Consider the following 144,179-nt stretch of genomic DNA (forward strand, 5'->3'; position numbering starts at 1 on the left):
ACATTAGGCTTATCTTTACCATGTTTTTGTTGATTTTATTTGATGATTGCTGCAACCTTCTTTTTGGACTGTAAAAGAGTTTTGGCAACTTTATAATGCTGAAGAAAGAGATTCTCGAGCCCCTAATCAGTTGGGGTTCAAAACTGGGCATGAGAAAGAATCTGTATTTGTGATGCTGGTTGATGGTGTTATTGGGATCTAGATATGGGGAGTAGGTTCCTATTAGACCTCTTGACTGCCTTTGATACTATCAACCATGAAATCCTTCTAAACTCTCTGTAAGGATTGGAGGCACTATGTTTGAGTAGTTTCACTCCTTCCTTTGTAGCCAGTTCTAGTTGATGGGTGCAGAGGAGAAGTTGGCCCCAGTGGCTTACATGTGGAATACATATAAGGCTTGATACTGTTGCCACCACTTTTTAATGTTTACACAAAGTACTTGGGATTAATTATCCATTAGTTCAGGTGAGGTATCATCACTCTGGGCCACTCTGACAATGCAGCTGAAATCTCATTCCAACATCAGAAAGTTCCAAGAGTGTGGATAGGTAGGAACCAGCTGAAGTGAAATTTAAGCAAGTGCAATTACTATTTGTTCCTTGAGGTTCTCTGCTAGCTCTGATAATGTTGCATGAAGGGATGGAATTACTCCTGGAGCATGTGCATGATTTGAGGGTCCTTCTCACAACTACTGCTAAATAGGTAGGTGGAGGCCATAACCAGAAGGCATTTTATTAACCTACCTGAAATAGCAGTGTCTCACAATTTTAACCTATCGCTACCTGGTTGGACTATTGAAATGTGCTTAGACAGGTTTGCCTTTGAAAACGACACAGAAACTATTACAAAATATAGTGATCTACATGCTACCTTACAGCTAGACTCTATAAGCATATTACAACTGAGCTCTGGGTCAGTAGCTTGCTTTGGTTTAAAGTAATGTTGCTATGGCTTAAAGTGCTGTTCTTAGATTATCAAGGCCTATATGGTTTCAGGGCCATCTCCTTCAACCAAAACAAACCCATTCAATACAAAACTGAGGAATTTTCTTTAGTATTTCTCCAGTATTGTGAAATTAGGTGGGCAGAAGCTAGAAGGAGATACATCTCTGTTATGGTTTCCATTTTGTAGTACAATCTTCCAATAGATATTACACCTGCTGATTTTCTGGTAGCAGGTTGAAAGAGAGTGCTTCTAGATACTGTTATGTTAATTAATTAATTAATTATTATCTATTTATTTATTATTGATTGATTGATTTTATATACCGCCCTATTCCCGAAGGACTCAGGGCGGTTTACAGGGCAAAGTTAAAAAACAATATAAGTTAAAATAGAGTTAAAATAAAATTAAATAACAATTAATAGCCCAAAAAGTTAAAAATTTAAAAATTTAAAGCCCCTCAGTCCAGGCCATATATCATGGGTATTTAATAATTTATTAATTAGTTGACTTTGGCAGTCTAAAACTAACTAACAAAATATTTACTACAAAGAAACCTGCAGACCCAGATCTAGCAACTCTTTAAAGCTTCCAAATGTAGCCCCATCAGGGGGATACATTTTCCTCTCCATAATACTCCAAATAGGTACCTCATATGGTTGTGCTTCCAAGTCTACAAGGTACTCATCTACATCCACCATAGTCTTGTAATAATTGAGGTACTTTTGGGTCATCTCATGCTTGGGATTCTTCTGTAAGAATGTGTGAGCAGCTGATACAGCTTTCTCAACCTTATTTGCCTGGAAAAAATATACATACATATATATATATATATATAAATAGAAAGCAGGACTAGACAGACTTTAGGCTTCTGGAACCCACTTTATTCTTTTGTTTTCACCAGAACTCAGTGGAGTCTATTGCAAAGGCATATGTTTAGAGTTAAAGAACTTTAATTGCAAGCGTTTTCTTCCGAGTTCCAAAAAGCTAATTGTTCAGCACAAATATCCACTACTGGTTGTCACAAGTATTTTAGCAGCAAGCCATTTCACAAATCAATCAAATGATCTAGGCCTAGGGTTAGTCCAGTACACACTTTGTCTGAATATCCCAATGAGAGTAGAGGAGCTGGCTTAAATAAAATGTATTTAAAACAGAGATATTAAGTTGCTTTTAATAATTGCAACAGCTATGAAGATACGCTTGCCAGATAGTTAGTGTTGGACTGGTATCAAAGGTACTCACCTTTAATATATTATTATTATTATTATTATTATTATTATTATTATTATTATTATTATTATTATTATTATTATTATTATTATTATTATTATTATGCTGGAAGGGACCTTGGTGGTCTAGTCTAATCCCCTCAAGGTCCCTTCCAGAATAATAAAATAATAAATATAATAATAAATATAATAATAATAATAATAATAATAATAATAATAATAATAATAATAATAATAATAATAATAATAATAATAATAATAATAATAATAATAATAATAAAATAATAATAAAGGTGAGTACCTTTGATACCAGTCCAACACTAACTATCTGGCAAGTGTATCTTCATAGCTGTAGCAATTATTAAAAGCAACTTAATATCTCTGTTTTAAATACATTTTATTTAAGCCAGCTCCTCTACTCTCATTGGGATATTCAGACAAAGTGTGTATTGGACTAACCCTAGGCCTAGCTTATACCATTTCAGACAATGATTGTCCAGTCTCTTAAAAACTTCCACGGTTGGAGTATTCACAACTTCTGGAGGCAAGTTGTTCCACTGATTAATTGTTCTAACTGTCAGGAAATTTATTCTTAGTTCTAGATTGCTTCTCTCCTTGATTAGTTTCCATCCATTGTCCTGCCTTCGGGTGCTTTGGAGAATAGCTTGACTCCCTCTGCTTTGTGGCAACCCCTGAGATATTGGAATACTGCTATCATGTCACCCCTAGTCGTTCCTTTCAATAAACTAGACATACCCAGTTCCCGCAACCGTTCTTTATATGTTTTAGCCTCCAGTCCCCTAACCCCCTAATTTCAGACATGAAACTTTACCTTCGGCCAGTTAACAGGATTATTGTGAGAGAAAATGGGAGAAGAGAGGACTAGTATGCTGCCTTGGAGCTGCTGGATAAAAAAAATGCATGGATAATATTTTATTTCACACCTCACAGTTTAATCACCGCCAATTGCACATTCAAAGAGTGAAAAGTTGACCAGACTTGCATAAGGTATGACCCATTAAACTGAGCTCAGCCTATTAGCCATAGGCTTATATAAATAGGTCATTTTTGAGTGCTGTCTGCAACTGTCAAACGTTCATTTAATCAATGAATCTCTCACACTTTGTGCAATTATAGAGAAGGCCTTTTATATTCATCAAACTGACTTTCATCCCTCTTCCATCCTTATTCACCTCTTCTCTGAAATTGAAAACAGAAAATAAAATTGGAGATATGTATGTATAGGTAAAGGTAAAGGTTCCCCCGCACATGCGTGCTAGTCGTTTCCGACTCTAGGGGCTCATCTCCGTTTCAAAGCCGAAGAGCCAGCGCTTGTCCGAGGACATCTCCGTGGTCATGTGGCCGGCATGACTAGACGCCAAAGGTGCACGGAGCGCTGTTACCTTCCCACCGTAGTGGTCCCTATTTTTCTACTTGCATTTTTACGTGCTTTCGAACTGCTAGGTTGGCAGAAGCTGGGACGAGTAACAGGCACTCAACTCTGTTACGCGGCACTCGGGATTTGACCCGCCAAACTGCCGACCTTCTGATCGACAAGCTCAGCGTCCTAACCCACTGAGCCACCGCGTCCCTTATGTATGTATACTTATGTCAATTGCCTTGACCTTTTTGATTGTGGTGAGATAGACATGTAACACTTATAACTTATAAAGCTATAGTGGGATCAACAGCTGGTAGATGCTATGTTGCTCTGAATAAAATACTCAAAACAAGAGGTTATAAAAATATAAAAGGGCAATTCAGAATGATCAGGAGACTGAAATATTAATATTGAACTTAATTTTTAATCCTGTCTGGATTCAAACAAGAAGGAGCTATTTAATTTCTCAGAACCATCTAGTCAGCAAGTGTTTAATCAGCCTATTTAACCTACAGTAATCTGGTTTTGCTCTGATCATATCAACACTCACTAAAATTTCAGCAGCAAGACAAGTAGATTTTAAAAGAGAAAAAGTCTTTGTTCTAATTTGGGGGATTTTCCTAGATAGTTCTCAAATATTATTTCTTTTTTTCAGGTGAGCATTGGTGTTACAGTAGTGGCCAAAATTGTGGAAACCTTTTGGGAAAAGTGTACTTTTGAGGTTTGATGGTTAACAACACCACTTTTTTGGGGGGAGTAGTACTATAAAATTATATATCAATGGAAAGATAATTTAACCAAGAATGTAATGCAACAAAGTTTGTTCAATTGTCTGTACTGTATTCTATGAAAAGTTATAGCCAAATAACCAAAAAAAGGAAGAACAACTTGCTTAGGTTGATATCAGGTAGCTTTCCTTCATCTGATTGTAGCCAATGAGCATGAGTGTTTAGAGAGCCAATCAGGTTTCATCTTGTTTTGGCAATAAGCCAATCAGATCACAGTAGGATTCAGTTATTGATGTCATGTATTGAAGCTGAGAGGAGGATATTTGTCAGTGTGTTATTGCTATCAAGTTGGTGGGGTTTTTTTCTCCTTTCATTTAGTGAGCTTGTAAAACGTAATAAAATTAAAGTAATGGTGCAAAGAGTTGACTGGTTGCCCAGAAAGCGATGTAAAATAGTATTATTAAGTGAACAAGGGTACAGTTATAAAGAAATTAGAAGAAAAATTGGTGGAAACTTAACCAAAGGTGGCATTTCTACTGTACACTTTTCCCAAAAGGTTTCCACAATTTTGGCCACTACTGTATGCTCTTTCTTTAAAGAGAAAGACTGCCAATCTTTGCAGGCACAAGAAACCTTTAAAGGATATTATAGGGGATTTCTCAAAAAAGATTGTTGTTGGAAAAAGGCAAGTAGGAAGATTCCAAAAAGATGACTTGGCTGCAGCCATCCACTATTCCTATTTTTAAATAATATTTAGAGATTTGTTTCTTTATTTATATGTGATATTTTCCCCAAAATAAAAAACAGATAGTGCAGGAATTTTGAGGTAAATGGCCATGGAAATCTAACTATAACTTATAATTATAAATAATTATATATTATAGTCCATAATCAAAGCTGAGCACACTTTTAACATAATTAGAATAAAATAAATTAAAACATTTAAAAAATAAGATACAATATTGAAATGAACTTCAAGAAACATTAATTTACAATAAATAAATGGATAAGAGTACTGTACTGCAAATTATTGAAAACAAACTTTGTAAAATATTTACATTTAATTTCATCCAATAACCAATGCTGAAGCACAATTCTAAAATAATTAGAATTAAATTACAGACACCTGAAAAGATTGAAGAGCATGAAATTAACAGACTAACACAACAAATCTAAATGTACAATGGAAGATAAAACTGAACAATACAAAAACTGAAACTGAACAAAGCTTTAGAACAGACATGTCAAACACAAGGCCCGGGGGCCAGATCCGGCCCGTGAAGTGGTTTCATGCGGCCCGCAAAGCCATCCTGGAAACAGTGAGGGAACGGCCCCCACTGCCTTGGCCCTGGCCCAGAGATCCACCTCCTGCCAGAGACCCTCAGATATGTCCCATTCCTGCCCAGGCCCCCATAGGCACCCTTGATGCGAACGATGTAGAGCTGGCTATGCCCACCCAGTAGGCCACACCCACCCAGGCCACACCCACCCGGCCCCCTGAGGGCAACCGCAATGCTGATGCGGCCCTCAATAAAATTGAATTTGACATCCCTGCTTTAGAACCTGATGGCATCTCTACAATATACCACAAGAATTGTCAATACATTTTGATTAAACCAGTAACCCAGGCAATAAGTTAGATACAGCAACATGATGAAGGAAAGAACATTCCATCCCTCTGAGATGGATGGAAAGAGGGGAACAACTCAATCCATCATATAGACTTATTTTCTTACTAAATGTAGTTTTTTTTACAGTAATGCTTGCAGAGAAATAATGGTATTTAATTGAATTGGTACATCCTGATCAGACTGGAATTGTTCCAAAGAGATGCATGACATACTCCAGTAGAAATATCTTGAATGTTATTGACAAACAAGAAGGCAACAATAATGTTACTTAGTGTGGAGAAAATTTTTGATAATTTGGAATTGGTCTTTCATTCTTAGGATTCTGAAGAAAATGAATTGTAGTTAAAATTTCTTTCATATGGATACAGAGTATTTATGAAGGAAAAAAACCCAAGATGATTGTAAATGTGCAGGAGGTGTACTACAAAAATATATCATAATGAAGAGGAGAAGTTTGTCCTCTGTCTCTTTCTATATTTTTATCAGTAATCATTGGCAAAGAAAATGTGTAAAGAAAACAAATTTCAGGAACTAAATTAGCAAATTAAGTATATAAACTAAAACTATTTGCAATTGATATTGCACTTACTGCGATTTAGCAAAAAATCTGAATAATAATAAAGATTTATTCAAAGATTTTCTCTTCCAAATGATTCCAATTAAAATATAAAATATGTGACTGGCAGAAACAATTAACAGACTTTACGTGGTGCAGGTAGTAAAAGAACAAGGTGGCCTGGTAGTTCTGATTTTCAAATTATATTAATTAGTTAATCAAAATTACAAATTGGATTATATCATTTTATTATTAATTTATTTCTACTGAGAAAGCAGATCTCCCAAATGATTTGCACAAATAAATGAGGATTGATGCAGACAAAAACAAACAACTCATATGAGATTATACAATCAGTAGCCCGTTGATCATTTGGACTAAATATAGGAAAAAATTAGCAGAGACTTAAAACATCTAACTTCAGGACTAAGTATTTATTTTCATAAAGAGGAGAGCACAAAGAAATTCACTCACTGGAAAGATGGCAAAGATTGCAATATTTAATTGCTTACAAAATGAAGATGAAATTATTTTCTCTTCAGACTAGTCATAACTAACTGACTGATTTCAACACTTTCCAAAGAATTAATAAAAAAGGGGACCACTCACAGATTTGACTGAATCTGAAAAATCTTATAACACAAAATTTGGAGCATTTACTGAACCTAATAAATAGTAAAGAACTATTTAATATTAATATTTCCATCAAAATCTTTCTGCTTTTCTAGACCACATTTGGTAATTATTTTTGCCTTGTTTTGCCTTGTTTTACTTTTATTTAAAATGTAGAATTTAAGCACAATAATTGATATACAATAGTGAGATTTTCAAAGGAAGAAAACATTAAATTTATACTAAATATACTTATATATTTAGTATTGCTGATACATATTGCTGACATATGCTGATATATTTAGTATTGATCACTAAAATGAAAACTCCTGAAAACTAAACTATCAGGTTACATTGCTTTTTCATATGTTGTGGCAAATTTGAAAAGCTCAACAATTTTGGAAAATGACTTATAAACAAATAAAATCTAACAGCTGAATTTCCTTTCCAACTTAATTAAATATTGCTAAGCAAAATATAACATGTGTGCCAAATGCATTTTATATGTGGTTACTGCCACGAGTACATTTTATGCTTCTTATTTGAAAGTATGCATAATTCCTTTGCAGATGAATGGCTAATTAAGGTTATGAAAGTATGCCTTAATCCAGCAGTCCCCAACCTTTCTGGCTTTGCGGACTGGTGGGGGGGGGGAGAGGGGATAGTTCCACGCAAGCAGTGGACGAGCGTACATAGTTCCATTTGTGCAAGCAGTGTGTACATGTGCCCACCCCTTGCACAAATGGAGCTGTGCAAGTGCTCGCTTGCTTGCTACTTACAGAAGTGGAGCTGCTCATGCATGTTCATCCACCACTTTCGCAGCTCAGTTCCAAACATACCACAGCCCAAGGGTTGGGAACCCCTGCCTTGATCCAAAATAACTTTGTATTCAATCTGGCAGACTTTAATTCAATTTGAAAACCATTTTTGCATTATACCTCTATATATAGCCTTGTACCACACCCAAAATCTATGTTTCTCTTAACATAAAGTCTTAACATGCTAATGTTTCGATGATCTGTTAAATAACAATGGATCTTCAAGGGTTTGAACAGAAGGTAATTATAATTCCTTATTGTACTTGTATGATTTATACTAATGAAAAGTGTTGTATTTGCAGTTTTTCAAAATTTATATTCAGTCGCAAGGAATATTGGCTGGCAGGGACTAGAAGTGGCTTCTCTCTCGTAGCCCCTGTCCTGCGGACATTCTCCCTTCAGGACTGAAGATGACCTTGATCCCAGTTGGCCTTTTGCAAGGTCTTAAAAGATCTGGTTTTGTGCTGGGTCCTGGGATCCCAAGTGTGTGAAGAGCCTGTTTCCTTAACTAGACAACTTTTGTTGGCTGCCATAAATATTTATTTTTGTACCATGTCACAATTGTTTCTACGATAATTGTTTTATGACTGTTCACTGCCTAGAGTCACTTGTTTGAGACAGGCAGCTATAGAGTTGAAAAATAAAATAAAAATAACTATTGAAGTATTGAAAATTCTTATGTAACAAATCTAATTCTGTATAATTTCATGTTTGCACATATTCACTTTGTATAAATTAAATTAAATAGTGACTAGGTTTCTAAGAATTCTAAGTGATGGCTGCTGGAAGATAAACAGCAATAATTAGCACAATATTTCTGTATAATCATCATTTTACAATTTTGTCTGCAGGGGCCAAAGGAGTTCTGTTGAAATGCAACAGCACATACACCACAGTAAATAGAAGGATAAATAAACTAAAACGGGGAAAACTAGGCTACAGGTAGTCCTCAACGTATGACAATTGAACCCAAAATTTCTGTTGCTAAGTGAGATAGTTGTTAAATTTTGCCAAATTTTACAACCTTTCTTGCCACACTTGTTAAGTGAATCACTGCAGTTGTTAAGTTAGTCACATGGTTGTTAAGTGAATCATGTTTCCCCTTTCGCTTTGCTTGTCAGAAAGTCACAAAAGGGGATCATTGTGACTCCAGGACACTGCAACAGTCCTAAATATGAGTCAGTTGCCAAGTGTCTGAATTTTGATCATGTGACCATGGGGATGCTGCAAAATCCTAAGTGTGAAAAACGGTCGTAAGTCACTTTTTTCAGTGCCACTGTAATTTCAAACACTCGCTAAGTGAACTGCTGTAAGACGAGAACTGTAGACTGCTTTGTGGCATACAACGTTGATCAAACAGAGTTTGGCAATTTTCCTGGAGATCATTCCTAAGAGGTCTGCTTAAGACCAGAAGAATAAGATTAGCATCTATTATGCACTGCCTAGTAATTAAATGGTGTGTAATTAAAACTTTGCACTAGCTTGAATGAACAAGGTAGTGTAGAAGGATGTGGACTATTAATTTAATTTTTTCCCCAGGGACACTGGAGTAAAGTGACCATAAGCAATATACTGCCTCCTTCGTTTGAAAAATAAATGGGGGCAAACACAGATACTCAGAATGCAAAATTCCATACGTAATAGTAATACAGTGCAATACATTCCAGGAACCATCCTGATACTCTGGCCTTTTCACCAGCTGATTTGTTTCTCCATTAACACTGAGAACCTCTGAGGCAGTATCATGAGTCAAATTATTTATGACTGAAGTCATCTGCCTGCTACCAAAATTTGCTTTGCAGTCTCTCCCAGACATGTTGGAGAAATATTTGCCTCCAATGAATTATCTCACCAGTAAAGCTTCTCCAGCCCCCACCAATGTCTGTTTCTGTCATCATCGTTTAGAATTTCAGGATGCCATGCTCTTTGCGGAAAGGAAGGCTTGTGTCTGGAAGTCTCTCATCTGCTCCAGGCAAAGAAAGAAACCTCAGTAGAGCAGAACACAGAGGCAGCCTTCTATGTGCTGACCTGTTTTCCGTCAACCATGCAGGGAGGCTGCGAAGGGTTTTGTATATGCGGTATGTGCACATCAGTCCTTCCTTAGCTATCTCTTCAAGTCCTCATCATACCAATATTCATGGATTTCTTGACAACAATTGATGTCAAAGATGATGGGACTAGAAATATATCTCAATCATTGAGACTTCCTTTAAGACCACTCTTTTGTAACCATGGCTTTGAATTTCTCATCTGAACATGGCTTCCTAAAACACTGTAGGACTGTCATGCAGCAATCTATCACGAGGCAAAGTTTGAGTAAAGGATACTAATTTCAGGGTATGGCTGAAATTACTACTTTTCTAAGATAAATCTGGGCATCAAGATCTTTAAAGGTAAAATGAGTCAGTTTTTTAAAAAAATTAAATATTTTAATTTATTTCCTTCTCTTCCCTCCACGCATTTTAAAAATGTTCCTCTGTATTGTTTTAGGTGCTGTAAAACGCTTTCCAAACATTTTAAATACCTTCCTCTATCTTGTATTAGTCTGCTCGTTTTTCCCCAAATTCATCATTATGTGCATTTAACAGATTATGAACATGGCAAGAAAGCCAAATAAATTTACCTTTTATCACAATGACTCAGTATTAAACCACAGCTTTGAAGAAAAAAAGGAGACATTTCCCTCTTTGTATATTGCAAAATGTGCTCATATATTTATGAGTGTATGGAAATTTTATCAAAAAAATGAAACAGAGGTTCTCTGTATGGTCATAAACTAGATCAGCATTGTTTAACATAGTGCTTCCAGATGTCTGATGCTTCAATGCATACTATTTTAGTAGACATGTTGGCTGAAATTCATGAAGTCCATAGAAATCTATTTTAAATTTTGAATGTGTATCAGCATGGTGCTTGTACTCTGGCTTGTAGTACATGTATGTTGGCTTGCAAGACAATTTCTAAATTAGAGATCCTGGCTTGCACAGAATAGCATGAGCATGCATGGGGTTTTGATAGCACTTATTACATACTGGCCAAAATATGCCCAAATGTATCAGCTTTGTCCTTACAACTAGTAAAGGTAAAGGTTCCCCCGCACATGCGTGCTAGTCGTTTCCGACTCTAGGGGCCAGTGCTCATCTCCGTTTCAAAGCCGAAGAGCCAGCGCTTGTCCGAGGATGTCTCCGTGGTCATGTGGCCGGCATGACTAGACGCCAAAGGCGCACGGAACGCTGTTACCTACCCACCGTAGTGGTCCCTATTTTTCTAATTGCATTTTTACGTGCTTTTGAACTGCTAGGTTGGCAGAAGCTGGGACAAGTAACAGGCGCTCACTCTGTTACGCGGCACTTGGGATTCAACCTGCCAAACTGAAACACTATATGTGGCAGGTTACTATTAAGGCTGGTAACTTAATCTATTCATTCTATTTCCAAAAAATATTATATGAAAGCACTGACTGACCAAGGCCATGATGGGTGGCACATGACAATTAAAGATACATCTGATGATGGCACACTAATATATACTTTTGGCAAATATCCGGCTAGACAGCTGCAATATGCTCTACTTGGGGCTGCACTTAAAAATTACTCAGAAAATATAATTGGTACAAAATACAGTGGCGTATGTATATTCTGGCTCCTAGCGTTGAGAACACATGACTTATTTATTGTGGCCAATGAATTTCTGGATACAAAATAAAGTGCTGATTTTGACTGATATTATCCTTTATCATTTGCAGTTACCTGCATGACCATCTATTCCAATTAACACTAGTGTGACTTTCATGTCAACAAGAGAAAATAGCAGCACCAATGCCATAGAACAGAAAGCTCTCAAGGTTAAGGTAAACCCCTTCCTTTGCTGATGTTCTAAAAATGACTGAAGACATTTTTTGAGAGTCTTTCCCCAATTTTAAAATGTCATTTTTAGTTTTCATTTTCATATTTTTCAGAATAGAATAGAATAGAATAGAATAGAATAGAATAGAATAGAATAGAATAGAATAGAATAGAATAGAATAGAATAGAATAACAGAGTTTAAAAGCATCGTCTAGTCCAAACCCCTGCTTAGGCAGGAAACCCTACCATTTCAGAGAAATGGTTGTCCATTCTTCTCTTAAAAATCTTCTGGAGGCAAGTTGTTCCACTGATTAATTGTTCTAAACATCAGAAAATTTCTTCTTAGTTCTAGGTTACGTCTCTCCTTGATTAGTTTCCATCCGTTGCTTCTTGTCCTGCCTTCAGGCACTTTGGAGAATAGTTTGACTCCCTCTTCTTTGTGGGAGCCCCTAAGATATTGGAATACTGCTATCATGTCACCCCTAGTCCTTCTCTTCATTAAACTAGGTAAAAGGTAAAGGTTCCCTCGCACATGCGTGCTAGTCGTTTCCAACACTAGGGGCCGGTGCTCATCTCCGTTTCAAAGCCGAAGAGCCAGCGCTTGTCCGAGGACATCTCTGTGGTCATGTGGCTGGCATAACTAGATGCCAAAGGCGCCCGGAACGCTGTTACCCTTCCACCGTAGTGGTCCCTATTTTTCTACTTGCCTTTTTACATGCTTTTGAACTGCTAGGTTGGCAGAAGCTGGGACGAGTAACAGGCGCTCACTCTGTTACACAGCACTCGGGATTCAATCCGCCAAACTGCTGACCTTCTGATCGACAAGCTCAGTGTCCTAACCCACTGAGCCACCGCGTCCCTTATTAAACTAGACATACCCAATTCCAGCAACTGTTCTTTATATATTTTAGCCTCCAGTCCCCTAATCATCTTTGTTGGTTCTTCTCTGTACTCTTTCTAGAGTCTCAAGATCTTTTTTACATTGTGGGGACCAAAACTTTAGGCAGTATTCCAAGTGTGGCCTTACCAAGGCATTATAAAGTGGTATTAACACTTCACATGATCTTGACTCTATCCCTCTGTTAATGCAGCCTAGACCTGTGTTGGCTTTTTTGACAGCTGCAGCATACTGCTGGCTCATATTTAAGTGATTGTCAACTAGGACTCCGAGATCCCTCTCATAGTTACTACTATTAGGCAAGGTACCACCTATACTGTACCTTGCATTTGGTTTTTCTTGCCTAAATGTAGCTTAATTTTTTCACCATTGAATTTCATTTTTTTAGATAGTGCTCAGTGTTCAGATCTGTCAAGATCCTTCTGTATCTCAAGTCTATCTTCTGGAGTGTTGGCTATTCCTGCCAGCTTGGTGTCATCTGCAGACTTGATGACTTCTCCATCTATCCCCTCATCCAAATCATTGATGAAGATGTTGAAGAGCACTGGGCCCAGAACAGAGCCTGGGGCACCCCACTACACACTTCCCTCCATGTAGATGCAGTTCCATTGAGGACTACACCACCAGCTGATGATGATGTTGTCTAACCCATATTTTTCTATCTTAGTAGGTTTTCTATCTAGTAGTAGGTTGTGGTCTACTTTTTCAAATGCCTTACTGAAGTCTAAGTAAATTATATCCACAGCATTTCTCTGATCCACTAATTTTGTCATCTTGTCAAAGAATGCAATAAGATTTGTCTGGAATGATCTGTTTTTGACAAACCCATATTGGCTTTTGGTTATGACTTTGTTTGCCTCTAGGTGTTCACTGATTCATTACTTATCTTTTCTAGAATCTTCCCAGGTATTGAGGTCAGGCTGATAGGTCTGTAGTTTCTTGGATCTATTTTTCCCCTTTTTTGAAGATGGGAACTACATCAGCTCTTTTCCAGTCCTCTGCTAGTTTCCCAGTGCTCCAGGATCTTTGAAAGATATAGTTCAGTGGTTCTGAAATCACATCTGCCAGTTCCTTCAGAACCTTGGGGTATAATCCATCTGGTTTGATGCTGTTCTTATTTTTATTTATGAAGCTCTTACATTGTTTGTATCCTTGTACTGTTTTATGAGACTTTCAATAAGATGACATGTGAGCACTATCTGATAATTTTAAACTTTATACCATAAACACTGAGTAGGAGCTTTTTAAAAAAATGATGTACTCAGCATTAATATCGGCTGTGACAAACTTAGTTATTGCAGAGGTGTGGTATATTGATAACAAAGAATGAAAATTAAGCATGGAACTCTCAGCACATTATTTTAGCTTTCCCAATCATAATATAGACAACCAGTTAGTAAAACTGAGAGTATTTACTGCAAAAAGATGGAAGAATTATTAAGAATATAATGTGAAAGAATGCTTGTATTAGTATTTACATTCTCAAAATAGTCTTATATGAAGTGGTTACTGTTGACTGGACTAGGAGTAGCAGAAGAGAGGGGAACCCAACCCAAAATCACAAATTTGTTTTCCCTCTTACAAGATCCTTACCTGAGAGTCTCACCTCACTGAGATCTTCACCCAACTGAGAGCCAGTTTGGCCTAGAGATCAAGGCACTAGGCTAGATTGCAGGAAATTGTGGGTTCAAGTCCCACCTTAGCCATGAAACCCAGGTGGATGATTTTGGACTTTACATCCCAGGGTTGTTGTAAAGAAAGGAGGAGGAGGGTGTGTTAGATATGTTGTCTGCCTTGATTATTTGTAAAAATAATGCAGGCAGGATACAAATGAATAAAATAAATGAACTCTCTTTTAGACAATGCTAAGTTGTCCCAAGTGAAGATTCTATATAGTGCTGTCACCCACAGCTGATCATTAGTACTCCACTGTATGTTTACAACAGAGCCAATTGAAACTGGATTAACCTAGCCAAAGAGCTTGCCTGCATGTATATACTGACAACAAATAATAATAATCCCATAGAGAGGAACTGTATTTTGCTGAGACGTGATGAGGCTACGTATATAAATGGCCCTGCAACTCAAGGCTTAATCACTGAACATTTTAATGAATCATTTAATGTTTTATTGCTTTCTATGTAAGCCAAGATAAATAAATATAGATGATTGACATGTTGAATGGAGTAAATGATAAAAAGCCTGAATGAAAGAAGGAACTAAGTTTAAAGAGCAAAATTTGAAGTGTGGACAGGCATAATAGAAGCAAGGATGGCTTGGGAAGATAAGAAAGCTTGGAAAGATATAATAGATGTTTTAGTGTAAGCTAAATTTAGCTGTATTTCCTTATTTATTTCATTCCTTTAATTTATTTTGCCTACTAATTCTTACTGTCTTGCTGTGATTTGAATGTTTACCCCAAAAGGAAACAATAGTGTCTGTCTCTTTCTTTCTCTGTGTGTGTGTTTTACACAGAGGAAGAAAGCAGACTGTATCACAGATTCCAGAACTCTTTAAATATATAGTTTATATTACTATCCTGTAAACATATAAACTCTTTGTATATTCAACTTATGACTAGGAGGCATAGCAATTCAAGTAAAAACTATGGAGGGGGGGGAAATGCTTCATTTTCTTTTAAAGTGAGAATTTTCCCTGGTTTAGAGATGAGTCTTCCTCACCTGAAAATCTGACATTTCAAATTCATTTAAACCTCAATAACTTTTTTCTATGGATATTAATCAATGCCCACTGACACGTAAAATATTAAGAATGCCTCCCAAAAAATTGTGTAAGTTTAAAACTTTTAGAGCTAGGGGATATTTGTATTGTTGTGGCTAGGCCCTACCAAAAGTGGCCCTCTAGGTCTCACACGGCCAGCAAGCTGGGCTTTTTACCCATTTAAAGTCTAAGAATAGATTGACATAATTTCCGCTCCAAAAACTCTAACCTTGTTCGACTGGATAAAACTGCAGAGGCCTTATGCCCACAAGTGCCAGATATCCTGAGAGAAACTTTGGAGTTATTGGTACTAGATGGTTTGACTAGTCTGTCATCCTATACCCACATCGGATGGCTGATTTGCATATAAGGCCTGCTGTAGACTTTCACCAGAGTTTCCTCTAGCGTTGTCTGCCCTCACATAGTTCACCATCTTTCGGGTCCCTTCACACATACTCATGCTCCATCTCCCAGACAGGACAGATGAGATGGGACGGTGATGTGCCCTCTTCACTAGACCAAACTAGAGTCAGTTTGATCTAGTGGTTACGGCCTGAGGATAGAAAGCAAAGACTGTGAATTCAAGTATTATGTTAGCCATGAAAACCAGCTGGATGACTTTGGGCCTGTCATTCTTTCAGCCCAACTGACCTCACAGGGTTGATATTGTGGAGGAAATAGGAGGAAGATATGTTGGATATGTTCGCTGCCTTGAGTTATTTGTAAAAATAATGAAGGTGGTGTACAAACAAATAATAATGGCACAAACTTGTAAACCATACACAAGTGATGATGAAATAGCCACAGCTCACCGTGTGCATCTAGGTGCAAAACAAAATTTACAGATCAGAGAATCTGATTCATATGTATACAGAAATTACTATCCATAATAGAACAAAAACAATAAACATTTAAAAGTAAGATGGGTTTCCCTATAACTGTAACCCCATAATAATTCTCCCAAGAGCCATGGTGGCACAGTGGTTAGATTGCAGGCTAATTCTGCTGACTGACTCTTCTGAGGATCCAAATTGTTGGGGGCAATATGCTGACTCTGTAAACCGCTTAGAGAGGGCTGCAAAGCACTGTGAAGCGGTATATAAGTCTAAGTGTTATTGCTATAACACCACATATCAATATGAATAAGAATAAAGAACTTGGGTGGGAAAGACTAAGAAACAAGCAGTCCAACATGCACAAAATGACTGATGTTCATTGCGCTGCGCACAAAAGCAATTTTCATTTGACAGTTTCTTCCTTGGGGAAACCTCCTGCCTCATGTGCATTTAACACCAGTTCCCGTAACTGTCATATGACTTTCTGCTAAGAAAAAGAGTAAATGGCTTCTGAATTCAACAAAAATCAATTAACTTTACAGAGAGGGAGGGAGGGGTCATATGAGTACGGAAACTCATTTGTTCATGCTCTCTCACTATGGTATGTCCATTTGAGAAAGTCAGGGATCTGTATACCAGAGAGACGTGGCATTAAATGCTTTTGGTATATAGAAGAACTCCTGCATCGGGGAAAGGAGGGAGGGAGGGAAGGAAGGAGGAGGGAGGGGGAGAGGGAGAGAGGGAAGAAGGGAGAAGGAATCTGAAAAGACTAGTAGCTTCTGGTTCCTCCACATTTAAAGAGCCAGAGCTCTTCAAAATCACTTGAACTCAGAAGGTACCATGATGAAAAAGAGAAAGGGGGAAAAAGAAGAAAGCATCTATTTTGACTGGCAAATGAAGCTACACAAGAAGCTAGAAAGAGATAAGAAGAAAATGACTGCTTCACAGAGCCAAAGGAAAGGGCTTCAAACCCAACAAGGAAAATAGCCTGGGCTGACATAAGCATGATACCTCTGCTCCCCACCCCCATGTAGATCCTCAATTCCAGAGAAGTTTTTAGTTTCATTTGGAAAGCATGCTATCAAAGGAAAGGCTGTTCAGTATGGAAGAGGTACATAATTCATGATCATGCCTCCATAAAACATGTATTTTGGAAGGGTCACGGAGTTTGAAGAGATTTAAGTGACGAAAAATGTATTATGTATGCTAAGAGCAAGCTCAGACTCTGGCTTCTCTAATGGCTGCCGAACAGGATGATTAATACGGAATAATGTACTATATTCTTATGCACTTTTGTGCACTGACAACAGAGCACTGTTAAGTCAGAATAACCCTGAGCCCCCTGGAGTTCACATTTTTTTCTTTCTTTTTTAAAATATTTATTATTTTATCATAAAAAATAAAATATGAGACAGTAAAACAAACAAACAAGATAAAACAAAACGAAAGCATGCATTCAATCCTAACAACAACAACAACAACAACAACAAAATAGGAAGAAAAATTGATCACTTTTTCTTTTCTTTCAGCACCCAGCCAGGGTGGATCCTACATGTTAAATGGAGTTCATGTTTTTTCAAATCACTTTGCCCAAATCAGAATTATTGCATCATTTTGAATTACTGCATTATTTTTTAAAAGAGATAAGAACTGGTTTAACACATCAGCTTTATTTTTCAGTTACAACATTTGCAGCATCTCCATAATCATGTGATCAAAATTCAGATGCTTGGAAATTGGTTCAAAGGTCATGTGATCCCCTTTTACAACCTTCTGACTGTTAATGGGGAAGCCAGGTTCATTTAACAACCATTTTACTAACTTACCAACTGCAGTGATTCACTTAACACTGTGGCAAAATGGAGTAAAACTCATTTAACAACCATCCCACTTAACAACAGAAATTTTGGGTGCAACTGTGGCCGTAAGTTGATTATCTGTGGTCACCCAATAAGATAGAAAATGGAGAACTTCAGGAGTACTTCTGTCTATTCTTAAATGACCCTAGTACAGCAATCCTCACTTAACAAGTGCCTCTCTTACCAATTATTTGAATTAAGATGATGTTGAAAAAGTAACATTATGACTGGCCTTCACATTTATGACTCCCTTAGTATTCCCAGTCACATGGTGGACATTTGGGAGCTTTGCAACCAGAAAACATTTTCAGTCATGGCAGCTTTCTGCAGTCCCATCACTGCCACTTGCACACCTTACAGCCAACTGGAGTCAATGGAGAAGCCGGCAGTAAAATTGCAAGTCGGCATCATCAGATGTCATGCTTAAGGACGACAAGGTAAACCCATGACGGCCACGTGGTGTCTTAAAGATTACGTTGCTTAGTTATGAAGTTGCCTGTTCCAATTACGGTCGTTAACCTAGAGCTGCTTGCACTGAAACTAAATGCCAAAGCATGTATTAAGCTTCCGGTATCATCAAGAACTAAGCAAATGCCTCATTGGAACCGTCCATACTTACTACAATGCTTCTGCATGCGCGTGCCGGAGCGCGCGAACCTACCTAATCCCACGCTCACCTTGAAAAGCGCGTAGTGAAGGTACTGGTAAGGAGTGCGCCGCTGAAAGTCTCGCAAAGTCTCGGTCGGCGGGTAGGTGAGCTGAAAGACAGGAAGATAGCCCTTACATCTCCGCAGGCAGGAGGCGCGCTGGAGGACGAGCCCGAAGAATTCCATCTCCTGGTCCTGGAGCCACTCGCCGGGCTTTCCCCCTGAAGTATTTAAGCCGCATCCCGCGCTGTCTTCAAGCTCTGCAAGTGAACCGCCTTTCAGAAGCTCCGAAGGTGACGGGCTGTTCCACGCGCCCTTTGCAAGCTCTGCAAAAAGTGGGCCGGCGTCTAAGTTTTCGCTCCCCGCGCATTCCTTATGGCAGTGCGCCTCGCTGTCTTGGAGCAAGCGGTGAAGGCGCAAACTCGCCTCCAAGTAGCGGATGCTCTCCCTCCAGTTCTCCCCCTCGTACTGCTCTAAAGCATAGGCGTATGCGCTCTGCAGAGGCATCAGCTCAGCTTCTGGAAACCCGCGGAAGCTATATTTTTCGTATTGCGCGCCGACTGTAGGCGCCGACGCTATTAAGAGTAGGAGAGGCAGTAGGAAACCCCCTCGTCTCCGCTCCATGCCGTCCCTGCGGCCGGCGACTCTGTTCCTCTAACCAGACCAGCTATTTGGAGGCCCATCAGGAGTCTCTGGGAAGCAGGGGGAAGGCAGACGGGACAAACCCATTTGGATTCCGCAGGGTCTTAAGCGCGCTCTCATATAGCTCCTACTACACTAAACGAGAGGGCCACTTCCAGTATTTTTTTTCCTTTTAAAGGTGAAAAACGTCTGGTGTGTTTTGTTTTTAATTCCATGAGTAAAACGAAGCAGGGAAAATGTGGTGATTGTTTGGCTTCATTATGAGCCAAATTAAAGTGCACTTTAGTCCCAAATGCACTAAACAAAACAACTTTCTTCAGGCTTCAGGGAAGACACACAAAATGTGTGAAATATCTATCACTTTTTCTTTAAAAAAATCAAAATAAGATTGAACAGTTAAAATAAATATAAAACTGAAGCAAGCCACTTGTAAGAGAAACAATGACAGAAAACAAGATGAAAGTCAATATTCTCAGAAGTCTGAAGATGTAGAACCATCTTTAAGTGTGTTAGATTATAATGTCATTTGGCAATGCAGATTGGGAATGATAGGAGATTCTAGGTTGATACATGATTAATCAGACAAGTCACTCTTTTTCACCTTCTCTTTTTTTCTGAATGGGCATCCAACCATGTTACGTTTTTGAGAATTCAAGATGGACTTGCCAGAAGCAAAATATATTTTTAATACAACACAAATTGAAGAGCCACAGGAGAACATAAGAAACAAGACAATTTTAAATCATTCTTGGATGCTTCATAAACTTTACAATGTAACTTTTGAAATAAATTGTCATATATATTTTTGCAAATATATTAAATTACAAATTGTAAATCATCATACATAATATTTTCAAGTAGTATTCTCTCATTGTGGAGCTAATTTAGCATAACTATCCTGCCATAAAACAAAAAAATTCCAGATGTAAAGACCAAAGTTTCAGTAGTTATATGCATAGCCAACTTCTCTTATTTAAAGCAATGCAAATTCTATTGTTTCACTTTGACTTAAAAGTAATAAACATTTTCTGGTATTACTAAAACAACACAAGTAAAATCAAAACATGTGGGTGAGAGTGGATATATTGGATAACTGCAACATATGCCTTCTATAAGCTATTAAAATTGGCCTAAAAATCTATCTTAACCATATAATGGCATACCCAAAGTAAAACAGGTTCATACCGTTCAGACTTTAGTTTTGTTGCAAGTGGTAGCAATCGGAATACTGGTTTGAATTATGCTTTTCTTGGCTGCCCCTTATTTTAAATCTGCTCCATTGTTTGCAACATTCCTTTAAAATCGCCCGGCTGCCTTGTTCAGGGTGACTCGCTCCCTATTAAACCAAGAGGTGAGGGAGGAACCCTTGCAGGGTCGAGCCGAGGAATTTGGTCAATATCTGCTGGATAAAATTGCTCGGATTCGAACTGGCCTGGACTCCAACTGGGCTGAGATGGAAGAACAAGACATGGACAGTCTTGTCGACGTCATCTGGGAAGAATTTGATCCTGTAACTCCTAAGGAAGTGGACAGGATTATGAGAAGGTTGAGCTCCTCCACATGCTTACTGGACCCGTGCCCTTCCTGGCTGGCCTATGCAGCTCGAGAGGGGACACGAGGCTGGTTCCTAGCGGTCATCTCTGCTTCTCTGAGTGAGGGTCACTTCCCCACCGCCTTGAAGGAGGCGGTGGTGAGACCTCTCCTCAAGAAGCCCACCTTGGACCCATCCTCTTTGAATAACTTTCGTCCAGTCTCCAATCTTCGCTTCCTTGCGAAGGTTGTTGAGAGCGTGGTGGCGCACCAACTTCCTCAGATCCTGGATGAAGCGGTTTATCTAGACCCGTACCAATCGGGTTTCAGGCCGGGCTACAGCACGGAGACGGCATTGGTCGCTCTGATGAATGATCTCTGGAGAGCCCGGGACAGGGGCCATTCCTCTGTCCTAGTCTTATTAGACCTCTCGGCGGCTTTCGATACCATCGACCATGGTATCTTGCTGCGACGCCTCAGGGGACTGGGAGTGGGAGGCACGGTTCTGCGTTGGTTCTCCTCCTTTCTCCAGGGTCGCTCGCAGTCGGTGCTGACAGGGGGACAGAGGTCGACCCCGAGGCCTCTCGCTTGCGGAGTCCCTCAGGGGTCGGTCCTCTCGCCTCTCCTGTTCAACATCTACATGAAACCGCTGGGTGAGATCATTCGCAGTTTTGGAGTAGGGTACCATCAATATGCTGATGACACCCAGCTTTTTATCTCAACTCCAAACAATATCAGTGATGCCCTAGACGTGATGTCCCGCTGCCTGAAAGCGGTCCGGGAATGGATGGGGAGAAACAGGCTTCAACTGAACCCGGACAAGACTGAATGGCTGTACGTACCGGCAAGCCAGGATATTCAGAACGTCCCATTGCTTAACATTGGGGACAAGTTACTACCCCCTGTTGATAGGGCCCGCAACCTGGGTGTCCTCCTAGACTCGCAGCTCTCCCTGGAAGACCACATAGGAGCTGTGACCAAGGGGGCCTTCTCCCGGGTTCGACTAGTTCGCCAACTACGGCCTTATCTGGACCTGGATTCCTTACGTACAGTCACCCATGCCCTTGTGACCTCTCGCCTAGACTATTGTAACGCTCTCTACATGGGGCTGCCCTTGAGATCCACTCGGAAGCTTCAACTGGTGCAAAGTGCGGCGGCACGGACACTCTTGGGAGCCTCCCGATACTCCCATATCACACCTCTCCTCCGTGCGCTGCACTGGCTTCCGGTTGCCTTCCGTGTGAAGTTCAAGGTGCTAACAATGACATACAAAGCCCTACATGGCATGGGTCCGGACTACCTACGGGAGCACCTTCTGCCAATGTCAGCACCCCACCGTCCTGTGCGCTCCCACAGAGAGGGCCTCCTCAGGGTGCCACCGCTCAAGGAATGTCGGCTGGTGGCCCCCAGGGGGAGGGCATTCTCAGTGGGTGCGCCAGCCCTCTGGAACAGCTTACCAACCGAAATCCGGATGGCCCCCGACCTCCGTACCTTCCGACGCGACTTAAAAACTTTCCTGTTCCAGCAGTCCGGCCTGGCATGATAGCGTTAATTGGGGTCCCAGTTTGTTTTCACTATTGTTTCTTATTATTTTTATTGTTCAATCTGTATACATTCCTTCCTCTGTACACCGCCCCGAGTCCCTCGGGAGAAGGGCGGTTTATAAAAACTAATAAATAAATAAATAAATAAAATAAAAATGTCATAAATTTGTGGATATTTCAGCAATCCCTTATTCAAGTGTATGATCCAACAATCATAAGGTTTCTTGCAACTGCAGTTTTTATGAAAGGCAAAGCAGAAATCCTTTAGAAGACTTTTGTGATAGAATTTTGCAATCAGGAAATTCTGTCTTAGTTCAAGTTTGGATTTCTTACTATAAAGCTTCTACCCATTGGTTTTTATCTAACTGTTGAGTGCTTGGGAGCAATGGTCCCCAGCCTTTCTGGCTTTGAGGACTGACAATGGCAGCAGTGGAGGTGGGGAAGGAGAGGGGATGGTTCTGCAAAAGTGGGGCTGTGTGCTTGCGCACACCTGCTTCTTGCAGAAATGAGCATCACACACTTGCTCACTTGCCTGTTTCAAACCTATACCATTTTTGTTTCTCTTCTCTGCATGCTTTCCAGGTCCTCAACATCCTTTTTGTATTGTGGTGTTTGGAATTCAACACAACTAAATACTAAACTGAATACAGTTTGGAACTGTAATCCAAGTGTGGTCTGATTAGTGCAACATAGAGCAGTACTATCACTTTCTGTGATCTTGATCCTATACCTCTACTGGTGCAGGCCAAAATGACATTGGTTCTTTGGGCAGCTGCAGCACATTGCTAGTTTATGCTAAATCCGTGACCTACTAGGTGGGATATCCAGATCCTTCTTGCAAATGCTTCTAAGGCAGGTAACCAACTACATGTACTTGCACACCTGCTTTTTCCTTGCTAAGTGCAAGATGTTACACTTTTCATCATTGAGTAGGAGTTGTTGGATGGGCCCAATGTTCAAGTCTATCAAGATCCTTCTGAATCTTGAGCCTGTCTTCTAGGATGTTAGTAGTTCCCCCCGCCAGTTTTATGTCATCTGTAAGTTGTATGAGTATCCTTTCTGTTCCCTTATCTAAGCCAGACATGTCAAACACAAGGCCCAGGGGCCGGATCCAGCCCGCGAAGTGGTTTCATGTGGCCCGCAAAGCCATCCTGGAAACAGTGAGGGAACGGCCCCCACTGCCTTGGCCCTGGCCCAGAGACCCTCCTTCTGCCAGACCCCCTCAGATCTGTCCCACTCCTGCCCGGGCCCCCATAGGCACCCTTGATGCGAACGATGTAGAGCTGGCCACGCCCACCCAGTAGGCCATATGCACTCTAGCCACGCCCACCCAGTAGGCCACGCCCACCCTGGCTATACCCACCCGGCCCCCTGAGGGCAACCGCAATGCTGATGCGGCCCTCAATGAAATTGAGTTTGACACCCCTGATCTAAGCCATATATGACTAGGGTGAGATCTAGGACAGAACCTGAAGTACTGTATTGCGTAACTCCTTGTATGCAGACATAGACCCACTAAGGACTACTTGTTGGCCTCAGTTCTCAGCAACTGAGATCCATCCAGTAGAGAGGCCATCCATCCCACATTGTTCTAGTTTATCAGCAAGATGTCTAGTCAAATGCTTAATAAAGTCTAAATACACAGCATTCCCTTGCTCCAACATCTAGTCACATGTCAAAGCTTTAAGACTTGTTCTGGCATGACCTCTTTGTAACAAATACATGTGAATCGCCTAGTTTGTATCTTGTGTGCAAACAAATCCTTTTTAAGGATTTTATCAGTTATTAATATCAAGTTGATATTTCTGTAGTTTTCTGGGTTTACTTCCTTCCCTGGTTTAAAATAATGAAACAACATTGGCTTTTCTCAAGTCTTCTGGCGATTCCTCTATGCTCCAGGCCTTCTCAAAACTTTCAATCAGTGGATCTCAAGTGACATCTGCCAGTTCCTATAGAATAATGGGATGTAATCCATTTAGACAAGAATTCAGTACACCTGAAAATTTGGCCTTTGCCACTGATATACAACATTTTTGTCTTGATTTGATTGTGCATTTGGAGTCAAATTAAGGGGAAATAGTAGAGGCTTGATTGTTTTCTTGCAGATGTTTCTTTACCCAAACTAGGTAACATCATCAATGCTAGCAAGAAAAGAAATGTCTGCAAGAAAACAACCAAGCTCAGAGAGCACCAAAGACCCTTAATTTTCCCTGCAAAAAAATCCCCAAAAACATACTGAAAAGTTTTAGCTCCAATGCACTATCATGCACAATTGAACAAAACATTTGACAGACTGTTTAAAGATCTGTATGTGCCCCTATATCTGATAGATTCACTTAAGTCCAAAACTAGTTTATAGATAAATAATTTTTAAAAGAAGTGTTAAAGGTCATTTACAATTATACTTGGACAACAGACAGTGGAGGTAACATGCATTTAAATACACGCTCAAATATATAAAATAACATATGTAAATATCAACAAATTTTATATTTCTTTTCTAATTATTCTTTTCTCTTTTTAAATAATGCATAAGAACAGGGGTTCAAAAAAGCAAGCATTGGCTTAAAAAAGAAAATCAGAAGTTATTTGGTTGTATGAATAACGTGTGTGGGTTTTGCCATGAAAGCATAAATAATATATGTAAGAAAAAGGGGTATAATAGCCTTCTCATGAGACTATTATAACGGAGAATTTATATATTACTGAAACTTGCACTTCAAGGGCAGGTAGTAAAATGAGACCAATTGCTCAATAATTATGTAAGTCAGCTAAAAGTTGGCCAACATTCATTTTGACAGGATTCACAATTTACACTAAACCAGGAATGTCAAACTGCCGGCCTGTGGGCTGAATGCATCATGACGAAACCGTGCCCTCCCCATTGCCGGCAATGGGGAAAAAGTCGTGATACGTCGCACAACATCATGTGACATCGCGAGTTTGACATGATTGCACTAAACAGTAGGGTTTTTTTAAGCTGTGACAATCATAACAAATGGGTTCATACAAATATATGTAGATTGTTAGTTAGATGTCATTGTAATGGGCTCAGTTGTTGCTGCAGGAACATGAGCCTTGGTGGAGCAGTGGGCTAATGCCTCCTTAAGTAACACCAGCTGCCTGCAATTAGTGCAGGTTCGAGTCCCACCAGGCTCAAGGTTGACTCAGCCTTCCATCCTTCCGAGGTAGGTAAAATGAGGACCCAGATTGTTGGGGGCAATAAGCTGACTTTGTAAAAATGCCGCTGGGGCGGGGGGCGAAAGCCCTAATAAGCAGGCATATACATAGAATGAAGACTATTGCTAAGCACATTGATTTGTGCTTCTTAGATTGTAAGCCGCCCTGAGTCTTTGGAGAAGGGCGGGATATAAATGGGATTAAAAAAAATGTTTCCTCTCTTGATCTATCTTCTATAATGCTTGGCAGTTTCTCCAAGATCAGTCCTGTATTATCTGTGTACCCAGTGCTTTTTTTGTAAAAGAAAAAGGTGCCGGAACTCACACATGTCATACAACCCGCCTTGCCTACCCTACAAGGTTCCATCCAAAAGAGGTGCCAGAACTCCGTTCTGAGCGTCCTATGAGAAAAAAAGCCCTGTGTGTACCTACTTTCTTCCCTTTATCTGTCCACTGTCTTCCATTTCTCCCACTTTCCACAACTATGCCAAATGTAGCAGTTGTTTTCTAGGCCGCCATCTGCTTGAACCAGATGCACAAAGCATGTGGATCTTTACCTGCTGCCCCATTGGTTCAAAATTGATTTATAAATGGGACTGGGAGTCTATAGTACTCTTAGTCCCCATGTTCAGATTCATAATTTCAATCATTGTGAATGAAAAAGCAGACTGAGATACTGGTGAAGTGGGTGCAGCAGCGCCTGCACTTTCTGCGTCACATGAGAAAAGCACATCTTCCTTCCTCTGTCCTTACCACTTTCTACAGAGGGATGCTCAAGAGCATCCTGTCATATAGCATAACAGTCTGGTTTGGAAGCATCACTGCTTCAGACAGGAAGGCAGTGCAGAGAGTGGTTAGGATGGCTGAAAAGATTATTGGCAGTTCCCTCCCTTCCATCCAGGACATAGCACTTAAGCATTGCTTGAGCAGGGTCCGCAAGATTGTCTTGGACACTACACCTCCTCTTCATCACCTGTTTTCCTTGTTACCTTCTGGGAGGAGGCTCTGTGGTATCCGAAGCAGAACATCAGTCACAGCTTTGTCCATACAGTATTAACCTTGTGAACTCTAAAGCTTCCTCCTTTCGTTATGTATTCAAGATGGACAGTGATTAATAGTTATATGATACTTATATGTAAAGAGTGTAGGTATATATATTTGTTGTATATAGCATGTTAAATGTGTGTTATCTATGTGTACACTTTTGAGAACAAGCAACAAAATTTCATTTTTAATGTGTGCCATTGTGCCCACAAGAAAAAAATGATAATAAAGGTTATCTAAAAATAAAATCTAATCTAATCTAATAATAACCTAAGGATTTTTGTGAAGAAGGTACAAATTCAGAGAAGGAAAGACCTATTGGTGGGAAAGTTAAGAAGAAAATCAAGTGAGAAAGCTGAGTTGGCACTGGAAGCCTATACCTTTTGTTAATTTTATTTCTGCAACAATCTTTAAACTGGAGGTACTTGAGACAAAAAAGAATAGAGATCCCCTGTGCAATTTTTCACTTTTAATGACTGTCTTTTATAACTGAACTATTTCAAATGTATAAATACTGGAGTGGAACTGAGAAGAAACCTCCATCTGTTAGATTTCCTCTCTTTATTCCCAATTCTGCATATTAAAAATATGTATATTAATTGCCAAGGCAGAATCCTAAACTCTTCCTTCCCACACTCATGGATGCACGCAAACTACTTTATTTGTGTATAAAGCAAACCAGAATTTTTTATCCCACAACAAGAGGTCTGGCATGATTCACATTTAATATAAAGGTAGCATGTTGGATTTAGTGTGCTCTATGATTAAGGGACGCAGTGTCTCAGTGGATTAGGATGCTGAGCTTGTTGATCAGAAGGTCGGCAGTTTGGTGGGTCAAATCCCGAGTGCCGTGTAACAAAGTGAGTGCCTGTCACTCGTCCCAGCTTCTGCCAACCTAGCAGTTCGAAAGCACGTAAAAATGCAAGTAGAAAAATAGGGACCACGACGGTGGGAAGATAACAGCTTTCCGTGTGCCTTTGGTGTCTAGTCATGCCGGCCACATGACCACGGAGACATCCTCAGACAAGTGCTGGCTCTTCAGCTTTGAAACGGAGATGAGCACCGGCCCCTAGAGTCGGAAACGACTAGCACGCATGTGCTTTATGATTAAGGCTGCTGTTCTTTTCATGTCTTCAGGTGAATGAAACTAGAGTTTAAAAATCCAAAAACTCTCCCATCTTTTCCCATCCATAAACCATACCAATGCAGTTATCAGTAGCAGTAGAATCATTTTTTATTAGCACAAGTAGGCATAAAAATCTTATACGAAAATGGACAAAATGATTATCAAATAACTGTTTAGAATTTGTGTTTCTGCCTTTGTCCATCAGGCACTTCCCTGGAGCTTAAGCTGCACCTGACCCAGGATAACCTAGGCATCTCCATCCTGATCTTCAGAGCTCCGTCGTCCAAAATCCATCCAGTTTGGAAAATGCGTATCGTCCTCATTCAGATTATTCCCCATAGCAGCAAGTTCAGCTATAGGACAGTAGACAGATGTTAATGGAAGGTAGGTGAAATGGTTCTAATTGCTCTGAATCTTTGGAATGATTAATTTGATTCTCCACATCCTCAAAGAAATAATACTATGGACTCCTTGTGCTCTCTCAATTTAGCTGCTTGCTTGGTTGTGTGGTAAAATTGTTAGGGCACTGATGGCATTACCTAGTTAGGTAATGAAACGTCTGCAAGCAAACAGCCAAGCTCAGAGGGCACCAAGGATTCTGTACTTCAGTCCTGAGCTACATATATTTTCTTCTGTTGGAGTAATACTGTCATTAAAAGCTTTAGTTTCTGAAGTAAATTTTTGGAATAGAAGGAGAATTTTCACAAAGAAAGATTAAATTACCCTTATCACATCCAGTGGTAATCAGTTGCTATTAAAACTTAGTTTCTGCAATGATTGTATTCTGAATTTTATCCTCAATCTGCTGTTCATAAGGCTACTTAACTGAAGAAACAAAAGTAATGTTGGGATTTTGAAAATTAAAACTAATAGAGATGTTGTTGCCCACCAAGGTAATAGTGGGGCAAAAATTACTTCTCTCAAAAATAACTCAGGCAAGTTCATTAATATGCTAAGAAAGTGCATTAAAAAGCAACTGATTAGTGCATTCAAAATGTACTGTTGCAGTGAGAAATACAAAAAACTGGTTATTTGTCAACTCTATATGAGATCAACCTCCTGTGCAGAATATTTACACCTTAGCAAGAATCCCCCCCTTTTAAAACAAGAGCCCAATAAATTATTAAATGCATGGAAGTACAGTACAAATAAAGACTAAGCACGATAGCAGGGAAATGGCTGAAAGCTGAGAAAGAATTTGATTTATTGCTACTCTCTGGTCATCGTTTCATCTGTAAAAACAGATTTTATTCCCTGGCTTGAAAGAATCACATTCACAATTCAGGTGTTGCTAATCCATTTTTTTTAAAAAAAACAACACCTTATCTTCATTCTTACTAAGCATCCTTGGTAGGAATGCCCCACCCCACTATTAAGAACTTCCAAGAAAGTGGAAAAGGGTAACTTATCTTACAGGCATAGAGGTGAGGCAAGAACTGGGAGATTAAATGCTTCTGGTCCTGAGACAGCTGCATTGGCCAGTCCCGCCTGACAAGTCCCACACCTCTTTGCATCCTGTCCAGTCCTGGAACAACCATTGCTTGAGATTCAGATCTTAAGAAGCTGATGCTGAGAAGAATGGTCAGTAACAGGCCAGCAAGCATCTTGGCATGCATATCTAGGAAAAAATTAAAATGCTGTTTGTTGAACAACCCATCCCCTCCAGGCTTTTTCCTCACATCCCAAAATGACTCTTCAGTCAACTCTCCAGAATGATAATTTGCCAAGATTTCTAAATTATTTTCTGTGCCCTGGAAAAATGCATTTTTTTGTTTTCATTCTATATAAATTCATATAATGAATTTTTAAAAGTTATGGCTCTCCTTAAAAGTTATGTAGCCCCTTCTATCATATCACCAAGCTTGAATTTGAAGTGTGTCTGCAAATCCTTCTTCCACTGCATAAAACGTCTGGCTGAGTATTTTCTATTTAGTCGTTCTGCTAATGCAAAAATTAAAATGAGGGAAGAAGAACATAAGGAAATGTAAATAAGAATGGACTAATGATCATCTATTCCAGAAGGAAGGTGTCTATTTTAACAGCATGGTAGCACTTACTTGAGCTTGGCTGATTTGGGGGAGATGGAATTCAAAAGATTCAAAAGAAAGTGATAGCAAACCATATTATTGCCCATAAACATGTAAAATGCATGAATTGTTTTGTGCACTAAATCAGAGGTCCCCAACCTTTTGGGCACCAGGGACCGGTTCCATGGAGAGAGGTTTTTCCCAGGACCAGAGGGTGTGTGATTGGTGTGCTGCTTGCATCTCGCAGATAGGGCTTTGCTTCTTTGTGCGGCCTGGTTGGTAGCATGCTGTGGCCCGGTACTGGTCCACGGACTGGGGGTTGGGGCCCCCTGCACTAAATAGTTACTGTTCTGTACCAGCCTGCTACCAGCCCTGCAGAAAAGGCAGGGACAACCCCTTTTACAAGAAGGCAAGAGGCTGGAATTACGCCTGCCAAATTTATTGCTACAAAAACAAATAGAACAAGACACGAACCAAGAAACAGGAGCTTTTCAAGCGGTTGCCTTCAGCAAACCAGCCCTCCCACGCATTCCCCCTTAAATACAGTTCAGGGCGTGGCTTCTCTCTGCCTCCTTCCGAGGAGCCCCATTGCCTTCCTCTGTTTACTCCTGATTGACTGCCTCCTGCGTCGGGCATCCTTGAACAGGGCCAGCTGTGGGTCATCTTCATCCACGCTGTCAGGCTCACACAGTTGGGTCTGCATCGTGACCAGGTGAGAGGGGCCTGGCTGAGGGCTCTCATCAAGCTGTCCAACCCCCTCAGCAAGCTCTTCAACACCCCCCTCCTCCTCCTCCTCTGAGTCGTCCGACCCAACTGCCGAACCCACAGGCTGACCCTGAATCACAACATTTACCTTAAGGTGGCCTTCTTTGAAAGCCTAATTTGTTTTGATTTGTATATACGTAGATCAAATAGGTTGTCTTGTTCCAACAACAGTTGGAAATGTAATTGTTCTGATTAGGTTTAGGGAGATAAAAAAGTAAAAATAGCCAAAGCTGAAGAAGGGGCTTTGGGTGATGCTAGGCATGGAAATCAGAAGTAACAGCAATTTTGAATCAAGGGACCTAGAGGGAGGAAACTGGAGAGATTGAGGGCAGATGAGTTAGTGGAATATGTTATACTGAAGCATCAGTAGTGGTGAGTGAAGAAAAGGCGGAAGAGCTAAATTGGATTTAATCTATTTCAGAAAAGTTTCAGGTTGAAAACTGCTGCCTTAAAGAAGATCATGGTTCAGTCCAGCTTTTCCTAGATAGTGGGTCCCATTGGAACCAGTGGTATTTGTTTTGATTATTTAAGTCTATTTGTTTTGAATATTAATGGTAGGGCTGCATTCAACAGTAAAGCACCAGCCTTAAAGGCCTAACAGTTCCTGCTTCATTCCTAGCATCTAGCAGTCAAATAGGAAATATGTCCAACTGAAATCTGCAGAACTACTGCCACTCAACATATGGATTATACTGGGCTAAAAAAGATGAATGGTGGCTTCCTAAATTCCTACTAAGCATTACTGCAGGCCAGACATGTCAAACAAAAGGCCCGGATGCGGTCCGTGAAGTGGTTTTATGTGGCCCGCGAAGCCATCCTGGAAACAGTGAGGGAACGGCCCCCCCTGCCTTGGCCCTGGCGCAGAGACCCTCCTTCTGCCAGAGACCCTCAGATCTGTCCCACTCCTGCCCAGGTCCCCGTAGGCACCCTTGATGCGAACGATGTAGAGCTGGCCACGCCCACCCAGTAGGCCATACGCACTCTACCACACCCACCCAGTAGGCCACGCCTACCCTGGCCATACCCACCCGGCCCCCTGAGGGCAACCGCAATGCTGATGCAGCCCTCAATGAAATTGAGTTTGACACCCCTGCTGTAGGCTATTTAATTTTTCTGTTTTTGATGGATTTTTGGGTAAGAAAGAAAATGGGCAAAGAACTGGTGAGAAGGCATAGGAGAATGAGAAACAAGACAACATCTTAAGTCCTCATCAACTTTCTGTAAGTGAGACAGTAGATTAGTAATCCTCCATTATTAAATTAGAGCTACCATATTATACTGGAATATTTCTGATTTATCTTAATATTCTGAAGGGGAAAAATGCAAAGGAAAGAGTGGAATATAATTTATGCAGATATATCAACAATATTCCTCAACATTTTTTCCTACTTGTTGCTTGTGAATATTTTCTTCTTCGAGAGCTATATTTCTTTGAATCGTGCTTGCCCAATCTGATATGCTCTGGATATGTGTGAGACAACAATTCCCATTTTATTACTCAGCATAACCAATTTTATGATGTTGGATTAGCAGGGAAGAGTAAAGTTGCATTTAAACATTACTCTAATTGTCTTGGGAATATAGAATGATAAAGATTTAAAACTGATTTGTATTTTTCATCTTATTTTGCTTTTTAAAAATCAATTTTAATTTTACAGTTTTCTATTCGGAGAACATACACATTTGTGTGCTGGTACAGTGGGTGGCTCAGTGGGTTAGGACGCTGAGCTTGTCGATCAGAAGGTCGCCAGTTTGGTGGGTTGAATCCCGAGTGCCGCGTAACAGAGTGAGTGCCTGTTACTCGTCCCAGCTTCTGCCAACCTAGCAGTTCGAAAGCACATAAAAAGGCAAGTAGAAAAATAGGGACCACTACGGTGGGAAGGTAACAGCGTTCCGTGTGCCTTTGGCGTCTATTCATGCTGACCACATGACCATGGAGACGTCCTCGGACAAGTGCTGGCTCTTCGGCTTTGAAACGGAGATGAGCACCGGCCCCTAGAGTCGGAAACGACTAGCATGCATGTGCAGGGGAACCTTTACCTTTACCTTTACAGTTTAACGAATCAGCCTAAGCTTTAAAAGGTAGAAAAGAACCTCATGAACATAGCTAATAAGCCAAAAGAATGAATCTTCTAAATTAAATTAGAATTTCTATGGGGAAATAAGACAGAAACCCTGACATTGCAAGAGAAAGTATGATATCACTTATGATTTTAGACTGGCAATTTGCCTAACCCAGATATTCCATCATCTTACCTATAGGAGAGTTCGGTCCTGGCTGTGCTTCACGTGCAAGAGGAATTCTGCTTCTTCCAACACTGCAAACTGCTCCTTTTAAAGAGCAGGGGAGTTGGGATGGCCCTACCCATTCAAGAAGAACCTCCCATGGTTCTTCAGCAACACCCTCTAATGTCAATGTTGTGTACTCAGATCCAGCCCTGAAAGCCTTCCCACCCACTCCTTCTCAATGGTTTAATGGTTATAGAATATGAATGTTGTTTTCTGGATAGCTGGATTATTTTAATTAAAATTACTTTTCTTGAAGCCAGTAGATCTGCAACTCCTTTTTTGATACAAAAAAAATATTTTACTGATAGAATAGGAGGACAGATGGAGGCCCACTTCCTGACCAGGTTTCTATTTGAAATGGAATTGAATGGAACAGAATAGCATGCCGACGTTGTACTTAAAAAGCTAGCTAATAGGACCAGGATAAATGTGATCTGATTTAAAGTTAAATTTAATCAATATAATTATTCTCCAGTCATTCAATTCCTCTGACATAAAACATTATAACCTAGTAGCAATGTTTGGATATCTTTGGGTTTTTTATGTGGACCTAGGTGTTTGGTTTTTGCATATCTTTATTAAGCCATGATTTCTTTTAACAAACTAGAAATCTTCGCATAATATACTATGCCATAAACATTGGATTAACCACCCCCCCCCACACACACACCATTGCCAATTTTATTATGTAAGTCAAAATTAATCAACTTATAGGGCGACAGTGCACTACTCTGGTGCGTGTGTTTAAACAAAAGCTAGATGGACATTTTTTGGACATTCTGTGGTTTCCTCCACTAGATTGGACTTGGCCTAAATGACTGAATGATTTTATGGCAACTTAAAGGAGCCTTGGTGGAGCAGTGGGCTAATGCCTCCTTAAGTAACACCAGCTGCCTGCAATTAGTGCAGGTTCGCATCCCACCAGGCTCAAGGTTGACTCAGCCTCCCATCCTTCCGAGGTAGATAAAATGAGGACCCAGATTGTTGGGGCAATAAGCTGACTTTGTAAAAATGCCGCTTTGGGGGGGGGGGCGAAAGCCCTAATAAGCAGGCATATACATAGAATGAAGGCTATTGCTAAGCACATTGGTTTGTGCTTAAATTGTAAGCCGCCCTGAGTCTTCGGAGAAGGGCGGGATATAAATGGGATTAAAATAAAAAATAAAATAAAAAATAAATCTGGATTCATAAATCCTGCTAAATAATGGTTTCTTGAAAACCTACAGCAGCAGATTCACAATGATGAACTAATTTAGGCTATAAGGCAAAAATAAATGAATCCCACATGGTATGAGAACCTACTCACGTGACTGGTCGGTAGGCCGAGCCAAACAATTTCCACTGCTTCTTCTCCATTCCTCAGTGCTTTCTCTGCTTTTCATGCATCTTCCACACCGCCTGCAATAACAGAATTGTCTCAAAAGTCAAAAACGTCAGACTTCAACATTTAGATGCAATGGTAACAACACATATTACTAGAGGAAATCACAATCAAACAAAAACCCCTTTGAACACAAAAATAGTATGAAAAGACTTCAGCAGCAAACATTTTCTGTTTTAAGACAATATTCAGTATTCAAATATAATCTTATGATTATCTCTGCTTCACTTTCATCACTATAATTTTCTAGTTTTCTCTGACTATTTCACTGATATCTAAATAGATCATTTAGAAATTTTTTTTTACATTGTTATGTTCTAGGTTATGATAAGCTAAGCAATCCTAATTTTTTATCAGACTGCTGGCATGGAACTATTAGAGCTGTGAGGCACTATATTTATCCCTGCCAGTTGAATGCTGAGGTCCAAAAGATTCCAGAAAGCAGAAGCAGCAAATGAAGAATGTAGCATTGTATTAACTCAAGTTCCTTTTGTATATGCACTGTGTTTATTGTACGTGTATATAAAAGAGAATTTGTGTTGTGATGGTGCAATCTTGCCTTCATCTTGTTAATGAAAATGTTGGATGCTATGGATATATCTAATGCAGACACAAGATTTGTTTTATACACCACCACCCTGAGTTAAAAGAGACATTATTATAGGAACCTTGTCCCAGGCTGAATTGCCAGTTTCATTTCAACTGATCTGAAGTGCCATACAGGGGTGCAGTTTTGGAGAGTAGGCATTCTCACAATCGCAGTGAGCTTTTTCACAAGAGACTTTTATGCAATCTTTTCTTGATCCTGATGATCTATAATGACTTCGCCCTTCTACATTTTTTCACTTCTGGTCCTTTGCATGGCATACCAAATTTCAATCCAGATTTTTCTAGTCCTTTGTTTCTGAAGTATTCAGTGTGGTTGGAGCATTAAACTAGAAGGGTTGCAACAAAAATAGTAAACAACATTCTGACTTTTTGAGCACAAAAGCTATAGTTTCTCCATTTTGTCACTTTTGGGAATTTTGTTTGTGTAATGGGTTTGATGGAAATGTCCGTTTCCACTGTCTATTGGGAACATGAAGATATTCATTTGTCGTAGTCCATGTAGTATAAGGAAGTTATACATGAATCCACCATCCTGGATCATCTGAGCTTAAGGAACTAAGCTCAGCATCAGCTGTTTCCTGACCCTCAAGCATATTCTTCCATGACTGACATACTTTTCTGGGAATGAGCCTAATTATGTTTATTTGACTGGGTGGCTTACAACATTCAGACAAAGGAATTGCAGTAAAATTAATAAAACATTCAAAGATAAAAGATGGCAAATGTGATGAAGTGAAGGATCTTATTTTCCCTTGGGATGCTGATAAATGGTGTTCCTCAACTTTGGCAACTTTAAGATGCCTGGCTTCAGTTCCTAGAATTCTTCAGCCACCAGATTTTCCCCTAAATGTTTAACTATATCATTAATTATAGTAAAAGCATCAAATTTTCTGTCAGGATCATTATTTCAATGTTTCCAAAGAGAAAATAAAATGTGAACACATTTCTACCTATTGTTTCAGTACACAAAGAGTAGGTGCATTTGCAAACCAAATACAGCACTATGATGTCAGTGACTGATTTTATCTACCTTCTCTCCTGCTAGATAAAATTACTTGGAAATACTTGGGGGAAAAAATCAGATCTGGACTGGGTTTTGTTCCCCCTTTATGGTTTTGCCCATCTGAAGTGACTGCACTGGGCTCAGAATCATATACAATTGTATATATTGTTGCATTTTGGACCAGCTATGGAAACCAAGGCCTTAGCTCAACTGCCCATCAGATCCTTAGACTTGTTTTAATTTTGTTTCTTTCATCATAATTGATCTCTCTTTTCATTGTTTTTTCTGAGAATAGCAACCACCAGGGATGTCTACAAGTTAAAAAAAAAGTCAAGAGGGTAATTGCAACTACAGTTTAAACTGCTCCTTACAACACATGCAAACATAAGTTGAACTTTGATTGCATCACAACTGCCATTTTGATGTCAACTCTACAAATGAGCATGGCTGTAGCCATTTTTCCTATTCATTTTTGGTTGCCACATAGAATGGAGGAAGGGAGGTTGCCAGATGCTTTGTTAGTCAAAATAATCTTTTGTCTCGTGGGAACTAACTGCCAATGAGAAGATAGTGAAAGGTACAGATAGTCTCACTTAATGACCATTAAAAGTTACAATAGCCGCCCCTCTCCAAGTACTTACAATCCAGTTCCAGAATTCCGATGGTGGCAACCACCTGCAGTCACACAACTGCATTTCAGGGCCATAAAAGCAAGCCAGTTGCAGTGATTCACTGTTGAGTGATGTGAATTATGATTTTTTTTTGCCAGAAATCAGTCTTCTAAGCCAATTTCTGGTAAAAATGCCCATAACAGTTGACTTGCTTAACTACCATGGTATTTATTTATTGACCACCATAAAAAGGTCATAAAATTGAGTCAGTCTCCTGGGTGCCTCAATTTACGACTGTCATGACTTATGATGAAATGACACCACTATGATTATTAAGTTGAGGACTACCTATGGCAAGTTAACTTCCTTCTCCATTCCCCATAACTACAGATATTGTTCTGTAAACATGTACAATCACACAGGTTAGTATTTTTCATTTTCCCCACCCTAAGTATGATTAGGACTTCTTCCTTCTACCATCTTGTGTAGCACACGTCAGCACACAATGCTATCCTTTCATACTTGGAAATAATTAGAATTTAATATTAAAGGAAAAGGGCAAGTAGATGGAAAAATGGCCATTTCATACTTATCAGAGATTGTTCAGTTCTCGCAGGATGAACACAAACAATTTATTCTGCCATTACCAAATGATCAGGATGTGCAGAATTTCTTACTAAAACACACATCTATTTATGTTCAATTTATCATTTTCCACCTGGATGCCCTTTTTGGTCTAAACAGTTTCTGGAGTAGAGATAAAACTGCCACCTTTTCTCTCTGACTGAAAGCACAACAAGCAGATAATCAATTCCTACACCATTTCATTAATGCATTCTATCCTAATAGAACATTAGAAATATTTTCCCCTCGGAATAAAATTAGCATCAATTTGTAGGAGATAATGGTAGGGAAAACAACCTTTAAAATGTGTCAGTTTAATTTCTGGTAATTTCTATGTGTCGTGCAAAATGCTATTAAAAACAGAAACCAACCAGGAAAAAAAACTCTCAAAAGTTCTGAAGCATAGTTCACTAGAATGAACTATTTCCTTTTCAAAGTGATGACAAAAGCATTCTCTGAATTTGAAAGATATGCACAATGAACGAACCACAATGGAACATTCTTACACCATTAGAAAAAATGTATTGAATTTTCTAGAACTGTGGGTGTTGTTAAACTTTGTGTCTTTTTAATCTGATGGAGTAGATAAAACCTTTTGTGGTCTAATTATTTTATAGCCTATTTCTTCTCATTTGGTTCTATAGTATTCATTTATTTTTTTTCTTTGTTATTTCTTTCAGTTGTACATTTCTGCAACTCACTGCAGTTTATAAAACCTTGCTGTATGTTTTTTTAAAAAAAATATTATTTGAAAAGATGTTATTGAATTATTTATGTTGTGTGACTACTGACTAGCACAATTCTTTTTTTACAATGTCCATAACATGAAGGGCAAAGTTCAGCTCAATGGGATTTGATGAAGAGCAATTCATGAAAGCTTATGCCTTTAATTAAAATATATTAGTTGCAAAGGTGCTAAGAGATTCCTTTTGAGTTTTCAGAGAAACTCTTTCCTACATTAAATTAATTTTGACTTGAGGAATTATAAGAAACACTGATTCTAAAATTGTAAAGTAGTGTTCCCCAAATTTGGCACATGTTAACTTCAAGTCCCAGAATTCCTCAGACAATTGCCAAGTTTAAGAAACATTGCTATAAAGCACGGGTGTCAAACTCGCCACATCATGTGATGTGTCGTGACGTATCACGACTCTTTTTGCATTCAACACGGCTTTGGTATGATGAAACCGGCCCGTGGGCTGGCAGTTTGACACCCCTGCTATAAAGTGTCCCAAAGGCGCCTTTCAAAAGGCAGCTGGACTATCTTGGTTTTTTTCTTTGAAAATATTTCACTTCTCATCCAATGAATTGAAGAAGCTTCTTGGATAAGAAGTGAAATGTTTTCAAGGGAAAAAAACAAGGAAATCCAGTTACTTTTTAGAAAAGCACCTTTGGGACAACAATGACCTGGATGATTGAGAATCTCCATAGACATTGCTATAAAGTGTCCCAGATTTCCTACAGTATTCAGAAAGGTGAGAAGATAAGCCCAGAGCACTAGGCACCCTCTTGTGTTCAAACAATGGCATTGCAATGATGTCATCTGCACTACATCTGTGTTGTAGGTGCTTCAATGCACTTTAAAAACAAAATGAGTTGAAGCCCATGAAAGCTTTTAAATAAAATTAATTAGTTGGAATAGGTACCAAAATCTTTTTTTTTCTTCCAAAATCTATGCTGCTCCTATGCTGTTGCTGTACTGATCCTGTTCTACCAGCAGCAAGATCTGACTGCTGGCCCAGTGATGGATTGTATTGCAAATCAGGGCTGTTTCCAGAGGAGGCAGAGGAGGAGAGGACCTGGAGCTTATGGAGCAAAGGAACTGGATGAGGCTGTTGGCAGGCCCAGAGGAAGAGAGAGAGGCTTTTGGAGGAGTTGGTAGCGGTGGCAGCGTGCTCCAGGGGCGAAAAGAAGCAAGGCCTCTTTAAGGAAAAGGTGGAAGAGTCAGGATCAGAAAAAGGAAAGAAGGCGAGGTTGTCAGAATACAAGCGAATTTGAGGGCTAATCCACATGGAGCCCCATTTTCATCTGTCCTGTGTGCCATCGTTCACTCCCTAGAGACTAAAATGGACAATGTGAAATTTGAGCGGGCCACGAACAAGAAGTATATATCGGATGTGGTGACCCTTTGAGAGCTGTATGCAACGAAATTTCATTTTGATGTATGCCGATTGGTGTACATTCAAAGTGACAATAAAGTTATCATTATCATCATCATTAAATAATGTTTTAATTATTCAGGATCAATGGCATCCCTGGGCAACTGAGATATGTGATGTTACATCCCTTAACACCTAAGAACAGGGTAGGGAGCAGAAATGCCAATATTAATCCTAAAATGTACAATCCTTTTAAGTTTAACATTTTAGGATGGAGCAGTGACAGCCAGATTTTAAATTATTTTAATATACACCACCCATAAATTGGGAAACATTATGCTATTTCTGTAAATAAAAAATAAATAAAATGATATTTTAACATGACACTTTTTGGAGTACAGATTACAGCCTAAAAGTTTAAACTCTATGAATTTTTGTTTTTGCTTTGTGAAACAGTCACATGTGCTTCCGGTCTAGGTTCTGAATGCAGGGAATTTCTCTGAATTTAAGACCATAATGGAAGGATGGAAGGAAGCAGCATTAATTTTGTAGTTGCTGTCTGGAAAAACTCACCCTGCTTTCAGGGATCTTTCACTCTTGCAAGAATATTGTTTTGTAGTGTTGAAAGAAAAATCATCATCAGGATCCAGTCCAAGCTGGGAATAAATAAAATGGAGGCTGCTTTTGAAAGAAGATTCTTGTTTATTGAAGAACAGAACCACAACAGCATGTGGCTCTGGGGTAGCTGACCACATGGATCTGGGAGTGGTGGGTTTTTATACCTTCTTGGGCTTTTGTGTTTGGAGCTGTTCCTGTGGCATGAACTTTGACCTGAGGTTCAGTGTGCCCTTTTTGTATTCTGATGATGGTGGGTTAATCCTATTATGTCCTAAAGGTCCTGTTTCCCTAATGCTGTGGCTGATGGCTATGTCCTGCGTTGGATTTTTGGGTGAGGTTTTAGGGGATCTTTGTCTTTCTAATCCCATCAGCTCCAAGCTTCCTAGCCCCAGACATTCTGAAAGGATAATCAAATCTGCATTTCTACAGAGCTAGTTTCAAGGTTGACTCAAGGTTGACTCAGCCTTCCATCCTTCCGAGGTAGGTAAAATGAGGACCCAGATTGTTGGGGGCAATTAAGCTGACTTTGTAATAATGCCGCTTGGGGTGTGTGTGTGTGAAAGCCCTAATAAGCAGGCATATACATAGAATGAAGCCTACTGCTAAGCTTGTAAGCCGCCCTGAGTCTTCGGAGAAGGGCGGGATATAAATGGAATTAAAATAAAAAAATAAAAAAATAGTTTCTGCGTGGGGCAGAGAGACTTGGTTTTTTTTTTCCTTCCTAAGATTTTCTCCATTATTCCTTTGGGGAAATATAATATTCTGCCTTTTTTAATATTCCCCAAAATATTTCTTTCTCGTGGTGTGTGTATGTTCTGTCTTCCTACAGTAGTAACTCCCAAAATTCAGGGAAAACAACAAACAAAACAATTCTGTATTGTTTCCAATTGCATATCATTCTCAACTGTTGTTAAGAATGATATGCAATTGTAAACAATACAGAATTACAAGTAGTCCTCTACTTACAACAGTTGGTTTAGTGACTGTTCAAAGTTTCAATGGCACCGGAATAAGTGATGTATTACCTTTTTCACACTATCGTTGCACTCCCAATGGTCATGTGATCCAAATTCAGATGCGTGGCCATTCATATGTATGATGGTTCCAGTGTCTAGGGGTCATGAGATCGCCTTCTGACAAGGAGTCATTGGGGAAGCCAGATTCATTTAACTATCATGTTACTAACTTAACAACTGTAGTGATTCACTTAACAACAGTGGCAACTAAGGTCACAAAATGGGGCAAAACTCACTTAACAAATGTATCACTTAGCAACAGAATTTTTGTGCTCAGTTGTGATTGTAAGTCAAGGACTACCTGTAGTAGAAACTGTTTGAGAAATAGTTTAAAGATGAAGTCAAGTTTCTTTTTTCTTTTAACAATTTAAAGAGAAAAATTCTAAACACAAAATTACCTCTGCATGCAGTTTCTCCCTTCTTGGTATGGATTATCCTTATCTCTCAAATCATAACACTCTAACAATATATATTTAATCTTGCTAACTCATATAAAATGGCCACATCACAGCTACATCATCCCAGTGATTAAGGCACACAATTGTTGGCTGGAGTTGAAAAATTGTAGTATTACAGTTAATAAAATTGGAATAAAAGTAACTTCATCCATCCATTAGACAAACAGGTTGATTTATAATGGAAAGCATAGTTGGTTGCTAAGATATAAAAATCCCATTGGTTTGCTAATAGAAACAAAAGATGACATCAATGCAAACACCAATAGATGAGAAAAGCCTTAATGAGAAAAGCTTTTCTTCTTTAGAAAAGTATTAACAAGCAATCAGTTATTGAAAGTCTGTTGAAAAGCCAGAGGTAGATGCAATAAATATACTCGGCAGCCAAATCAATTTTCAGCCTTTTTACAGCTGCATTACCAACCTTTCCAGATTACAGCCTGTCAAATATTTCCTTATGGTAGTTCACCATCACCTCTGTCCAAAATTTGTGATGTGCAAAAGCATCGCATATCTGATTAGAATAACCTGGAAAACATACATAGGAAAGTACAATTCATTGGTCCCTGTGTTAATTGTGCTGTTTGGAGGGCCATTTTATCCCATTAGCTCAAAGAATTCTAGGTTAGGCCCCCACATTAAAGAAACAAAACACTTGGTCTATGTCTATGCCCATCTTTATTGAGAAATGAAGAAAATGTTTTTAATTTCTGCTGTCAAATGCTTTGCTAGTTTCATGGCAGCCATATTATCATTTTTAAATCTTTCCTTTCTATAACAAGGATTAGGATGAAAAATGATCACAAGCGAATGCGTTATCTCTTTGGGCAATTTAACATAAATTATGTTTTCTTAAAATGTGTTTAGAAATTAATATCTAATAATTCCAACTAGGCAACTTACGATTCACTGGGTCATTTTCCCCCAATGCTTTCAACAATGGCAGAGCTTCTAATGTACTTGAAGATACTGAGATGTATCTGCATTGAAAGTAGTCCATGGTGAATTGTGTAGCACTCAAAACACATTTTAAGAAAACATAATTTATGTTAAATTGCCCAGAGATAACGCATTCGCTTGTGATCATTTTTCATCCTAATCCTTGTTATAGAAAGGAAAGATTTAAAAATGATAATATGGCTGCCATGAAACTAGCAAAGCATTTGACACAGGAAATGTTTTGCGCCTGGTTTATATCACAAAATGCTTTACAAAATCTGCCAAATTTCAATTTAAGAATCCTGAATTTTGGACGCATTCTGAAAGTTTAAGGGAGCTTGGTTCAAAAGTTTTGCCCTATGATGAACTGTTTTACATTGTTAAGAGTTGCAGGACTGTCAGAATTTTTTAACATTTTTAAACAATTTTTTAACTTACCAATTATTCTACCTGCACACAAGAATCTTTTCACTCTCTCTCACACACACACACATATATAAAATGCATGGAATTTCTCAAAAGCAATTTGCTGGATTTACTTGGGGGCGGGGTGGTTATAAAGTGCTTTTGTCTTTATTGGGAAATATAAATTTCCAGTAATAAAATTTTCAATTTAAGCAAAATGGATACTTTCAAAGTAATATTCAATTATTGAACTTGAAATGTATCGAATATTTTAATATTACCATTTTTAATGTACATACCTAACATTTGGGAATTGTTATATAAAATTGTAACCAAGACTAGTGGATTAATGATGCATGATTTTTTGAGATTGAAGAACCAGAAAGACCAAGCAGGGGATAGATAATGGAGAATCTGTATGCGATTGCTAGAAGTCAGAGACAAAGGTACATGATTGTTGGTTTTTGATACTTTCAGTATTACGATGCAGCTATAAGATTAACAAAAATCACACTAGGTAGAGCACTATTTTGTAGCATTCAGACTAGCTGAATTGCAAATGTCTTCCTGATCTTATCCACCAAATTGTTCTTTTTAGAAGCACTTTCCATTTTGAGTCTGGCTTAGGGGACATTTTTACTTTGAAACACCCACCAACCCAGTACTTTTAATAGTTCATTAAAATGCAAGGCAAGTATTTCTGAAAATCATTTTTATTTAAATACAAGTTTAAATACATTACACAGAACATCAGGATTCCAACTGAGATATCTGTTGCTTCACACAGCTGTTAGTTGCTAAAGCAGCACTTTGCAATGACATTCTTTTAAAAACTGCACCTTTAAGTGTGAGACTAAGCCAACACCACCTTGCCTGAATTCAGTCACCTTACTGTCAATTTTGAAGACTTTGATTTATAGCCCCAATACCTTTGCACAAAGATGCCTTCAGATACACAAAGGTAGATGAGACAATGTTTCACAGTTTGTAGTTATTTAGCCTCAACTTCCGTGACAAAGGTGGCTTAAAATGTTAGATGTCCCTAAAACAGCCAGAATGTTTAAATTCTAAATCAGCAATGTCTATAAAATAAAACTTCTGGCATGACACCAACACTACCGGACCTGGTTTAAATGAGGGACAGCAACACAACACGACACAGATCTTGTCAGTTTATTACATTGCCAAGTTACACTAGTCCAGACTAAAGGGAACCTGATGTGATTACATTATGCAAGCTGGCTTGGTTAAAACTAATGAGGAAGGACACAAAGAATCTTTCATCACAGGGAAGTCATCGCCCTTGAAACTTCGGTGACCCACAAAACTTAAAACCCATGGACTTTCAGCTGGTCGTCTTTAGCCAGTCCAATCTGAAGAGGAAAAAAAAGAAGAAATGTATGACTTAGATAAAGTATTGTAAAAATTGACCTATACCAGTAAAATTAATAGCTGCATTTATTTTACCCTGACAGCAAGATAAAACCAGCTACAACTGAATAAAATCTTTTGGTTTTAATTTAGTAGCAGAAATCAAATATATAAAATATTGTGTGCACATTCAACTATACTGAGCAATAGAACCCATAAATTTTAAATGGCTGTGTTCACCTCAATGAGGAATTGGCATATATTCTTCCGTTGGTCCCCTTGAAGCTGAATCACTTCTCCATACTCTGGATGCTCAATCACAGTACCATTGCAGGCAAATTTCTACAGAAACAAAAAGCAGATATTAACTAGTTACTTCTAAGCACTTACCAAGAGTAAAGCATTACTGGGGATTAAAAATTTCACAAATACCTTCTTAAAGGCCTTCACCAGTTTCTTTTTATCATAATCATCAGCAATGCCTTGGACTGTGGTGAGGGTTTTTCTGCCGTTCCTCTGCTGGATCCTTATATGGATGTAGTCCTCAGTCCCAGCAGGAAGTAAGTCATCACCCTTACTTGCATCAGCAAAGGGGTCTGGGAAAAGTTGAAATGTTATATGTATTAACATGAGAAAGGTACAATTCCTGTCAGTTTAGGGAATTATCAATGTTGTGAAACCAAATCACCCTCCTAAAGTGAGTGACTGAGAAATGTTAAGGTATGAAAATGGGCATCTTCATCTACTTATTTCAAGTTCAACTGCCTGAAGGTCCCTGGCATCCATTTTTTAAATCACTTTACACCTCGTAAATTGTTTGTTCTCACCCTTATTAAAGCAGGGTGCAGATGTTGAAACAAGGCTGCTTCCACATCAGGCACCCAAACGGAGACATCCATGTTAACACGTGATCCGAGTGAGCCCTCCCACTTGCAGGGTGACGCAACCGTCAGGAATTCGCAAGTGCGTCAACAAGAGGGGGGATAGAGAAGGAGCAACAAGATGGCGGATCCCCCTAACAATGCCGTTTTCCTACAGTCATCCCAATAGTTATCAGTATCCAACTTGCGGGCGCCTGTTCCCGTTTCCTAGCCCTTCTAGGAGGCGCATTTTAGGCCAAGCTAGGCCAGACGCGCCAGGTCTCTTCCCTCCCCCCCCGGGGGGCCAAACGTGGAATCGCTGGCTTCCTTATCTTGGGTTCGACCAATGAAATCGGTCCCCCCCGCCGAACTGCTCCTCGCCCCCCCCACCCCCGAAACAAAGACTCCTGGCAGGTCTTCCCCTTCCCCCCCCGCCGCCCCCCCATGTCCAAACTCCGCCTCCCGCCGCAGCTCCCCGCCTTCCGACTCTCCCCCCCCCAGCTCTGGGTCAGTTGTTCCCCCCCCCCCCGAGTTTTCCGACGACCTTCCCCCTCGCTGCCCAAGCAAATTCCACCTCTCGCCTGACGCGGCCTTCCCCACTGTCCATTTCCCCCCGCAGTCCGCCACTCCCCGGTCGCTTCCCGCCATTCCCGGAGCCCCCTCACCGAAGGAGTGGAGGTTCTGGATAGCGGACATACGACGCGCTTCGCTTCCCTTTTCCCCGGGTCGGAAGCAACAACAGCAGCGGCGACAGCAAAAGGCGGGGCGCGGTAACAACAACAGCGACGGCGGCTCCTTAGCCTCTCCAAAACGCCTAAAAAAGGAAAAGGCAGCAGGAAGGGCGGGTTTAAAACGTCCAACGGGTTATATAGCAGTTACGGGTTTATGACGTCAACGCGCATCGGGAGGCGGGCGCAAGGATTGGCTAGAAAAAGGAAAAATTGAGGGGGGATGGGAGAGGTTGGGTTGCGGGTGTAGGTCCGTCAAGCTCAGCTCCTCCCTTCCCCAGCTTCCGCATTTTATGATGCAGGCGAGCGCAAACTGGACATAACTGGCTTTCCTTGTGACGCCACGGATGTTGGAGGGGATTGGCTGAAAAGCGCCGAGGGAGGGGAAACGGCCGTGTACGTTGCAGCGGACATGGGGAGTCTGCACCATTTTCAAGAGATGGGAGGGGCAGTTCAAACGCTTCCACAAAGGAAAGCGAATAATCGGGGCATGCGCATTAGGTAGATTTAATGCCGCCCTTCCTGGGTGTTTTCCATATGGATTAATTACGTTAACAAATGTTTTATTTCTAAAATGAAAAGTAGTGGGATCTTGACATCCTCCCCAAAGTTAAATACGTAATAATTTATCAAAGAACATGTATTTAGTATGCACACAGATACAAAATTTCTTGTCCGTTTTTTGGGGGAATACTTGAACAAAATGTAGTATGAAGTAAAACCCATTTTGTTCAACCAACAATGTATTTTGGCGTTTTCAGTCAAGCCTGCTTTGAAACCGGAAGTGGGAATTGTAGCAACAGTTCTCAGCCTTTCAATGAAAACGTTAAATACAGCAGTAAATTATCTCTTGAATTGTTATAATTGAACTGTATTTTCAAAATATATTAAAATTTTCCTGTGGTGCCTCTTGTGGAGAAAACTGAAGAGTAGTTTAAATAGCCCCTTTCGGTTATTTATGGAAGATTTCAGTGTAGCCTTTAACTTTGGTGTATTATACTGATTACACTTGTAATATTGGCAGCTTCAGAGAACAGGAGCAGTATCAGTTGCACTTGGATAGTCTCTGTCACAACCAGGGCTTTTTTGTCATAGAATGCCTAGAACGGAGTTCTGGCACCTTTTTTGGATGGAACCTTGTAGGGTAGGCAAGGGTTGTATGACGTGTGAGTTCCTGCACCTTTTTCTTTTACAAAAAAAGCACTGGTCACAACAATGCAGTAGGGATAGAGCATCCATCCTTGCTCTCTTTGACCTCTCCCAATGGCTTTTTTTTTTTTTTTTTTATTACATTTATATCCCGCCCTTCTCCAAAGACTCAGGGCGGCTTACAAGCCGCTTTTTTCCTCATAGAACGCTCAGAACGGAGTTCCGGCACCTTTTTTGGATGGAACCTTGTAGGGTAGGCAAGGCGGGTTGTATGACATATGTGAGTTCCGGCACCTTTTTCTTTTACAAAAAAAGCACTGGATACCATTGACTGTGGTATCTTTTTGGGCTACAGAGTTTGGGGCTGGGTGGCACAGTCTTGTGCTGGTTGGCTCCTTTCTTCAAGCCTGGTCCCAATTGGTGTTGATATCAAGTCAAAGGTCCAGTCCACAGCCTCCTTCGTGGTGTGCTACAGAGCTCAGTACTTTCTCCATTCCTTTCATTTGTTACCATGGGATGAGGTAACAAATGAGGTAACATTTGATGATACTCAAATACATCTCTATATCGGGTGATCCGAGAGATGCTGTCATTTGCCCTCTTGCAGGCTGTGAGGGTCTGGTTGAGGGACAGCAGACTTTGGCTGAACCTTGGTAACCATGTCTCTGGGTGTCTTCTGGTTCTGGGATTATCATCTTTAGATCTAGATGGAGTTACACTTCCCCAGACAGCCCTGATGTGTTATCTGGAATTTCTCTTGGATGTGTGATTCTTGCTTATAGGCAGGTGGCAGTTGTGGCAAGGTGAGCCTTTGCCCAACATGTTGTATGCCAGTTCCCTTTTTTGGATTCAGAGTCGCTGGGCCCTGGTTATCTCACATTTGGACTACTGCAATGCATTCTATGTGTGGCTACCCTTTGAAGAGTATCTGAAAGCTTCAGCTAGTGCAGTTCTTGGGGCTCCTGGCTCATGTTACATCACTGTTCCGTGAACTGCACTGGCTACCAATTTGCTTCGGAGTCCAATTCAGTGTGTTGGTTATCTCTTTTAAAGCCCTCTGTGGCATAGGTAAAGGTAAAGGTTCCCCTGCACATGTGTGCTAGTCGTTTCCGACTCTAGGGGCCGGTGCTCATCTCCGTTTCAAAGCCGAAGAGCCAGCACTTGTCCGAGGACGTCTCCATGGTCATGTGGCTGGCATGACTAGACGCCAAAGGCGCACGGAACGCTGTTATCTTCCCACCGTAGTGGTCCCTATTTTTCTACTTGCATTTTTACGTGCTTTCGAACTGCTAGGTTGGCAGAAGCTAGGTTGAGTAATAGGCGCTCACTCTGCTACGCGGCACTCGGGATTCGACCCGCCAAACTGCCGACCTTCTGATCGACAAGCTCAGCGTCCTAACCCACTGAGCCACCACGTCCCCTCTCTGTGGCATAGGTTCAGCCTATCTGAGAAACTGGCTCAACTGATGGGATTAGTTTACCCCATGCACGCCAGCAGAAGAGGCATGTTGCACACTCCATCAGCCAAAGATATTTGGCTGGAGGCATCCAGAATAGCTTTTTTTTGCTGTGGCTTCTACTCTCTGAAATGTCCTCTCCCATCCTTTTTGTCTAACAAAAAGCCTTGAAGACATGACTGTGCCAACTAGCTTGCAGTGTCAGTCTGGGCTTGGCTTTTGGAGGTAGCTAATGGAGTAGATAACACCTCACTTCCTTTCTGTGTCATCTTTGCTTCCTCTCCATCCTTAATTTTATTTTAATTGAATTTTAAATTTAAATTCTTTATTTATTGTTTTAATGTTTTATAGTACATTTTATTTAATGTCTGTAAGCTACCCAGAATCACCTTTGGTGAGATGGGCAGCATACAAGTTTGATAAGTAAGTATCAATGTATGCAACCCAATGATGAGTAACCCAGAGGGCAAATACCTGAAATATGAACACATTGAATGGTTCTTTTAACCTAATCACAAGGACATTTTCTAAGCAGTTGAAAATAACAGATGCATACTTTGTTCTCAAATAAATACTATCTTGGTCAATAATAAGATTAGTGGATGGAATGATGCAATGTAAGGCCAGAAATAACAAAGAAGTATAGTACCACAAAATATTTTTATGACTAATAAAGTTACTCACTTCAAATTAAATTGCAAAGAGTATATAATGTGTTCTCATTCCTAAACAATTTGCTGCTTTTATCTCTGTGGGAACTTAGAATTCCTGAACTGACTTCCATGCAATTGTTCTGAACGGGTGTTCTGCCTCTGAATCAGACACCATCACATCTGGAGACACCATCACATGTTTACACACTGCACTTTATCCCTGGGATGAAATTTTAAGTTTCTGAAAAATGTGTAAATCATTCAAAAAATTGAATCATTTGCTCAAAATTATTAAGTAGGCTTTCCATTGTGGTCTGGGAGTGCCTCACCTGGCATGATCCATGTTAGCCATGCTGTGTTTTACGTATATTCTACTTCCATGTGTATTGTAGTTTAGAATGGCTACTGCTTAAACTTCACAACTTGTTTCCTACAGACAATTGCTGTCTTCTGTGGAATAAAGAGAAAAGGGGACATGCCTGTTATGAGATAATCATATAAATAAAATGTCCTAGGTGCTTGCATTGGGCATCATAACATAAGTATATGGTTGGGGCATTCATTTGATGAAGTCATTGGGCATGCATTATTTTAAACTAATCATGATTTGCTCCAAGTGCCACTGTAATTTTTCTTATATTGGGTTTGATTCTGGGGTTGCTTGACAGAGCAAAGAACAGAGACATCTGGGTATTATTTTGCAAAATACCATCTATCACAGCACAATGAATGCAAACTTGCTAAAACTTGATTCTTATTTTGTATAGCGTGGCGGGTGCACAACAAGTCATTAGACAGAACAATTGACTGACCTTTTATTTAGTTTTTTTCCAGAAGAATGTAGCTTAGTTAGTCTTTATAGGTTAAAGTGTAAGGATGAATTAACTCTTTCTGTTTAGAATAGATTTAGATAGGTGATAGTTTTTGCTGCTTGAAATAAAATTATGCAAAGAAGTATGGCACTTCTCACATGGTTGTTTAACAGTAGTTCAGAATTACAATGACCTCAGAAAGAGTGCTTTATGGTCTGTAAAGCATTTCTGATCATCATCAAATGTTTCTCCTATGGTCATATGACTACGTTTTGGGCCCTTAGCAGTTGGTTGCAATGTCCTGTGGTCACGTAACCACAATTTGTGAGGGTTGTGGTCATTGAGTTGTAATGCCCATTTGGATGAATGGATTCAAATTTAAGATTACATAATTTGCTTTATGACTGCAGTAAAAACAGTTGTAAAATTGATCCCGGATGGAGTTTTATGTCGAAGACTATATATGTGAACATGTGAATGAAATGTGCTTGACATTCTCTACTTGCTCATTGCACACACTGGATGAATTAAATATTTTTTTAGTAAAGTGCAGGAAAGAAAAAAAAATATCTTTTATGGCTACTAGTTCCTAGGGGTTGTTTCTAGAGTATCATATCAGCAAATTTTGGTTAAAATCAGTTTTCAACATAGCAGAGACCTTCCTAGTTAAAATTCTCAAGATTCAGCTAGGCTCTTGAGATTAAATTATATACATTATCCAAGATTTATTTATTTATTCGGTTTATATACCGCCCTATTCCCAAAGGACTCAGGGCGGTTTACAAGGCAAAATTTAAAAATAATCCAATATAAAATTAAAATAAATTAAAATAAATTAAATTAAGTCTAGCCACAAAAATTAAATCACAATTTAAAAACATTAAACCCCTCAGTCCAGACCAGATAGCTCAAAGAGCCAGGTTTTTAGGTCCCAGCGAAATGAACGAAGGTCGGGGGCAGTCCAGAGTTCTGTTGGCAGTTGATTCCATAGGGTGGGCGCGTCCACAGAGAACGCCCTCCCCCTGTGGATCGCCCGTCGGCAATCCTTGACCAGCGGTACCCTGAGGAGGCCCTCCCTGTGGGAGCGCACAGGACGATGGGTAATTGACGCTGGCAGTAGGTGCTCCCTTAGATAACCCGGGCCCATGCCATTTAGGGCATTTAGGGCGGCAGCATAAGAAGCAGCATCAGATCACAGGGAGAGAAGTAACCAAACTAGGAGAGGGGGGAAAATGGAAGGAAAAAGAAGCAGAAAGTTAAATAAGGAAGATAGAAAGGATAAAGGAAAAGAAGAAATTGAGGCAAGGAGGAAAACACCAGCAAACAGGAGCACAGCAAACGAATTGCTGCACGTGGAGTCAGGCAGCTCAAGAGCACAGCTAAACAGCTCAATGCTGGGGGGAAAAAGGCAGCGAACCTGAACCCCCACCCAACAGAACGGCCACACAGGAAAATAAAGGGGACACTGGAGGACTGCTAGACCAACGGAGGCCTACCTGAAAGGCCCTGTGGCCCTGCAGCCCAACCCAGCACAACGAAACAGAGACATAGCCACGTGATGCACTGGCAGCTCAAAAGGTGGAGAGGTGGCAGCTGACTGCAGCGTGAAGCAGAGGACCAGTGAGACAGCTGGGGGAAGCGAAAAGGAAGGGAGCCAGCAGCAACGCGAAGCAACGGACTAATGAGGCGGCTGGGGCAGCACAGAGGTGGCAGGCAGCAGCAGTGGTGGAATGGGAGGCTTGTAAGTGGCGGAGATGGAGCAGCAGTGAGCCTGCAGGTGGCAGTGAGGCAGCAGTGGCGAACTGGAGGCCTGCAGGAGATAGTGTTCTTTTCTGTGGACCGGGAGGCCTGCAGGCAGAGGCAAGGCAGCAGTGGCAAACTGGGAAGCTTGCAGATGAAGGCAAGGCAGCAGTGGAAGACTGGGAGGCCTGCAGGTGGAGGTGAGGCAGCAGTGGCTGGACTAGAAGACCTCCAAGGTCGCTTCCAGCTTCTATTCTATTCTGTTCTATTCTATTCTATTCTATTCTATTCTATTCTATTCTATTCTATTCTATTCTATTCTATTCTATTCTATTCTATTCTATTCTATTCTATTCTATTCTATTCTATTCTATTCTAAATACTATTCATAACATGTAAACAAATTAAAATGTTATACTATCTAGCCGCAGTCTATATAACAATTGTATTAAAGCTGGGTATAGTAGATAAGGAATCTTTCTTCAGCTTAATGCCTTCTAGATGCTGTACAACTTCAAGTAACTGAGTAATGTTGTAGTAATGTTGTAGCTGACTGACTTGAAATTTTCCCCCTCCATCTGCGATTGGATTCAAGACTTTCTCAGGGACCGGTTACAAACAGTGAGGGTCGGGTCTGCTTTATCCACCTCCCTGAAGCTTTGCACCAGCTTGCTACAGGGCTGCATGCTTAGCCCCTACCTGTACTCATTGTACACATATGACTGTGTATCATCCGACCCATCTACTACGATAATTAAGTTCTCAGATGATACTATCGTAGTGGGTCTTATTACAGGTGGGGATGAGACAGCATACAGGGGGGAGGTACAGCATACAGGGGGGAGGTACAAAAACTATCCATATGGTGATGCAACAACAACTTACACCTGAACATCGGCAAGATGAAAGAGATGGTGCTAGACTTCCGGAGGAAAAAGGAGGAACCTGCCCCACTTTACATCGGGGGGGGGACTGTGTGGAGAGTTTCCTCCTTTAAATTTCTGGGAGTCTACCTCTGTGAAGATCTTACCTGGAAAGTTAATACAACCCAGGTGGCCAGAAAAGCCCAACAGAGACTTCACTTTCTCAGGGTCTTGCGGAAGAACAGGGTAGAAAAACGGCTAATGACCCTCTTTAACCGGTCTACTATAGAGAGCGTCGTCTCGTATTGTGGTTTGGTATGCTGGTCTGACAGCCACGGATAGGAAAGCATTACAGAGGGTGGTGAGCACGGCACAAGACATTGTGGGCTGTCCCCTGACACCACTGGATGACATCGCCAGGGCTCGCTGCCTTGGAAGAGTGAGGAAGATTCTCAGGGATGACTCACACCCTGGACGGTACCTTTTTAGTCTCCTACCATTGGGTAGGAGATACAGGAATATAGCCAGCTGTACCAACAGGCTGAAGAACAGCTTTTATCCATGGGCTGTTAGGCGTTTGAACGGGAAATAGTTTTATAAAGCCAAGTTACCGGGCTAGATTAAAATTGTGAATTCACACAATCAGGAAGTCATATAAATACAGCCTGTATTTTGTCTTTGGCAGATCTGCTAATCCTCGCCTGTTGGATGTTTTCTTTTTCAAGACTTTTTAATGTGTACTTAACAAGTCTTGGCACATGGCAGCATCTGGCTGGCTTTTTTGGGGTTTTTTTTTAAAAAAATTGTCAAGTCAAATTTAAACATTGAACAAGAGACCACCAGGGAATATCATGGTGATACTTTAGCCCAGATTGGGATATAAAAAAAATTCCCGAAAAATGCAGTGATATATTACTTCCATGAAAACCAATTAGGTGCAGTAGTTACAATATCAGTCTGGAACCGAAGGGACCATGAGTTTTATTCCTGCCTTAAACACAAAACCAGTTGGGCAACTTTGGCCTAGCTACTTTCTCTCAGTCCTAGGAAGAAAGCAATGGCAATCCTCTTCCAAAAAGAAAACTGCAGGATCTAGTCCCGCAATTACTAGGAGTCAACACTGACTTGGCAAAGAAAAACAAAAACAGAAACCCCAAAGCAAAACAATTCCAACTTCTAGAGTGATGCCAAAAAAAACCTACACTGTCACCCAGAGTTGCTAAGAGTCAGGCAACATACATTTAAATATTAATAAAGCATTTATATATTCATAGGGTCACCAGGAATTCGGTTCATCATTTACATTTTTAAAAGGCATAAATTTATAGACATGATTTCCTGGATCATCTTGTATTATAAATCTGCACACAGAATGTTTGTCAACCAGGCAGCTATTTAAACACCATTGGCCTTTATCAGTGTACATGATACTATAAACCGAGAAGTAATGGAATAAGGCAAAATTGCAAGAGATCAAGAGAACAAGGAAGGTGTGATGCCATCAAATTATGATATTAATTTGAATTGTTCTCATTATAAAGGGATTACCAATCCTATTCAACAAATAGAAACATCCCTTCTATTATTTGAAATGGATTCTTACTGTCGGCTTCTCATATCTTTCTCCTTCCTCTCCCATTCTACTCCTATTTAGTCTGTACAGTGACCTAGCACACAAAAAATAAAATTCCAAAATTAAAGCTGGCAATACTATGAAATTGCAAATAATCAGTTCTCAAAGAGTTTTTCATCGTGCATACCTTTGCTTTTTATGTGGGCTGGGAGGAGGGAGAGAGTATATTCTCTAAGCCAGAAAAGCCTTAGTTGTCTCTGTAGCTGTCTGTTTTAAAGGGTAGCAGACCAGGAATGAATGAGGCTCCTGTACAAAAAAAATTCAAGGCCCAGATAGCTAAGTTTTTTTCTGGCTCCCATGTATGCCCACTTTCTTAGTGACAATAAGTTTATTTCTGCCCAAGATCTTTGAGAGGTCCTTTCTTCCGTGGCTCTTTCACTTTAAGCTGCTGTTGCTATTCCTTATCCAGTTTCCACTTCACATGTACAGCCTAATTTCCCCCCCCCAGAGGTTCAGCCATAATTTAACTGCCTTTCTGACACATGGCACATCACAATGTAGGGCAGCTATTTTCCTTCCCACACATCTATCTTAAAGAATGCCAGAAATAATGTGGAAAGCAGTAGTATGTATGACACAGTATAATAGCAGCTAAGTTTTGAGTCACTAAATCTCAGTGCAATTTACTACCTTGCTTTTGGTCTGTAAGCCTCAGATGTTGATTGTTGTATTGACCAATCTCTTATATTTCATTGTAAGCTTAATGTATTTTCAGAGATTTAGTTGGAATCTCTTGTCGAAACTATTAATGTATTACTAGGGATTTTCCATCTCAGTTCTTTTGCTTGTAAAATATAATTTGTAGGGGATAAAGCCATGGAAAATCCCAGGCATTTGAAGATTTCACATTCTTCTGCTGTTGTTTCTAGAAATTTCCCCTGTTGCATTAATCCACTATGATTACTTACTGGAATATCCACATACCCCTTTTTCATTCTAATTTTTAAAACAAGCATACCTAAGGACAAATTTCACAAAACACTGAATTTAAATCAAAAGGTAATAACAATGTCTTTGCAGTATTGGAGAAAATTTATATCTAATTTGATAAATAAAATTTGAAACATGTTGTAAGGTATTACTTTCATATAGATTCCAACATTTGAGTGATGAATGTATTACTAAATTCTAAGTCTTATTGAAACTCATAGACAGCTCTCTATGGATTTTGCCCCATGTGTGATTATTATATACCTTACTGCCCCTTCATGGATTACTGCCTTGTCGTGGCGAAGGGGCTTGCGTAATTCAGTGAAGCTATGAGCTATGCCATGCAGGGCCATCCAAGACGAACAGGTCATAGCAGAGAGTTCTGACAAAAAGTGATCCACTGGAGAAGGAAATGGCAACCCACTCCAGTATCTTTGCCATGAAAACCCTATGGACAGTACCAAAAGGCAAAACGATATGACGCTGGAAGACAAGCCCCTCAGGTTGGAAGGCATCCAACATGCTATTGGGGAAGAGCAGAGGGCTAGTACTAGTAGCGCCAGAAAGAATGAAGTGACTGGGCCAAAGCTGAAAGGACGCTCAGATGTGGATGTATCTGGTGGTGAAAAGAAAGTCTGATGCTGTAAAAAAAAATTTCTCCATAGGAACCTGGAATGTAAGATCCATGAATCAAGGCAAGCTGGATGTGATGAAACAAGAGATGACAAGACTGAACATTGACATCTTAGGAATCAGTGAAGTAAAATGGACAGGAATGGGTGAATTTAATTCAGATGACCATCAGGTATAGTACTGCGGCCAAGAATCCTTCAGAAGAAATGGAGTAGCCTTCATAGTCAATAAAAGAATAGGAAAAGCAATACTGGGATACAATCCCCAAAATGACAGAATGATCTCAGTTCGAATCCAAGGCAAAACATTCAATATCACAGTAGTCCATGTCTATGCCCCTACCAACAGTGCCGAAGAGGATGAAATTGACCGGTTCTATGAAGCCCTACAGCACCTGATAGAATTTTGTCAAGAGAATACGATGGTCATAGCGAACACTCTTCTCCAACTACCCAAGAGATGGCTCTACACGTGGACATCACTAGACGGTCAACACAGAAATCAGATTGACTATGTGCTCTACAGCCAAAGATGGAGAAGCTCTATACAGTCAGTAAAAACAAGACCAGGAGCTGACTGTGGCTCAGACCATGAGCTTCTTGTTGCAAAGTTTAGGTTTAAACTGAAGAAAGTAGGGAAAAGCACTAGGTCACTCAGGTATGAATTAAATCATATCCCTGTTGAATATACAGTAGAGGTGACAAATAGTTTTAAGGAATTAGATCTGATAGACAGAGTGCCTGAAGAACTATGGACAGAGGTTCGCAACATTGTACAAGAGGTAGCAACTAAAACCATCCCAAAGAAAAAGAAATGCAAGAAAGCAAAATGGCTGTCTGAGGAAGCTTTGCAAATAGCTGAGGAAAGGAGGGAAGCGAAAGGCAAGGGAAAAAAAGAAAAATAAGCCCAACTGCAATAGAAAATATAAATGTTGGATTTAAACATGATATGATTACATACAAAGAAATTTTAAGGATGGAAAGGAATGTATGGCAATTAAAGCCATATAATATTTTAAAAGAAGAAAAGATTGTACAAACTTGGTTTCAGTATGAGCAGTTATTAGCAAGATGGAAAGAAGATCAGAAAGTTGGTATTTCGATAACTGATGGAAATTTGATAAAACAAATTAGAGATCAAGGTCAAGCACATATAAGAAGGATCAGTGCTTTTTTTGTAAAAGAAAAAGGTGCTGGAACTCACACATGTCATACAACCCGCCTTGCCTACCCTAAAAGGTTCCATCCAAAAAAGGTGCTGGAACTCCGTTCTGAGCGTTCTATGAGAAAAAAAAGCCCTGAGAAGGATATATAATGCACTGATAGAAATTGACTCAGAAACGGAACTTGTTAAAGATTGTATGATAAAGTGGGCTCAGAACTTTCAGGAGGTTATAACAATGGCTACTTGGGAAAAGATTTGGGTCAGAAATGTAAAATTCACACAGGCTCAAAATTTAAGAGAGAATTTTTATAAAATGTTTTATAGGTGGCACTTAGACCCTAAAAAATTAGCAAGTATGTATCCGAATTGCCAGCCTAAATGTTGGAGGTGTGGTTGTGAGGATGCAACGTATTATCATATATGGTGGACTTGTAAAAAAGTTAAAGCTTTTTGGATTAAAATTTGGTGGAACATGCAGAAGATATTTAAGAAAAAGATAAGGTTTTCTCCACAGTTGTTTTTGTTGGGTATTATTACAGATTTTACGGTCATAGATACTAAATTGATGCTGAATTTAATTACGGCAGCAAGACTTTTAGTTGCGCAATATTGGAAGAAGGAGGAACTGCCTACTATAGAAGAGTGGACTTTGAAAGTTTCCAACTTGGCGGAAATGGCAAAAATTTCAGCATATTTGAAAGAACAATCGCAACAGAGATATATTGTGGAATGGAGAAGATGGATTGAATATATTCAGAATAAATATGGGACTAAAAAGTTTCATTTAGCATTTGAATAAGTATTGGTTTTATATGAAGTATTATTAGTTATTTGTTATTTGTTAGTATGTTTAAGGTGAGTTAAAGTGCGATAGAATTTAATGTTTTATTTTAGCTTGTTAGAATAGTTTAGTTTAAGTTTGTAAAGTTTATACCCTGTATTCAGCTCTGGGAAGTCGGGGGGGGAGGGGAGGGTAAGGGAGGGTAAGGGGGAGGGGAGGGGGAGGGAGTTTTTTCTGTTTAAAAATGTACTGTAAAACTTTTCAATAAAAAAAAGAGGTGGCAAAATTACACAGAAGAACTATACAAGAATGAGCTTAACGTCCCTGATAACCATGATGAGGTGGTCACTGACCTTGAGCCAGACATGCTAGAATGTGAAGTGAAGTGGGCCTTAGAAAAGCTGAGCAACAACAAAGCTAGTGAAGGTGACAGTATTCCAGCTGAGCTATTCAAAATCTTAAAAGACGATGCAGTAAAAGTGCTACACTCAATTTGCCAGCAAATTTGGAAAACTCAACAGTGGCCACAGGATTGGAAAAGATCAGTTTACATTCCAATTCCAAAGAAAGGCAGTGCCAAAGAATGTTCAAACTATCGCACCATTGCACTCATTTCACATGCTAGTAAAGTTATGCTTAAAATCCTACAAGCTAGACTCAAGCAGTATGTGGATCGAGAACTACCAGAAGTACAGGCAGGATTTCAAAGAGGCAGAGGAACTAGAGACTAAATTGCCAACATATGCTGATTCATGGAGAAAGCTAGGGAGTTCCAGAAAAACATCTACTTCTGCTTCATTGACTATGCTAAAGCTTTTGATTGTGTGGATCACAACAAACTGTGGCAATTTCTTAAAGAGATGGGAGTACCAGACCATCTTATTTGTCTCTTGAGAAACCAATATGCAGGTCAAGAAGCAACAGTGAGAACTGGACACGGAACCACTGATTGGTTCAAAATTGGGAAAGGAGTCCGGCAAGGCTGTATACTGTCACCCTGCCTATTTAACTTATATGCAGAGCACATCATGAGAAAGGCAGGGCTAGATGAATCAAAAGTTGGAATTAAGATTGCTGGGAAAAATATTAACAAGCTAAGATATGCAGATGATACCACTCTAATGGCAGAAAGTGAAGAAGAACTAAAGAGCCTCTTGTTGCGGGTGAAGAAGGAGAGTGCAAAAGTTGGGTTGAAACTTAACATTAAGAAAACCAAGATTATGGCATCTGGCCCTCTCAATTCCTGGCAAATAGATGGGGAAGAAATGGAGGTAGTGACAGATTTTATTTTCCTGGGCTCCAAGATCACTGCAGATGGGGACTGTAGCCAAGAAATTAAAAGACGCTTGCTCCTTGGGAGGAAAGCAATGGCAAATCTAGACAGCACACTAAAAAGCAGAGACATCACCCTGTCAACAAAAGTGTGTATAGTCAAGGCTATGGTCTTCCCAGTTGCAATGTATGGCAGTGAAAGCTGGACCATAAGAAAGGCTGAGCACCAAAGAATTGAGGCCTTTGAACTATTGTGCTGGAGAAGACTCCTGCGAGTCCCTTGGACTGCAAGGCGATCAAACTAGTCAGTCCTAGAGGAGATCAACCCCGACTGTTCTTTAGAAGGCCAAATCATGAAGTTGAAGCTCAAATACTTTGGCCACCTAATGAGAAGGAAGGACTCACTGGAGAAGAGCCTAATGCTGGGAAAGATTGAGGGCAATAGAAGAAAGGGATGATAGAGAATGAGGTGGCTGGATGGAGTCACTGAAGCAGTAGGCGTGAGCTTAAATGGACTCCAGAAGATGGTAGAGGACAGGAAGGCCTGCAGGAACATTGTCCATGGGGTTGCGATGGGTCAGATACGACTTTGCAGCTAACAACAACAACAATAACTGCCTCATACAGTACGCTGAACTGATAATAAATCTGATAGTTTTATAGACATAGCTCAGAGGTCCCCAATCTTTTGGGCACCAGGAACCAGTTCTGTGGAGAGAGGTTTCCTGCGGGCCAGAGGGTGTGTGGTTTTGTGTTCTGCCTGAATCCTGCGGATGGAACTTTGGTTGTTTGTGTGTATCACTTGTTAGTATGCTGTGGCCTGGTATTGGTCCACGGATCAGGGGTTGAGGACCTCTGGCATAGCTGAATGAGAATTGTGATCCCTAGAACTCATTTAACAGAAAATATCTCAAGGTGTAGGTTGATTGTAGGAGTCTTAAGGAGTAAAATACTTGCATCTAATGCCTTGAACAAACTTAGAAACTTAATCCTTGTCAGAAAATTGGGACTGTGGTATAGTAGACTTTGGAGTCAATGGAAACAAAAACCTATCTATATATGTACAAAATACCATTTGGATTTCATGGGCAGTTTGCTTTAATGAATTCTCCTCTGTCTTTTCACCCTATTCTGTTATTAGTCTGCTCAATGGAAGCTACACTCTCCCATCACATTGGGATTTACTGTCTTTCTGCTTGGTCAATATCTGCAAATGAGGTACTGTAGTATTTATCTCATATTATATTAATAAACAAAAATGACACATGTCTAAACCTTACTCACCCCATTACTGTCCAGAATTAAACTAGATTTTCTTTATAGTTACGGACACCCTTGACTAGAATTGATTTTCATAGTCATATTGAATTTCAATAAATTGAAATTGAATTTCCACATTATTGGAGAATAATATGCTATGCAATATGAATGAAAATGATTTCTAGCACATTCTTAAATTATGTTTTTCTTAAAAAATCATCAAAAATTATAGAGCACAGTGGCTCATGAGGTTAGAATGCTGGGTTGACAATCAGCAAGCTGTGTTTGAGACCCGGGTGCTGCTGCATAATGGGATGAGCTCCTGTCATTTGCTCCAGCTTCTGCCAACATAGCATTCCAAAAGTGAGTAATTGCAAATAAGTAGAAAGGTGCTGCTTCTGTGGGCACATTAATAGGGAGATGAGAAGAGCCCCCAACCAGGTGTCCCTTGGGCAACTGTGATGTCACTGGCTAATCCTTTCAACCTGTAAGTGCCTTTGATGCTTTCAACATGAACAGGAATGGGGGATCATCAAAAATGTTTAACCTGATGTGTGAACTGTAAATGATTTTTTTCAAAGAATTTAAAGATGATGCTTGCATAGCCGCATTTAAGGACCAATCCCATAAGTAGTATTTTGATGCATTAAAATATATTGCCTGCCTATTAATTCAATATATTTCATATACATGGGGGGGGGAGAGGGAGAGACAAAATTGGCTAATTAGGACTATACTATATAGTATTAAGACTACTATAAAGATCTGTTGGGTTTCTTTTTTTTTTAAAAAAAGGAAAGATTAAAATGCTGGCACAATAATTTAAGAACCAAAACTTGCCTATATTAGGAACATTGGAAAAGCACCATTAAGGCCATGTTTATTTGTAAAAACTATTAGTTTTGTAAAAATACAAAATTCCTCTAGTAAGGAAACTGTAGAAGCAGGAATGAGAAAATGTGGGAGTACTACCAATGAACGCCAGTATCATGTGGTTCCTCCATAAAATGTGTGTGACTGAATCATAGCAATTCCACACAAGAGCTCACATGAAACCCCAGTGGATTTCTTACCAAACCTCTTCCATTTTTATGGAAACATTCCCAACCTATTAAAAGAACAAATTTTGGACCATTTCCCCCCCGCCCCCTATTATCTTTTGAATCATTGTGCTTATTTGGCTTGGAAACTAAGGCCACGGTGAACATTTCGGTTTGGTGTTATTTCGATGAAGTGGCTGAGATTGAGATCCAATCAGAGGATTTTGCAATGGCACGGCAAACTAGCCTCAAGGAGGGGGGGGAAGGGATGAATGACCTTGGGCTTGGTTTCCAAACTCTTTTCTTCGTGTTATCTTGAGGTACAACCAGACAGTCCAGTAAGGGGAAGGCTAAAGATTAGTTTTGCCCTTTACTTGCCTATATAAGGAGACTCTCAAAGATTTACTTTGCTCTCACTCTTCCAACTTGCACTGCTTCTGCAGGTGAAACCATGCCTACGACTTTTTCCAGCCACAGCCTGTCCTCTGGAAGCATCCAGGGACCCAGAAGAAGATGCCTGCTTGCCTTAGGCAGGTCTCAGGCAGTGCCAAGTATCCATAGGGTTATCAGGGACAAGGCTGGGCTGCCATATGGTGATGGGCAGGCATTTCTGGACACAAATATTCTGGACGTGAATGAAAAGGGTACCATGAAAAATCTGAATGACCGTCTGGCTGCCTACCTAGACAAAGTAAGTAATCAGATAATGTTTAGCTAATGGCAAAGTCAGAGAAAGAATAATACTATAAAGATATGTCAATCTTTATTGACATATTTGAGGGAACACCTGCTGCCGGCATCAAACGCCCTTCGCCCAGTGCGCTCCCACAGGGAGGGTCTGCTCAGGGTTCCGCCGGTGAGAGATTGCCGGCGGGTGACACCCAGGGATAGGGCCTTCTCTGTGGGAGCGCCTGCCCTCTGGAACCAGCTGCCGGTGGAGCTGAGGACTGCTCCCGACCTCCGATCATTCCGCCGGGGCCTGAAGACCTGGCTCTTCGAGCTCTCGGGCCCAGACTGAGGAGGAATTTTTAATTTGGGGTTCTTTTTTAACTGACTACAGGGTTAATTTAATTTTTTTTTAATTTGGTTCTTAATTTTTGTATTTTGGATTTTTAATTCCCTGTAAACCGCCCTGAGTCCTCAGGGAATAGGGCGGTATACAAATACAATTAAATAAATAAATAAATAAATCTCTGTCTTTGGGGCATTTTTGTGGAATATGGGAGAATAACGATATAAGACTGATACTTGACAAGGAAGGTGCTTGTCTAAGTGAGAAACCTTTTAGCATTTTTTTCTGGTAGGAAGATTCATATGGGACTGTTTCTATCATTAGTGCTCTATCTGTTCAGGGCTTTCAAGCATGCCGGTGAATACTTTAAAACAAAATACAAAGTACCTGATTTACACTGGGAGCCTGGGAAGTGTTTTTTTAAATTTTTTTTGAAGCATCCTGATCTGCTTTATTTAATGGTTTTATTTATTGAGGAGATTTATTTTTATATGCTATTGGGGGGAATATAACCCTGGACAGCTCACAACATAAAAAGAAATCAGAAAAAAGAAAACAGGAATATTAACAGTAAAATCATATTTCATGGTGCTCTAAGACAACAATCCCCCATACATATGCTGTCAAAGCAATCCTTCTACCTTGCATTAGAAAACCTCATCCTTGTGTGAAATAGGTTTCACAGTACAATACAGGTATTCCAGAACACAGCACAGTGATAATTATTTGAGTTTATGGATTAACAATAAATAAATGCATTTCTATAACTGATTATATTCTGTATTGTATTTATTTTTGTGGAAAAAATGCTTTAGTTATGGAAGATTTATTTTCTTGCTTTATATTGCAATGTCAGAAAGTTGTAACTGAGACAATGAATTCAAATGATTTGGAAGTTAGCATAGGAAATGGTTAATTGTGGGTTATCTGCAATGATCAGTCATTGGTGTTTTAAATGGCTTGATACACCATCTTTTTTGGGATGGGAGTGGGGTAGGCAAGGTATAATTTACCCTCAACTCCATATGTTTGGTATCACAGAAACATGGTTTAATTGCACTTTGATGCAATGTATCATTAGTATGACAACACCCAGGGTGGAATTGTCCTCTCACCATGAAGATGAATATTCTGTCTACACAAATTAGAATCTCTTGTTTTACTCTTCTACAACGTCTGCCTTTATCTCTAACTTGACATTTCTTTTAATTTATGAGCCTCTTTAAGATCTATAATTCTAAACAAGGGTTTAGAAGACAATAATTAACCCAGAATGTTTAACAGAGAAAACAGAAGATTTTAAATCCTCCAGTGCAGAAACAACTGAATAGGTTGTAATCCACCTTCTCGGTATGAGAACATGGAACCATATTTGCAAAGACAAATTAAAATGACTTTTCTTTTCAGACTTTAGACATAACAAGATATAGCAGAGCAGAACAGAAATGGTTCCAATTCCTTCCATGGCAATAACCATGTGATTAGCCAAGAGCAGTACAGGTAATCCCCGAGTTGTGAACATTCACTTAGCAAATGTTTGAAGTTACGCAATAAGCAAGCCCTAGTGCTTACGAGCAAGACCAGAAATTATGAATGTTGCTGCACCATGGCTGTTGTTCACCCTTATGAGCGACCACAGTGGTACTGCAACATTAACCTTGGTTATTCCCTCCCTCCCCATCCCTGCCCAGGTCTCCCTAGGCCTTCAATACTCACCCTGCAAAGATCGAGATCCTTCGCTTTCTTGGCTGCTCCAGGCCTTTGGTGCATTCGCAGAATATGGAGGCCTAAAGTAGCACAGGATCACATAAGATCAGTGGGGTGAGATCTCACTCTACTGATCTTGCATGATTTCATGGTACTTTAGGCCTCTGCAACAGAGAATGGAACTGAAGCTGGGGGACACTTCCACATGCCTCTGGAGGCTGGATCTGGGCCCTGGAGGCCTTTTCCAGACCACTGCCGCCAGGAACTGAAGTCAGGGATGCTTCCGCGGCCCTCCAGAGGCTGGATCTGACTGCCAGAGAGCCACGGAAGCATCCCCTGGCCTCACTTCTAGGCAGCAGGGGCCTGGAAAAGGCCTTAGACGCCCAAATCCAGTCTCTGGAGGTACGTGTAAGCATCCTCCAGTTTCAGAACTGGGCGGCAGCAGCCTGGAAAAAGCCTCCAACATCTGGTTCCAGCCTCCAGAGGCATGCGGAAGCATCCCCAGCCTCACATCCGGGTGGCAGCAGGAACCACGGCAGAGAGAAGACAGATCTTTTCAAGGTGAGTCTGGCGTGACATGAAGGGAGTGGGAAGCATGAGGTATCTTAGTGGGTCTGTTCCATTACTAGACCCTCCATGGCCTTCCCCACCCTGAGATGCCTCATGTTCACTTAACGAGCGTGTGTCTTAATAAGTAAGGGAGTGATCTTGTTTGAGGTACGAAATTCACTCTCACGAGTTTTCACGTTACCAATGGAATGGGCAGGCTCCATTAAACTCGTAACTCGAGGACTACCTGTATTACATCATTTTCATTCATTTAAATATAATACATAAGCAAATAAGCTTCCAACAACTTTTCCCTCATCTAGTGCCCGCTAGAGATTTTCAGACCTTATCTTTCTAAGTTCCCAATCTTTTAGGAAATGTCCTAGTGGATTCTGCCAATATAACTTTTGAAAACGTCTAGTTTTCATGCTTCACTATTCTATTTCCTCTGTTGATTTTTAAAATGCTGAAGTATTCCCATTATCATACTTTCTACATCCACATTTCGGACTGGAACCAATCTAGGCTTCCCCAATAGGTAAGTGCAGGATTGAGGTCACTTTCTCTTACTTTCTCCCTCCTGTATTCCTTTCAATCTGACTAAAGCCATTTCCCCACTGAGGGCCTCCAATGTCCTCTAACATCACTCAGACATTGCTGGAGAAAATAAATCCTGTTCTCCCTATAGCTATAGCAGCACAACAGTATTCCAAAGACTTGAGGGACGATGGTATGTAGTGAGGAACTGGCCAAGTACCTATGTCAATTCTAAGAATGTATAGTCTATTAAAGGTGTGATCAAGAAAGGCAGGAATTGCAGGAGGAAGGAGGGGCTGATTTTTTTCTGCCCTTAATTCAGTCTTTCAAATCTAATTATTGATGTTGACCATATGAGTGAGGAATTCTGATAGTTTGAGGGCACCAGTTAGGGAAGTCAATCAATTATTCATTCAGGTCAGTCTATATATCTGTCTATGTATCTATTAATCTAGCTCCAAAGCTGACAGTAGTCCCTTCTAATGATAATACTTAAGCACATCTAGTGGTTTTACGATTCTGCGAGCTGTTTTTTATTCTGATAAAAATTCAAATTTCATTTTCTTTTCCTTAAAACAGGTGCTGTCCCTTGAGAAATCTAACATGCAATTGGAGCAGAACATCCAAGAGTTTTACACAAAACAAGTATCAACTGGTACCCATGATATGAGTGCCTATTTCAATGCCATGACCCAGATGAAGTCTGAGGTATTATGTTGAAATGGTTTTCTCTTTTTCTTTCTGTTAGGGCATCTATACTTAGACATAGGATATATTAGTGACATGAAACAGGACTGTCTCGAGATATTTTGTTTTTGAGGAAGACGTCAAAGTGATGCCTCCCATTGTATATACAGAAGTTGAACAGATTATATTTTATTTTACATGAGTCATGCTATTCTGTCCTGCACTGCAGCTGAAGGTGGAGACTTCAGGGCAAAGAACTAGCCATGTGGCATGTGAAGTTATATCAGTTTCTGGCCCTCAACATTTGCTTTTTGAGTTGGTGGCTTTATTTGTCTCACAAAATTACTTGCAGTACCATAAAGTTGTGCTCAGATGAAAGTACTAACATTCCTGATTTCAGGTGATAACGACAGACAGTTCAAGATTGGAATAAGATAAACAAGCCGTTGATTCCTAGAAATCTTCCAACACATAAAATATTAGACTCTCTACCTCTCACCAGGCTTAAGTCTAGGAAACCAATTTGGGATAACATATCACAGTCTTATGATCTAGATGAAGAATTGCGATCAAAATGGGCGACTTTAATAACTACAGTCAAATAGGTCACGTAAATACAATAAAACTACTCCCAGGAATACAGTTGTCCATAAAAATATGGGGCCACCAGAACAGAATCAGGACAGGCCATACCATAATTAAGGCAAAGGTCTTTAAGAGGGGAATTGCTGAGAGTCAGCGATGTGAATGTATTGCACCAGAACAAATGATAATTCATAAACTTTGAGAATGTCCCTCCAGGAGATTTCAAAGCACCTGGGATGATCTCATCACAGCCATACCAGAAGCAGTTAGATCAGTGATGGTGAATCTTTTAGAGACCGAGTGCCCAAACTGCAACCCAAAACCCACTTATGTAACATCGGGTGCCTGGCAGGTGTGGCCCATTGGGTGGATGTGGCCAACTGGGTGGGCGTGGCCCATTGGGTGGGTGTGGCTGTGGTGGTAACGGCAGACTGGGATTAAAAAGTTCAATCAATCAATTCCAACTTTGTGAGATCTTTTTTTTTCCCTGCGAGAAGTTGAAATTGATTGGTTGAACCTTTTTTTTTTTTTGCACATGGCGGCAGAGGCCTAAAGTGAAAAGGTTTTATAAAACCCAGCTGAAGACCTAGGACTGGGGTGATGGTGTGTGTGCCCACAGAGAGGGCTCTGCGTGCCACCTGTGGCACACGTGCCATAGGTTCGCCACCATGGAGTTAGATGGTTAGCTATAATATCTATGCTATTTCAACTCTGTGGCACCATATTATAGCAATTTTATCATGGTTTTATCCTAATTTTATATTTGATCTTATCTATTGTATTGTCCACTCACTTTACATACATATATATAGTTGTATATATATGTATGTTTATGTATCTGTCTGTCTGTCTGTCTGTCTGTCTGTCTGTTTGTCTCTCTCTCAATATATAGCCTGATAGCTCAGCAGTTAAAGAAGCTGAACTTGTCAGGCCAGGTTCAAGAATTAAAAGCTACACAACAGGCTGAGCACCTGTTACTTGTCCCAGCTCCTGGAAACCAAGCAGTTTGAAAGCATGCAAATGCGAGTAGATAAATAGGTACCACTTCAGTGGGAAAATAAAAGCATTCTATGCATCTCAGTGTATAGTCATGACCATGGAAGTTTGGCTTCCTCAGCAAGAACTGGAACACTGTCCCCTAGAGTTGGACACAACTGTACATGGGAAACCTTTACTTTTACCTCTATGCTGGTACTTTATTTAATCTTATATTTGTATTTGTATGTATAATGTGTTTTGTTAGTGTTATATATATCAGTGATTGCATGACCTTTATAGATACAATATCCAAAATAAATTAAACAAATTTTGTACACTTATTTAACAATTTCCTTGCTAAATGGTGTTCTCTATGGTGATGTTTTGAACTCTACACCCCCCCCTTTTTTTTGGTAGATTCAGAAGGAGACTTTGAAAAATGCTGGACTGCTCTTACAGATTGATAATGCCAGACTTGCTGCTGCTGATTTCAGGGTGAAGTAAGTTTAGTTAACTGATGTTGTCCTTTACTTTTTCATCACACACATAACCATATTTGTCTTACCATTGGTTTCCTTTTTTTTAAATAAATCCATGTACCTGTGTTTTTATTTATTGGCCTCCTGACATGATGCAAATATTAATTTTTTTAAATCAACAATTTAGATAACATACAAGGTAAAAACATGGTTAACTTTTCCCCCTCCTTTTGAGCACCTTAATTACAGCTGATAACAAGCAAAGCCAGGGCTGCTGGCTATACAGGCTGCAAAAAGGAATTTGCAAAATGATAATTTTCCTTTTTCCTTATTCAATTATCATTTATCATTGATGGTGACATATTTTTCTACCAACTCATAGACTAGCTAATGTGAATAATGTGACCTTAAAGAAAATTTTAATATTGAAAAGATATCACCAATAGGAAAGAATTAAAATTAAAATGACTCACTCAAATTACTGGTTAGAATTCTATGCAAGGATGCTCATATTTTAATCCAGTCTACATTTTAAAGCAAATCAGCCAGTTTCACACCTCTTTTATATATGGATCACAGTACGGTTATGCTTGGGATTCAGCACTGTATATACTTTTCAGAGAAAAAAAACCAAGCAAAGATGTACAAAAGTGTGTATTTGAGACTAAAATTATTTATTTATTTATTTATTTAATTGATTTTATATACCGCCCTATTCCCGAAGGACTCAGGGCGGTTTACAGGGTGAATTAAAACAATACAAATAAATACAATTAAAATAGAATTAAATTAAGACTAGCCCACAATTAAAACAAATTTAAATTTAAAATTTAAAGTTAAATTAAAACCCCCTCAGTCCATGCCACAAAGATCAAATAACCAAGTTTTCAGGTCCCGGCGAAACGAGTGAAGGTCCGGTGCAGTCCGAAGTTCTACCGGCAGTTCATTCCATAGGGCAGGTGCGCCCACAGAGAATGCCCTCCCCCTTGGAATCACCCGCCGGCATTCCCTAACCGACGGAACCCTAAGGAGGCCCTCCCTGTGGGAGCGCACAGGACGATAGGAGGCTGATGCTGGCAGCAGGTGCTCCCTGAGATAATCTGGACCCATGCCATTTAGGACTTTATAGGTCATCACCAGCACCTTGAATCTCACCCGGAGGGGAACTGGAAGCCAATGCATAAATCAGATAAATCAGACAGCCTACAGAGGGTGTAGGACAGGAAGGCATGGAGGAACGTTGTCCATGGGGTCGCGATGGGTCGGACACGACTTCGCAACTAACAACAACAACACAGAGGGTGTGCATAAACACGCAGGTGGTCCTAAGTGCCATGTTTTGGACTTTATATCATTTTAATTCTATTCTGTTCATAAATGGAGTACCAGAGTCTCCCATGGCTGGCTTGCAAGATATAATATTAAACTGTCTGTAATTGAGTGAAATGGTGCATCATAGTGTAAAACCTTTTCAATCAAGGTAACTCAAAGGGACTAATTTACAGAATGTATCCAGAATCTGGGATCCATGACTCACATGGAATTGAAACTTGTTAATTTTATGAAGCATTTTATGACATAATGCAGAATGTCATAAAACTTTCCCTATGGTCAACTTCTGATGCTTGGCTGTGCTATACAGTTCAACATGAGCTACTTTCAAGGTATCTGAATATCTCCTTGTATTTTTACGAACTTTTCAAGTATATTAAAATTGTTGAAGGTATTGAGGAATCTGATAAAGAAATGTCTCTGAAATGATGACTGAATGGTCAGATAGTCTAGTATTAAATATAATTCACTCAAAAATCTTTAGTTTGTAAATCTACTCATTATTTAAAGCAATTTTTCTTCCAATCCAATTCTTCAGTTTTTTGAAGACTGTTTAAGAAAAATAATAGCTAATACATTTCTGTTAATGCTTTCCTTTTCCTTTTCCTTTCTCTTTCTTTGTGTTGGCTTTTGAGAGCAGCTAATATTGATTGGATATCCAAACCAGAACTAAATATGGCATTATATTTATAATTGTTAGAAAATCTTGATTTCTGCATGTCCTATGAACATCTAACTAGACATGTTTAACATGATTGATTATTAATTGGACTTATGAAGACTTTATATATCCTATAGCTTTCTTTCTCTAAAGATGGCCTTAGGAAAAAATATTGTGTGATATGAAGAAACAGTTACAAAACCTGAAATAGGTTTTAAGCTTGGGAAACAGAGAAAGAATGAGAAAGAAGCTCAGAATGTCAATAAGATGTAATCTTCCTTTAGTTGTCCCTAGATCTAATATTTCTTAACTTAACATTAAGAAAACCAAGATCATGGCATCTGGCCCTCTCAATTCCTGGCAAATAGATGGGGAAGAAGTGGAGGTAGTGACAGATTTTATTTTCCTGGGTTCCAAGATCACTGCAGATGGGGACTGTAGCCAAGAAATTAAAAGACGCTTGCTCCTGGGGAGGAAAGCCATGGCAAATCTAGACAGCACACTAAAAAGCAGAGACATCACCCTGTCAACAAAAGTACGTATAGTCAAGGCTATGGTCTTCCCAGTTGCAATGTATGGCAGTGAAATTGGACCATAAGAAAGGCTGAGCGCCAAAGAATTGAGGCCTTTGAACTCTGGTGCTGGAGAAGACTCCTGCGAGTCCCTTGGACTGCAAGGCGATCAAACCGGTCAGACCTAGAGGAGATCAATCCTGACTGCTCTTTAGAAGGCCAGATCCTGAAGCTAAAACTCAAATACTTTGGCCACCTAATGAGAAGGAAGGACTCACTGGAGAAGAGCCTAATGCTGGGAAAGATCGAGGGCAATAGAAGAAGGGGACGACAGAGAATGAGGTGGCTGGATGGAGTAGTAGGCGTGAGCTTAAATGGACTCCAGAAGATGGTAGAGGACAGGAAGGCCTGGAGGAATGTTGTCCATAGGGTCGCGATGGGTCGGACACGACTTCGCAGCTAACAACAACAACAGATCTAATATCATCTGAAGTCAAGCCAAGAGTGATTAACTAGAGGAGATCTGGGTAGGACCATTGTTTTTAGCTCAAACACCTAGATCCTTGCCCCAGCAGTGACTGTTGACTCAAGCATTTGATGTTCTCGGTTATGTAGCCATCAAGAGCCATGGATAGAAATGTGCTGTGTGGACTCTTTTGCTTTTTGTAGACTGGAATCTGAGGTAGCCATGCGCCTGACTTTGGAGGGAGACCTTGGAGGATTGAGAAAGGCCCTAGAAGAATGGAATGCAAGCCGAGCTAGCTTGCAGGTACAAGCTGACAATCTCCAAGAGGAGTTGGCCTGTCTCAAAAGAAACCACAAGCAGGTAAGTATGGACTTAGCTGTGTGAAAAATTTGACCATGATATTAAACATGCATGTTAAATAATACACTTCCTAGATCAATCTTACCACACGGTGCTTTAATATAAGTACTTTGTAATTACATGTCTACTGGAATACAAATCATGTTGTTTCCTTTTGTTAGGCTATCTGAGTTTGGAATCTAAGTAATAAGGAACACAAGTTATCTTTTTTTCCCCTAATGGGCCTACACAAAGTTCCAGTTTGAAGGAGAAAAGATGCTAGGTGATGCCCTTTGGAGGTTACCCCCAATATAATAGCTTTGAAGTTGAAGTCATCAGACCAGTCATCTCCTCCCAACAGTTAGCAGCACCAGCCATCACTAGAGAGCAAGGGAAACTCACTTTGCAGATGCCAGATGAATTGCTTACAGCATTAAAAGTGGCATTAGAAAAAGACAAGTGGTTCAAAGCCCATAAAGCTAACTGCATTTTACATGATGGCCTGGCTTGGGTGGGGGGCCAAACTGTACATCCCAAAAAACCAACAGATTGTGGTCCTGCAGAAAAGCCACGACTCAAAAATGGTGGGACACTTTTGGCTTTGTAAAAATTCCTACACCTTGTGAGATGTCAATGCTGGTGGCTATCACTGAAAAAACACATTGAAACCTACATGACTAGCTGCCCTAACTGTGCATCAGCTAAAAGGCATCTGGGGAAGATCCCAGGTCTCTTCCAAGCAGTGGCAAAGCCCCAAGTGCCCTGGAAGGAAATTTCTATGGATTTTATAGTGGAACTGCTGGAAAGCTGAGGAAATTCAGTAATTTGGGTGATAATGGAACTTTTCTCTAAACAAATACATTTTGTGCCATGCTATAAAATTCCCCAGAACGCACTTTGGCCAAGCTGTTCGTGCAACACTTGTCTAGACTTATGGAGCCCCAGAATGCATCATTTCAGATTACAAAATTTCAATTTACTTTGCAATTTTGGCAGGAATTCCTAAAATTACTTGGCGTAGTGCAAGGGCTTAGCTCCTCCCATCATCCTCAGATGAATGTGTGTGTGTGTGTGAACATATGAATGGCACCTTGGAGCAGTACCTGAGATAGTAGCTATGCTCGAATACTCCAAACCAAACCACAAACCACATCATTGGCTGAATGGATTGCCCAACTACACAGTACTTGGCCTCATTTTCTTTTTTTAATAATATTAGTTTTCCAATATTTACAATAGTATCTTTAAAAAGCAACGTGGTATCCGAGTTACAATAGTTCCATTTCAGACAAATACCTATTATTACAAATCTCCACATTATTATAACCAATACTTTCTCTCTCTTTTTTCTTCGCTATATACCATCTCTTATCTAGATTAACATATTTCTTATTGCTATCCATCAATCATTTAATAGTTTATTTTATTTTATTTTTTGAATATATATCCATCAATCTTTTAGTATATGTCATATTTTAACATTCCATCTTTAAAACATCAAACACCTTATCTATTTTTTCTAGCTTTAATTTTACATTAATATTAAAATTAAAACATTTTAAGATTTCTCAATTTCATATTACTAAATAACCTCTTTTTCCTTTATACAATTTTCAATACTTAGTAATGTAGTCCAGTTCTCATTTATCTCATTTCCATATCTCTATCAATTATACAATATTTAAAGTAATAGTCATTGATACAAATTTCAAGAAGGAGAAAAAGAAGTATATGTCATATTTTAACATTCCATCTTTAAAACATCAAACACCTTATCTATTTTTTCTAGCTTTAATTTTACATTAATATTAAAATTAAAACATTTTAAGATTTCTCAATTTCATATTACTAAATAACCTCTTTTTCCTTTATACAATTTTCAATACTTAGTAATGTAGTCCAGTTCTCATTTATCTCATTTCCATATCTCTATCAATTATACAATATTTAAAGTAATAGTCATTGATACAAATTGCAAGAAGGAGAAAAAGAAGAGGAAACAAAGAGAAAGAAAAAGAAAGAAAAAAGAAAAAGAAAAGAGGACAATAAAATATTCTTGTTTCTCATTTATAGTTTCTACATATTTAAAAATTAACCAAAATTTGTTCCATTTTAACATTCAATACATCCTTCATGTCTCTGCATCCAAATATATTAGCTATATTCTATCATTCTTAGCATATTTATTTATTTATTTATTTGTTTTTATAAACCGCCCTTCTCCCGAGGGACTCGGGGCGGTGTACAGAGTAAGGTAGGTATACAGATTGAACAATAGTGAAAAACAATAGTAAAAACAAACTGGGACCCCAATTAGAGCTATCAGGCCAGGCCGGACTGCTGGAACAGGTAAGTTTTTAAGTCGCGCTGGAAGGTGCGGAGGTCGGGGGCCATCCGGATTTCGGTTGGCAAGCAGTTCCAGAGTGCTGGCGCACCCACTGAGAATGCCCTCCCCCTGGGGGCCACCAGCCGACATTCCTTGAGCGGTGGCACCCTGAGGAGGTGGGAGCGCACAGGACGGTGGGGTGCAGACATTGGCAGAAGGTGCTCCCGTAGGTAGTTCGGACCCATGCCATGTAGGGCTTTGTATGTCATTGTTAGCACCTTGAACTTCACACGGAAGGCAACCGGAAGCCAGTGCAGCGCACGGAGGAGAGGTGTGATATGGGAGTATCGGGAGGCTCCCAAGAGTGTCCGTGCCGCTGCACTTTGCACCAGTTGAAGCTTCCGAGTGGATCTCAAGGGCAGCCCCATGTAGAGAGCGTTACAGTAGTCTAGGCGAGAGGTCACAAGGGCATGGGTGACTGTACGTAAGGCATCCAGGTCCAGATAAGGCCGTAGTTGGCGAACTAGTCGAACCCAGGAGAAGGCCCCCTTGGTCACCGCTCCTATGTGATCTTCCAGGGAGAGCTGCGAGTCTAGGAGGACACCCAGGTTGCGGGCCCTATCAACAGGGGGTAGTAACTTGTCCCCGATGTTAAGGGATGGGATGTTCTGAGTATCCTGGCTTGCCGGTACGTACAGCCATTCAGTCTTGTCCAGGTTCAGTTGAAGCCTGTTCCTCCCCATCCATTCCCGGACCGCTTTCAGGCAGCGGGACATCACGTCGAGGGCATCACTGATGTTGTTTGGAGTTGAGATGAAAAGCTGGGTGTCATCAGCATACTGATGGTACCCTACTCCAAAGCTGCGAATGATCTCACCCAGTGGTTTCATGTAGATGTTGAACAGGAGAGGCGAGAGGACCGACCCCTGGGGGACTCCGCAAGCGAGAGGCCTCGGGGTCGACCTCTGTCCCCCTGCCAGCACCGACTGCGAGCGACCCTGGAGAAAGGAGGAGAACCACCGCAGAACCGTGCCTCCCACTCCCAGTCCCCTGAGGCGTCGCAGCAAGATACCATGGTCGATGGTATCGAAAGCCGCCGAGAGGTCTAATAAGACTAGGACAGAGGAATGGCCCCTGTCCCGGGCTCTCCAGAGATCATTCATCAGAGCGACCAATGCCGTCTCCGTGCTGTAGCCCGGCCTGAAGCCCGATTGGTACGGGTCTAGATAAACCGCTTCATCCAGGATCTGAGGAAGTTGGTGCGCCACCACGCTCTCAACAACCTTCGCAAGGAAGCGAAGATTGGAGACTGGACGAAAGTTATTCAAAGAGGATGGGTCCAAGGTGGGCTTCTTGAGGAGAGGTCTCACCACCGCCTCCTTCAAGGCGGTGGGGAAGTGACCCTCACTCAGAGAAGCAGAGATGACCGCCAGGAACCAGCCTCGTGTCCCCTCTCGAGCTGCATAAGCCAGCCAGGAAGGGCACGGGTCCAGTAAGCATGTGGAGGAGCTCAACCTCATCATAATCCTGTCCACTTCCTTAGGAGTCACAGGATCAAATTCCTCCCAGATGACGTCGACAAGACTGTCCATGTCTTGTTCTTCCAGCTCAGCCCAGTTGGAGTCCAGGCCGGTTCGAATCCGAGCAATTTTATCCAGCAGATATTGACCGAATTCCTCGGCTCGACCCTGCAAGGGTTCCTCCCTCACCTCTTGGTTCAGTAGGGAGCGAGTCACCCTGAACAAGGCAGCCGGGCGATTATCTGCGGACGCGATGAGGGTGGAAAAGTAGTTGGATTTTGCCACCCTTATCGCAGCGAGATAAGACCTGGTGAGGATTCTTAATCGCAATCGGTCGGATTCGGATCGACTGGATCTCCAACGGCTCTCTAGGCCCCGTCTCCGGTGCTTCATCTCCCGGAGCTCCGCGGTGAACCATGGGGCTCGCTGGGATCTGCGCCGGGTCAGAGGCCGCAAGGGTACAACTCGGTCCAGAGCCTCCGTGGCTGCCTTTTCCCAGGCTTCCACTAAGGCATCTGCCGAGCTGTGAGCAGGGAGTGCATGTGCGTCCCCAAGCGCTGCCTGGAACCTATCAGGGTCCATTAGGCGCCTAGGGCGGTACCATCTGGCTGGCACCGTGCACCCACGGTGGGGGGTGGCAAAGGGGAAGTCTAGCCGCAGGAGGTGGTGATCGGTTCATGACAGGGGCGTAACAGTCGTGGCACCCCCACCGATATCATCACGCCACCGTCCAGACAAGAACACCAAGTCTGGGGTGTGGCCTCTCTCATGAGTCGGTCCAGAAATATATACATCTTAACCCATATTATTTAGAAAAACTCAATATTTCAATGTTAATGTTCATACATTTGAGAAGTTCCAGGCAGCACTGGGGTCTCCACCTGCTTTCTTTGCTCACAGCTCGGTTGATGCCTTAGTGGAAGCCTGGGAAAAGGCTGCCACGGATGCACTTAACCTAGTTGTTCCCTTGCGGCCCCTGACCCGATGCAGATCCCAGTTCGCTCCATGGTTTTCCATGGAGCTCCGGGAGATGAAGCGTCGGAGACAGGGCCTAGAGAGCCGATGGAGATCCACCCGATCTGAATCCGACCGATCACGACTAAAGATCCTTTACTAGATCTTATCTCGCAGCAATGAGGATGGCGAGGTCCAATTACTTCGCTACACTCATTGCATCCGCAGATAACCGCCCGGCCGCCTTGTTTAGGATAACTCGCACCCTCCTTAATCAAGAGGTGAAGGAGGATCCCTTACAGGGTCATGCCGAGGAGTTTTGCCAACATCTGTCGGACAAAATCACTCGGATTCAGACCGGCTTAGACTCCGACTGGGCAGAGTCTAACGATCAGAACATGGGTGGTCTTGTCGATGTTATATGGGACAAGTTCGACCCTGTGACCCCAAAGGAAGTGGACAGAATTATGAGGAAGCTGAGCTCCACCACTTGTTTATTAGATCCGTGCCCTTCTTGGCTGGTTTATTCAGCTCGAGAGGGAACACGAATCTGGCTCCAGGCGGTGATATCCTCCTCCCTGAGTGAGGGTTGTTTCCCCTCCATCTTGAAAGAAGCGGTGGTGAGACCCCTCCTCAAGAAACCTACCTTGGACCCAACTATATTAAACAACTTTCGTCCGGTCTCCAACCTTCGCTTTCTTGCTAAGGTTGTTGAGAGTGTGGTGGCACATCAACTCCCTTCGGTTCTGGAGGAAACTGACTATCTGGACCCGTACCAATCGGGTTTCAGGCCCGGACACAGCACAGAGACGGCATTGGTCGCACTAATAAATGATCTCTGGAGAGCTCGGGACAGAGGCTGTTCCTCTGTCCTAGTCCTTCTAGATCTCTCAGCAGCTTTTGATACCATCGACCATGGTATCTTGCTGCAACGTCTCAGAGGATTGGGAGTGGGAGGCACGGTTCTCCAATGGTTCTCCTCCTATCTCATGGGACGTTCGCAGTCGGTATTAACAGGAGGGCAGAGATCGAGCTCGAGGCCTCTCACTTGTGGAGTCCCTCAAGGATCGGTCCTCTCGCCTCTCCTATTCAACATCTACATGAAACCGCTAGGTGAGATCATTCGTGGTTTTGGAGTCGGGTATCACCAGTATGCTGATGATACCCAGCTTTTTATTTCGACCCCAAACCACCTCAGTGATGCCCTTGATGTGATGTCCTGTTGCCTGGAAGCAGTTCGGGTCTGGATGGGGAGGAACAGGCTTCAACTCAACCCTGACAAGACTGAGTGGCTGAACGTACCGGCATCTCGGGATATTCAGAACATTCCATCTCTTTCTATAGGGGGTAAGTTATTACCCCCCACAGATACGGCTCGCAACTTGGGAGTCCTCCTAGATTCACAGCTTTCCTTGGAAGACCACATAATAGCTGTGACTAGGGGAGCCTTTGCCCAGGTTCGCCTGGTGCTCCAATTACGGCCCTATCTAGACCGGGATGCCCTACATACGGTCACTCATGCACTCGTGACCTCTCATTTAGACTACTGCAATGCTCTTTACATGGGGTTGCCCTTGAGGACCACTCGGAGGCTCCAACTGGTACAGAATGCAGCTGCGAGAGTTGTGTTGGGAGTCTCCCGATACTCCCATTTTACACCTCTGCTCCGTGAGCTGCATTGGCTCCCAGTTGTCCTCCGGGTAAGATTCAAGGTGCTGGTAATGGTTTTCAAAGCCCTACATGGCATGGGTCCGGAGTACCTTAGGAATCACCTGCTGCCAGCGTCAACGTCCCTCCGTCCAGTGCGCTCCCACAGAGAGGGCCTCCTATGGGTTCCGCCGTTCGGAGAATGCCGTCTGGTGGCTCCCAGAGGGAGGGCGTTCTCTGTGGGCGCGCCTGACCTATGGAACCGTTTACCGGTTGAGCTCCGGATGGCTCCTGACCTTCGCTCCTTCCGACGCGACCTAAAAACATATCTGTTTGAGCAATCCAGTCTGGTCTGACGGGTTCTGTTGTAATTATTTTTTTTTTTTATTGAAAAGTTTTAAAATACAGTTTTCCTTTAAAAAACCCCCCTTCCCCCTCCCTGCTCCCCCCCTACCTCCCCCCAACCTCCCTCCCTCCCCCCCTCCCTCCCCCCCCTCCCCCCCCGACTTCCCAGAGCTAAATACAAGGTATATATATATAAAAAGGCAATCATAAACAACCATATACTAACAACTATAAATTCTAAAATCCATCACTCTCTAGCTTATATAGGATAAGACACACCTTAACAATATTACATATATATAAAAAAAACTAGAATAAAAAAAGAAAAAAAAACGAAAGAAGACTTATTCGAATGCTACATAAAACTTCTTAACCCTATACTTGTTCTGGATAAACTCAATCCATTTTCTCCATTCCATAATATAACGTTCTTGCGAATGATCTTTCAAATAGGCCGAAATCTTCGCCATCTCTGCCAGGTCGGAAACCTTTAAAGTCCACTCTTCTATGGTCGGCAGTTCCTCTTTCTTCCAATATTGGCCTATCAAAAGTCTTGCCGCCGTAATTAAGTTCAACATCAGCTTGGTGTCCACAATTGTAGCGTCTGCAATTATTCCCAACAAAAAAAGTTGCGGACAAAACTTTATCCTCTGTTTAAAAATCTTCTGCATATTCCACCAGACTTTTATCCAAAAAGCCTTAACCTTCTTGCATGTCCACCATATGTGAAAATATGTTGCATCTTCATCACCACACCTCCAACATTTAGGCTGATAATTCGGATACATACTTGCAAGCTTTTTAGGATCTAGATGCCATCTATAAAACATTTTGTAAAAGTTCTCTCTTAAATTTTGAGCTTGAGTAAATTTTACGTTCCTCACCCAAATCTTTTCCCACGTGTCCATTGTAATAACTTCCTGGATATTTTGGGCCCATTTTATCATACAATCCTTAACAAGCTCTGTTTCCGAGTCAATCTCTATCAATGCAAGATATATCCGTTTAATATGTGCTGATCCCTGATTTCTAATCTGCTTTATCAAATTTTCATCAGTCATTGTAAATCCATTTTTCTGGTCTTCTTTCCACCTGGCCCGTAATTGGATATATTGAAACCAAGTTTGAACAACCTTCTCTTCTCGCAAGAGGCTATATGATTTCAAACACCAAACATTCCTTTCCAGGCTTAAAATTTCCTTGTACGTAGTCACATCATGTTTGAAACCAGCATGTATATTTTCTATTGCGTGTTTTGGAATTGCCCACAATGGTATCTTGCTGCTTAGCTTATGTCTATACTTCTTCCAAACTCTCAGCAGTGCCTGTCTTAAAATATGCATCCTAAACACAGTATCTACCTTCTTATCATACAACAAATATGCATGCCAGCCAAACAACAAATCATGGCCCTCAAGATTTAATAACCTCAATTGCGTCAAATTAATCCAATCGCTTATTCCTACTAATGCAGCAGCTTCATAATATAATTTAAAATTAGGCAATTTAAGGCCACCTCTCTCACGAGTATCCTGCATAATCTTAAGTTTAACTCGTGGCTTTTTCCCTGCCCACACAAATTTATTGATACCACGCTGCCATTCCTCCAAGTTAGAATCTTTCTTAAGAATCGGTATCATTTGAAACAAAAATAAAAATTTGGGCAGGACATTCATTTTCACTGCTGCAATCCGTCCCAACAAAGACAATTGCAATTTTTGCCAACTCTCCAATTCTTTTTGAATTTTCCCCCATAGTTTTTCATAATTATTTTTATATAGCTTTGTATTAGAGGGCGACAAAATCACCCCCAGATATTTAACCCTTTTAACAATCTCAAATCCAGTTAATCCTTCTAAGAGAGCCTTCTGTGAAACTGTCATATTTCTAGCCAAAATTTTAGTTTTCTGTGTATTTACTTTAAATCCAGAAACCTTCCCATATTGTGTTATTATCTCCATCAGGTCCACAACAGAGTTCTCTGGCTGGGTCACTGTAACAACCAGATCATCTGCAAATGCTCTCAATCTATAGTCCTGATCTCCAACTTGTATCCCCTTAATTTTTTCCGAGTTCCGAATCTTAACCAATAGTATCTCTAATGTTAACACAAATAACAAGGGCGATAACGGACACCCTTGCCTTGTGCCCTTCTCAATATTACATGCTGCTGTCAGGCTATTGTTAACTATGATTCGGGCAGTTTGTTTTTGATATAATGCCCTAATCGGCTGTAAAAATTTTTCCCCAAAATCCATTTTATCTAAAACTTTCAACAAAAATTGCCAATTCAATTGATCAAAGGCCTTTTCAGCATCTAAAAAGATTAGCGCTGCAGAGATCTGGTTGTGCCTTTCCAAAAACTCTAACACATCAACTATATGTCTCACATTATTTTTCATTTGCCTACCACTAATAAACCCCGTTTGATCCCCATGAATCACCTGTTGCAGAACCCTCATCAGTCTATTAGCCAAAACCTTCGCAAATATCTTATAATCTGTATTTAAAAGCAATATCGGTCTGTAATTTTTAACTTGAGTAGCATCCTGGTCTTCCTTCGGAATCAAAGAGATAAAAGCTGTTCTCCAAGACGGTGGCACCTTTCCCCCCCTCTGAATTGTCTGAAACAGTTCCTTTAACGGCTTTATCATCTCAAATTGTAAATTTTTATAATAGGCCGCAGTCAAGCCATCCGTGCCTGGCGCTTTATCCACCTTCAGTTCCTTAATTGCTGTAAGAATTTCTTCTTCTGTAATCAGTTGATTAATCCCCTCTTTTTGTACTTGCGTAAGAACCGGGATGCTAGCATTCTCCAAGTATATATCAATATCTTTTACATTAATTTCCTCTTTAGTATATAATTTCGAATAAAAATCCACAAAAGCATCCTTAATAAGATTCTGTTGAAACACAACCCTTCCTTTATACTCAATCTTATCTATATTAGAGGCCCTTTGTTTTTTCCTCAGTCTATAAGCTAACCATCTGCCTGGTTTATTAGCGTTGCAAAAAGTATTGTGCCTAGCAAACCGCAGATTGGTTGCCACTTGATCTGCCATTAATTTATCAAATTGTCCTCTTAGCAGTCTAATAACCTCCTTGATCTTCACATCCTCTGGATTCAAAATCAAAGCCTTTTCTTTTTCCTTTATTTCATTCTCCAGTTCTTTCCTTCTAGTTTCCACTGCACGTCTATGTCTATTATTCATATATATCAACACCCCTCTCATATAGGCCTTGCTAGCATCCCAAACCATGTCCATAGAGGTACCCTTATTCATATTAATCTCAAAAAAATCCTTCATCCGCTGTTTGCATTCTTCCACATTTCTCTGGTTTCTAAACAAATTCTCATTTACGCGCCACGAGCGCCTGTCTCTTTTCTCCTTATCAATCTCCAACCAAACTGGACTGTGGTCAGAAATAGTTCTTGCACAAATCTTCACCTTTTTAGTTCTCAAAAAAAAAATCATTAGTCAACAAAATAAAATCAATCCTCGAAAAAGATTGGTGTCTGTCAGAATAAAAAGTATAATCCTTCTCCTGCAAGTGTCTCTCACGCCAAATATCTCGCAATTCCAGGTCATCCTTCATTTCAAAAAAAGATTTAGGCAGTCTAGCATGACTTGGAATGTGCTTAAAAGCTCCAGCCTTGTCCAACTGTACATCCAAAACACCATTCCAGTCTCCCATAAAAATAAAAGATTTATAATCCAACTGGGTAAGCTTTGTGTGGAGTAAGCTAAAAAAATCAGCTTGTTGTTGGTTAGGTGCATATAATCCAACTAGAAGCGTCTTTTTACCTTCTAACAACAGCTCAATCATAACATATCTTCCATGCTTATCTGCTTCAATTAAGTCTGCTGTTAAGGCACTTTTAACATAAACAACCACTCCATTTTTCTTATTCTCTGCAGAGGCAACAAATTGCGTACCCAGTCTCGAGTTCAATAAATGCTTTTGATCCAAAACTCTAATATGCGTTTCTTGCAAACATATAACATCTATCTTAAATTGTTTTAAATATTGAAAAACTTTCTTCCTCTTCTGCGGTGAATTTAGTCCATTAACATTCCAGGTTAGAAATTTAGTTGCCATGCATATCCTCCAAAAGCTCTTGGACCACAGCTTTGATAGGACTAATTTCTTTAGGCCGTGCTCCTCCCACAGCTTGACTATATGTACGTTGTGAAGAATCTGAAGACTTTTGCTGATCTTGTTCTTTTATTTTCTTTGCTCGTTTTAAAGCAGCACGCGTTACTCTTTGCTCTCTAGGATCATCCAAAGAAGTTGTAGCTTGATCTCCTCCAGCACCACTTTCCTCTGTTTCATCCTCTTGATGTTCTCCTTCTCCAGATCCCTTTCCAGCTTCCAGAAGTGTTAATGGGGTTGCTTTTAAGACATTATTGTAGAAATCACGCGCTTGCTTCACAGTAATCAGCCGATACCTTTTACCTTCATGCATCACCATCAGCCCATCTGGAATCTCCCATCTGAACCTTATATCTCTTTGCTTAAGCTCATGCACGAGAAATGTATAGTCCTTCCTTCCCCTTAAAATCCTTGGAGGAATTTCTTTTAAAACCAAGACTTCTTGTTCAGCAATCACCACTTTAGCATCATAGGCAGCTTGTATAACTTGATCTCTAATCTCTCTTTTTGCAAAATAAACCACCACGTCTCTAGGCAACTTTCTCTGTCTGGCAATCCATGAATTCACCTGAAACACTTTATCCATAGCTGCTCGTATTTCAGATGCTGGCTGGTTTAATACCACTTCAAGAGCCTCAGAAATCAGCTGCTTTAAATCTTCTTTAATATTCTCTTTTAAACCTCTGATTCTGACAGCAAACTGCATCTGATAATATTGGGCTAGGCTTAACTCCCTTTCCACTTTGTCTCTTGCATTTTCATTCTCCCGTGCTTTAACTTCTAATATAGCATTCCTTTGAGCCAGATCATCCATTTTTTCATCTAATTCTTCCACACATTCTGCCACTTTATGCACTGAAGACAAAATGTCTACCTTCATCATGCTGAACTTCTGTTCCATCCTCTCTTCCATTCTCTCCTCCAATTTCTCCAGTTTCTCCTCCATCTGTGCAAATTTATCACCCATTGATTGATTGATTGATTCCAAAAGTTTATCCAGAGCATCTCGTAAGTCCTTCGATGTCAGCGCTTCAGGAGGGTGCAACGCCTGTAGTGATGATTGTTGCACCGGCGAGGATCCACCGCTCCGAAGAGTTTTAGGGGGAGGTTTCGCCGCCATCTTTTAGTCCTCAATTATGACGCACTTTCACTTAAAGTTTAAAAAGTCCAACAAGCTAGAGAGTATAGTAAAATAATCCTCTTCACCTTTGCCTCTTGTACCGCTCTGCCTGCTCCTTTAAATCATAGTCCTTTCTTCAGGCAGGGATGGTTCGCAGACGCCTGGCTCTGCTCCAAGAAGTTCGGAGCAGAGACGCCGGCCAGCTGGGAGCAACCCAGGCTTCGGGGGAGTTCAATCCTTCAGCCGCCCAAGCTCCAAGCTCAGGCGGCCCCGGAGAACTCTACCCCTACCTGGGGCCTCACCCCCTCCTCTTCTCCCGAGGAGGGGGCTTCAATTTCACCCGAACAGCTGATCGGCGCTGTTTCGGGCGAAAAAACAAACAGCTGAGCCGCGGGCAGCCCGGGAAGGCTGTCTTCGGCGCCGCGCCGCCACCGGAAGTCGGGTTCTGTTGTAATTATTGTTTTAAGGTAACTATCTTCTGCATTTGGGCAAAATTAGGGTTTAATTTGTTTTCAATATCTGTATTTGTGCATTCTGTTATTTATGTCACTGTTCACCACCCTGAGTCCTTAGGGAGAAGGGCGGTATACAAATCAAATAAATAAATAAATAAATAAATAAATAAATTTGTATTTTTAAATTTTTTTTTTGTTAGTTAATATTTTTATCTACTCATCAAAACATTCTCATAATCCCAGTACCATCCTGTCTATTTTAATATTATCTATTTCAGGCCTCTTAAAAATGTTCATATTTCTTCAATCTTATTCTTGCTTTCTTCCTTTGCCATGTCAATTTATGCTTCTTTGCCTCAGGGTCATCACAGCTTTCTTGTATTACTATATCATATTGAAGTGGACCCCCTTTGAAGATTTAAAGAATCTGTCAACAACGCCAAGTCTTATTATTTTCACCTCTAGATACAATGGTCCTGGTCCAAATAAACTTCCTTCCATATTTTCTCCATCACCATCTTCAAAAACCTGTATTTGTTGACTATAATTCTTTTGCCAATGTATTTAATTGTTCAATTTCTTCTGTTGAATTCTGTCCCAGTAAAATATTAGTTGTGGTCACAGTTTGAATTTGAGTTTGTTTTGTTGAGATGCTTTCTAGTTCTTTCCCAAAAGCTCTTATTTCATTGCCAGCTGTACAAAGGAGCTGATAAGTTTGGTAAGATATTTCCCACAGAGCATGAATTTGTTTTTGAAACTTCCATTGTAAGCTTTCACATCTGATGTTCAAGGTTACTCTTTATCTTGTTTTCTTAAATATTTTCTTGGTTTATTTTAAAGAAAAAGTCAGAATTGCAATTTCAAATTTAGCCACTGAGTGTCCCCCAAGTACTTTAAAAGTTCTTTTCTTTTGTTATTTCTTTCTTAAACGTTCTTTTGTTTCCAAAAAACACCCCTGAATTTGTTCGCCGCCTTCCAAAAGGAGGGTTAAAATCCCCATCCCTCTCCACAGGGTGGAAAGTACTTAGCAGCTTAATTAGGTGAAAAAAAGATGATTAAGGTACAAGAGAGGAATCTTACCCTTGTCTCTTCCACGCTGCTTTAATGTTGCCTGATGGTGATTTGACTTTGGCTGTCTGCAGCCTAGGAGCTGGCCATATTCCTATGGTCAGTCTTTTGTCCATCAGTACAAAGGGAATGCAGGCACTAATGGGGGGGTTTGCTGTCCCCCCGCATTTCTGCAAAAGCCCCTTCTGTCTGGACACCCCTCCAGGGCTACTCTTCGGTCCATTTAGGACCCCCCAGCGATGCGAATCTGGATGTGGAAGATGGGAGCCGTCTTCCAGGCATCCATTTACGGCTGTTGGCAAACCAGAAGCCAGTACTTGGCCTCATTTTCACTGTAGCCTATAGAAACTGGCAATCATTTCTCCCCTACACCCTGCAACAAAACTGCTATCTATTCCCATTTTGATTGAAAGTGAGCAACACTTTGAAGTTAAGGAGATTTTAGAGTCTCATAAACACAAAGGAAAAATCCAATACTTGGTTGCATGGAAGGACTTTCCTCTTTCAGAGACAGAATGGGTAGATGCTCAGCATGTCCAAGCCCCAAAACTCTTTCACAACAAATATCCAGATAAACCCCACTGAAAACTAACTAATCATTCTAAGTTTTCTCTCCCTTTTTCCTGCAGTATTGATGTCCCTGTTAAGGGGGGGGGGAGAAATTATCACTTTAACCAAATGAAGTCAAGGGCCTTTCTTTTATAAATGTTTAATTTGGGGCAGGTTTGACAGCCAATTTCATTTCCAGATGGTTTTGCAGCTTAAATATGCAATGTGAAGAAGCCCATAGCTGAATTACATAGTTTATATTTCAGTTGCATGTGGCAGCTGGAGTCAACTTCATGATCCAGGGAAAAGATACAGTCCCTTAAAGCATTTCAGATGGCTGTGTTTCCCCCCCCCCCATCCCCAATTCCTGAAGCATCTTGGAATCAAATTCAAAATGCTCTAGAACCTCAGTATAATCCTGATTTTTCTTTCTATTTTGTTTTGCTTGCTTTACTTTCACTTTCTTGCTTATTTTCCCATTTTAAATATAATTAAGGCTAAAACAAGGCATGTTGCTGACTGGAATGCTGCTGGGGATTGTTTTGTAGAATCACAGAATTACAGAATCCTAGGGCTGGAGGGATCTTGGAGGTTTTCTAATGCAACCCTCTGTCCAGGGCAGGAAGCCTTAGGCCATCCCAGACAAATGACTATCTGATGCAATGTGATCTGGATTCCCAGGAGGAAGAGAATGCACATTCCTTCACAGTATCCAGTCTTTGAAACCTTTCAGTGATGAAGCAGGAAGTGACTCCAGGACTCCAATGCAACTTTTTTTTTTGCAGGGCCCACCTATGACAGTTTTATTTAATTTCATGTAATTAATATTTTGTGGCACTGCTGGGTGCTGTATATTGCCATCCAGCTCGTTCCTTGATGATATTTGACTGGTTTCCTATACATGTGAACTAATCAATTCTGAACTTTTTTTCACACCATAGGAGGTGGCTTTTCTCCAGGGGCATCTAGGGCCCACTGTCAATGTGGAGGTTGACTCCATGCCTGGCATTAATTTACAAAAAGTCCTGGGTGAGGTCCGTGACCAGTATGAGGGTGTCATGGAGAAGAACCGCCAGGAAGCTGAAGCTTTGCATCAATCCCAGGTGAGGAAAAGTTTGGCAAAGCAAAACACTGAAATGTCTCTCCCTTTTCAGGAGAGGGAGGATGCAAACATTAAGTGAGCTTATATATGTCTGTAGGAGCTAGAAACAGCATGATATAAAAATAGAAAAAAATTGTTTTGGCTGAATTCTCATATCATAGTAACAAGTCTTTCATTCTCAAGTATTTCCCTTCTCTGATATAGTAAAGACTTTTTATTTATACCGTTTGTTAGGCCTTTACCCTAAATACTTCCATTTCCTCCTCTTTATGTTGTTACTTTTACACTACCACATGAAAAGTGTCCTCAGAAAGAGACCACATGGTTGATAGAAATAAGGGAAAATACAAGTTTCTGTTTTTCCTCTTAATCATATATGTATGCACAATTCCTCTGATGCAAGATGTGAAGAGGTAGGAATGAGATTTTGGGGGATACTGCTGTGTACTATGTAATGGTCCAGCTGATATCTGTCAGGTCCAAAAAAAACCAAGTATAACTTCTGAATAGTTTTTTTTATTGTTGCTCACTTACAAATAGAATCTTGTCAGACTAAAGCAATTATCTGCATAACTATATATATATATATTCTGTGAATAGCTAGGGAGAGTCCACGCTTGCCCTCTTCTTGCCTGCCAGACATTCAAGTACTGCTGTCTTTGCTTTCTGGGAAAGAGCCTGTCCCTCCCTGGACTCCAGAATACATTCCACCTCACACTCTATTCAGTTGCCTTCAGGTATAACTAAGACGTGGTCTCATTGCCCAAACACAGTCTGTGTTTAGGTATATGGAATGGAAGGCGAAGCTATGCTGCCTTGCTTCAACAGTAGTGTGCCCAGAAATCATGGAGACCACATAGATCCTTGTGTGTAATACTTTTAGGCACTCTTTCCTTCCACTCAGATTCAAATAGCTATTTCTTTTGAAATGAAGCATATAGGCTAAGGCTGAGGATGATGATAAGAAGAAGACAAGGAAGAGGAGGAGGAGGAGGAGGAGGAGGAAGAAGAAGAAGAAGAAGAAGAAGAAGACAGAGGTAGCAACCAAGGTTGACAAGGGAAACAACCTTGAGACCCAAACCAGATATTTTTTTCTCTTTTAAGAAGACAAATATTTTACATGCAGTTTCCAGGAAGAGCAGTTTCTGCAACTTCTCCAGTCCTACTTTGCAAATCTAGAATATTCAAAAACATTTCCATTCAAACAACAAAAAATCCATGTTTCTAGTTTTCATAACTGTTGAGATTAGGTATCAAATATTTTTGGATGATAATAAGACTTATGAAATCTCAAAATCCAGCTAAGGGGCAAATTGGCAATAAATTGCAGCAGGATTAAGTGTCTTGCAATCAAGGCACTTGTAAATGCCTCATAGCCAACTGAAGCCAAGCCAATGATTCTATGAACAAGCATAGTGTTCATCTGCATTAGGCTGGATTATTAAACCATAAAAATGTTGGATGGATTGCATCAAAAGTTGAGTGATCTTAGTAGAGAATTTTGATCTGATTCATTTTAATTATAGACACATGCATATGAACATCTTTTGCAGATGCTGGTCGAGTTTGAACAGAAAGGTATGGGGAATATGGGTTAGAATATCTAATGTATAACTTCTCCTCTCTTTCATAGTGTGATGCACTCAATCAGGAGGTTTCTGTCAGCACTGAGGCTCTGCAGAGTGCTCAGATGAAGATGGTGGAGTTGAAACGGCTGGCCCAGGCTTTGGAGATTGAGCTGCAATCTCTTTGGAGCATGGTCAGTTCCAGTCATTTTCAAATTTGTGGACTGGATGCTATAAGTTCAAATGTAGAAGTAGTGTTACTGACTAAAGTTTAGTATGAACTTAGTTCTCTCATGACCAAAGGAGGAATGTCTCAATACTAGGGACCAATGGACCTATTTGGAAGTTTTAGAGCATGTTATGAACATTTTCACAAAGTTAGGAGGCTGATTTGCACCCCATCTCTCCTAAGATGCTGTCTGTCATTTCTCTGAGAATGAGACTGGCAGCCTTCCTTACATTTTAAGAATGCCTTGAAAGGTTCCTTTAAATAAAAATTATGTACAAGATACTTTCCTTGTAATAGGCAAGCTTCTAAATTATTTTATTAAAAAAGTCTAAGACTGCTTACTCCGGATATCATTAGCCGGTATTCTCAACTAAACATTTATGTAGACTTTTTATAATATCTTCTTGAAAGCAAGTTCATGTTTGTAAGCTGGACCCAAGTTTCTATTCTCTCCATCTACCCTCTGCTTTTCCTGGGCCCCGCAAAGCATCTTTGGATTTAGTGTCTTCAGAAAAACAAAAATCTTTTTTTTGTTCCTAGAAAGAAGCCCTTGAGGGAACCCTGGCTGAGGTGGAATCCCATTATGGGTTGGAGTTATCACAGTTACGAAATCTTGTGGCTGCCCGGGAGGCAGAGCTGCTGCAACTGAAGTCGGATGCCCAGAACCAAGCTGAGGATTACAAGTGGCTGATGGATATTAAAAACAGACTGGAACAGGAGATATCAACCTACCAGTGCCTACTTGAAGGGTAAGGAGTGTGGAAGATGAGTGCCATCTGTCCAGCTTGTTGATCCATTCATTTCTGTTCCTACAATTTATAGGGGAGTGCTGATATTTATGTAACTTAAAACAGCAACATTTGCATTCAGTTGGGAAATATCAGGAGATTTGGAAAGGATTGAATGAATCTGAAGAATTGATTTTTAAACAAATGATCTATCTGTAAGAGAAATTTCTTCCTCCATTCACTGACAGCCATGGATTGCTGGTTGACAGTTGAAGAGTGAGAAAGGAAACTGGTGAGTGAGAGGGATGAAACAGAATTTCCTGGAGGAAAGCTAGTTGGCCAACTGTAGTATGGAACAGAAAAAATATCTTTGCTCATCTCTGACCAGGAGTCGCCACATGGTATGAAAGTCCTTACTGTATGCGTTATATAAATTTTCTATATGAACCCATATGAAATGCAACTTGGAAAGAAACTGTAAGCTGGAAATGATGGAACATATTTTTATGCAAGTTTTTAAAATAGTATATAAATTGTTGCATTATTTTTCTATTTTATAAACCATCCTTAGAATCTAGGTGGATGACTACTTATCAAATGTTTTAATAAATACATACTTAAATGACAAATATGTAAACAAGGCTTCTAAAATAGTTATAGGCTGGATCAAGCCCCTATGACAGACATGTCAAACACAAGGCCCAGGAGCCGGATGTGGCCCGCGAAGTGGTTTCATGTGGCCTGTGAAGCCATCCTGGAAACAGTGAGGGAACGGCCCCCACTGCCTTGGCCCTGGCCCAGAGACCCTCCTTCTGCCAGAGACCCTCAGTTCTGTCCCACTGCTGCCTAGGCCCCCATAGGCACCCTTGATGCGAACGATGTAGAACTGGCCATGCCCACCCAATAGGCCACACGCACTCTAGCCATGCCCAACCAGTAGGCCGCGCCCACCCTGGCCATATCCACCCGGCCCCTTGAGGGCAACCGCAATGCTGATGCGGCCCTCAATGAAATTGAGTTTGACACCCCTGCCCTATGAAGAAGAGTTATACGTTTGAGAGACTTTTTAGATTTTTTTAAAAGATCAAGCAATTGAGAAGGCAACGGAGCTTGATAATAGCTATGAATTACTTCAAAGGGGAATTACATAAATTCCTGGAAAAGAAGGCATCGATGGCTACTAGTCCTGATAATTACAGGCTATCTCAAGTATAGTCCCCAGCATATCAGTGGCTGGAGAAATTAAATTGGAAACTATGGTAGCCATGTTTTTGTGAGCTTCACCATGAAATCTGGTTGGCCACTGTAAGATTAGAATGCTAGACAATGTGGTTATTTGGCTGAACTAGGATTGGGAAAACCCAGCTTCAAGATCACCTCTCAGCCATGGAAACCCAGTGAGTAGTTTTGAACCATCCTATTGTTCAGTCCAGCTACTATTTTTGTGGGAAAAGCTGGGAGGGGAAATGTTATGTACAATGCAAGCCTCTTTGAAAAAGGCAGGATATCAATCAATCAATCAAATTAATTAAATAAACAAACAAATAAATAAATGTAAAATAAAATAAAATGCGAGACAATATGGACTTTGTACACGTAGAAACTGTTCTAAAATTACTTCTTTTACCATTTTTTTCTATGCTCCTTTTATTTGGCCTCAAACATTTTCTTCCAATCTTGTTCACAATTCACAAACCCTTCAGGTTTGTCATATGTGTAGCTCTTAAAACTCTGCCTATAAGGAGATATATTGTACCTGTATAAGAATTACTTCTTTAATATGATAATAATCCATTGCTTTCCTAGCTGGAAGACCAGGGGGAGAGCATTCTCGGTGGGTGCACCAATCCTTTGGAACCGCTTACCGGCTGAACTCCGGATGGCCCCCGACCTTCGCTCCTTCCGGCGTGATCTAAAAACTTATCTATTCGAACAAGCCGGCCTGGCCTGATGTGTTTGGGGTTTTAACATTATTTTAACTAACCTACTACATTGGGCACAATCATTTAACTTTAAATCTTGTATCCTGTATTCTTATTTTATTGCCCTGTACACCGCCCTGAGTCCTTCGGGAGAAGGGCGGTATATAAATCAAATAAATAAAATAAAATAAAATAAATTATAGGCCTTTACAGCATTTCCTGTTATTCATCTGGCCACCTGTTCACTCTCAGGTCACTCCCAAGTTTCATTCCCATTTGCAAGAGGTAGCAATCTTTCAAATATAGTAAAATACAATAAAATAGGCTTCTATATCTTCTTCCTCTGTTAAGTTAGGGATTTTTATATCTTTGGGACTACCTTCCCTCTCAACATGTTCTGAAAACCCTAGATGTGACTATGCCCCTTCTAGTGATTGGATTCCTTTATCAGATCCCTAAACTCTTTTCTTGCCTCTCACTCTTCCCATTTTTGCCTACCTTTCCTTTTTCTCCCCCCAAAGCTGCTCTTCTTTCTCTTTTTTAATTAACAGAAACTTTTCCTCATTCGTTTGCTTCAAATATCTGAGCCTAGCCCCTTTTCTGGCTGGTCTGTCTTCTTTGCTTAATTGCAGGCATGAAGTAGATACCTGTCTCTACCAAAGCAGTACGTAGCTTCTTCTGTGTCTAAGGGAGACAGTGTCTTGCTGGTCTACTTTTTCCATCCCTGTTTGGTGTAGACTCTAGTGGCAAGTATGGTTTCTGAAGTCAGGATGTTAATTATTATCTGCAAAGTCTGAAGTCTGCAAGGGCCAAACTTTCTTCCATTTGTAGCTATGGTTTGTTTTCTTTTGACAAAGAGTACTTAATGAACTCCTTGAGTTTGAGCCAATTCCACCCATGTGGATGCCATCTTATGTTGGATATCTCATCTTGTTTTGGATATCCCACTTTTATCACCCCTGTGATGAATTTTTTTAATTTATATCCAATTTGGTTGGCTCAAGACTCCAACAGAATAGGCAACAACACACGTCCCTAGACAATACATATAAGCTCTCACATACTATTACTCACTACTCACTATCTCCACTCCTTCCCACTGCTACTCTTCCTGCTGCTATTGCTATTCCTGCTATTCCTCTTTGTGCATGCTGCTAGAGAAGAACATTCCTTTCCAACTACTTTAAGTTGCTTTACTTCCACACACAAAGACATCTTCTTCTCTCCCTCACATATATCTTCAGTTGTTTCACAGCAAAGCTTTTATAGACAACTTGCTGCTGCTGGTGAGAGGGCTTAAAGAGAAGAGATGAAAGCAGCATAGGTACCACCCATTTTCTGGACAGCCTGCTCTCTCATATGTCTGCTTAAACATAGAGAATAGAACAGATAACCTTTATTGTCCTTTTTTACTGTGGGTACATTGGCATACATTAAAAATGAAATTTTGCTCCTTGATCTCAAAAGTGTACATATACAGTACATAACACACATTTAAATATGCTATATACAAAATACCATGTTTTCCCAAAAATAAGACCTGGTCTAATTTTATTTTTGCCTCCAAAAGAGGCACCAGGTCTCATTTTTGAGGTATATGTATGTCTTTTTCACTCACCTCTGGTCCAGTGAGCCCACTTCTTCTGTGGCTGAAGGAGCAGCTTCATTCTGCAGCTGAGAATGGAGCTCTGACTACATTTCGTAGTCAAAGGCCTTTCTTGAAGGCCAACGCAGCTGAGAACCGAGCTATGGATTGAATCCATAGCTCAGTTCTTGACTGCAGTGGCTTTCTAGTAAGGGCTCTGACTGCGAAATACAGGTCTGGGGATGCCGCAGAGAGGAGAGGTGAGGCCTGGCTGCAAGGTAAGTGGGTGCAGGGCATGTGGGGCAGCTCCACCCACCACCACCACTCCAGCTTGATTTTTAGGCCCAGCCCCCCAAATCAAGCTAGGGCTTATTTTTGAGGTAGGACTTACTTTCGGGGCATGTATAAACCTACACCCTTACATAAAAATAGTATATAGGGTCTGTTAAATAGTGGGTTCTTGGGTGCAGGAATGACGACACGAGGCTGAGTACAGGAAAACTCATACTTTTATTTCTTGCTGGAAACTGTACTGGGGCAAGGGCTGCAACCAGCCGCAATATATAGTCTAGCCCCTAGGCGGCGGCCAATAGGTTTGAACCACCCATTGCCGCCTGGGGCTAGCCAATTGCAGGACAGGAGACAGTTAGTCTGGGTTGCTGGAGAGCCGTTAGCTGCTCCAGCAACCCACATGGTGTAACACAAAAGCCCAGTACATAACAGGGTCCATCTTGAATACACTGTGGAAAGAGGAAGTTTAGAGTTTACAAAGTTAATACTGTATGGAACAAAACTGACTAAATCTGGATGTTCTGCCTTGGATACCCCAAATCCTCTTCCCAGAAGGTAACAAGGAAACAGATTGTGAAGAGGATGTGTAGTGTCCCAGACAATCTTGTGGACGCTGCTCAAGCAACACTCTCTGCACTGCCTTCCTGTCTGAAGCAGTGATGCTTCCAAACCAGACTGTAATGCTGTATGACAGGATGCTCTCAATCATCCCTCTGTAGAAAGTGGTAAGAACAGGGGAAGGAAGATGTGCCTTTACTGTGCAGCACATATATGGCTAACACTCTTATGAGATGCTGCATGGTATGTCTTTGGAATCTGATGTAGGACTATAGAACCGTTCCTTGATTTAGATACATACATTCCTGATCTTGTTTTACATTCAAGTGTACATTTTTGCTAATAAAGAAAATACTGTGCAAATCAGTACTATCTTATCCATGAAAATAAGTGACAATTGCTCTGTAAGCACATTGGTGCATATTGAGTTCATTAGCAAAAAAAATCTTGCAATGAAAGAAATTAGTGTTTTCTACATACACTAACGCAGAGATCTCCAACCTTTCTGGGCTCGTGGACTGGAGGGAAGGAGAGCAGCTTCAAAATTGGTGTGTGTGTGTGCACACAGGCGCACACTGGGCTATGCACACTGGTGCGGCACTAGTGGCCCCATTCACGCATGTGGCACGTGCTGGCACCATGTACATGTGGAAATGGCCATGCACCCCCCACGGTGGCTAGCAGCCTCACTTGCACATGTGCAAACTGGCACACAACCCAACCAGGCTAGCGGATACCCACCCTGTGCTAGCGTCCCCATTCGTGCCCATGTGCATACGCAAACAGGGCCGCAGGCGCTAGCATAAGTGTGTGTGCGCGCACTGTGTGTGCGTGCACTGGCCAGCTATTTCCATGGCTTGCTGGCCAAGAGCCTGCAGCCCAATCCTGGGCCATGGCCCATAGGTTGGGGACCCCTGCACTAGGGCATAAAGCAAAAAAAAAAAAAGGTTTACTAGAGGCATCGTGTGAAGAGACTAATTGATTGTAATGTGAATGTAAAGCAACCTTTTCAAACTTTTTCCAACCTTTCATTTGTATTGAAACTCCCAAAATACTAAGCCAGGATGAGCTATTTCTTTGTGCTATGGATCGGGATTCAAGTAGGAATTGAATATTACACATGAACTCTGTATTAGGCAATTTGGAAAATCATGAATCTTGCTCACAGACCTGGTGTTCTTGTTTTTTTTTTAGGTCTGAATCTGAACCACTGACTACTCCAGGTATGCTAAATAATTTGATATTCAGGCTGCTTTTTAGGGAATCTGCAAAATGAAAATCAGTTCATAATTTTGCAGCAATTTTAGACAGAGACTCTTATGGAGGCCTATAACAAGAAAACTGTTAACAAGAAAATTTCATTTATTCTCCGAATCTTTTCTAGAGTTGAATGGGTCTTGCAATGGTTTGGATATCCCTGTTTACCTTCCCTTAACCATAGGCAGGAAACCTATAGTCTTCCAAAGTTGTACTTAAGTTGCCATCAAACCCAGTTAGCATGATCAGTGGTTCAATTTATACTTTCAGTTTCCACATCTGCATTTCTCAGATTTTATTCCAGCATTCCTTAACTTGCTGTCCTCCAGATGTGTTGGACTTCAAGTTTAACACTTTTATTCAGCATTGTTTTTAAATCACACACTGTAAAAATTACAATGATTTTTACTGGACGTTGTTATGCTCAACTCATCTTTAGCAGATCCTGCAGATTAATGAGTATACTTACATTCTAAATTTAAATTAGTTTGAGTTTAACTTAATTATCATGTCTCCTAAAGAAAGAATAAAGACCTCAGCATTGACACAAAATTCCATTTCCCATGATTATTTGCTAGTGATGCTGATTATTAGCTGTGGTGGCGCAGTGGTTAGAATGCAGTATTGCAGGCTAATTCTGCTGACTGCCAGCAGTTCGATTCTCACCGGCTCAAGGTTGTCTCAGCCTTTCATCCTTGTGAGGTCGGTAAAATGAGGACTCAGATTGTTGTGGGCAATATGTTGATTCTGTAAACTGTTTAGAGAGGATTGTAAACCACACTGTGAAGCAGTATATAAATCTAAGTGCTATTGCTATTATAGCAAATTGTTTGATAAATACGGTATTTGTTTGATGAACTGCAATGTTAACATATGTTGTATGGATCAGTATTCCATCCTCAATGGTGTGCAGGGCAGGCTCCATCTCTGAAAGGAAGTTAAATTGGAATATACTAAATGAATGTATAGTATGTATGCTATATGTGGAATAATCAAACATGTTCTTCAAACCACTGGGAAAAAAATCAGTAGGGGACATAAATAAAGCATCCCAGGCTGTGTCAGTCTTCAAAGACATTATAATGTGATAATTTTAACTGTGGAATATAGTTTCTATCATTATCATATTGTCTTTGACTATCATAGAACCATTATAACACGGAAGGATCTTGGCCATTTGTTTTTACTAGATCCTCATAAAGATAACAGATTTCAATTTGTAGGATTTTTTTTTTAATTAGGAGAACTGGGTGCAAAAAACATGGATATAGAATAAATTTTGATGACAAAATTTATTGGAGCACTACAACCACTCTCTACAATTTTTTTATTTGAAGTCTGTCAATTATTAACCCTGCGCTAAAATTCCTTTTTTCCTTAATTTAGATGAGAAGAGATTATTATTCTTATTAAAGAAGATGATGTGTTTAAATAAAAAAGTCAGAAATCATTGCAAATTTCCCAAGGGATATATCAAAAGATTTGTATCTACCTTTGATACAGATTATATGTTGAGGAAGTGGGTCATTCAATAAAATAATAAGGGATTCTTTACAGTTTGAACTAGAGAAAATTTCTTCTAAAGACTGTTTGAACATGAATAAGTCACAGTGGATTGATTCTCAAAAGACCTTCAGTGGATGGCTATAACAGAGATCTGCGTAGGTAACTCTAGTCATGTCCAGCAAATGGATAGCTGGTAATGCCTATCACCTGTTACCTGTACAATATAGTTTTTGCATCCTGCTGCAGGCTATCAAAAATTTGGATTGACAGCTGTATGGAAAAAGTTGGGGCTCAGCAGCAGGTACACATATAGAGATTCTTTGGGAAAGAGGCTGGTATCTCTTTTCAACTGGGCTGAGAATACTGAGTTTATTCTGGAACGACGGTGTTGTGCTTTAATTAATCTCTTGTAAGACTTCTATGCTCTGTGTAAGCAGATATAATTAACTTTAACAGGTCTCTCCAGATAGTTTAAACTCGTAGAAACACCTTTTATATAGAAATACCTTTATTGCAATTCAGATGACGTTGTACAGCATTTCCAGTGCCTTGCTTTGCGACCCTTACTTCCGCTTTACGTACCTTCCCATCGTCGCTGAGAATGGCCTTCTCGATAAGTCCCATGGGCGCCAACCCTTAGCATGCTGTGAATGTCTATGAATGGGTTCAGGTTGGCGATTGGACTGTTTTTTGGAATGTTCTGTTTGTCCTGGATGCATTTGAATTCTGCGCTAAAGACATTCTGTTGTACACAGCATATGATGAGCAGCTCACTGCTAGCGATGTCTTTTGCTGATAGAGGGTTTTTACACAAGTGCCAGCCTTGACATTCAATGTCATCGGACTTGGTGCGATAACATCGTGCGATGTGGACTAACCTTGCGATGATGCGTACGAGCTTTTTCCACTCGGAGAACCGTTCAAAGCGTTGACAGTCCATGATGGTTCTTTGTTCAAATCTGGTAAGAAGAGTCTTGATTTCAGAACGAATCTCCGGATCATTGTCCGGATCTTGAAGATCGAAGGATTCGACTGTGCTTTCTTCTGTATGATCAAGCAGGAACTTAGGACTTGTTAGCCAAGAGGAACTTGTAAAAGCACTTGCCGATAGTGGTCTTGTAGCGTGATCTGCAGGATTAAGTTCTGATGGAATGTAATGCCATTGTTCAGGCTTAGAGGATTTTGTGATCCGTTCTACACGATTGCTGACGTAAACATAAAAGCGTTTTGTCTGGTTGTGTATGTAGCCTAAGACGACCTTGCTGTCTGTATAAAATTTAATGTCATGTGTGTGAATGTCCAGCTCACGCAATATAAAGTCTACAATTTCAACAGCCAATACGGCCCCACAAAGTTCAAGTCTAGGGATTGTGTGCTCAGGCTTAGGTGCCAACTTGGCTTTGCCAAACAAGAACCCAATGTGGGTCCGATTTATAGAGTCTTTAACCTTGAGATAGGCAACAGCTGCTATGGCCTCAGTGGATGCGTCTGAGAAAATGTGAATTTCCCTGGTCTGGCTTGCTGTAAGGGAGGCTGGAGTGTAGCAGCGTGGTATGTCGATTCCATCTAAGGCATGTAGAGATTGTTTCCAGGACTCCCATTTTGGGAGCTTGTCTCTTGGTAATGGTGTGTCCCAGTCTTTAGTGAACTCTGAGAGCTGTCGTAGTAAGGATTTACCTTGTATGGTGATGGGAGCTACGAAACCAAGTGGATCATATAGGCTATTCACTACTGATAAAACACCACGTTTGGTGAATGGTTTATCGATAGAGCTGACATGAAAGCCAAAGGTGTCGTTAGATAAGTTCCATCGTAGACCCAGACTTCTCTGTTCGGAGGGCATGTCCACTCCCAAGTTAAGGTCCTTAAATCCTTTGGCATAATCACTGGGCTGGAAGGCTTTCATAACTGCAGCACTGTTTGAGGCAAATTTGTGGAGTCTAAGGTTAGCTTCAGAAAGCATACTTTGTGTCCTTTGGAGTAGGTCTATGGCTTCTTCGTCTGTGGGTAAGGATTTGAGTCCATCGTCCACATAGAAGTCCCTTTCGACAAAATGTCGAGCATCTGCACCATAGTCTTTCTCACCTTCTAGAGCGGTCCTTCGTAGACCATATGTTGCAACAGCAGGTGAGGGACTGTTTCCAAAGACATGTACTTTCATGCGATATTCGGTGATGTCATTGTCCATGTTGTTGTCACGGTGCCACAGAAACCTTAAGAAGTTCCTATGGTCTTCTCTTACTTTAAAACAATGAAACATTTGCTCAATGTCAGCTGTTATGGCGACGGGTTCTTTTCTGAACCTCATGAGTACACCTACGAGGTTGTTGGTTAAGTTTGGACCAGTGAGAAGGGCGTCGTTCAGGGACACGCCTTGATATGGAGGTTTTAGTGCCTTTCGATTCTTGAGCTCGTTGGTCCTTAAACAGAACAAGGTCTCTAGCTTGGAGATTGGGTGAAGATGAAACGTTGGTGACTGGAGCATGACTTTGATGCTCCCCGCCATGCTGCTCCCCGCCATGCTGCTCCCTGCCATAACTTGAAGCAGGATTGGATACAGGTGGTTGCTGTGGATTGCCTGGAAGTGAATCAGGATGCGTAGCTGTATCGTGTTTGTCGCTATCGCATTCTGTGCACTTGTCAAAGGCTTTTCAACGTTTAGCAAAATGGCCATATGAAGCACAGCACCTGTAGCGTATTCGTCCCCACCACCTGAATTGCTCCATTTAGGAGGAGGTGGTACAGGATGTGAGTTGCCACCGCCTGAATCACTCCAAAGAGGAGAGGATGGTACAGGAGGTGAAATGCTACCACCTGAATCACTCCATAGAGGTGGAGATGATACAGGAAGTGAGATGTCCATCTTTCTTGTAGACACAGCTCCACGTGAGTCTCTGTGTTGAGCTGCTGTGTTATCATACCTTGGTGATGGTAATGGAGCAGGCACACTGGATTCAGCGAAGTCGAAGCTGGGTTCATTGTTCGTCCAGGCGTGATGACTTATAAACCTGCAAAAATATGAGAATAGGGGAAAGGAAAAGAGTAGGTCGACTTCCTTTCTGGCGGTAAGGTTGAGATCACCAACAACCGCTTTGAAGATTGTTTTCCAGGATCTGAAGTCTTCTGGATGGTCATTAAACTTTGAGAGGCTATTGGCAGTGAGCTCTCGACGAGTCGCGTGTTTGGCGTACTCAGGGAGGTCTGGTCTCTCACTCTTTGATGCTGAAGAAACTTGTGGGACCTCTTGGGTGTGAGAGTTCTCTGGTGAATAAGGATCAGGTACACCAGGATAGAATGATGTTGCAGGAGCATTTAGCTGTGGTGTGATCTCTAAAATTTGTGCTGGTTGTTGATTCAACCGTTGATCATTGCTGGAAGTTACGTTGTCATTGGCAAGAGGTAATGCAATTTGAGGTGTTGGCGCACCTGTGTCTGGGTGTTGAAGAGGTGCTGGCCTTGGCAGGCTTGGGGCTTCTGTGCTGTCTGTAGGAAGCACGGTTGATGCACCTGTGCTGCTTTGTTGAAGAGGTGTAGGCCCTTGCAGGTGCGGGACTTCTGTGCTCTTTGTGGGAAGCACGGTTGACGCACCTGTGTTGCTTTGAAGAAGAGGTGTAGGCTCTGTCAGGCGCGGGGCTTCTGTGCTGTTTGGCGGGAGCACAGCTGACGCACCCGTGTTGCTTTGTTGAAGAGGGGTTGTCTCTGTCAGGCGCGGAGCTTCTGTGCTGTTTGTGGGAAGCACAGCTGACGCACCTGTGTTGTTTTGAAGAAGAGGTGTAGGCTCTGTCAGGCGCGGAGCTTCTGTGCTGTTTGGAGGGAGCACAGCTGACGCACCTGTGTTGTTTGGTTGAAGAGGTGTAGGCTCTTGCAGGCGCGGAACCTCTGCGGTGTTTGTGGGAACCACAGCTGACGCACCTGTGTTGTTTTGGAGGAGAGGTGTAGGCTCTGTCAGGCGCGGAGCTTCTGTGCTGTTTGGAGGGAGCATAGCTGACACATCTGTGTTGTTTGGTTGAAGAGGTGTAGGCTCTTGCAGGCTCAGGACTTCTACGGTGGTTGTGGGAAGCACAGCTGACGCACCTGTGTTGTTTTGGAGGAGAGGTGTAGGCTCTGTCAGGCGCGGAGCTTCTGTGCTGTTTGGAGGAAGCATAGCTGACCCACCTGTGGCATTTTGAAGAAGAAGTGGTGTAGGCCCTGGCAGTTCTGTGGTCTCTATGATGTTTGTGGGAAGTGCAGAAGATGCACTTGGGCTGCGGTGTTGAAGGAGTGCAGGCCTTTGCAGTTCTGGGATGTCTATGATTTTTGTAGGAAGTGCAGAAGATGCACTTGGGCTGCGGTGTTGAAGGAGTGCAGGCCCTTGCAGTTCTGGGGTGACTGTGATGTTTGTAAGCAGTGTGGAAGATGGCTCTGCATCTTTGCAAACATTTTGCTTTAACACATATTGACTGGTGCGCTCCATTGGAGCCTTCACTTCTATTGGGATGGAGCACTCCGCATCGGTGTTTTTCTTCGCTGCTTGTTCATAGATCTTCAGCTTTGCTAGAGCCGCCACTCGTTCCTTTTCTATTTGCAGAATTTTCATTTGGGCTTCTTCCTCTGCTTGGCGGATTTTTCTCTGGGCTTCCATCTCTGCTTGACGGGCTTTTTCCTGTGCTTCCAACTCTGCTTCGTGTTTGGCAAAGGAAGCTTGTACTTTCTTTGCTTCTAGGTGTGCACGTGCCTCTAGTAGCTTGTGATATATCGTTGAAGACCTGGAACGAGAGGATCTAGCAGGGTGTACTGTGTGTCTACTTGATGTGGACCTATGAGATCTGGTCTCTTGCAGGTCAGCAATACAGTTTTTTGCCTTATTCTTGGCCTCTTGCACCATGAGATCTCTTTGCTGGTTCAGATCCTCAATTTTAATTAATTCTGTTGAGGAATCATCTTCATTAGAGTCCTTTAAGAAAATTGTGTATTTTGCAGATAGCCGCTGGTAACGTTCATAAGCTGCAGATAAGCGATCTATAGAGTCTCTTAATACAGCAGGATTACCATCAACACTGAGCAAAATTCTCATGGCGTATGCCGTTCTGTCCCATCGTTCTGACAGATCAGTGGAAAATTCATCTTTCATTGTCTCATAAATTTCTCTGAGTATCTGGGTTAGGTTTATTGTGCGCTTGGGTCTTCCAACTTCTTGATGCAATTCAGGGTTGTTTGGTTGAACTGGTTCTTCAAAATCAATGAGACATTCCGCCATGGCTAAGACAGATACAGAAATTTTCTAGATATTTTCTGATTAAATTCGGTGAACTTTGCTCTTCGACCACTAGGGGGCGCCTTCTGTGCGGTCAGAGACTTCAGGGAAGTTCACCTGTTGGCCACTAGGGGCACCTTCTGCGTGGTTAGGGACTTCAAGAAAGTTCACCCTTTGACCACTAGGGGCACTCTACACGTGCCTGAGGACAAGCCTTTTAATTGCTGAGCAGCCACTGGAATGCTGCTTGTGTAGGTGAGTACTTCAATGAACTTCACCTCTTGACCACTAGGGTCGCTGTTTGGATGCAAGCCTGGTACCTTCCCTAGCTTAAGTTGAAACATTAAGTGAAGCAACTCTTCTTCCCTATGACCACAAGTTGTGAGCCGGTTTGAAACCCTTGGAGGAACTCTCTCTCCGCGTTAAGAGCTAAACCGTAGGCTGTAACTTTGTGTCACTGATGGAGGTTAATTGCTCCCTCGTTTCTTTGTTTAAGCTAGTGGGCTGGGTAGGATTGATTTGCTTGCTGAATGATCTCCTTTTTGGAGGTTTAAAACACCTATTTTAGGATTTTAGATCATTTTCCTATCATATAAAAATGCTTGCATAGCTTGCTATAAGTGTGAATCAAAGTCTCTCTCTGTATACAAGCTTTCAGCTGCGTTTTGAATTTGCAGACAATTTAAGCGTTTTAGATTGGCCACGAGGACTCCTGCCTGTTACTAGGCAACTAATTGCTTAATTGCTGTTTTATTGTTGTTTGTCAGCAATCTTTATTTGCAAAAGAGAGAGGAAGGAGAAAAAAAAATTGCTAGCTGGCAAATTTTTGTTGGAGCTCAACTTTAAAGCCAATGGCTAATAGCACAGGATGATCTCTGTAGAAATGCTTGCGTAGGTTTCATTTGCAACTGGCAAAATTTTGTTTGAGCAAAATTCAATTCTGAAGACAATGGCTATCAATGAATGCCTCTCTCTGTATAACATCCAAGCTTACAAGCTGTCGCACAGCTCGCATTCTTGAGGTGGGGTGAACCACCAAGAGCTGGTTACCAGGACAACAAATTACTTTATTGTCTGTCCTTAAGCTTAGCCAGAGAAGCAGGGTTCTTTTTCAAAGGTAAATCTCTGAAACTTTTAGAGAAAAACTATTTGAAAAAGGCAGGCAGGAACTTTCTTAAAACTTTCCTTTCGTTTGACAAACTTGAAGGTGCAAACAGTGATTCTAAATTGCAGGCAATAACTGGCAAAGAGGCAATGAGATGTTTACTAGCCTTTTCAAACAAAGCTTACAGGATGTTATCTCCAAATCCTTTGTTATCTCTGCCTTGCTCAGAAACAACATGCACATGAGGGATGCAGAGAGAAGGAATTCAGATTGCATTTCCTGACTGTTTAAACTTGCTTGTAGAAATGTTACAAACTTTAAATTGCAGATTTTAGAAATTAAAACACATTTCTAACTGGACTTTAAACTTCATTGAGATAAACACATGCAGGCAGTAAGAGTAATTGTTATCCTTGACTTCTTACTTGTAGACGACACACACACAATGCAGCTAGTTAAATTGATCACTGATTTTTTTTCACTTAAGCTTTTGCAGATAACATGCATACACGATGGATTGCAGGCAGTAAAATTAATACTTGTCTTTTGACTGAGCAAGGATGCAGAGAGAAGGAATTCAATTACTTTAAACTTGATTGCAGAAAAATTTTCTAACTTTTGTTTGTTGAGCAACATGCAGACAAGAGGAATTTAAAATCATCTTCTAACTATTCTGGAACGACGGTGTTGTGCTTTAATTAATCTCTTGTAAGACTTCTATGGTCTGTGTAAGCAGATATAATTAACTTTAACAGGTCTCTCCAGATAGTTTAAACTCGTAGAAACACCTTTTATATAGAAATACCTTTATTGCAATTCAGATGACGTTGTACAGCATTTCCAAGATATTCCCGAGGTGTCTCCAAGGTTAGAAGATGATAATGCTCCCAGGGTCTGCATATTGGGACCCCATGTTTTCTGCTAATGAAGCATGGCTCACTAGGGAAGAGGGAGGAGGAAGTCCATCCCAGAAAGGGGAGGGGAAAGGAAATACATCATATGGTAGGAGGGTCTGACTGCCCACATTGAGATTTCTCCACCCAGCCACGTGGTGGCAGCACAGAGTTACTAATGGGGAAATTCAATAGGATGATTATGGGGGCTGTGGATGGTGAATATTTGGACTGATTTGGTTCCAGGAAAGGTTAAGGCTCTCTAGAACAGGGCTTTTCAACCTTTTCACCCATTGTACCACTTTTAGGATATGGCAATATCCGAGTACCACCAGTTGCCTAGCAACGTGTCAAAAACTTGATGACCAAAAAAAAAGGGGGAAAAAGTGATAAAGTACAGGTAGTCCTTGACTTACAACAGTTCGCTTAGTGACTGTTTGAAGTTACAACAGCACTGAAAAAAGTGTCTTATAACCATTTTTCATACTTATGACTGTTGCAGCATCCCCAGGGTCATGTGATTTACATTCGGATGCTTGGCAATTGATGGTCAGTTATGATGGTCACAGTGTCACACAGTGTCCCTTGTGTGTCCTTCTGACAAGTAAAGTCCATGGGGGAAGCCAGATTCACTAAACAACCACGTTACTAATTTAACAACTACAGTGATTCACTTAACAAATGTGGCAAGAAAAGTGATAAAATGGGACAAAACTCATTTAACAAATTTCTCACTTGGGCTCAATTGTGGTTGTAAGTTGAGGACTATCTGTACACCCAATTATCACACTTTTAATGGGAAACTTGTGCCTGTTTCTCTGGCATTAATCTTTGCACTGTTCTATCCCTTTCTCTCCTGGTTGTCTCAAAGAAGCTGATAGGTGATTGCAGGGGCTTTGGATGGGGGTGGTGTGGCTTCTGCAATTGAAGTGGGGGCATGGGGTATGTGTTGGGGTGCTAGATGGCTATCCACCAAAGGTTCCCTAACTTTAAAACAGCTCTTGGGTGGCAACAGTTACCCAGCACGCGGGGCACAGGAGAAAGAGATGCCGGCAATGCTAACTCCCAAAAATGAGGGGCTCAGAGGCAGCTACAAGCAGGGGAGGCAGGGAGGGGGGGGCAAAGAAAGGAAATCAAACCTGATTGACAGGGAGGATAGTAACCCTTCCCCCACTTTGCAGAGGGCAGATCACCATTATCCCCGGCCCGGCAGGGGTCTTCCTGCCCCACCGTTGCAGACAAAGGGAGGCTCCAATGAGAAGGAGGAGGAAGAGGGTTTAAGCAAGTTTAGCAACTGGAGTGGGGATCCCCCCAAAAAAATCGTGCTTCGTAGGTAACCACCCAGCATGACAGAAGTGACAAACCACCCAGAAGACGGGGGTGGGGAATAAAAACCAAACAGCCCACTCCCGTGAAAAATTCTCAACAAAAATGCTCATGACAACGAAAACCTCAGATGGGGAAGAGTGCAGGCAGGCGGGTGTCTTGCTCGGCTGGTGGCTTGGGGGGGGAAAGGCGACAGCTTCAACTCCCCAAACACTGCGCCAATCTGAGCGCTTCCACTGAGCCCAGAAGAAGCGCCGATCAGCTGGAGTTTGGAGCTGATCCTGGCGCTTCTGCTGAGCCCTGCAGCTCCAGTTGTCTTTCGCTCAGGCTTGTGTGGTGCTGCCACCGGTTCAGCTCATTCCCTTCCCCCACTACCACTTCTAGGATGGTCACGTACCACCTGCCAGGTGCCAATGTACCACAGGTGGTACGTGTACCACCGGTTAAAAAGCCCTTTTCTAGTAGAATAAAGATGCGATATACTATGTTTAACAAGACTGAAGCGGTATAAAGCAGACTCTGCACAAAATGTGATTCTTAATAAGTATTATTCATTTAAAAATCCCAGTGGTTCAAGTTGAAAACATAAAAGGTATAAAAAAGACTACCTCTGTGAGGGATATAGGTAGTTCAAAAATGTGAAATATAAATAAATAAATCATATGTTTAGCTGAAATATCAGTTGCATATATTAGCAATCCTGAAAGGTGTCCTTTGTGATTTATCCATTCTCTCTTAGATACTCCATGCTCTCTCTCTCTCTTTCCATCCCTGACATAGTGTCTTGTGTCACTCCTTGCAGAACCTTCTGTAAGCCGACGGGTGAAGACTGTCATTGAAGAACTGGTGGATGGCAAGGTGGTATCGTCCCGCATGGAGGAGGTGGAGCACCAGCTTCAAAAGATGCGGCCTTCCCTGTAGCAGTTCTGTCAGCACAATGATGATGGTGATGGTGATGGTGAAGAAGAGGGGAAGGGAATAGAAGCTCTGTATGAGGGTTGGTTTTTTTTGTTGGCTGGCAAATAAATGAGCCTTTCATTTTTTGCCTAGGTAACTGTTGATTATGACTTTCGGAATTAGTGGGTTTGAAATCTTTACATTTTAATTTCCACACCTACCTTGGATTCTGTTGCATAGGTTTGCTAACCATATATTGGATCACACTAAAAACCACCATGCATCGTAAAGTGGCTTCTTTGGTTTTGTATTAGTACAGGTTAGTCCTCAACATTTAACATTCAGGGACCATTTGAACTTACAATGGCGCTGAAAAAAGTGTACTGATTGTTTTTCACACTTAGGACTTTTACAGCATCACCATGGTCATATAATCAAAAATCAGACCCTTGGCAACTGACTTATATATGATGGTTGAAGTGTCCTGGTCACCTGATCACCTTTTGTGACTTTCTGAGGTCAAGAGGAAGCCAGATTCACTTAACAACTGTGTTACTAAGTTATTAATTGCAGTGATTCACTTAACAAATGTGGCAAGAAATTAACTAAACAACTGTCTCACTTAGCAACATAAATTTTGGGCTCAGTTGTGATCGTAAGTCGAGGACTACCTGCATAATCTGAATCATGAAGCATAAGAATATCTGTTTTGGAGACTCAATGGATCCAGGTACTAAGAAATAGAAAATATGATTTAAAAATGAAATTAAATAATCAAATATTATTCCCTGTTTATTGAACACATTAAAAATGCTTAAAAAGGGATTAACATTTTTATGTTGGTGTCACAAGAAATTTGAAAATCAATGATTTGGTCTTTCTACTTATATCTTTGTTTTGTCTTCAGATTACTATCTATGTTACTACAATTATGGGAAAAGATAGTTAAGAACATCATGGTATTCTGAACTATATTACTAAAACATATTTTATTTCATGAAAAGCTTTGGTTTACCAAATATGAGCTATGGCAAAGAGGATGATTTTGCATATTTGGAAAGTAATTTACCCTCCTTATTTTAAGAAGAGGCTCCAGGATATAAGCTTCTTTTTGAGAAATCTCTGCCTCCTAAAAATGAGATGACTCGGGACACATTTCTGTATTGACAAGATTTAATGATGTTTGATTAATTTTATATTATTTACAGCAATTATATAGATCTGTTTTGAATTATTTGGGTTTTTTTGTCTATTTTGTCATATTTAGTTAATTTTAGTCACTACAGAATGTTTGGGGTTTTTTTCTTCTGTTGGTGATGTACAGTATGATTATTTTTATTTCTCTCTTTAAAAATAAATTGTTTAAAACAATTGTCTTCAAAAACCAATTGTGTTGTTTTGTCTGGGGAAAAAAAAGCTGCTAGTGTTTTTTTTTAAACTGGGAAAAATGTTCTAAATAAGGGATTGCAGATTTTCTGTTGTTGATTCTGCCAACAGGGAGTTTTGTACAGTTGTTCTTTCTGCTGTGAACTGAGAACTGCCCCCGACCTCCGATCATTCCGCTGGGGCCTGAAGACCTGGCTCTTCGAGCTCTCGGGCCCAGACTGAGGAGAAATTTTAATTTGGGGTTCTTTTTAATTGACTACAGGGTCAATTTAATATTTTTTAATTTGGTTCTTAATTTTTGTATTTTGGATTTTTAATTCCCTGTAAACCGCCCTGAGTCCTCAGGGAATAGGGCGGTATATAAATATAACTAAATAAATAAATAAAATAAATGTTACTTTGGGAGAGGAGCAGTTTGACTTTGCTTACTCTAACACAATGTTGTATATTCTGTGGAGTGCATCCATGTACTGCTGATTACAGTCATTCACTGCTGCATGTGCCATTTTCTTCCTACACTTAATGGGAGCTGGGGTGAAAGTGACAAAGTTTTGCTAATATCCAGTGCTTTTTTTCTAAAAAAAAAGGTGCGGGAACTCTCATCTTGGCGGGCGCAGGAGGCGAGGGGTGGGGTGGGGGTGGGGGGCGGTGCTGCTGCAGTCACAGGTGCGAAGGGTGTTGGCGGCAGGCACCCCTCCCTGGGGCCGGAGCCGGCGCGGCTGGTGCTGTGGGAGCAGCAGAGCCCACTCTATATGGCGGGGCTGTGCAATGCGGGCAGCGGAGGCGGTGCGGGCCAGGCAATGTTTTAATCTTATGATTTTAAAAATATATTTTTTCTATTGTAAGTTTCCCCAAACCTCGCCATGTGGATTGCATACAAATATTATATAATTGGTAAATAAAGGTAGAACATATGTTATATATACATCAAATGATAATATGCTTCCCTACAAAGTCAATTCTTGCTCAATGACAGACCAAGGAGTTAACTCAGAAAGGCAAGAGGAAAATCTAGAAGAGGTCTGTGCAGCTCTTCAACATCTTCATCAATGATTTGGATGAGGGGATAGATGGGGAACTCATCAAATTTGCAGACAACACCAAGCTGGCAGGAATAGCCAATACTCCAGAAGATAGGCTTAAGATACAGGAGGATCTGGACAGACTCGAACACTGGGCACTATCCAACAAAATGAAATTCAATGGTGAAAAAAGTAAGGTTCTACATTTAGGCAGGAAATGCACAGGTATAGTATAGGTGGTACCTTGCTCAATAGTAGTAACTGTGAGAGAGATCTCGGAGTCCTAGTGGACAATCACTTAAATATGAGCCAGCAGTGTGCTGCAGCTGCCAAAAAAGCCAACACAGTGCTAGGCTGCATTAACAGAGGGATAGAATCAAGATCACGTGAAGTACTAATACCACTTTACAATGCCTTGGTAAGGCCACACCTGGAATATTGCATCCAGTTTTGGTCACCACGATGTAAAAAAGATGTCGAGACTCTAGAAAGAGTACAGAGAAGAGCAACAAAGATGATTGGGGGACTGGAGGCTAAAACATATAGGGAACGGTTGCTGGAATTGGGTATGTGTAGTTTAATGAAGAGAAGGGTGAGGGGTGACAGGATAGCAGTGTTCCAATATCTCAGGGGCTGCCACAAAGAAGAGGGAGTCAAGCTATTCTCCAAAGCACCTGAAAGCAGGACAAGAAGCAACGGATGGAAACTAGTCAAGGAGAGAAGCAACCTAGAACTAAGGAGAAATTTCCTGACAGAACAACTAACTAGTTACTAGTGGAACAACCTGCCTCCAGAAGCTGTGAATGCTCCAATACTGGAAGTTTTTAAGAAGAGACTGGCCAGCCATTTGTCTGAAATGGTATAGGGTTTCCTGCCTGAGCAGGGGGTTGGACTAGATGACCTCCAAGGTCCCTTCCAACAACAACTACTTCTTCTTCTTCTTCTTCTTCTTCTTCTTCTTCTTCTTCTTCTTCTTCTTCTTCTTCTTCTTCTTCTTCTTCTTCTTCTTCTTCTTCTTCTTCTTCTTATTATTATTATTATTATTATTATTATTATTATTATTATTATTATTATTATTATTATTATTATTATTATCTTGTAGAAAGGAAAGGCCCACACTGATAAATTAAAAATCTTTGTGGTCTGCAAAGGAATGCTGGTGGGCTAATCAATGATTTGGTGACTAGTGGAGCATCTACAGTGTTGGATCTTGTGGTCATGGTAAGCCATGGAGGCACTAGGCCAGGGGTCGGCAACCTAAAAAAGAAAAAGAGCCACTGGGAACCGGTTCCATCACAAATTAAAAAAAGAGGGAGCCGCGTGCGTGTGTCCATGCACGCGCATGCGCAAAAAGGTTTTTTGCGCATGCGCGGACGCACGCGGCTGCCATTTTTTAAAAAATGAGATGGAACCGGTTCCCGGTTGCCCGACGGCGACGGCCCGTCTGCAAAGCTGCCGCTTTCGGCAGCTTTGCAGACGGGCCGTGGCAGCTTCCTCAAAGAGCGGCGCCCCTGCCCATTCCGAGAGGTGCGCGCGCACCTCTCCGAACGACCGGAGGTGCGCGCGTACCTCCGCGCGAATGGGCAGCGGTGCCGCTCTTTGAGGAAGCTGCCGCGGCCCGTCTCAGCTTCCTCAAAAAGAGAGGCGCCCCTGCCCATTCCGAGAGGTGCGCGCGCACCTCTCCAAACGACCGGAGTTGCACGTGCACCTCCCCAAACCTTTGGGGAGGTGCGCGCGTACCTCCGTGCGAAGGGGCAGCGGCGCCGCTCTTTGAGGAAGCTGCCGAAAGCGGCAGCTTCCTGAAAGAGCGGCACCGCTGCCCCTTCGCGCGGAGGTACGCGCGCACCTCCCCAAAGGTTTGGGGAGGTGCGCGCGCAACTCCGGTCGTTCGGAGAGGTGCGCGCGCACCTCTCGGAATGGGCAGGGGCGCCGCTCTTTCAGGAAGCTGCCGCGGCCCGTCTGCTAAGCTGCCGCTTTCGGCAGCTTCAGAGACGGGCCGCGGCAGCTTCCTGAAAGAGCGGCACCGCTGCCACTTCGCGCGGAGGTACGCGCGCACCTCCCCAAAGGTTTGGGGAGGTGCGCGCGCAACTCCGGTCGTTCGGAGAGGTGCGCGCGCACCTCTCGGAATGGGCAGGGGCGCCGCTCTTTCAGGAAGCTGCCGCGGCCCGTCTGCTAAGCTGCCGCTTTCGGCAGCTTCAGAGACGGGCCGCGGCAGCTTCCTGAAAGAGCGGCACCGCTGCCCCTTCGCGCGGAGGTACGCGCGCACCTCCCCAAAGGTTTGGGGAGGTGCGCGCGCACCTCCACCCATTCGGGGAGGTGCGCGTGCACCTCTCCAAACGGGCGGTGCCACTCTCCATTTGGAGAGGTGCGCGCGCACCACTGCCCGTTGGAAGAGGTGCACGCGCACCGGGCGGCTGGGAGCCGCAAGAGACGGCTCAAAGAGCCGCATGCGGCTCCGGAGCCGCAGGTTGCCGACCTGTGCACTAGGCAACATGACTTTCAGGGCAGTGGTGGTGATTTTATTACTTAAAAAAAAGTCTGTGCTCTGTCCAAGGGTGCTTGGTAGGCTGCATGTACAGGCCTGGTCTAGAATTTATTTTGGAGCATTCAACTATCTAGAGCAGGTATGTCAAACTCATTTTGTTTGAGGCAACTTTTTATAAAAGAATTGCCATTAATTTGTTTTAATAAAATAATTTAAATCAATTTTTCACTTGATTTCAAATTAAATGAATGAGATTTTTTTAGTACAATTGCCAAATGCAATAAACTGGTTTTAGGTACCGTATTTTCCGGCGTATAAGACAACCCCCTACTTTTCGTGTTAAATTATAGGGTTTGGGCTAATAACTCAATATTTCACTTCCTGGCACACAATCTGCATATTAACAACTCGTTTAGCATTAGTACCCTTTTTTTATAAGTGCCACGATGTTGCTAAAAGAGGTAAACTTCGTGACCCTCCCAGCCCGTGCATAAAACAGAAATGAAAAGGCTTAAGCCTTTCCGTTCCCAAATACCAAGGTTTCCCCCGAGTTTTGCGCGGTTAAACAAACGACATTTGCGTATTAATGTTTCTCCACGGAGCACAAAATTCGCCCGGATTAAGGAAAGTGGGGAGCTAAAGAATCTGGGGCTACAGGGAATACCTCTGGCATGACAGGCAACCCTGGGAAACACGAGGACTGTAGCGGCACCCTCAGTTTTCACAATCCGATCCAGAAAGCGCCCGGAGGCTCCTTCGTTACTTCTAAATGCAGAACGTCTCCACGTCCCTCCCACCTTGCCTTTTAAACCCCGCCCCCTTTCCCCTGTAACATTTCTCTGCTCTGCCTGCTCTGTGATTTGCCCAGCTTTGCTCCTTCCCCACCAAATGGGCGCCTCGCCTTCTTTCCTCTGAGCTCTCTCGCTTGGTGCGCTGCCGCTCTCAGTTCTGCACTCCGTGACCGGGCGATTCTTCTGGTCAGCGCGGTCAGGTGGTGCCTCGGCGGGAGTAAAGGTGCTCCCTTCCTACTGTTCAGCAGCGCTCCTCTGGGGACTGCCTGCCCCTCCTCTTGTCGGGGACCTGACAGCCAGCATTGGAAGCGCCAGCATGACCAGTCCTAGAGAGAGCAATGGCGGCTGCTGCAGCAGCCGCCCCATGATCTGACGAGAGTTTGCCCTCCATCACCCGTTCGCTGTTGGCCGCCTAACCACGGGTCGCCATCGCCTACCTCCATTCACCCAGCAATCCCGCCGTCCAGCAGAAAAGATCAGAGAGGTGAATAGTATTTTCCGGCGTATAAGACGACCTGGCGTATAAGACGACCCCCAACTTTTGAGAAGATTTTCATGGGTTAAAAAGTCGTCTTATACACCGGAAAATATGGTATATATTACTGGAAGGAAAAAGCAATCCCTGTTGCGTTACTGATCCCAGAGAAACATTTGCATGTATGCAGGTATCCTTAGGGTGCCATAGTTATGGATGAGAAATATTGTTTGCAAAGTTGGCATTTCTGGATGTAATACAGATATTTTTGGACTTATTTTTGTTTCTTTGCATGTTTGATATTTTTAAAAAGGCATATGCTACTGACTACGCTTATGCACATATGTAACATGATCACTGCTTGTCCAAAATTTTACTATACAGATAATACCCCCAGAAATTATTTTAGCCTTTTTAATAAATGTTGTTATTGATGTTAAGCTCACCAGGGAAAACATCATATATTGTTATGTATATACTAGGTTAATTATTTAAAGACTGAAGTGCAACATAACTAGATTCTAAATAATCTATTTTTCAAAACACACAACAGTCCAAACAGTAAAAGTAAAGTCCAAATTAAGAATATTTCATTCTTAAGAATTGTTTAGATTCAAAATAGTTTTCAAGAGTGTACAAAAGATACTATTTTTTTCTAGAATCAGCTATATTAGACATATTACATTGAGAAAAATGTTTCTCATTTCTTTCCTGTTACCTTTGATTTCATTGCAGAGATGTTAACATAAGAAATATATTATTTTGTTATCTAATTTTACCTTCCAAAAGACAGAAGTAGATGAAAAATGTGAGGTTCTTTCCTGTTGGCTTTTCTGAATTAGCTGTTTTAGATTCTAAAAGTTTAGTTCCTAAAGAAGTAATCCTGTAAATAATTTTAATGTCCTCCTCTAGTGCAGGCTCTTTATGACTCAAGGACTTCAAGTCCCAGAATTCCTGAGCCAGCATGGCTCAGCTTGGAAACCTCTCCCTTTCCCCTCAGCATGGCTGGCTCAGGATTTCTGGGAGTTAAAGTCCACGAGAACGCCATTCTGAGCATTCTATGAGAAAAAAAGCCGTGCTAATATCCCCTACTAAATCAAGGGATGGGAAGATGAATAAATCTTACCTACAAATGGGATGGGCCAGGATGAAATGTAATCTCTTTGCTTTACCTCATATACCTATCAGCTGGGTTAAATTTGGATACAAGTCTAAAAGACTTCCAGAAAACCAATAGATCTGTGTTCAGCAATAGCCCAAGTAACAGTTTATCAAAGCTAAACACCACTGCATAGGCAACCCATCTTTTGGGCAATATGAATATGAGTCAAACTCACCTATCCTTGTTCAAGTCCAAACTTTCCACATGTTAAGAAGAGAGGATAGAAGTACATAAGCAAATTAAAACTAAGGAGAAAATTCCTGACAGAACAATTAATCAGTGGAACAAACAGAAGTTGTGGGTGCTCCAACACTGGAAGTTTTTAAGAAGAGATAGGACAACCATTTGTCTGCAATGTTTTAGGGTTTTCTGCCTGGGCAGGAGGTTGGACTAGAAGACCTCCAAGGTCCCTTCCAACTCTGTTATTGTGTTATGTAGAAGGTTGTTTTTTTTCTGGGTGATGCTATGTGGGAGAGGAAGTCATGGAAATCTACCGACTCTGCCGTTAAATTGTCCTGTAGTAAAGCTCTAAGAATAGGACCTCTCACAAGCCTGTAAATAAGCCAGAGTAGTATCTGCCACGATTTTGTGCCAACTGAACAATTGGAGGAATGCACACGTAACAAGAATGTGAGAAAGATCCGTTTGCTCTATTACTATTTATTTTAACCCATTGACTCTTATGTACATTTACCACTGTGGGAGGTCTGTAGCTCAGGAGTTAGGTGCATGCAGAAAATCCCAGCTGTAATTCTTGGTATCCTGGCTAAAAGGATCTCAGGTTGTAGGTGACAGGAAAGATGGTTTGCCTCATGATAAGAGAGTCACTGCATTCTGACTACACCAGACTTTTCAAATGGCTTTTCCCTATTGTAATTGAATTACAGCTGCTTGCTGTATTTCTGGGAATTGTGTTTTCACTATATATGGAGGGGACACTGTTAAAAAAGGATATAATACATATTAGACTGGATAGATTAATTGTCTGACTTGGTATTTCCCATATTTCTATCCACCTTCTACACCTTCAAAGCACAAACTTTGAAAACAATTTTTGGTTGTGCAATCTACACTTCTTGGAGGCCATTTTATGTTGAATGTGTTTTAGAGTCAAATTAGGTTTGCGGTAGAGTCAGATGGTAGAGGACAGTCAGGTGATAGAGGACAGGAAGGCCTGGAGGAACATTGTCCATGGGGTCGCGATGGGTCGGACACAACTTCGCAGCTAACAACAACAAAAGAGCCTTAGTGGAGCAGTGGGCTAATGCCTCCTTAAGTAACACCAGCTGCCTGCAATTAGTGCAGGTTCGCATCCCACCAGGCTCAAGGTTGACTCAGCCTTCCATCCTTCCGAGGTAGGTAAAATGAGGACCCAGATTGTTGGGGACAATAAGCTGACTTTGTAATATTGCTGCTTGGGGGGGGGGGGAGAAAGCCCTAATAAGCAGGCATATACATAGAATGAAGGCTATTGCTAAGCACATTGATTTGTGCTTAGAGTGTAAACCGCCCTGAGTCTTCGGAGAAGGGCGGGATATAAATGTGATTAAAATAAAAATAAAAATAAAAATAAAAAACAACAGAGTCAGATGCATTTCTCTTTAAACCTGGGTAAGTCAACTGATATAAACATCCCTACATCTAACGACTTCCAGCCACAAGATGTCAGTAGAGGCTGTATAATCAAATCATCTTTGGTACTTAAATGCTGACGCTTTAAATATCAAGATAATTTAAATTGTTAAAATTAACCCTTGCAGCTGTACAGTCTTTCTATGAATTTATTTGTAGCCTTAAGTTAAATCTAAATTATTCTTGAAGACCATAATCATATGCAAGGGTATTGAAGGATTTTTATTTCTTCTCAAAACTGTGAAATAAAACCTGATCTCAGAAGAGGAAATTAGAAATAATAATAATAATGATAATAATGATAATAATAATAATAATAATAATAATAATAATAATAATAATAATAATAATAATAATGATGATGATGATGATGATGATGATGATGATGATGATGATGATGTTGTTGTTGGAATGGGAGGTCATCTAGTCCAACCCCCTGCTCGGGCAGGAAACCCTATACCATTTCAGACAAATGGCTGTCCAGTCTCTTCTTAAAAACTTCCAGTGTTGGAGCATTCACCACTTCTGGAGGCAGGTTGTTCCACTGGTTAGTTGTTCTAACTGTCAGGAAGTTTCTCCTTAGTTCTAGGTTGCTTCTCTCCTTGACTAGTTTCCATCCGTTGCTTCTTGTCCTGCCTTCAGGCACCTTGGAGAATAGCTTGACTCCCTCTTCTTTGTGGCAGCCCCTGAGATATTGGAACACTGCTATCCTGTCCCCCCTCATCCTTCTCTTCATTAAACTAGACATACCCAACTCCAGCAACCTTTCCTTATATGTTTTAGCCTCCAATTCCCTAATCATCTTGGTTCACATCAATTGCCAAGTTAGTAATGTGAGCACAAGAAACAGAACTAGCCATATTGTCTGGCTGAAAATTGTTCCATGCATCACCACCAGGAGGCAGTGCAGCCTAAATGTTAGGGGAAATGAGTTAAGCTGCATTTTGCACTGTTCTCCAGTTAGGGGAGCAACAGGGTTAAGAATATATTTAACAAACTACTTTCACAACACATGAAAGTGAATTAATTCAGTGCCAGATTAGATCAAAGGCTGCTCTGATTCAGAAACAACAATTACCCCCTTTCTGGAATCACTATCCTAATTATTATTTTCTATTAGACAAATAGCAGCAGTGAGCAAGAGTTAGTGGAAGAATGCAATTCAGCCTAGGAGCCCTGGCAAGAAAAGAAATTAAATGAAGTGAGTTCTGGCCAGAATATTGTATCTCCTTACTGGGGATAATGAGAAAGAGGTTTTACACTGAAGGTTTCTGTTTCTAGACCACCATAGGGCTCTCTGACTGTAGCAGAATTAGGATTTTTATGAACCTGCCTGGCAATTTCTCAGAAATGTTTTTCACATGCTCAAAAGGCATGTGGTTTTTTATTTTATTTCCAGTGCTTGAGAATTTCTTTGGAATTTTCATTGGTGAGCTTATTTTATTGCTGGAGAAGGCAATAGGAATCTTGCAATTATAATAGTTATAGTTGCACATCTTTCCATTACGTTGGAGTCTCTTTGGCTGCCCATATTTGTAACTTGAAAAGCTCAATTGTAGACCTTCCTTCATGGTATTTTTCCTACTGAGTCAAAGGGAGGATAAGAAGGCAGAGAGGCTATAGACTATGGAGAGATTATTACAATTAATCAGACATTTGAACACAGCTTGCCCATCTTGTAATTAAATAAGTATATGATTATCCCATTCCATTAATAAACATTTTTTTGTCTTTAGAGAAACCAATTCATATTTATTACATTAATGATGAGCTGGTAGACAATATTTATTTATTATTTTATTTTATTTATTTATTTTAATTCCATTTATATCCCGCCCTTCTCCGAAGACTCAGGGCGGCTTACAAGCTTAGCAGTAGCCTTCATTCTATGTATATGCCTGCTTATTAGGGCTTTCACACACACCCAAGCGGCATTATTACAAAGTCAGCTTAATTGCCCCCAACAATCTGGGTCCTCATTTTACCTACCTCGGAAGGATGGAAGGCTGAGTCAACCTTGAGCCTGGTGGGATGCGAACCTGCACTAATTGCAGGCAGCTGGTGTTACTTAAGGAGGCATTAGCCCACTGCTCCACCAAGGGTCCATTATGTTAATATCTTGCCCCTATAACTTTATATGTTTCCTATACCAACATCCTGTGAAATCGGTTGGACTGAGAGAGAGTGACTAGCCCAAAATTAGCCAGCCAACTTTCAAACAAACCCACAATGTTCCCCACTGTACTCAGTCTTGAAAATTTGGGAATTGCACATGAATCCTCCAGCTGACCAGTGAGAGACCATTAAAGAGTGGCAACTGTCCCATCTAAATCTCTGCTGTTCTTTAATGATTTATAGTCACCACAGTGCTAAAATGAGGAAAAATTACCTTGATACTTTCACTCCCACAAGTTTAAAAGAATAGTGAAATGTCAGTGCCTTGTTAGAATACCTCCTTGGCTAAATCTCAATTAGGGGAAGAAGAGGCAAGAAAATGGTCTACTTTTAAGTTCTGTGGAGCTACAATGTTTTGGCTGAAAAATGAGACTTGCAACCTTTTTTCATTATGCTGTACCTGAGTTGGAAATAAATGGGCCCAGCTGCTTATCATGGCTTCAGAAATCACAGAACTGATTCTGGAATGATACATATGTGTCCAGGGGGAACATACTCTTCCAACCTGTCCTTCAGATGAATCATGAGTGCATCTTCCAGCATGGCCACCAGTTCCAAATATTTACTGTTTTGGCTCTAAGGAATTAGGGTGAAGAAGTTTAAAAAGACAAAGATAATACAAAGCAAACTGAGAATGTCTAGCCGTAACTTTGGTGACACTTTGGTGAAGACCCTCTTATGATTTCTAATCCATCAAGGCTCTGAGGATAAAGGAAACAAATTTCCTGATGATAAATATACCATAAAAATATGGATGTCCAGTTTAACGTAATGGTTTAAGACACCAAGTGAGAAATCAGGAGACCATGAGTTTCATCATAGGCACCAACCCAGCTGAGTAATCTCGAGCCAGTCACTCTCTCTCGGGAAGGACGCAATGGCAAACCACTTCTGGAAACTTTGCAAAGAAGACTGCAGGGACTTGTCCAGGCAGTCACCAGAAGTCAAACACTGACTTGAATTCATAAAATTAAAATCTGACAGAAAAAATTACGAGATGATCATTTATTTCATCCCATATCATTTAAAGCTGATACCCAACACCTGGAAAATCCCTATCTTTCTGCATCGGTGAAATAAAAAAAGTCCCAACTATTCCCAGCAATGGAGGCTCCTGGGAATGTAGCCTGTTTTTTTGGGGGGGAAGAACTCCAATTTGGCACTGAAACCATATTTCTGAATATTTGGGACTTCAGATTCAACCTGGAAGAATCCCAGAAGTTCCCTGCCTGAACAGATGAATGTACTGGTCTTGATTTCTTCCACAAAGGGGGAAAAGTACTAATAAAATTCTGAACCATTACAACGCAGAAATGATATTCTTCATCCTGCTGCCTCAGCCAAATGATTGCTACTTTCCATAGCAGCTGCAGTTTCCAGACATAGAGTGTATCTTGCTGAGTTGTGATTTCTACTTGGTCTGGTACTGTAGATCGCTCTATAATTGCAATCCCCTGAAGTGGGAGGAAAAGAGTCTTTTTTTTTCCTTGACCTTTCTGAGACCTCAGCAAAAAGAGAGAATGGCTGTGTTATTGGAAGCAGAGGGCTTTAGGCTGGTTTTGTGATATTTGGAAATACAGGTTGTCCTTGACTTACAATTGGCTCCTTAAGAATCTCATTTCTCAATGACTGCTACAAAAGAGGTTGTAAAATTAGGTCAGTCTTGTTTTATGACATACGACTATAATGGCAGGTTCCTTTATGGTTGCATGTTGAGGACTACCTGTGGTTACTTCTGCTATGAACCTGAACTGGTTGTGGATGGGGTTGCAATAAATCTTTTACCCAGAAATACGTTTGTGTGTGGAGGGATGGAGGAGGTCCCATTAAAAAAACTGTGATTATTTTCTACACAGGTCTTTATTGACCAAGATAAATGTTCTCATGACTGCCCCCTTGTAAAATACACAAGGAAAGCATAACGCCTGAATATCAGATCAATCACAGTGAAGGCTTTTTGTTTCTAGCACAAGGTATAATTGACAGTTTGTGCTTCTGAGACAAAACTTTGGCACCAGAAACCCAACCCAGAAAAAGGGAAATTGCTGAGAGCATTTCCAAAGACAGGCCTGTCCCTGCTTGCCAGGATTTCCTTTTGTAACTGCACATGGAGAGGGAACCTGGGTAGTGGGTGTGGGACTCTACCTGCAATTCCTAAGCAGAAAGGAACAACCTGCAAATTAATATTTGCATTGACAGTTTGCTTTATTGTCAGCCCATTGCAGAATTCATTTCTAAATACCTATTAAGGCTGCAGATCTGTACACTGAGATAAAATGTTTTACAACTTACAAAGTACAGTACTGCTTCACGCTGGATGTGAATATTCCTGTTGGGAGTGTGCACAGTTGAATGTTCCCCCATAAAATTATCCATGCACACTGAAACCTAGCATGTCAACAAGAAGGCAGGGCAAGGCCCCTTCATCCTAGTTTTGTTCTAGAAAGGGGAACTCATCACATTTTCAGGCTACATTAAGTTAGGGGGAATAGCCAACAATGTACTAGAGGCAATAGCCAACACTTTAGAGATAGGCTCAAAATCCATAAGGATCATGAGAGACTTCAACTCTGCACCCTTTTTAACAAAAGGCAATTCAGTAATGAGAAAAGTAAGGCCTTACACTTAGGCAATAAGAATCAAACCCACTGTTTCTGAATCAAGCAGGTAATTAGACTAGAAGACCTCCAAGGTCCCTTTCAGCTCTGTGCTCTGGCGACAGCATATGTGCATGCACTTTTCTTGGCATTAGTTCAAAATGCTTTGTCGCTGCCTTCTTCTGGGGATGTTTTTGTTGTCCTAAATTAGCCCAAAGCTCTGGAATTTCTTAGTATATCCCATCCAAGTACTAACCACAAACACCTCTGCTAATATTCTGAGCCCAGACAGTCAGCCATGTTTTAGTCACCTACATATAACATCCTAGATGAAACTAAAGCACAGTTGATAATTTGTGGGCCATTGAGTTGTAGGAACCCAGCCAATGTTCAGCATGTTGTACGAATCAAGCAATCAAATAGTCTATTTGCACAAAAGTGAGAACAGCATTTGGGCTCCATGAACCTTGATTTGTTTAGCATGTTGTTCAATTTAGGCGAATGAAAGAACATGAAAATGATGAGAAATGTACTATTTTATTCTGGTGTATTTCCTATCCCTGGGTATTTTGATCTGCTGAGCAGCAGTCCTGTTAGGGTAGCAAATCCAGGGCTATCTTAGCAGAATCAGCAGTGGATTCTGCTATTTACATTTTTTTAAAAATGAAGGAGGATTCCTTTCAGAAGATTCTTTTGAGATCTTCACCATAACTTACATTACAATACAATGAAGTCTCCTGTAAAAAAGTTTAATATGACCCCAGTTAATGCTGCTATATATATAATGTTATATAATAACAGAGTGAGCGCTTGTTACTCATCCCAGTTTCTGCCAACCTAGCAGTTCGAAAGCATGTAAAAATGCAAGTAGAAAAATAGGGACCACTGCGGTGGGAAGGTAACAGCGTTCCGTGCGCCTTTGGCATCTAGTCATGCCAGCCACATGACCACGGAGATGTCCTCGGACAAGCGCTGGCTCTTTGGCTTTGAAACGGAGATGAGCACCGGCCCCTAGAGTTGTAAATGACTAGCACGCATGTGCAGGGGAACCTTTACCTTTACCTTTAATGGATGAATAACACTACTAATACTGCTAAATATATGGATATGTTGTCCTAATGACTGAACAAAGGTATCCTCAAAGTAACCAAACTTTAAATGATAGAAAAAATAGCCCTATGAGTCTGGTTTAGTGAATTCTGTCACCTGTTTGACCCTCATTATAACTGCCCGCTGGAGCTGCTGTTTTGCAAAATTCAAGTGCTGTGTACAGGAAATGCAGAGAGGGAAACAGGTAATGGAGCCTCCTTGACAGGTTTCCAGAGAATTAAAGCCTTTGAAAGGGCCCTTAAGAAAAGGGTGGGGTGTAGCAAGTTTCCTCTAGGCGTTGGGCAGGGCTGCTGCTTGCACACAATCATCTAAAGTGTATGTTTGAAAACCTGCTGCTGTTTAGCCCTGAGGGTACCCAAGCTCTGTGGGTGGGAGCAGTCTCAGTTTCTTGCTCTCCCTGTTTTCCACCCTTTTTGCCAAGCCCTGCAGGAACCAATGAGGGTTGGAACCAAAGCTGCAGACTGAGACACACCCTGGATTCTGCTTTGTCAGTGAAATAGCTCTTTGGAGACAAAGAACAAAGAGACAAAGCCTTGGAGAAACAGGCTCCTTCTTGTTTATAAGGTCAAGAGGTAGCCCCACTACTTCTATCTCCCTTGGGCCTCTTGTCCACAATGGTCATAAGTTGCAAAAATGGAAGGAGGCCAAGGAAAAAGTACTGTCTTTCCTTTCCTGGGCCAGTCCTACCTATAGGTATAATGAGATAGCTGCCAGGAGGATAAATGGTGGAAGAGAGAAGCAATATTTTAGAACAGAGTTTGGTGCATGCCACATGATTGCCCTGTATCCCCCAAATTATCTTGTTTTGGTGAAGGACGCTACCAACTATTAGCCCATCAGTTTGATGGGAGTAGGAATCCAATGTGATGTAGGACATTACTACTTTTAGTGTAAGGCTATCGTAATAGAATCTTGCATGTCTGAATGGGTTTCTCCCCTTTCCCCCTTTCCCCTGGTGAGAACTAGGGAGGGTCTTGTCTGAGCAGTTTACTCATGTTACATTCCTGCCCCAGACTCAGTTTTTTTTTATCTGACCATTGTCTAGACTGTGGTTCTTCCTCCTGTCTCCAAAGCTTATTCTTCCAACCTACTACAAATAAGAGTAGATTGCAGGCTGGTTGGTTTTTGTACATGAATAGGAAGGCAGGATATCACCTTCTTCTTCAGCATTGGCAGCAATGGTTCTGACTAAAAAAAAAGTAAGCTCTTGTTCTAAGCAGTTTTTTTTTAAAGCATCGTTCTTCTTCCCAATAGAGGACTGCTCAAAAAAATGTGTGTTACTCAAGCAGAATGGTAAACACCAGGGCTTTTTTTCTCATAGAACGCTCAGAACGGAGTTCCGGCACCTTTTTTGGATGGAACCTTGTAGGTTAGGCAAGGCGGGTTGTATGATATGTGTGAGTTCTGGCACCTTTTTCTTTTACAAAAAAAGCACTGGTAAACACCCTTCCACCCCCACTACAAGAGGCATAGTATCCAAGTTATTTTGGCACAATTGGCAGGGAAAATACTCTAAAATGTTGATAATGAACCATTTGCTGACATTTCATATTTCCTGGTGCCAAAATCAGTTGCCTAAAAGCAGCCACCTCATTTGACCTCTAAAGCATAGGTGGCTGCAAAAAGTAACATGCCTGGCATCCCAGCAGAGTTTTTATATATTCAACGTGGTCCATTAAACTAAATTTAAAAAAAAACAAAAAAACAGGACCAGTGCAGGAAAACCTGCAGATCACAAGGGTTACTAGGCCCATGCAACTGATCTTCTTGCGTACTACAGCTAAGCTCATCTATTTTCCCAGTGTCACTTGTTGAAAGATCAGCAGTCACTTGTCACATCTAAAAAAGTACCAGTTATGCTGGATGAAGCTCAGAAATGTTCTGGGTGGTTCCTAATCAAATCCAGTTCCTAAATGGTCCTACACTTTCCTGCAAAACTATTTGATAGGCTTATAACTTTGCATATAATTCACACAAATACTTGCTTGGGTCCAGTCATTTAATACCTTTATTTTTCTCTGGAGGTTTGATTGGAATAAAGCAGGTTTGTTTGGGTTTTTTTTTAAAAACCCAACAACAACAGAGCCCTTTAGATCTCTCTCCCTCCTCAGGGAATCTTATATTTTTTTCTGTATTGCCCAACCTTGTAGTTCCAAATATATGGGCTTACAACTCTTATAATCCATAGCCAGCATCACTAAAAACTATTAATATGAAGTTCACATCAGCTTGCCTTATATTCCTCTCTCTTTAACCAAATCTTTCTTCTTTTTCATTAAGTTCTCTCTCTCTCTTTGTTTTCTACTGACTGTCCCTCAACTGTTCAGGATTCTGTGCATTTGCTGTTCAACTTACCTATTTCCATTGCTATGGAAGAAAGATATCTGCTTTTTCAATAAACCAACAGACCACTATGAACTTGAACATTCATCATGAGGCTAAGGTAAAAGAATATCCCATTTGTTTTAGATGGGTGTCTGGAATCTTCTCCCAAGAAGGGAAATATGGTGCCATTCTAATATAGTGTAAGTACTTTTGACTAAGGGACGCGGTGGCTCAGTGGGTTAGGACGCTGAGCTTGTCGATCAGAAGGTCGGCAGTTTGGTGGGTCGAATCCCGAGTGCCGCATAACAGAGTGAGCGCCTGTTACTCGTCCCAGCTTCTGCCAACCTAGCAGTTCGAAAGCACGTAAAAATGCAAGTAGAAAAATAGGGACCACTACAGTGGGAAGGTAACAGCGTTCCGTGCGCCTTTGGTGTCTAGTCATGCCGGCCACATGACCACGGAGACGTCCTCGGACAAGCGCTGGCTCTTCGGCTTTGAAACGGAGATGAGCACCGGCCCCTAGAGTCGGAAACGACTAGCACGCATGTGCGGGGGAACCTTTACCTTTACCTTTACTTTTGACTATGACCTTGGAAATCTGATTCAAGGTGCTTCTGCTCAACCACACAACCTACAGGGCATCTTTGGGCCAGCCACTCTCTCCATCCTTTCCTATACATAGTGTTGGATGGAGAGAAAATGAGGAGAGATCTCACGTATACTTCTTTGAACTTCCAGGGAAAAGGCCAGCTATAAATTTAGTGATAAAGAAATAAATATCTGCCCCTCTTCAAATGTGACGAATAAAATCTTAAACTCTGTTAAACAATAACAGATGACTGTTGTATCTTAAATTATGATTTAAATATCTCCAACTCAGGTTTGTGGAGAACAGAAACAAAACATTGTGCCAAGGCCATATCTGTGTAGTCAAGTTGGTTTTAAGTTTCTATAAGAATTCAAGTGTTTAAAACCAAAAGTTCATTCCTCTTTCCTTGGCACTTTGCAATTTCTATTATGTTTGCAAGAAACATTATATTCAGTGTTGTACATAGTTTTATATGTATTCTCCTTAATATACAGGAATAAGTACCTTTCCTGGCCTTTTCATACAATTGTCCTTAATATGTACATTGTACACAACATTGCTGAAAATTCCATTCCAGTTCATGTTTTAGTTCAGGAAGTACAAATAAAGTCAATCCTATTTTAAATTACCATCAAAGATATTTCATCTCTATCTCTAACGCAGAGCAACTTAGAGCATACTGTAATGTAATGAGGCTGACCTGTGCTGGGACATGACCATTCTTTAAACTACTTCTTACTCCCATTATCTAAACCCAGTAAATTGTTAGGATTGAGCCTGATGTTATAGAGTTGATCCTTGCATTGCAGAATCTTCCTCCAATTGTGGCAGAGGATTCTGCATGCAACATTTACAAGATATTAACATCCAGAAGGAGTGCAGTGATCTTTCCTTATTTCAGTTTGGTGGATATAGAAAAGGAAAGAGCTTTCTGGGAAATTTGAGCATCTTTGTTCCTTAAAGTGCAAAAAACGGGTCAATAGGCAGATTTAACAGGCAGCTTTCAAAGAGTAAAATATCAAGAGCTTGTTGAGAATTAACAACAATACAAAATAGAAAAGGAAGGTGGGAAGAAAAGAATAAAGGAAGTGAAAAGAAAAATACAGTGGATTGCTGTATTGTTTTGAGAGTACTGAATGATGTTGTCTATTACTTTCTAAGAAAAGAAGCGCTTGGCTTTGAAAGATAACGATGCTTTAGGAAATTCAGGATAGGCCCCCTAGTTTTCACTGCAACAATAAACTTATATTTCTGCTGCATCATTTCAGAATTCGGGTAATATATATGACTTCCAAAGTAGAAGGTCATGTTCCCAAAGAAGGACAACGCATTTTAGTGATGGCACATTTCTGTCAGGCAGGCAGTCTCTAGATTTAGCTGACACTTCTGTTTTTGCAGCACATGCCCCAGCTTAGTCACTGATTAATGGGAAGAGTTTGAGTGCTTTCTCTGGGAGAGGATTCCAGAGCCCTGCCCAGGGTGTTCCTTCTCTTTCAGGTCTTGCCAAGGTGATTAGACAGATGGAAAGCAATGTTTGTATAAACCTGAGCGATGTGCCGCACCCTTTAGAGAATGAATCAAGATTTTAACCATATAAGGAAGCAACTTGCAGCGCAGGCATTTTTGTAAGAAGAGCCTGAGCTGTGGTTGACTATCTAGGCCAACAGATAGCCTAACAGCGGTCTAACTTTGTTAAATGTGAGAAATATTTTATCCAGAACCAGCTAAAGTTATAACTGATCTTGGGGTCAGACCCTGCTTGGTTTGGGCCTCTTGTAATAGCTGCTTGATATGGAAACTGCCTGCCACTGAAATTTCCCATAATGCTTTGAAGCAATGCTACATAGGGCTGGCAACTGTAAATGATAGGCAGTCCCTCAGATGTAGCTGCCATCACCAGATAAACCCACAGCCAAGGGAATTGTGCAGGTAGCACAAAGTACACCAGTAATGCCCCTGGTCTATCAAGGATGGCAAATATTGATTTAGCCTGATGCCAGTCCTGTTTGATTTCTCATCATGTTTTCCCTTGATTATGTATTCCAGAAATGACCCCGAATGCTTATACTAGTTTTCCCCACACTTATACAATTTGGGAAGGCATAGTTCCAGCACACTTGCAGAATATAAAGTAGGGCAAAGAAGTTCTTGACAATCATTATAAATGGGCTTCAGTTTTCTAAAATCTCTATCTTTTTGCCTGGCACAGTCACCACTGAATCTTCTCCTCCTGCAAGTAGCTAGGTAATGAACCTAATTAAACTATACTTTAAATACCCACATCTAGTAATGGATTTATGTACTAGGACAAAGAAACTGTAGGGTCTGTATGTATATGATTTGCATGGATCAAAATGCAGCTGTCTGAGAAGGGTCACATAGTAAATGTCAGAAGACGCTGGGGAGATCTTCTACATCTCTGTGCATGACATTCAGCTCCATTATTTTAAAGACAAGGAAGAAATGAAGCCATTTCTCAGGGTTGCTGCCATCCCTTTCAAATCTCCCTTTTTCAAACCATGTCTATTTTGAGGCAAAATAATGGTTAGTTGAATAATGCTGGTCTGTGCTTAATTCTATTTTCTTAGCAGGTTCTTTGTTTGCATCTTTTCTTCTGTTATTTAAATAGTATAGGTACCTCCCAGCTATATGGCACCAGGGTTGAACTTTGAGGGCATTTGATCTTTTCTGTAGTTAATCGATAGGTCATCTCAGCACAGGGCTGAGAAATTTGTGGCCTATCAGATATTGATGAACTACATCTCCCAGCACCATAGCAGAATTATTGAGGCTAAAGTACCAGAATTTATGGACTACAACCTATTTTTCAGCTTTGTCTTAGGTTTACTATAGAGTAAAAAACATGAAAAATTATACATAACTGACAGATTCACTTCTGTGTAGCTTGTATCTATGTGTTCAATAGTGCCTTTGATTCATGGTGACCCAAGCCTTACTCCTCTACAAAAGAGGAGTAACACTTGGCAAGGCAATTTGGGTGTTTAGAGTATTATGTCAATGCATCCATAGTTAAGGGTTGTTATCACCAAGTAGGGATGTTTGAAAGGATGTGGAGCTAATTCGGCCCAAAATTGAAAAGGTGCTTTGGATGGGGCTTTTATACTTGCTCAGCTATTGTTTTTTTTCTTTAACTCAAATAAATATTGTGGTGGGACTGAACAACTGCCATGTAAGTTCTGGAAAAAATGGTGTCTTCTTTAAGGAGGCATTGACAGGTGCAGACATAGTGGAAGGAAGGATTGTTTTAATGATTTATGAAGGGAAGAGGAAAAGGAATTAATATCTGTTCCTTTCCTGTCAGGAGAAAAAAATAGGGTTATTTAAAGACAGCTCAGTAAATTTTGGAATTCAAGGTATATAAAGCCAAGCCTTTATAAAATACTTTCAACGAAATTTAAAAGATCAGTGATTTCTTTTGCAGAAACCACTGATTCTCTCTGGGTAACCTTTGTTCTTCTAATCCTCACAAATCATCAGAGAATAAATATCAAGCTCATTGCCCTATAATTTTCTCCCCTACCCACCCTTTTATTCTATTTGAGGGTTTCTGCATGAGAACATGCAATGGTTGATGTGTCTCTTGAACTGAATGCAACTGAGTGCATGTCAGTCACTCAGAGCAAAGTGGCTCAGAGCTAAGAAAGCCTCTTTGATCCAGTCTGGAGATCTGAATTTTTCTCAGTTTCCCTGGAACACCTGGTGCCATTCAGAGATTGTGGAATGATTACTCCCAGAAATCTTAACAGTATGGCTAACTCTGAGGAATACCAAGTTTTACAGTTTGGCAGTTTTTGGAGATCCCTTCTTGTCCATCTCTGAACTAAAAGTGACCTCTTGATTGTGCTATCATGTAACTTACTCTTTGGAGCTGACTATTGCTGGTTTTTATCTTGAGAGCAGCATTGCTACAGATTAAAATTTGTTTGTGCTTAGATTCCTTTCCTTCAAAATATTGTTCTTACACACATGGAGTAGTTGTTGAGTGAGGAGAGACTCCCAATATGTTTGCTTGCCCATAAAGGCTACTTGAAAACTATTTTGGAGAGCCCAGGTACAAGGCACAGACTGCTCTTCCATGTGGCATACAGGACCATGGGATAATAGAGCTGGCGTATTTTCATCCGCAAAGATGGTGTTCCCTCAAAGGAGTGGAAAGCTACCACACAGCTTGTTGAGTAATTACTGAATTTTTGAGAGAACAACTTGACATGGGTGCGGCTCAGTAGGAAGGAATGTAGAAGCCTTGACTTCCACGCCTGTCCTGTAATTAATTTTTTTTCAAGTTTCAACAAGCTTGATCTGGGGCTTGGTGAACGCTAGAGCAAGAAGGCTGAGACAAACAAAATGGGTGAGAAAAATTACCTGTTCCTTTCTGACATAGGTATGAGCTATGATTCAGTGGGATGAGATCTAATCTTTTTCATGGTAGGTGGTAAATCCTTTCAGACTATTGGTTTTGGGCATATATCCAAACATAAATACACTTATCCCTCATTTATTGGAAGGAACAGTTCCCATAAGAAAGAACATTTTCACAGAGAGGGGATTTTGATAGGAAAACTTTTTTATTTAAAACATTCCAAGGCTCAAGCTGAATTAAAACACCATCCAGTCCACTATCTGGTTCAGCTATGTCACTAAGAGATGACGTGGTTGGCTTGCTGAGGCTGAACTTATTATGTGAACCCAGCTAGGCATTGTGGTCAGTAGACCATAGGTGATACAGCACAATGTTTAAATACAACTAATAACAACTTGATAGCAAATCATAATTATTCCACCCCATCTTTGAACTCAGACATTGAGAAATCCAGCACGTTAATGAAGCCATACTTCTTCTTCCCAGAAAGATCACAAATTTTGTCAGTGTAGTTTTCTTTCTTCTTTCTTCTAGACAAAAATGGCATGAGACTGTAGTGCAGTCTATATTACAACAGTGACTGTGATGTTTCAGTTAACTAAGAGAATGCAGTTTATTATGTTAATACGAATGCTGTCAGAGCCAAAAAGGCCCAGTCCACATTATAGTTTAATAGGTAGGAACCCAGATGATATCTGATAGCTAGACTAGAAAGTTGTTGCATGTCTTAGTAGGCAGTGCTAAATAGATTTAGTTCAGCTTTTTTTCAATCTTCCCCTTAAATATGTTCTAATTCCTGGCTGGAATTTCTAGGAATTTTTGTTCATATTTGGAGACTACCAGATGAGGCAAGACAAAGTCAGGTATACTAGTGATCTGACTCCATAAAAGGCAACTTTATGTATACAGTGTGGCTTCATAAGTGATATATTTATTCTCCTTTGAGAATGAATACCAATATGCCTGCAAAACTGGAATCTACTCTCTGCAAAATAAGGCCTTCCCAAAGGAAACTGAACCAATTTCCTTCTCACTGTTAACATGGTTTGCCTTAAGATTAATTCATTTCTGTTCCTAACTGACATCATTTTTGAAGGCCAAATGTTCTTGTTTAAGAACAAGAACACTTTGTCTAAGGGGGTGCCACAAAGAAGAGGGGGTCGACCTATTCTCCAAAGCACCTGGAGGCAGGACAAGAAGTAATGGATGGAAACTAATCAAGGAGAGAACCAACCTAGAACTAAGCAGAAATTTCCTGATATAACAATTAATCAGTGGAACAACTTTCCTCCAGAAGTTGTGAAAGCTCCAACACTGGAAGTTGTTAAGAAGAGACTAGACAGCCATTTGTCTGAAATGGTATAAGATTTCCTGCTTAAGCAGGGGGTTGGGCTAGAAGACCTCCAAAGTCCCTTCCATCTCTATTATTCTGTTATTTTGTTTTCATGCACCACCTGAGGTTGTCCGATCAATGAATATTGGTGAAGAAAAGAGTCATGGAAGCAGTCCATTGTGAAAGTATCTGTACTATTGAGCTAGGTATAGAACAGGGGTCCCCAATCTTGGCAACTTTAAGACCTGTGGACTTCAACTCCCAGAATTTCCCAGCCAGTTATGCTGGCTGGGGAATTCTGGGAGTTGAAGTCCACAGATCTTAAAGTTGCCAAGGTTGGGGACCCTTGGTATAGTAGAACTGGCCACCTTTGAAAAGGGAATGGGAGAAAAATCCATGCATAACTAATGGTCACTCAAAAGGATTGTATGGGCTAAGTCTAGATTAGGATCCTTGTGACATGGCATATTTTAGAAGCTGACCACAAGCAGATTATGAAATATAATATAGACATAAATAAAAACAAACAACAAACTTCAAAAACTCGCAAGTACAGTTACAAACAGCTCCATATTAAAAATGGTTATGTGAATGTGATATAAAGAGGCATAGAAGTTTTGTATCTGGTATCTAATATATAAAGATGAACCTTTCCCACTAGCAAGTTACTGCTTGACGATGTACTCATCAAAGGAGAAGGAGGCATTACTCAACCAACCACAAGCATTTATTCCTGTTAGTTCAGAAGAGAAAAATCCAGAGACTTTTCTCATTCTATTTCTTCCTCCATGCCCATGAACATTGCACAGAGTCTTTAACGTGTTCAATTATTCTATGTATCCTTACAACAATTGCTCAGCCAAGAAAAGTAAAAGAGACAAAGCAAGAGACGACAGCTGAAAATTACTCTCCAGGTTTTTTTTTCTTCTCTGTAGGTTTGCATATAACATGACACTTGCCTTGTTTAATAAGCTACTAACCCATACCATAAATTAGAATTCAACTTGGAATTGCAATTAAAAATAAAATGCTCTGTAGGTGTGCTGATATTATGATGCACTGCAGATGAGTCACAAACCATGTTCTTTAAGTACTTGGGTTAAAACTAAACCATATTGGATTAAAACTAAACCATATTGTTAAATACAGTTGGCTTTCCAGTAGTTGGGTTTAGCCATCTCTTTCTTTTTTTATTATTGCAAGAATCGTTGTGAATAAATAATTGTCAGTCCAAGAATTATATCTCAGGAGTTCCAGATCAGGACAAAGTGCTATGTATTTTAAACTCCTTGCATTGGGACTTAGTTGAAAAGCTATTCCTTTCTGACCTCATAAATCATCATACAAAGTTTGTATTGAAATATTTCCATTTTCTAGCCTACCTTTGTCATCATTCTTAACTAATCAGTCACCTTTAATCTTAAATTTGTGCTCCATCTAAACCAAATGCCACAATCTTACAATCTTACAATGGCAGTGCTCCATTCAGCAAAATATTATACATTACAGAGCTAAAGAGATAGTAAATAGACATAGAACCAAATGTTTTCATTTTACTACTAGTGATGTTCAGTTAAATGGCCAATTCATATACTTCTCAGAACACCATATTAGGGCCAAGGTGCTGCTGAACATAAATATTTACCCTAGGGTTATCTTGAATAACTAACTTGTTCTCTATTTTACTTTCCTGTTTGACACCTTTTTTAAAGAAATCAGAATTAAGATGGTCTTGCATGCATGTATGAATTTGTATTATGCAGACAATCCCCTAATTTATTTTTTCTCAGTGCGTAATTTTTGTCCTGCTTATGGAACTTTTGACCGATCTGTTTCTGTGACAGGTTGGCATGGTTCAGAGGGTAGAAATATTGCAGATGACACCAAGCTGGCAGGAATAGCCAACACTCCAGAAGATAGGCTTAAGATACAGGAGGATCTTGACAGACCTGAAGACTGGGTGCTATCTAACAAAATGAAATTCAATGGTGAAAAAAGTAAGGTTCTACATTTAGGTAAGAAAAACCAAATGCACAGGTATAGTATAGGTGGTACCTTGCTCAAGAGTAGTAACTGTGAGAGGGATCTCGGAGTCCTAGTGGACAATCACTTAAATATGAGCCAGCAGTGTGCTGCAGCTGCCAAAAAAACCAAGACAGTGCTATGCTGCATTAACAGAGGGATAGAATCAAGATCACATGAAGTGTTAATACCACTTTACAATGCCTTGGTAAGGCCACACTTAGAATACTGCATCCAGTTTTGGTCACTACATTGTAAAAAAGATGTTGAGACTCTAAAAAGAGTACAGAGAAGAGCAACAAAGATGATTAGGGGACTGAAGGCTATAACATATAAGGAACAGTTGCTGGAATTGGATATGTCTAGTTTAATGAAGAGAAGGTGATATGATAGCAATGTTCCAATATCTCAGGAGGTGCCACAAAGAAGAGGGGGTCAAGCTATTCTCCAAGGCACCTGCAAGCAACATAAGAAGCAACGGATGGAGACTAACCAAAGAGAGAAGCAAACTAGAACTAAGGAGAAATGTCCTGACAATTAGAACAATTAATCAGTGGAACAACCTGCCTCCAGAAGTTGTGAATGCTCCAACACTGGAAGTTTTAAAGAAGAGACTGAACAGTCATTTGTCTGAAATGGTATAGGGTTTCCTGCCTGAGCAGGGGGTTGGACTAGATGAATAATAATAATAATAATAATAAATAATAATAATAATAATAATAATAATAATAATAATAATAATAATAATAATAATAATAATAATAATAATAATTTGGATGCTTCACTGGAAAACAAATAGGTGTGTGTATATGTCATTATTTACATCAAACATAAATGTGTGGTGAGGGATATAAGTGAATCTATATAATCTGTAGTAATTGACAGACTATTTTGATGTTGTTGTCCCAATAAAAGTATCTTCAGGAAGGCACACTGATCTTGGGAGATAAATTTGTGGTTTTATCAGTTTATTTCGTTATGGTCAGAACTACCACTTCTAATTTTAAGGAGAAAAATAAGTTAATCTTTTATATTTTTGTCCCTATTAACTTTACTGCTTTTAAGAAGAGGCATCAGCTTTCTTTATTTTTCATAAAAGGCTTCAACTATCAGTCTGAAATTTTCCACAGATATCCCTTTTTACCAAGGCATTCTTGGTTGCAAAATGAAATGGAACATAACAAAATGGCCCTGTCAACCATTAAAAGATGCTAATTTGGTCGTTATTCTGATTTTTTTTTTTACATTTGCCACACTTATTTCTTTCAGTGTGTAGCTTTTTTACAAAATTCACCTCGACCTGGTAAAAAGTAAGAGTCACAGTTACTTGACAAAAGGAAGGCCAGAACAGACAAGCTTCTCAAACTGGGTAGCAAGCTATATTGACCTTTATGCCTCTCTATCACTGTAATAAATACTGTATATATAATCTGATTTATTGGCCTGGTCCCAATCAGCACTGACTGGGTTACTGATATAAATCCATGCCTGATTCTTGAAGCAGACATTGTGGTTTCTGCACACTCCTGTTAGAAATCTTTCTATTTTCTATATGTCATTTTAAGCTTATGTACTGATCATGTGATTCCTCATTTTGCCAGCAATGTGGGCCAGCCTCTTTTGACTTTGAAGCAGAAGTCTGGCACCATCTCTGGGTAAGAACTGGAATCGCACAAATGCTTTGATTTGCATTCCCATGCGGTACAAAAACCTTTTCTAGTAATTACAAAGCAAACAACAAAAGATGGAAAGAGAGTTTAGAATTAACTTTGTAAAGCAGTCACAGTTAGGAACATAAATAATTAAGTTTTATATTTCCAGAGACTGAGAGCCACTGTGATATAGTGGTTACATTTCTGGATTAGGAACAGAAAGACCCAGGTGATTTTAGCCCTTCAAACTAAACTAGATTAGGAAACCAAATGAATGCTAGTGATGCTTTTATTATCAATTTATGGTAATTGAATCTTACCAATTTGAAACTGCCTGCCCTCTCCCTGACTATATATACAAGAGAACAAGGGAAGGTCTTGCCAAGATGCTTCGTCAGGATACAATTCTGCTCTGGATTCAGATTTCTTTTATCTGACTGTTGTCCTTGTGGTGACTCTTTCACCTGTTTCTCAAAGTTATTCCTTCTGCCCATTACAGGCTCTGTTTTTTAAAAATATATTTTTTATCTAGACTTTTAAACCCCAAAAATAAAAGCTAACATAAACTGATAGAAACTAAGGGGGAAAAAAAGAAATCAAAGAAAAAGTAAAAGATGCTAGAAAGAGGGCCAAAAGTTAAAGAAAAAATAGAAAAGAAAGAAAAAGTACAAAGGATAATCTTCTGATATTCAAGTGCAAGCATATTTTAACCTTTCTCTAAAGCTACATCACATTTTTTTATAGCCTACCCTAATCATCAAAACCATAAGTCACAAATTCATTTTTTTTTCTTCCCATTACGGGTTCTAATTCTCCTTTAGGCATAGAAACCACTTTTGATCAGTCACTCTCTCTGATTCCTAATCACTGGCAGTTCTGCAACAAAATGGATAATAAGTAAAAGTGCTTTTTGGATCAGACATTGAGAGCTTCACTCTAAGTGAGCAAAATGCATTATCATAATCATAATCATAATAATAGCATGAACTCTGCAACCATATGCAAAACATGTTTTTTTAAAAAAATCATATTTCCAGTGATTGGTCTTTGCACAACGCAAGTGATATCATATTCCTTTATCAATATGAGTAGATGAGACAATAAAAAGAGTGCCTTGTGTTAATATTATTTTTAGTGAAATATGGATTATTATATACCAAAGCTGGACAATTTGAGACCAAACTGAGAATAACCAGCTGGTTTCACATTGTATCTTCCAGAAAAATCTCACTCCCTGGTTCTGTAGTTTCAGGCAATCGACACAGATGAGAGGTTTCTCAAGTACCTATTATGCTATGCTTAGCTTGTTAATCTGTAAATAGAGTTTGCTTTGTCTGTATGTCAGGAATGCTAGATCCTCATTGCCTTCAGAAAAATAGTTGGTCATATGGCCTGGGACACACCATCTTTCTCCACATCCCAAATGCATCGAGCACAGTAGAGAAGAAACAGACTGGTGATAGTGTATAACATTTCTATTCCACTGTGGAAAGGATATTTTGTCTCATACTTTTGCAGTCTGTAAATTCAAACACAGAAAACAGCCTTAAACTTAATCAAACCATTAGGCCATCTAGTTTAATGTTACCCATGTAGGCTGACAGAAACTTTGTGGATCTAAAGATAGTACATTTTCCTTGACTTCACTGAAGATGACAAGTAAACCTAGTATCTTCTTCAAGTAATTCATGACCTTTGCTCTATGGCTTTTACATATACATTTTTTAGATGTTTTCGTTTTTAGGATGATGTCATATTGAAATAGTTTTATAAAATCACGGAGCAAAGACAACAACAGGTGGTATACATCAAAAATTTTAAAGAAACTACCAAAGTTGTTTATACATCTTGTCTGCAATTGCAATGTGGTACAGATATACCCATTTAATCCTGAGTGATTTTAAAAATATAGTCTTGTATCTCTATTTCTGCTCATTGCAGACATTCAAGGTTATGAAATCCTTCTATTATCTGACACCAGATGAGGGAGCCCTTGATACATGTTTGGGATTGCTGCTGATCATTCTTCCCTGAGATCAAATAGCCTGTTGGCATTATTTTAACTTTTTGGCTGTGTTTGTGTGATAGGAAATGAGTAAAAGTCAGAATTTGTGCCTCTCAGAGTCACAAACAGGACCTCTGTTTGCCCGGTGAAGCAGCAAGTACCTTCCAGATATCTTGAATTAAAACTCCCATTGTCTTTAGGCTGCAGTAAGGCTACTAGGTGGGTAATCTGCTTTAAAATGCTTGCAGGGATGGAAAAAATGGACAAGGAAACTACAGAGTAGCAGAAGAGAAAGTCATGATTCTAAAATATGAATATGTTACCATTTTAAAAAGCAGGAAAAAGTACAAGGTTTGGTTGCATAATAAAAAGCCTCTGCATGGAAAGATGGAAGAATGTCCTTGTTTTTAGTTCCATCCTCAATAGACAGATACATAGCATAATGCTTTTGGGAATGCTCTGGGTTATATGTTTTATGTATAACCATGCTTGATTGATTCAAGAATTATTTTCTTCTTATTAATATGCACCAAGCCAGCAATAATAACATCCAGAAACTGATTGTAAGTGAAGCATAGTGGCATTACGGGAGCACCTGCTGCCGGCGTCCACTTCCCTTCGTCCTGTGCGCTTCCACCGAGAGGGCCTCCTCAGGGTGCCGCCGGTCAGAGAGTGCCAGCTGGCGGCCCCCAGGGGGAGAACATTCTCTGTGGGCGCACCTGCCCTTTGGAATCAATTACCGGTTGAGCTCCAGATGGCTCCTGACCTTCGCTCTTTCCACCGTGATCTGAAAACTTACCTATTTGAACAAGCCGGCCTGGTCTAATGGGTTTGGGGTATTTTATTTAGTAATTTTTAATTATTTATTGTAATGGGCTAGTTCTATTTAATCTTATTTTTAACTTTTGTATATTGTATTTTTATTGTATTTTTATTGCCCTGTACACCGCCCTGAGTCCTTCGGGAGAAGGGCGGTATAGAAATAAAATAAATAAATAAATAAATAAATTTTCTTCCAATGCACGTGAAGAAGGTGTCTAATTTGGTGAGACTCTAGATTCACTATCCAGGCACATAAGTACTAAGAAGCCAGTTGTGTTGTAGGATCATATGGTATTGTTGGGGAATATGGAGAAAACCCTGAAGAAGGAATGCAAGGATAAGTATCAGCTTAGCCTGAAAGAGAGGAGAGGCTGAGCTAGAAACTCAACTTCTTTCATTTATTCTAATATAAAGCAGGGGTGGGAAGCTATGGAGAAACCCTATCAGACTTGAATGTCTCTACTAATATATTCTATAACTATAACGTTTCTACTACTCCACTAGCCCTTGTGGATTATTACCTTGCCCAGTTTACGTTGAAGACAGAGAGGTGCAAAACAAGAAGGGAATTGGGAATGTAATTTAAGCAAGGCTGAAATGTCAAGTAGTTCAGGGAACTTATAGAGCAAACTTGGCTGGGGCCCACCAACATTGTAGTAGGATATGGGTTGGTCTTGGTTCCCATGTTAAAATGTGTACTGTATACGTTCTGGTGCAGAAAGACATATGCAAAACTATATATTGCCAAATTCAGATCAGTGAGTTTATGATACTAGACAAAACTGAAAAGCTTGCTAGGAGCTTTTGATGTACAAATACAGGAGAATGAATAATGTATAGTGAAGGATGACTCAGATCAAGAACCAATTGCTGTGAGTTGATTGTGGGCACCTTGAATCCTGAATCTCCTTTCATACATTAGAGTTGTTGTGCTTATGTAGTTCTTGGATCCCTAACTTGGTGGTACTATATAATCTGATGCTCATGAATTCTTTTTTTAAAATTTCAAGTAGGCTTTCATTCATAGTTAATTTAATTTTCCAGATTCTTTTATTTTTAAGCGGAAAGTTAGTGCGCTACAAAGTGAAGGGCAAAATTTCTGTATTAGATTTATACTGAAATTAGTTGTTTACTTCTCATAAGTCCCATAGATATTTTTAAACCACTAGTCCTAAAGGCAATGGGAAACTACACTAAGAAATCATTTATTGCCCCCCTTGCAATCTCTGCGATGTCCCAGGAGCAATGCTGGCAAATATGGTGCCCTTATTTGTAGTGTACAGAACAGGGATTCTCCTGACTTTGTTTTCCTCCCTTCCCATCAAACTTCAGTAGTCGATAGGAAAATATCTACTAATATCTCTTTTTACATTGGGGTGTAGCTGGAGAAGACACATGTTTTGACAGAAGATTAGACCACTTTTGAACATAAATTTAGTGCTATTCCAGATTAGCACTAAATTTCTATCCAAAATTAGCTCAAACAACAATTGAAAGACATAGGAAGAGCTGATCCATGAAACTGGAGAGAGAGAGAGAGAGAGAGAGAGAGAGAGAGAGAGAGAGAGAGAGAGAGAGAGAGAGAGAGAGAGAGAGAGAGAGAGAGAGAGAGAGAGAGCGCTCTTCTGCTTAACTATACAAACTGTTACAACAAGAGGGATGTTTGCAATGTGTGGTCAACAAAGTCAAGATAGTGGTTGTGCCAGTATGATTGAAATTCTACCTCTTTTTATGTATGTTGTACATACAGGGAGTGCAGAATTATTAGGCAAGTTGTATTTTTGAGGATTAATTTTATTATTGAACAACAACCATGTTCTCAATGAACCCAAAAAACTCATTAATATCAAAGCTGAATATTTTTGGAAGTAGTTTTTAGTTTGTTTTTAGTTATAGCTATTTTAGGGGGATATCTGTGTGTGCAGGTGACTATTACTGTGCATAATTATTAGGCAACTTAACAAAAAACAAATATATACCCATTTCAATTATTTATTTTTACCAGTGAAACCAATATAACATCTCAACATTCACAAATATACATTTCTGACATTCAAAAACATAACAAAAACAAATCAGTGACCAATATAGCCACCTTTCTTTGCAAGGACACTCAAAAGCCTGCCATCCATGGATTCTGTCAGTGTTTTGATCTGTTCACCATCAACATTGCGTGCAGCAGCAACCACAGCCTCCCAGACACTGTTCAGAGAGGTGTACTGTTTTCCCTCCTTGTAAATCTCACATTTGATGATGGACCACAGGTTCTCAATGGGGTTCAGATCAGGTGAACAAGGAGGCCATGTCATTAGATTTCCTTCTTTTATACCCTTTCTTGCCAGCCACGCTGTGGAGTACTTGGACGCGTGTGATGGAGCATTGTCCTGCATGAAAATCATGTTTTTCTTGAAGGATGCAGACTTCTTCCTGTACCACTGCTTGAAGAAGGTGTCTTCCAGAAACTGGCAGTAGGACTGGGAGTTGAGCTTGACTGCATCCTCAACCCGAAAAGGCCCCACAAGCTCATCTTTGATGATACCAGCCCAAACCAGTACTCCACCTCCACCTTGCTGGCGTCTGAGTCGGACTGGAGCTCTCTGCCCTTTACCAATCCAGCCACGGGCCCATCCATCTGGCCCATCAAGACTCACTCTCATTTCATCAGTCCATAAAACCTTAGAAAAATCAGTCTTGAGATATTTCTTGGCCCAGTCTTGATGTTTCAGCTTGTGTGTCTTGTTCAGTGGTGGTCGTCTTTCAGCCTTTCTTACCTTGGCCATGTCTCTGAGTATTGCACACCTTGTGCTTTTGGGCACTCCAGTGATGTTGCAGCTCTGAAATATGGCCAAACTGGTGGCAAGTGGCATCTTGGCAGCTGCACGCTTGACTTTTCTCAGTTCATGGGCAGTTATTTTGCGCCTTGGTTTCTCCACACGCTTCTTGCGACCCTGTTGACTATTTTGAATGAAACGCTTGATTGTTCGATGATCACGCTTCAGAAGCTTTGCAATTTTAAGAGTGCTGCATCCCTCTGCAAGATATCTCACTATTTTTGACTTTTCTGAGCCTGTCAAGTCCTTCTTTTGACCCATTTTGCCAAAGGAAAGGAAGTTGCCTAATAATTATGCACACCTGATACAGGGTGTTGATGTCATTAGACCACACCCCTTCTCATTACAGAGATGCACATCACCTAATATGCTTAATTGGTAGTAGGCTTTCGAGCCTATACAGCTTGGAGTAAGACAACATGCATAAAGAGGATGATGTGGTCAAAATACTCATTTGCCTAATAATTCTGCACTCCCTGTAGAAGTAGAAAAAGAAGTAGAATAGAAGTGTAATAGAACAGAACAGAATACAATGTTTTATTTGGCCAAGTGTGATTAGACACACAAAGAATTGGTCTCCAGTGAAGAAACTTTCAGTATACATGCAAATCAACAGAGTAATAATAATAATCACAATATTTGAATGTATTATCATAGCCATCATTCTGATTTTTTAAACCATACTTGCAGATACTTCTGCACCATCATTTCTGGTGATCAGTTATTTTTCAAACTGATTCAGGTCTCCAAGTTGGGAATCAGATCAGAAACTTGGCAAATGCAGAATGGAAGCTTGACTTGGAAGTACTGGATTCTCCTATTGATTTCAAAGCAGCATTGTCCTGAATTCAGTACCCAGGCACTAAGTTGATGCTATTAGGCCACTGTTGCTGACCAATAGGCCAGGGAACTGACTAATAGGTCCCAAGAGAATCTCATTTTCTGGGATTCATTCGTGACATTAGTTAAATGGTTACTGGACCATGAAAAACTGCAACTAAAACAGCACTGATTTTAAATTTTTTAAAGGGGAAAATAATAGTCTAAACCAGATCTAGACCAGCTAAAGATGATTTTAAGTTGTATCAGGTATGGGTTGGGAATGAGATGAAGAGAGGTTGCGAGGTCATATTTATGTTACGGTTGGGTGCAAATGGGTTTGGCATTGGATCTGAATTCTTGGGCTTAGATGGCTCTGGGTCCTAGCATCCTACAGGTTGCTAGCCAAGATTCATTGAAAATGAAAAAAAAGCTCTACCATCTTTTTATTGCTTCTCAGTGGAGACACAGTCATTCTAAAGAAATTACTGCTGGTTAACAGACTGCTCCAGTTCAAGAAACATATCACAGCATAATTCAGAGGGACTTTATTTACCAGACTCCAGCTCTGAAAATAGCCAAAACTACCTGGTGAGTATCCAGAGGAAGATTGCCTGTTAGAACTTTTCAAACTTTTGAAACTTGAATTGGGAGAATTCCAACTTCTTATTATCTAGCATAGGAAAAATAGCTTACACTTTTCTTATCTATCCCCAGAATAGAATAAAAGTTACAGGGAAGTTGGATCATTATGGGAGAATAAAGTATGCCTAAAAACTTTTGAAAAATGGGACTAAGTCAGGTTGGCTATGAAAGTTTTTTTTAAAAAAAATATTTTATAATATTTACCCATCTTGATTAATTATGGGTAGTTCTTTATCTGTCCAAGTTCTCTGTCTTTCCATCTCTTTGATGCACCTGCTTACAAATTACAGAATTCTAATAAGAAATAGTAAAATCCAAATAAAGGTAGATAGACAAAGATCAATCTTATTACTGCCTTAGCTAGCAAAATGAATGGTATAAAAGCATTACTGCATCATTACATTTATAATAGCATTTTGTCATATTTTATTTCCACCAACAAATTCAAACACTTTTTACAACTTTGTATAATGGTACAGAGGTATTAGACTACAAGTAATAAATTGGGAGAAGGAGGTGTTTTGATACTAAAATAGAATCCTCATACATGAACAGCTGGGGAATCTGGTGACTTAAACATTGGCAAATGCATTATTGAATGTGCAAGTCCAGAGCAACATGAGTGTTTCAGGCCCTATTGGGACAGAAACAGATGGGAAAGGGAGACTACTCACACCCTCTCTTCTATGCTATAATGTGCATTGGGAGGAAGGAATATATGACTTTGGTATTATATATCTTGCAATGATGGGAGTGTATTACATTTTGTGAAGTTGCATTAGAACTTTCATATTACCACACTAAAAATAGAATTGTAATCATATTACATCTTTGCATGCTATAATGTCCCTCACTTTTCTTTTTTTGAGATTTTTCATTCTCAGGGTCTCTGGGACTCTTCCTGGAGGCAATAACCATTCTGTTGCTGAATCACACCTGAAGGAAACATAAAACCATCTTTAAAGGGCAAGGTATATCTTCTGAAAAGAAGCCACTGTATGAATAGGGCTAGGGTCAGGGGAAAAAAAGACATTTAGAGAAGTTGGCCTTGATGTTTGGGATGATGGAAACAACTGGGAATGCAAGTGACAAAAAAGGCTGTTGCCATAATAGCCCCATGCTGAGGTTAAAACAGCATGGAACTTGAGAGTTCTCCCAGTTTTATTAGTCTTTTTTGATAACAACAACAACACAACAACAATGATAATAAAAAAGTTGGAAGGGAGCTTGGAGGTCATCTAGTCCAACCCCCTGCTCGGGCAGGAAACCCTATACCATTTCAGACAAATGGCTGTCCAGTCTCTTCTTAAAAACTTCCAGTGTTGGAGCATTCACCGCTTCTGGAGGCAGATTGTTCCACTGATTAATTGTTCTAATTATCAGGAAATTTCTCCTTAGTTCTAGGTTGCTTCTCTCTTTGTTTAGTTTCCATCCGTTGCTTCTTGTCCTGCCTTCAGGTGCTTTGGAGAATAGCTTGACTCCCTCTTCTTTGTGACAACCCCTGAGATATTGGAACACTGCTATCATGCCACCCCTCATCCTTCTCTTCATTAAACTAGACATATCCAATTCCGGCAACTGTTCCTTATATGTTTTAGCCTCCAGTCCCCTAATCATCTTTGTTGCTGTTCTGTGTACTCTTTCTAGAGTCTCAACATCTTTTTTACATCGTGGTGACCAAAACTGGATGCAGTATTCCAAGTGTGGCCTTACCAAGGCATTGTAAAGTGGTATTAACACTTCACGTGATCTTGATTCTATCCCTCTGTTAATGCAGCCTAGCACTGTGTTGGCTTTTTTGGCAGCTGCAGCACATGATCATAGCAGGCTGTCTTGTTTTGGCTTTATTGCTGGGCAAGGTGTCCTTCACCATTAGATAATATATCTCATCCTCCTTGACAACCAAGAGACCTACCGGTAGCTGTTCCCTTAGACAAAGTACATGCACCAAAAGAAGCCAACACCAATCTGTAGTTCAAGACCAAGGCTGGTACAACAAACAAGAAACTGGACCAGATCATAGCTAAAGCCTCTGTTTTAGAACCACTGGGGATCTTAGGAACAAGGTATATTTGGAAACTTGCATTTCATTTCAGATGTCTGACAAAAATGGTTTTTGCATTCTAGGATCATTTCCTTCCAAACTATGCATATTTGTTCCCTCTTTGGCTGACATACATTTTTCTTTAAGCATTTTCTCCTACTATAATACAGTATTGAGTAATTTTTTCTCCAAAACATATTTGTATGCAAATTTTTCATGTGGCTGTCTCTGTGTGTAAGTTACATCCTGAAATTGGGAAATGCTCACATTTATATCATATTGAGTTTTTACATATTGTGAAAATATTCACACATTGTTTCTCATCACAATCATTTTATATTCAAGATGGATTGATTATGAGCCATCAACAGAGAAAAAAATATTTCAGAATAAAAGAAAGCTTACATATTTTAGAAGAGGTTTTCTCTACAGAGAGTGCCAGCTTTTTGACATTGTCAAGTGTAGGCTGTGGCATTGATCATAAAACTACCTGAAAGGTGCTGTAAGTGCTTGAAATCCTGGTGATTTCATGGACATTTCACACCTAGGTTCCTAGTGATTTCATGGGCATTATCTTTTTTTGGAATTTCTATTCCCAGTCCAGTGTACAGCCTTATATGCTGATATTCTTTCATGAAAACATTATCAAGAGCCAAACCTGCTTAGTTTTCTGAGATCAACCAAGGTCAGCTAGATGCACCACCTAGCTGAGGCAAGTACCTAGAAGGTTGATACAGCTGAATATGGTGTTAAGGATAACCTAAACTTGAGTTCATTATTTCTTTGTATATTACTGCCATCTCCTTGAACTTTACTTGGTAGCAGGCTGATAACCAATGCAGATTATTTCACATAGGCATAATGTGTTTAATGAGGCACTCCAGTTAAGGACCTGACCATTGTATTCTGGACTGTCAACAAATTTTGATTTTTTAAAATCTGTTTTGGGAGGTGCACATTGGTCAGATGGCTTACACTAAAATAAGTTCCAAATTGTGATGCAATTAGGTAATTGCAGGTGAACTTATGCAGAAAAGGTAGATCCATTTCTTAAAAGCTTTCAGTCTGAATCACACCTGTGGGAAATACGAGGAAGTAAAGGATGTCTGACAACAAATACAATTCCCATCACACTAGCCAAGGTTAGACATGAAGACAGAGACATCTTCATTTTTCAAGTTTGATTCACTTACTTTACAGGCTGTTGTTAGGAAGAATGAGTGTGGTGAGATGAGAAACACTTTGCATATGAAGTAAGATTACAGAAAGCAATGGACTAATATGAGTGCAGTGTTTGTGACACATTCATATAGCTTTTCTACCTAGCTGTGATTGTTGTGAACATGAAGTCATACACAATAAAAGGAAATAAAAGGGCACCATTATTTTTTTTCTAGTTAGGATGGTTTTTCTCACTGGAGAATGGTCATATGTGGTAAATGAGCCCTCCCATTTAGGGGCTTGAGTTTGATTCAATGAACTGTGGAACAGAACCCAAACTAAAGCCTTTTGCATTGTTAAGTGGCTTTCCACCCCCACCGAGCTAGAGACCTAACTTTTTTTAAGAACCCAGAAATAAAGTTTACGCATCTGGCTTCCCTTTTTTTTAACAACAGTTTAATCTTCAGAAATCAGCAGGGGATGATTTTGCTGGAATGCTGATAAACATGAAAGTCTGCTGACATCTGCAGATCAAATAAATGTTAAAGGCAGAAGAGCATGTTTTATTAAATAAATAAAGGGTAAAAGAATCCATGTGGATTTTACTCCGCTAGGTGTTGTAGACTGTAGGGGCTGATTCTCATCTCTGCTTCAAGGCCGTTGAGCCAGCACTGTCTGAAGACATTTCTGCAGTCATGTGGCCCTCATGCCATCACAAAAGTCATGTTTCCTTCGCACCAAAGTGGTACCTATTTATCTATTTGTATGTGCATGTTTTCGAACTGCTAGGCTGGCAAGAGCTGAGCTGAGAGCTCACCCGGTTGCATGGCACTTGGTTCTCGAACCTGGACTACTGGTTTTCCAGCTGACAAGCCCATTGTCTTAACCACTGAGCAACTATGCCGCCCCATTAAAAAAAGTGTTCCTCAATAAAAGAATGAACACTCCACTATTTATATTTTTTCTAATGTTTTACTATCTAATTTTCCTTTATTGTTGATAGTTTGTAAAGCCATATACTGTGGCTTTATCACTTGTTCTCACTCCCTCAGTGATTACATTTTATTTTATTTTATTTATTTTTATTTATTTTAATTCCATTTATATCCCGCCCTTCTCCGAAGACTCAGGGCGGCTTACAAGCTTAGCAGTAGCCTTCATTCTATGTATATGCCTGCTTATTAGGGCTTTCACACACCCCCAAGCGGCATTATTACAAAGTCAGCTTAATTGCCCCCAACAATCTGGGTCCTCATTTTACCTACCTCGGAAGGATGGAAGGCTGAGTCAACCTTGAGCCTGGTCTAATTGCAGGCAGCTGGTGTTACTTAAGAGTATTTCAATCAGTGGCCAGATTACATTTTACAGATGATGAAACTACAATTGAAAGACAGTGGTAGAGCTAAAGGCCATCATCTCCTATACAATATAACACAAAGAACAATCCATAGTCTGTCCAAATCTTTCAACTAATTATGCATTTTACAGAGGAATGCTTGGGAAAGATCAGGGACAGCCTTAACATGAAGGACCCCAGGTCACTTTCTATTTTTAAATGAGTGCAAGAGACTCATTA

The 144,179-nt window shown here is 40.6% G+C and overlaps 3 protein-coding genes across 3 annotated transcripts in view; 1 reads left to right on the plus strand and 2 right to left on the minus strand.

Moving 5' to 3' along the window:
• P3H4 (prolyl 3-hydroxylase family member 4 (inactive)) overlaps window positions 1-19,387 on the minus strand; it is a 25,922-nt gene extending 6,535 nt beyond the window's left edge. Inside the window, exons 1-2 of the mRNA XM_081343286.1 lie at window positions 18,738-19,387; window positions 1,593-1,742 (exon numbers count right to left, since the gene is read on the minus strand). Of these exons, the coding sequence (XP_081199412.1) occupies window positions 1,593-1,742; window positions 18,738-19,331 (744 nt within the window). The 5' untranslated portion in view covers window positions 19,332-19,387. The remainder of the gene's footprint in view (window positions 1-1,592; window positions 1,743-18,737) is intronic.
• A 24,385-nt stretch (window positions 19,388-43,772) lies between these two features.
• EIF1 (eukaryotic translation initiation factor 1) lies at window positions 43,773-45,742 on the minus strand. Its single transcript, XM_081343480.1, has 4 exons — window positions 45,510-45,742; window positions 44,417-44,580; window positions 44,225-44,326; window positions 43,773-43,986 (listed from the first exon to the last, which is right to left on the minus strand). Exons 1-4 carry the CDS (start codon window positions 45,538-45,540, stop codon window positions 43,942-43,944), a joined length of 342 nt encoding a protein of 113 aa, XP_081199606.1. The 5' UTR covers window positions 45,541-45,742; the 3' UTR covers window positions 43,773-43,941.
• A 15,792-nt stretch (window positions 45,743-61,534) lies between these two features.
• Window positions 61,535-105,233, plus strand: LOC308676971 (keratin, type I cytoskeletal 17-like). Its single transcript, XM_081343046.1, has 9 exons — window positions 61,535-61,650; window positions 65,344-65,472; window positions 67,432-67,514; window positions 70,668-70,824; window positions 85,884-86,045; window positions 87,678-87,803; window positions 88,379-88,587; window positions 94,117-94,145; window positions 105,045-105,233. Exons 1-9 carry the CDS (start codon window positions 61,609-61,611, stop codon window positions 105,161-105,163), a joined length of 1,056 nt encoding a protein of 351 aa, XP_081199172.1. The 5' UTR covers window positions 61,535-61,608; the 3' UTR covers window positions 105,164-105,233.
• The last annotated feature ends 38,946 nt before the right edge of the window (window positions 105,234-144,179 follow it).

The sequence above is a fragment of the Vipera berus genome (assembly GCF_964194415.1).
Source record: "Vipera berus genome assembly, chromosome: Z".
NCBI lineage: Eukaryota > Metazoa > Chordata > Lepidosauria > Squamata > Viperidae > Vipera > Vipera berus.

Excerpts from the sequence above, each read along its gene's own strand:
- EIF1 (XM_081343480.1), bottom strand. The coding sequence starts at position 45,540 with ATGTCCGCTATCCAGAACCTCCACTCCTTCG. Across the intron at positions 44,581-45,509 it reads CCAGAACCTCCACTCCTTCG|ACCCCTTTGCTGATGCAAGT; the intron begins GTGAGGGGGCTC and ends AACTTTTCCCAG. Across the intron at positions 43,987-44,224 it reads TATGCCAATTCCTCATTGAG|ATTGGACTGGCTAAAGACGA; the intron begins GTGAACACAGCC and ends TTTCCTCTTCAG.
- LOC308676971 (XM_081343046.1), top strand. The coding sequence starts at position 61,609 with ATGAAAAATCTGAATGACCGTCTGGCTGCCTACCTAGACAAA. Across the intron at positions 61,651-65,343 it reads TGGCTGCCTACCTAGACAAA|GTGCTGTCCCTTGAGAAATC; the intron begins GTAAGTAATCAG and ends TCCTTAAAACAG. Across the intron at positions 88,588-94,116 it reads TACCAGTGCCTACTTGAAGG|GTCTGAATCTGAACCACTGA; the intron begins GTAAGGAGTGTG and ends TTTTTTTTTTAG.